Source organism: Homalodisca vitripennis, chromosome 4 (genome assembly GCF_021130785.1).
Source record: "Homalodisca vitripennis isolate AUS2020 chromosome 4, UT_GWSS_2.1, whole genome shotgun sequence".
Taxonomy (NCBI): Eukaryota; Metazoa; Arthropoda; class Insecta; order Hemiptera; family Cicadellidae; genus Homalodisca; species Homalodisca vitripennis.
Genome location: NC_060210.1, coordinates 40,987,696 through 41,131,874, shown reverse-complemented (window position 1 = coordinate 41,131,874; position 144,179 = coordinate 40,987,696). Strand labels below are relative to the sequence as shown.

Sequence of the window (144,179 nt, the reverse complement as noted above, 5' to 3'; positions counted from 1 at the left end):
GCACTACCAGTTGAGAAATGTAACAGCAGAGCCACATCACACAGTCACATGTTACCTACTCTCTGTAGCAATAACAGCTGAGAGTGGAAACCGCTAGAGCCACATCACACAGTCACAATGTTACCTACTCTCTGTAGCACAACCAGTTGAGAAAGGTAACAGCAGAGCCACATCACACAGTCACATGTTACCTACTCTCTGTAGCAACAACAGTTGAGAGAGGTAACAGCTAGAGCCACATCACACACCCACATGTTACCTACTCTCTGTAGCAATAACAGCTGAGAGTGGAAACCACTAGAGCCACATCACACAGTCACATGTTACCTACTCTCTGTAGCACTACCAGTTGAGAAATGTAACAGCAGAGCCACATCACACAGTCACATGTTACCTACTCTCTGTAGCAATAACAGCTGAGAGTGGAAACCGCTAGAGCCACATCACACAGTCACAATGTTACCTACTCTCTGTAGCACAACCAGTTGAGAAAGGTAACAGCAGAGCCACATCACACAGTCACATGTTACCTACTCTCTGTAGCAACAACAGTTGAGAGAGGTAACAGCTAGAGCCACATCACACACCCACATGTTACCTACTCTCTGTAGTAATAACAGTAAAGTTGAGAGATGTAACAGCAGAGCCACATCACACAGTCACATGTTACCTACTCTCTGTAGCCATAACAGCTGAGAGAGGTAACAGCTAGAGCCACATCACACACCCACATGTTACCTACTCTCTGTAGTAATAACAGTAAAGTTGAGAGATGTAACAGCAGAGCCACATCACACAGTCACATGTTACCTACTCTCTGTAGCAACAACAGTTGAGAGAGGTAACAGCTAGAGCCACATCACACACCCACATTTTACCTACTCTCTGTAGTAATAACAGTAAAGTTGAGAGAGGTAACCGCTAGAGCCACATCACACAGTCACATGATACCTACTCTCTGTAGCAACAACAGTTGAGAGAGGTAACAGCTAGAGCCACATCACACAGTCACATGATACCTACTCTCTGTAGTAATAACAGTAAAGTTGAGAAAGGTAACAGCAGAGAGCCACATCACACAGTCACATGTTACCTACTCTCTGTAGCAACAACAGTTGAGAGAGGTAACAGCTAGAGCCACATCACACACCCACATGTTACCTACTCTCTGTAGTAATAACAGTAAAGTTGAGAGATGTAACAGCAGAGCCACATCACACAGTCAATGTTACCTACTCTCTGTAGCAACAACAGTTGAGAGAGGTAACAGCTAGAGCCACATCACACACCCACATGTTACCTACTCTCTGTAGTAATAACAGTAAAGTTGAGAGAGGTAACCGCTAGAGCCACATCACACAGTCACATGTTACCTACTCTCTGTAGCCATAACAGCTGAGAGTGGTAACCCTATGAAATCTTATGCGGAAAACATTAAAACATTGTTTTTGATGGCATATAATTTTAAAAGGGCTTTGAGTGCTGAATAATTTAGTAAAATATCTTGAAAATATCTTTTGTCCAAAGTGCAGGAATTTCTTTACTTTTTGTGTTTTTTTTTAGTGTTTGACTTTTGTAATGCGAGTGTCAATTTTTATTTGGAAAAGCAAAAATTAAGCTTTAGAAAGGTATGTATTTTGGCTGTACTTGAAATTTTTCTTACAGCACAAACATTTTCAAATTCAAAAAACTTTGCAGCCCCGTGCCCAAAACATTTTAAATGAGAGCATAGGTCATATGGCACATCAAATTAAAGGTTATTGAAAACAAATTTTTAAAAATGTAAACTTAATTTCTTACAGTTATTTGAAAACCCAGTATTTTATTACGATACTAGCATTTTTCTTAGTAATTACAAATAACCATTTATCAAATTTTGTAAAATATGTATATGTAATAACCTCGTAATGTACTATAAATGTGCAGTTGATAAAAATATTATGAGCTCAGAAGTCTTACAACCGGCATAGAGAGGTTAGTATTTACAAGTGATTCATTAGAGCGTTTTTAAATGTCTCTGTACAAACTTTAAAACAGCTGATCAACAGTGATACTTATATTACGATAACATATGATTAATGTATGCAATCATTTTACTCAGTCATTGCCAAATGACTTTTACTAAATCCTACGATGAGATTTAGTAGGATTACAGTTTATGTACGAGTACATCGCGCTAGGTCGTACGATTCAACCACAGGAGATTGCGGCTGGGTGGTCTAAAACATCCTGTCTATAAAACTATTGTATTATATTGGTATATATTAGCCGTGTACTCCACCATAATAACCATATTTTATTGATAAACTTTTCCTCCATTAAATTTACAATACTATAATATAATAAACTTTGATTAAGACTTAGCCAAGATATGCAGTTAGTAAATTTTTCTAACCATTCATTAATTTTTTACTCATTATTAGTAGTATTGTGATCTTTAAAATAAATCGGGACATTCCATAAACATTTAATCGTGTAAATAATGTACATATATTATACTAGTTTTGAAATAGGCTTCTTTAAAAGATCGAAATAACTTGCTAACATTGAAAGAAGAAAATATACACCAATAATTTGGCAGTTTACTTTGCAAAAATTAGACAAAGGTTATAAACTGTCAAGTAACATCAGTGTTTTCCAACGAGTTAAAAAATTAACTTCAGTGTTTTCCGTAACATTCATAGACAATACGCTGCTTGAGACTTGGGTAGCAAAATGTTATTTATACATTTTTACGAGACGTACTACACCGGAAATATAAATATTCAGCCACAAGGGGCATGTTGTAGTTATTTAGACTGGAGTCAGGCTGGAGCGGATGTGGTCAGGGTATGACGACTGCTGGTAGGACCCATGCATGGGTAGTTCCAGAAAATAATCCTAGTATGTTCCATTTTTGGACACAGCAGCTGTTATGATCAGGTCTACCAACTATATAACAATAACGCTACTACGAATACTACGAATCGTTCATTTGCGAACTATTACAGTCATATTTGTAATCAATTTGTAGTAAATACCATAATCAAGTATCTATCAGCTATTATGAAATATATGTAGATTTGGTTAATTTTATTACTCGTAAATTAAAATAAAAGCAAACCAATTGTCTAAGAGAGTTAAAATACATTCAATTTGAAAAAAATTAACATCTAAATAAAATGACGATGATAGATCATAGCATTTTAATGCATAGCCGAAAAAACTAAACTTAAAATCGATCTGTTATATTTTTATCTACAAATTGGTTTTATTTCTTGAGCAAACTCTATATATACAGAGTGTCCTATCATAGCTGGTGACAAGTACTTCATAAAATAGGTTCAGCAAACAAAAGTCAGAGAAAATCTCATGACCTATTCGTTAATTTACTACAAACGTATTTTCAGCGATTCGGTTAATTCACTGCCACCCGATGTGACTAACTGATATGCAGAGTAACTTTCCAATGTAGTGTTATTTAATGTAATCTATTCAATAACTGTAAATCAGTGTGCTTGCTTATCTCAGTCAAATCGATAAGCTTGCTGCTTGCGGTGGTCAGTTTGATAACAACCTAGTGATGATTCAAAACGCACTGTTTTAGTCGTGGTAACAATGAACCTTTTTCACAGGATTAGTAGTGAACGGATATGATGTAAGTGATGTGTTTCTTTCAGACACGAAGCATTTTTCATAATCCACGAGTGCGCAACATTTTATTATGTTTGTCATCATATCAATGTAATATGTTTCTTTATACTTAAATGTACTAGTTTTATTTTATTTTCCCAAATAAAAATACGGAACAATATAACTAAACCAACTTTGGTAGAAAATAAACGGAATTGGGAATAAAATTTCTGGGGTGGTGAATTAACGGAAAGGTCCGAAAAAGGAACGTATTACTATGTCATAAAATACCTTTTTTCCGTATTAGCATATTTTAACAAATTTGGTCTCCATGAGATTTTGTGTTGACTGTTAAAAATTTCGCAATTTTGAAACTGCAAATGGCATTATACTGTTATTATTTGCACTATTATAGGAACAGCTGTAGCTGATGTATTTAGGGCGAAAAGCTTATAATATGTTTTTTCCAAAAACGATAGAACAGAAACAAAACATTTCCGGACATACTTCTACTGCTTTATTCTTATTTAGATTTTCTGAATGAATCTATAGAATAATGGACATGCGTTATGGGACTTGTATATTTCGACTCAACAATATATAGGAATATTTTGTTGTCAAAGTGTTATTTATGCATAGTAAAATTAAACCATAATTAGAGGACACGTCACATTAACAGAGTCTACTAGCTGAATTCATAAATTTACTTAGATATTATAAAGCAAATCAATGTATAGTAATAAATTATTTAGCTTAATTATAAATTAATTAATTAATGGGGCTATTCACTACCTAGAAAATAACTGTAGGTACAATAATTTAAAGCACATATACGATAAAAATAAATTGTAGGGCTAGGTTAGAAAACTAGTATATCTACTATAAATAGTATAAAGTAGGAGGTTTCCATGCTTTCAAGTTATACTTTAATTTATAGTTACAAAAGTCTACTATCACACAATTGTTATTAACTAGAAATACGTGCCCAATAGAAATACGTGTGCAGTTACAAAATACTCGATATTACGATCGATGTAGTTGTCAACTTAATGCATTGTACAATAATATAACCGTTGTTTTGTTGAGTACAACAGTATTTTAAAATAAAAAACTTAATATTATTTCAAATAAATAAATATTGGATGCCTTGGTGGAGAAACTTTGGTTTATTACTGATAATTATTCGAACAACTGATCCGTACTCCTTGGATACAGATAATTTTGGAATTAAGTTTTTAAAGTATATCTTGGCAAGAATCTATATGTTTCAAAAGTCTAACGCACCAGATCCATAAGTAACAAAAATAACTATTGCGTTTGTCGTCACAATAAAAATCAAACCTGAAAGGTTATGTATTGTTTCGTTATTCTAGCGAATGTTTAACATTTGTTACATTCTTTTCTATTATTATATAATTAGCGAGTTTGTTAAGAGGTGAAATCCTACTTGACAAAAGAAAGTTTTAAGGATTTCTTATAAAAATTTACAAGAATGTTTTTAGGACTTTATTACAAAAGTGACTATGGAATTTTTAAATTGTTTTGGATGTTTCGTTTGGCCGATTTGTTTCTAATTCTCCAAAAAGATAAAATGTTAAACTAATAGATTAAAATGATTAAAAAGATTAAAATGGAAAAATAATAAAACTACAACCATAATTTTAGTTTAAATTGATTTTGAAAACACTATAATGACTTAAACTGCTAAACATCCCGTGAACTTTTTCTTGTTGACTACTCTCTCTTAAATTTAATTGTAGTAAGCACTTCTGTTCCGCAGACCAACGAATTTGAAAACCAGCTGAATTGACGAATTTAGTTTGAGAAAATGTAGAATTTACGATTAATTTAACTGGGAAAATATATTAAAAGCAGATAAAAATCCACGTTTTGAAAACGAGATTAGTAGAGTATTAAAGGAAAGAAGTATCTATGTAAAACGGAAAGTTAACAAGGAAAGTGTTATGGTGAGATCACTCTGCTCACATATGCGAGACGAGACACGAGGCCGGGAGTCTGTTCAAGTCAGAGGAAGAAGTAGACGAGTCCAAACAAGGTGAGAACAGACACAACCAGAAGAAATATCAACACAGGTTTGGGCAGCATCTGAATACATAGTAATTAGTAATACTATCATTAATTGGGCTACTTTAGTACATCAAAATATCTAAAAAGCCAAATATAAACAAATATTTTATTTTATTTGGCATACTCTATTTATTTCTTCACGGTTAATAAAACATTGTGATTTGATCATTAGCCATAATTTGATTCAGAGCAGAATCGATTATGGAATCACTTTTTATGGCACTACATACGATACTTATTTTAATGCAATATATATTCAACAAAACATACAGCTAGGTTAATATTAAATAAAGGAAAGGCAGTCCGCTTTTCCTGGAGTTGAAAATTTTTCCATTGAAATACATGTTTGTGTATAAAGTTCTAAAGACTTTCTTTTGCAAGTGTTGTAACATACCACAACAAAATTCTAGAATATAAGCAAAAATTAAGATCCGGAATTCAATTTACTGATCCAAAACCAAATTAAATTTTTTACAAGAACATTAAAATTTATAGCACCAGGAATTTTTAACAAATTACCAAAGAATATTAAAGAATTACCGAATATTAACACATTTTTTAAAGAGAGAGGCTGCTAACTTTGGAGTACCTTGACTTCCTCATTAAAATTAAGCATTAACATTTACGATTGTAAACCATAAATATTTTTCATCATTACTTTGCTTAGATGCTCATAGACATACAACATTTTTTTTTAAATTTTGTTCTCTTTAACATCTTTTCTATAAATTATTTTCATTTCAATAATTTCTCATGCGAAAAATCAAAGAAGCACTGATAGTATGAGTAAGAAAAAACATTGTGCGAAAAAGATTAAATAAATAATTCATTCTTTCACTATCTGGACGCGGCAAAATAAGTTTATTGGAACCTCCTACCAGCCCAAGTGCCTTGGAGACCCTACATTTTCTCTTCTGCTATTTACAGTATATTCACAAGTTTTTGTAATGATTACATATGTAAGGAGATTGAAATAGTTATATTAAGTTACTTTTTAAGTTATATTATGTTATTGTTTTAATCTAAATACATGTTTAAGTTTTCGTTTAGCGCATTTAGTTACTCTTGACAAGTATAATTATATTGTTTATTATTCTTAATTATGTAAGTTTTCCATTTATGTAATGTATTTATTTTGTGTGAAACAGTGTTCGTTATTGTATGTTTAATAATTTTATCTCTCAGAATATAATACTTTGACGGAGATTTGGCTCAACAATAATATCATATATGCGTACTAAACGGACTTACCCCTCGTTCTGTACCCAGCACAGTAACCTTGTCTTTTAAAACTACTACCAATATTACTTACTTTTCATAATGCTAAACAATATGTTACACAGATTTTTGCCATCATAGAGTTAAATAGTGTATGAACAAATTTAAAGTTTATTTTAACTTATGTTTGTGCGATAATAAAGAAAAGTTTGTAATATATTATGATTTGAGTTTTAAAGTTAAACAATATATTTATTCTATAGAGACGATGTGTTTGTAAGGTTCCAGATATGCATTTAAAGTTCAGTGACACCGAGGATTTATGGTTTAACTAAATCATAGGTACAATAGAGAACTGTAGAGCTAGACAGGGAACTGTGGAACGGGAACAACGTCTCTTTGTTTATATGCCACATTCGTTTTGGTTTTGTCCAAGTGAGAATGTCTGTTTCAGATCTGTATTTGTATCAACTTATATTGTGGCAGTTTTGTTCTGAAAGGAAATCGTCGGCTACTAATGTGCTCTTATTATCTTCCGTATAAAATATATTGAGCGTGGTTCAAAACTGTATGACCAATTAATATATTACTTTTACTCAACTGATATTCTACTGAATAACTTAACGATTTTTATGCAGAGATAAAGCAGAATTAAAATCTATTTCAAGATGACGATTTTAGACAGAGTCCTAATGTGTAACCAACTTGTTGAACCAACAATACATGTTATTTGAACATCGCTTGTACATTCTACAGGACAAATAAATAGCGTTAACTGAATAGAATTTAGGAGCCAATTTTCGAGTTCCCGCTCCCAAACCGTTCCCCATACAATTCCCTTTTGCACATCCGGAATGTGCCCTAACCATATTCACAGGTCAGTACACCAGTCCTACATCCGCCTTCAATACCACTGCCCTAGACGTCTGAGGAATGTACGCCTGTTTACTAAAATTAATAGTTTTTCCAGAAAGTTATCACGGAATTTTGGATCAAAGCTGATAAATATTTTTTCTCAAAACTACCTATCACATATTATGGTTCCACGGATGTTAACCAAATCTGTCAATAAAGTTCTGCAAAGTAAATCTTGACTTGTTATTGAGTTAATGAAGGGTAACTTGAGGGCCAAAAGTGTGCTCGGCGTAGTAACTCTAGCTACTACATAAATTCATTCATAAACGGTTAGTGTAGAACTTCTAATTACTAACACAAGATGTATTCTGAGATGGGTTAACATCCGTTTGACTCCTAGCGTGCAGTTTATATATCAATGCTTAATAAACATTATACCGCACTATTCATAATATGAACAGTTCCTAACAATGTACTATGTTGTTTTATAAAATAACACCTAAAATTTAGTTGTAAAAATAAAATATGAATACTTGAAATTGAGCTAGTGACCAAAACTTTTTAAGACATAGATAAAAGTCAAACACTTTTTACCGCGTTGCACTACAAAAATTCGTGATATCGCCAAACTATGTTGTTTTATAAAAGAACACCTAAAATTTAGTTGTAAAAATAAAATATGAATACTTGAAATTGAGCTAGTGACCAAAACTTTTTAAGACATAGATAAAAGTCAAACACTTTTTACCGCGTTGCACTACAAAAATTCGTGATATCGCCAAACTATGTTGTTTTATAAAAGAACACCTAAAATTTAGTTGTAAAAATAAAATATGAATACTTGAAATTGAGCTAGTGACCAAAACTTTTTAAGACATAGATAAAAGTCAAACACTTTTTACCGCGTTGCACTACAAAAATTCGTGATATCGCCAAACTATGTTGTTTTATAAAAGAACACCTAAAATTTAGTTGTAAAAATAAAATATGAATACTTGAAATTGAGCTAGTGACCAAAACTTTTTAAGACATAGATAAAAGTCAAACACTTTTTACCGCGTTGCACTACAAAAATTCGTGATATCGCCAAACTATGTTGTTTTATAAAAGAACACCTAAAATTTAGTTGTAAAAATAAAATATGAATACTTGAAATTGAGCTAGTGACCAAAAACTTTTTAAGACATAGATAAAAGTCAAACACTTTTTACCGCGTTGCACTACAAAAATTCGTGATATCGCCAAACTATGTTGTTTTATAAAAGAACACCTAAAATTTAGTTGTAAAAATAAAATATGAATACTTGAAATTGAGCTAGTGACCAAAACTTTTTAAGACATAGATAAAAGTCAAACACTTTTTACCGCGTTGCACTACAAAAATTCGTGATATCGCCAAACTATGTTGTTTTATAAAAGAACACCTAAAATTTAGTTGTAAAAATAAAATATGAATACTTGAAATTGAGCTAGTGACCAAAACTTTTTAAGACATAGATAAAAGTCAAACACTTTTTACCGCGTTGCACTACAAAAATTCGTGATATCGCCAAACTATGTTGTTTTATAAAAGAACACCTAAAAATTTAGTTGTAAAAATAAAATATGAATACTTGAAATTGAGCTAGTGACCAAAACTTTTTAAGACATAGATAAAAGTCAAACACTTTTTACCGCGTTGCACTACAAAAATTCGTGATATCGCCAAAAAATTAACAGTTTTTAGTAGTACATTCAAGACTTTTAAACGAAATCGTATCCCAGATATCGATTCTTCACATACACAAAGTTCACAAATCCTTGTCTTTGACACAAAGTACTGCTAGACTTACAACGCGATATCTGCCTCTGGATAAACACGAGGGTCAAGGTCGACCAAGTGACAAGTAGTGATGCAACGCCATGCTAAGATAGTGCGAGGTGTTGTCTGACCACAGTGTAAAGTTCAGTTTGAGGTGTGACCCGCCTATTAGTACACTGTAACTGTTACTCGACCCATAAACACTAATCTTTAAACTACTGTCACTCTCGAAAACACAGACACGTCATTATTACAATACTCTTAATAAAACTCGTCTAAAAATGTATAGGTTATATGATACCACGGCAACTTTGAACATAATAATAAATATACAGTGTATTAAGAGAGTATAGAAACTTTGTTATAGTTAGCTATAAAACTTAGACTGGTACTACTTCTCACCCTTTGCCCATCCTTTTGATTTAAGTCGTCAATTGTTAGATTTTCATGGTCTTTCACGAGTTACATTCTTTACGAATTCATATCTTTAAATGCCTATTGGTCAAGTTAGAGGAAATTCTTTGAAGAAAAGTTTGCGGCATTTTCTTTGGTTTAAATAGAACTTTATTTTGGTACCAAACTCAACATACGTTTACATTACAACTTTTTGACTGACTCCCGGAACCGTCGTCCGAGAGTTCAAATTCGTGAAAAGGCAATACAAATCGTACAACTAACGACTTAATGGAAAGTGGGAAGTAGTCAGGACTAATTTTCATACTTTAGTAGCTATATAAAAATTTCCAAAATTTTTACACGTTGAATATTGTAAGATTAGTTGAAATAGATTAAATTATATTCTGTAAAAATACATGTTAGTTAGCTTTACCCCAAAATACGTCAAAATAAAGTATGTTAAACAAGTTACGTTATGGGTTAGTTTCCATTGTTTAATCTAATATGTCAACTAAAATAACAAATTCAAAAGGTTTATACTGAAGCTAAGTGTAGAACTATTTGACTAAATTAAGAGAAAAAATGTTTACTTTTTATCTATTAGAATCTGAATGTCGAATTTAAACTAAGTTAAAAAGGTGAAGTTAAATTAATTTTTAGAGAAACATGTTATATAAAAAGAGAAACATTTAAAAAATTTAATCATCAATTTTGACAACTCTAAATGTTTCACGTCATATTTGAACGAGCAATAATTAATTCGAGTTGAACGGTTGGCTGACTGTGGGGGTGGCTCACCTGTTAGCGAACTGTGACGTAAGCGGTGGTGACAGTAACAGCACAGCTGGGACGCTATTGTTGAACAGCTGACTGAGTGATGGTGAGAAGCCGCGCCGCGGCACAGCGCTACTGTAGTCTCGTATCAATTAACCACACTTGTCGTCATACCAATTAATATTAATTAACTAACGACATTGCTGTGCCGGTTCCTCGAACTTAGAGAAAACAGGCATGCACTCCACTAAATTTAATTCTGAGCCATGTTACGAAATAAACCACAAAATTACTCCGACAACATTAAAAAATTTACAATTTATCATAACCTCAAAATTATAACAAAGTACAGATTTATATTTTGTATGTTCAATTGATCAGTATTTTAATGCAGTTAAAATAGTGGCCCACTGTTTTACACTTATCTTTAATTTATAAAGTTAACTTGATTAAAATTATGCTTCATTAGAGCTTATTTTCAGCTATCCAGCAATGTTTGGTTATTGAATCCTTTTATTTTTACCTACCAAACAATGTTTTAGGTCTACTCAACTAGAAAACTCGTTATCCTATATAAATCAAACACTTAAAATCAAAATATCACCTACTTAATTTCCTTTTGTGTTTTAATTAATAGTAATTTTGTATTTTTTTTACTGACTCAGTATTATATCAGTGTTTTGGAGATGAATTTATAGAAGGATTTCTTAAACATTGAATAACTTTATTATAAAGGGGAGGTTGTGAAATAATACGTCTTAGATTATTTTTAGTTTACTATGAAAGACAAACTTCAGTAGGACGCTGCCAGGAAGTAAGTACACAGCATTAATCTTCATCCCTTAATCTTTTCACACTTGTATTATTCCTTAAACTAACTTTAAGCGAACGCTACAGACCTTCTATAATTTCTCTTAATGCAGTACATTTGTGTGTATGTACAAATATGTACAAAAAAGGCTGAATTGGTTGAATGTTTTTGACCCGGTTTTCTATTATTTTTTTCAATGTCATAAAATATATGCTCATAAACTGTACGTTTTATGCTTTTTTAGTTTTAAAAACTTTTAGATTTAATTAAAGACTTTCTTAGTTTGTCCCTGAAAAACATAGAAATCAATTATTTGTTTTAAAATATGCTATGATTAAGATTATTCATGACATTAACAAAATGTCAGTTTTCGTATATTTTTTAGTTTTTGGTAATTTCTAAGTCGAAGAAGAAATTTAAGACAATATATTCTAAAAATGTCGACTTCAAATCTATAAGAGAAATGTTTTTTAGTGTATCACACAAGTTTTGTGTACAAGTGACACACTTGCGTGGTACTCTGCCTATGATTATTCATTTTAATGACTAATTATATTATTAAACGTTAAATTTAAATTTAATTCAATTATGTATCCATCCTCAAATTGTAAAATAAATATATTTGTCCTAGTATTTACTCCTTACGGTGTTTCTATGGCGGCCTTGACTTAATAACAGGACATTTAACAATTATAATTCAGTGATTATGGTTAGCCATATTAAAACCGAGTGCGTCCTTCAATATCATGCTTCCTCAGGCATTCTGTTAGTGTTAATCTTAAGAGACGTGATTTATAACTTTATTTCATATAAGATACGTTGTTTTGTATTACTTTTTCACAATTATCGTAATTAAAATTTGATAGGTGTACTCTATTTCACAAATTATATTTTTGTGGATTTGTAAATGGATGCTGTTTAGGCAACAAAATAAAAGCAAATGTACAAAACCGTTAACGACGAGTTGTTTTATAGAACTGAACGCCACAAATTACTTTATTGGTTAGAAGTGTGCCGTAATATCAATCCAGTTTACATACAAAAGTTTTGATATTAGATCAAAATTTCCACTTTGTACTCAATTAAAATTTTGCAACAAATAAGGTTATTCAATGCCTTTATATTTTAAGACAGATAATGAATGTTTAATCAAGTCAAAATCAACCTTTTTTCACTGCGCCTACTACAACAAATATTTAACTTTTACAATGCTAGTCAATAGAAGACTATTATTAGATTGACCCTCTTTTCACTAATTGTGACTATTTAACCCGTAATTTTAAGCATTTGTAAATTTTTTTCCAACAAATTTTGTCATCAAAATAATGAGGGTCAGTTTTTTGTACAGAACAAAACTAAAAAAGTATCTTATTTTTATATACATTTAAAACAATGGAACAGTAAACCTTTTAGTATATTGTAATTAAAAGTTTAAAAAAATATTAGTGCTCGTATTTTATGTATTCTTCACAAATACTGTTCATTGAATACATATGATGACAAAAACTATCTAAAGAAGTATATTCTTGAAGAACACAAACGAATACGTTTGCGGCGGCGATATATAAACGCCTTCAATTGCTAATGATGAAACATAAGGACATGTCTACGAGTATAAAGGCATTTCCTGAAACGCAGGCGCCTGACTTTAGTACCATCAGTTGAATCTCATTATTTAAATAGGTAAAAGTTACATTGACAAGTATAATCTAACGAAAGGAAATTATACAAAAAATACTCTATGACATAAAAAAACTTCTTAAAATTAGTTTTGTGGAAAGTCAAATTAAAAGTCTACAATTACCATTAAAACGTAAATAGCTCATTCATAATAAATTATTATTTTATTACATACATTCGGAAAATGTATAGATTGAATATAAACCTATGTTGTTATAGTATGACAAGTCAAAATTCAATCTTTCTTCAAAAAGTCTACTACAGTAACCAAGTTGTGATTGCAGTAATACCGTAAATAATGATTTCTTTTTTTATTTAAAGACAAGTTATTATGTAATCCCACATATATAAAAAATTAAGTTTATATAGGTCAAATTATTATTGAAGTAATATTACTGTACATAATATTTAAGCTACTCTGAACTCCCTCACTTTACAGAGTACTTACTATTCCAGTTTCAGCATTTTCAGTATCCAATTATATAAAAGGGAAAAAATAACAACCATACGGAATACACCTTATCTACCATCAGTAATTAATATCGTATAAAACTTAATATCAACATAAGATCTGGCAAAAATTAAGTGGCCCATGAGGGGATCGAACCCGCGACCTTCGCGTTATTAGCACGACGCTCTAACCAACTGAGCTAATGGGCCTCTTGAGAGACATGCCTTAAAACTGTATAGTCACACTGAATGGTTTTCGTATGCTTGCTTTATATATTTTTGTGTTTATATAGGTGTCGGATTTTATTACATTACCTCGATAGAAGATCACCTATTAGGAGGTATTTTTAACTCTTAATATTCTCGTACTAATTTTCTTTAGATATTATACAAAACAAAGTTAAAATTACAACAATCTTCGTAAAAAGGAACCCCAAATCCGGTTCCTATTTATTAGTATTAATATTTTGAAAATCTGAATCAAAACCAAGTGTAATTTTGTGTTTATAAAGTAACGCTAATCTACAGCTGCTAAGATTGATAGACTTAGTTTTGTACAAACATTCTTATTTTTTATTATCATTCTTTGAAACATACTAGCAAGTTACCTGCGGTTTCGCACGCAACTTCTTAGGCTTTGTACGTGTATGAGTACTTCTGGTTGGAGTGAATGGCATATCCGACGCCAATGTTGAGTTTGTCTTGTTGTCACGATCGTGTCATAGTTGATTTTGCCTTGTCTCCCAGACCAAGCAAATAATATACATAGTCAGATCTGAGAAGCCAACCGTCTTTCAAAGGACAACTAAGATGGGTTTTATAGCGGTCTTTAAATGTTCAGTAAATGTTATTAGTATCTTTGTCTTTACTATCTATATTGCGGTACTGACTAAGCACTACATACTTACTATCTGCTAAATGTACAATTATAAGTATACTTTTACTAAAACTAAAACTTGGTACGCAATTTCGTTTCAGTATGGCAGCTAATCGAACTTAAAAAAGAAAACTAAAAACTCCTTTTTGTATTAACATTCAGCAAAAGCAAAAAGTGTTCTGGAATGCTTAGAACATTAAATAAACTTTTGTAATTAATTTTTGTTGTATCTCCAACGGTGTAGGAGACATTGATTGCATGTCAATCTCATAGGAATTTTTGTATTACCAAGTACTGGCGGCAGGAATGCTGAAACAAGTTCAAACTAGATATTAAAATGTATCTTACAAATATCTCGACTAAGTTCATTGGCCAGCTCCGTATGTCATTTCGTTTCAATGTGTAAGCCAAGCCATCCAAACATTCACAACTCAGCTATTTCGAAACTTAAGGAAATATTAAAAATTTTTCTGGAATAGTAATAATATTTTCTAAACATTTTATTTTGTAATAAACAGTTTTCGAGTTAAAGTAATCTGTTTTTGATTGGGATATTTTAAATTTAATTTATACAGCTTTCCATGATGTCTTTGATCACTCTATGAGATATTAAACCATGTACGTTATAAACTTCAGGAAACTTTGTAACTAGACTCAAGGTCCTGTACAAAAATACTGACCTTTTATGCATATGTTATATTGCCCTAATATAAAGATAACTCAAATAACAAAGATAATTTCCATCCTCTTTAGTACTTGTAAGTATTTCAAGTGAAATGAAACTTTTCATGTAATGATTAAAATATTTCTTTGGGTAGGGTACGATAAGCAGACCCGGTTTTTTATATCGAAATTGGCAAACGATATTACTTAATCATAACCATCGATATAACCAATCGTTACTGATTAATTATTTTGAACAATTAACTTAAATAATCTATATCAACTGTAAACACTTCAAATAATACTCGTAATGTAATATTTCAATTTTATATAAGTACCATTTGATTATTAAAAATGGTAGTTAATTTTAGAAAACTACACGACATTGCTTTATAAGATGATAAGACATATGTTTTGTGATTTCAACATATTTGACTCGTACCGAAAAACCCGTTATGTTAAATTTGTGGGAAAGAAACAACTGTAACTGTGACAGGAGCAAATATGGTCGTCTTCGGTTTTCCTAATTTTGGTTATAATAATTTGTTTGATCACTGTAAATATTAAATTCATATTTAATTTAAACGTGATTGTTATTGAGGACTATAGATACTTTTATATCCATTGATAGTCTAGGATTTGAGATGCGAATATTAGGTCTCGACGGTTACATTCTTCGATATAAAAAATCGGGTCCACTTATCGCACCCTACCCATTTCTTTTTTTAGAGAAAATCTTACTTTCAAATTCGTTTTCAAATGTTATTACCGAAAACACAATGCAAAAATTTAAAACTTAAAAATATAGGTTGGATCTGGTGCTAACTATTATTCATAATTAAGTTTTTGATGGATTAATAATAATGAAATTACAGCATAATTCTCATAGTGTTCACCTTTCGACCTATTTTAAAGCTAAAAGCTATGATTGAAAGATAATTCTGTGTGAACGTTCACGTTATCAGTTCATTGAGATTGTTTAATCTCGAGGGTGACATTAGTATTTGAATGGCATACTTGTAGATACAGAAGAGAGTAAGTAAGAGATGATTATATATGAGATAGCTTGTTAGTTTTTGCAAACACCATTCTGCTATTCAGCTGGGTTATAGATAGCTAAAAACCGGCTAAAACCGGTGTGCTGTGGAATCATTGACCTGGATTTCATAAATCTGGCTAGTAAGAAGCAGCCATGATGTACTGTGGCTGAACTTTGGAATGAGGAATCTAATATACTATACAGCCGCATGTGAAACTGACTGACTGACTGACTCACTGATATATAGATACAAATTCTAACATAGTTCTAGAAGTGCTGGAAACTTGAAATTTGGCACGCAGGTACCTTTCACAATATGACCCGGAGGAAAAGTCTGAAAACCGGACTTTTTTACTTTTACACCCCTCAAAAAAATTCCTCAAAAATCGCGCATTCTTTACCCCTGCAGGCATTTCTTGTAAGCCTGATAGCGGGTGAACCGTTGGAGCTAGCTTCAATCTGACGAAAAATCGTTAGTCAGGAATGAAGTGAACTACAAAAAAGGTCCAGTGACTTTCTGTCCTATCTCGTGTGTTTTAGCGACAAAACGCGGGAATGTTTGACATTCCAGAGATTTTTTTGCTTAAAATAAAGTTTCGAGCCTGATAGTGGCCGAACGGTAGGTCGTAGCTCAAATCTGATTGACCCATCAAATTAGCAAATCGCGCGATCTACAAAAAAGGTCCAGTAACTTTTTGCTCTATCTCCAGTGGTTCGGCCGAAAAAACGTGATTATGTGCAATTGTTTTGTAATTTTTTACGTGAAACTTTTGTTTTCGGGCTCGATAGCGGCGAAACCATTGGACGGAGGTCGAAATAAGACAGACGTTGGAGTTAGGAAATGAGGTAATCTACAAAAATGTGTCAGTAACTCTTTACTCTATCTCCACTGGTTTGGCCGCAAAACGTGATTAAGTGAAAATATTTGGAAATTTTCGCCTAAAAATTTACCTTTCGGGCTCGATAGCGGCTAAACGGTTGGTCGTATCTCAAAACAAATTTTTAACAGGATTTAAGAAATTGCGTGATCTACAAAAAATGTTCAGTAACATTTTGCCCTATCCTCAACGGTTTGGCTGCATAACGCGTTTTAAAGTATTGATTTTTTAAGTTTTACGTGATATTTTTAAACTGCCCAGTGCAGCCTTTTGTCCTAAGCTCTGTACTGCCTAAATTATAGGTCGTAGCTTAAATCTGATGGCATAATCGAAAGAGAAAATTAAATTTTCGACAAGAAAGGTCCAGTCACTTTTTCTCGTATCTCTAACGGTTAAGCCGCAAAACGCCTTCAAAGTCAAAAGTTTGGGTAATTCCGGAAAATTAAACTATGGTATACATACGTCCTCTGACTTTGGTTAAAACCAAATTCTTCTTGTCTCCAAATTTCACGAACACATAACTTAACTCTTCTACCACATCAATTGATTAATATTATACACCACACATCTTTTGGCTGAGCGTTAGCGAAGCATTGCGACCCGTAAGATTCTCGAGAACGGATACATAAAATTTGGAAACTTCACGTCTGAATTTAACCAATCACCGAACTACGCTTATCCCCGAATTTAGCCAACACCCAAATGGGGGCCTGGGGGCGTAGCCCCCAGCGAGCCGAAGGCGAGTGAGTTCTATAAGGCTTCCTACATAGCCGTAGTACACCACATTACGCTGATGTAATTCGGTGCCTACTGTACAATGACAATGCAGATGAGTCATAGATATTACGCCTGCCAGTATATAACACGTCTACTTTTTCCACGATTATTTGCGGATTCGTAATAGAAATGTTACCAACATTAGAAATAGTTTCACATCGTTCGGATTTGGGAAAACTTGGTATTAAATATTTTAATTGATGACTGCTAATTTTTACACGTTACAAAGAGTAACCATTGTAACCAGTAAGTCAACAGTACCGGGATGTTAAAATATAACACTCTTTACAGTAATTACTGCTTAATTATCCATAATTTGTATCTTTACTAGATATTTTCAACACTGTGAAACTTGAGAAAATAAGCCTTTTTAGGGTATTCGTTTGTCCTTTAAAGTTTTAAAAATCAGCAAAAGTTTAATAGATCAACACACTCATATAATGAAAAATTTTATAATATTTAAATAGGCATAAGTACTGTGGGGTAGGAACCACCACTTGACTTTATGGAAAAACAGCCAAACATTCACACATTGAGCAAAAAGAACAGATCAAATTAAGATAGGAACCAAATATTCTGATTATTAAAACCATTATTAAAGATATATTGTAATATGGAATAAAACTCTTTGTAAAATCGTCTATTTTAGGGAATAATTTAAAATGGTATAAATGTTCTTTCAATTACGTGTTAAAAACAATGAGAAACACCATCTTATAGTGGGTTATATGACTTAATTAGCCTGAGGAGGAATGTTCCTGGGTTTATAAAACAATAAGACTTGACATTACCTACGCGTATTTCTTTCAATTATTTCTAAATTAATCTAAAATGATAAAATCGGTCCAGATATACCTGAAAATATTGTCAACTTTACTGGATTAGCCAATAAAACACACATAACACTTTTTTCAATAAGAACTTTTTACGAATATATATTTTTTTTAGTGTAACCTATATAAAAGAAAATTATTTCATAAATTATTTCTCTCGATCGCTTCTATATCACTGAGTTGATTATTAAGTAAACAGGTTACTTTTATTGTAGAAAAATAAACACTGGAAGACAACACGTTTAAAGGATGCAGGTTAACCCGTTCTCGGCGATCACGCAAATTAAAGTTTCGTTGGGTGTCTTGAGGCGCCAACATCTTACTGGTTGTATACTTACACTTCATGCAGGAACAATTTACTTAAGATTAAAAAAAATCATTTTGTATACAAATTATTGAAAAACATAGACGTATTTCGAATAATGTAGTTTGGATATAAATCTGGAAATTTAATTCCTTTTGTATTGTAACACCAAAAAATATAAATTATGCACTCTGGAAACATCTCGGATGTGAAGTTAATGCCTTTCACAAAGAGTGATGAGAACGAGAAAATGAGACAAGTTCGTAAACGGCAAGGCCAGTCCATTGTGTTGAGGAGTCGATGATGCCCCTGATTATGGATTCGAAGGAGAGGGATATAACAGAGCCAAGCCGGTAAATTTTACAAGACCCCACTAATTACTCCTCGCCCTCAATTCAATTCTTAAACATTTCTTTGCATACATTTCAATTTCATTAAAACTTGTGATCAAAAGTTTCAAACCATGGCTAGGCTAACAAATCAGGATCATGTAAATCAATATATTAATTAAGGTTCCTTTCAGGACCTTGAGAATCTCAATATAAATGGCATCCTTTACGTATGGCCGCGCCGCATAATATTGCTGACATGTCCATAATTGATTTTATTAGGCTGTGTAAGATTTGATAAGTTGTAAAAGTTTAAAAGTTTTACGTAAAATGACAGACCTAATTAACAGAACAGGAAACTTTGATATATCTAATGAGTTAATTCAATGATCCTGGGGAAAATGTTTAAACTGTAAATTCGTTTTCCGAATCAAATTATTAGTCCGATGAATTTTGTCACACTTACAGTAATGCTCCTGTATTACAAAGCATGAATAATAGGCTTTATTTTTAATCATTCAGACCGTATTAATATCCGTATAATTACATAAAATTTGAAAACCTTTCCTCCTTCAATCACAAGACGTACATAACTTTCGAATCACAATACTCTTAGTTAAAAACGTTGAATGGAAAAACTCAAAAGTCGGTGTCATCCTTTGGTGTAGCCAGTAATCTCAAACCTGTGTTTAACCTGTAGTTTTAGCTGGCCTATATAGATAATTGGACAAGGCAAACAAAAATCTATGATTGTGAGATAAGTAAAGTATAAATTGCCAAGTTAACAAGATTTTTCCGGACATTTTCCATCGTTCAGTGAAACAAAAATTCAGTAACACTACGTTTCGAGATCTGCAATCTGATCTCTTCTTCAGGTAAATAACTAACCTAATACATAATTACAAACTAGGTTAAAAATAAACAAATCATACACACGTATCATACGCGTGTGACACGTTTATTTTTAACCTAGTTTGTAATTGTGTATTAGGCTAGTTATTTACCTGAAGAAGAGATCAGATTGCAAATCTCGAAAAGAAGTTTTACTGATGTTTTGTTTCACTGAACGATGACAAATGTCCGGAAATATCCTGTTTCCTTCACAATCCTTCCATCGTCAAAAATAAACTTCAAACAAAGGACAAGTTAACAACTTTATTATAGCAATTAAATGCGTGTATTCATTTTTACAACACATTTTTATGTATTGTACTTTGGGGACCCCACGCGTATGGTGACTCCAACGTAAGGTAAATTGTAACCCCCATAATCCTCCCTCCCTTGGCTACGTCGCTGGCGCCTCCCTGACTATTGTCCTAGAAGGCTCCTAGACTGCAGAGACGACAATAACACGATTAGGCGCGGGTTGACGTAGTCGGTGCCGCAGTCAGCCTGCCCGGCCCGGCGTGGTGCGGCGCGGCGTGGCGGCGATCTTCACTCTCAATTTGAGTAATAAATCCCTGTTTGAAACTTTCTAAGTCCGACCATAATCCTTCCCCTCTCACCATTTCCTTGAACATTGGATGCCTTTAATGGAATTCCAGTTTTGGATGTAGGTGTTATCGAGATCGCGGGAAGTCACCAGGGGGGACACCAACCAATTTCCCCACAATTCTTCAATCGTCTTTAAATTTCGTGTAAAAATTAAATAAAAAAAGATAATTTTTTAATAAATATGTGTACACACAGGAATAGTAAAATTGTAAGTTTCAAATAATGTAAAAAGTTAAATTACTGAACAGAACAGTTGTTAAATTCTTGTAAATATATAATTGTAGGCCTACTTAAAACTTTTGTATCCTGCTGAATATTTCAAGACTAAGATGAGTTTTTACATATGATCATAATTGTTTCATCTTTTCTGTTCCGATCGAAGCTATAATAATTTATATTTCGGCCAGATTCCGTTATATGCCTCAAACGCTTAAACTTTTTTCAATGAACTTAGAACGTTATAAAACTATGTAGTTGAGTAACAGAACTAACATTATGCCCCCAACGTTACTTTTTCATTTACGGATGATTATAATGAATTTACAATTGGTTACTAGCTAAGAAAAAAGGGTATTATATCGACCACACCCTACATTTCTCCAAACATAAAAATTCAACAAAAACAAACATTACCAAACAAAAACTAAACTCTTTATTGAAAAAAACACACAAAACTTGTTTTTATTCTTGATCACACTCCGCCACCCAAAATGCGAGTGCCTCCGGCCATGTCATCAAAATAAAAACATCCCTCGAGATAGTACCTTTCAGTAAAATATAAAATTCTAGAGGGGCTGATCAGAAATATAAATTGAATTGTAATGGAAAGGCAATTATGTACCGTACAAAAATCCTTTAATAATCATTTGATACCGCGCGGCCTGCCGTAATCGGGATTCTCGAGAAAGATAAGATAACAGCGACAACAATACCGATCGCATTAACTGGATATGCTTGTTGATTGATGGAATGTTAGTTCTGTTACTTAACTACATCGTTTTATAACGTTATAAGTTCATTGAAAAAAGTTTAAGCGTTGGGGACATATAACGGAATCTGACCCATATTTCCTTTCTACTGCTCGGATGAGAAATTAATGTTGAGAGGTGGTTTGGATAGCACAGAAACCACTGTATGAAGTGTTTAATACATGAAACATGGAAAATAGCTTGTCAGCTATTAATAAAAAAACAATGTCAGCGTCAGAAATCGAAAGCAGTACGATTGTTTCTTATGTTATATAAAATTTGGTCTTAATCGGTACACAAATTTCAGTGTTATGAGTATCAAATTTTCACTGTGTATGCCGCTCCTGGATATCATCTATGTCTGTCTCTCTAGAGGTTAGAAAAATGTAACTTTTGTGTATCTGTCACTCTCTGCACAATATCTCGAGTACGAACTAACCTATAGACTTGACATTTTGCTAGAAGCTCAGTTCTGTATAAGCAACGCGGAGTTCGTGATCTTGGATGTGTGATTCAACTAAAATCGTTGTACTATCGTCCATAAAACTGATATTTATTTTTAATTATTTTTATATAAAAACGTTTCCTTTTGTTTTCTGAAACAGTGACTTTTTAAGCGAAAAGTCTAACCCTATCAAACCTTTATGCTAGTAGCCTTCTCATAGTACATGTCAGCAATATTTTCCTCTCCATTGCTTTTTTATTTATTTAATTATTTCTATTATATATAAAATAGCCACAATTCCAATCAATGCCCTTATATATATTTTGACATTTTATAAAACTAAATAAAATACAATACATTTCACTACAAAAGAAAAAAACTTTAAACGAAAATTTAAAAAAAGGCTTAGCAAAAATTAATAAATTTAAATAATGCTCTGTACAAGTTCAGACACTTGCTTGGTATACGTAACTAAAGAAAAGAATAATTTTTATAACAGTACAACATTGAATGGTTTGCTTTATAATAAATCAACAAACTTTGTTAATTTGGGATTTGAACTCACCAACTATGTTATTGAACACATAAACCTCCTGCTTAAATAAATTTAAAAGTCTTAAGGCTTTAAAAAATGAAAAATTATAGTGGTGAACTGTGTTACATCTGGGGGACAAAAAACTATTGATGGACGCAAGTTGCTTGCAACGTTGTTACAACGTTTCAACTAAATCAATGGTAGAAAAAACTTTGAAATTTTCATAATATAACCTAACATTTTATATGCTCTTTTAATGTCAAAATTTATATGGGTATCAAATTTTAAAGAAGAATTAATATTAAAGTCTTTCATTTGCGATACGGTTTGCAGCACCGATTAATTAATTTTCTAATAATGCGGACAATTTGCTCTTTTCTAGAGTATGCCATAATAAACCATGTCTTTAAAGTTCAACTGTATGTGATTTTCTATGCACCATAGGTAAAGAGTAAAGGTGTTGAGTGAAGACTGTAGTAAATCCAAATCGTCATCACAACAAATTTATCTGAACAACTTTAAATCGTCTGCGTAAAATAGACATTTAGCATCGGTAAGCAAATCAGGAAGATCATTACTAAAAATGAAAAATAAATAGGGTCCTAAGTTAGAACCCTAGGGAACACCTGAAGTACTTGAATTTGACTTTGTGCTGGATAGAAAAACGAATTGAGTACGATTTTTAAGATTTTGTAAGGAAGGAAACAAAAGCTTTTGAGAAGTCATACGATAACAATTTATTAAGTAGAATGTTTTGAATATTTGTATCAAACGCCTTTGAAAACTCAGTGTAAATTACATATATTTGTCCACCGACATCCAAAACAGATGATAGATCAAAAGAAAATTCCATTAAGTTAGAAACAGTAGATTTGTGGGGAAGAAACCCATGCTGCCTGGGAGATATTCTAGATTTGACTGTAGCAAAGATATATCTATAAATTAAAGTCTCCAAAATCTTAGCAAAAGAATTGACCAGAGATACAGGCCGATAGTTTTCAATATAATCAGAATTACCAGATTTAAAAATTGTCACTACTTTGGGTATCTTTCCATATCTTTGGAAATACGCAGCAAGCAAGAGATAAATTGAACAAATAACAGAGCGGTTCAGCCAGAACTTCAGCTAAACCATTGACTTCATACCCAGGAATATTGTCAGGACCAGAGGATTTTTTTACTTTAGCTTTTTATTGTAGAAAGTGCTTCGGCAATTAAGAACACACGATGCTGATTTTTAGGCCCAGTCAAGAAATCATTCTGAGGTAGAGAAATATTTGGAGATTGATTAGTTAGTTACACAGACTGAAAAAACTCGGCAAAAGTATCAGCAACGTTATTATATTTCATATCTGATGTAACAACATCCTAGTGCCAGATTGAGTTTTTAGATTTAACATAATTCCAAAAATACTTCAATTGATCTACACATGATCAATACAGTTTTCAACATTTATTAAATATTCTTTGTATGCAGTCGCTATTTTTATTTTAATACTAATTTTAATAACAAATTGTGATATTTGAATACTTTCTCTTTTTGCACAACTGTTTTTTTAATTTTATCGACTTAATTATATCTTTTGTGAACCATCTCGGATATTTATTTTTTTAAAATAAAATTTTTTTTGGGACCACACTGATCAAAAATGGAATATACCAAACTGTAAAATTTATTCACTGCTTTATCAATGTCCCAAATTTCATATAACAAATTCCAGTTACAATCCCTAAAAAAGCTATAAATATTTAGTAAATCAACTTCCTTAAAACAGTAGTATGAGTTCTGGATAATAGGCTGTACATTATTTTTATTTTTAGAAAAACTGTTATAGTCTAAGTGTACAAGTAAAGAAGAATGGTAGTGTTGTCAAATGGTAACAAAGGGCTATCACATAGATTGACTGACAAATATTACTAACAATCAGATCAAGCTAACTTTGTTACAATTAAGAATATTACTATGAGGCTTATGATTAAACAATGTAATGAAGTTAAATACATTTCTAGCCGAAACGCTGCCTAACAGCATATTATAGTTCAATCCATTAATTTCGGGTAAATTAAAATCACCTGGGATCAATAAGTTTTTAAACATTAAATCATTAGCGAAATTGTTAAACAATGCAAAGTAATCATCGTAAAGAGTTCGCGGACTGTTGCAAGGGAAATACACAAAGTTTAAACTAACTGATAAGTCCGAGTCAGGCGCGCGTACTTGCAGCAAGACAAAATCGAGTTGAGCGAGCAGCTGCTGTTTATCAACCGCTTTTGTCAGCTGACTGACTTGTAACCGTTTGTGCAGAGCGAGCAATACCCCCCTCCCAGCACCATCACTACATAACGATCTTCAAACAACTCACTATCACTGATACCATTTTTCAACCAGGTCTCAGTGAAGGCTACTATGTCCAAATTGTCGCTTAAAACAGAGTCACAAAGTGCATTGGTTTTAATACGTAGGCCCCTTACATTCTGGTAGTAAATTTTTAACTGATAATTTTTAATGCTAGGTTATTAATATAGAGTTAAAATTAAATAAAACAATAGAAATTTCTTTGAAATTAATCTACTACACATATTTTTCAGACCCATGGTTCTAATACAGCCTACTTTACAATGATGTTACATATCTAATTCCTATCCGCATCTTCACCAGGCCTAGTTTCAGCGCTTGACTTAGACTTTTCTTATCAGTGAAGACAGATCGCTCTTATCATTCAGCAGTATGATACTTCCGTTCTCACCGTGATCCTGCCTACCCTGTCAGCCCATACAACCCTGTAGTTATAATCAGTCCTTAATTTACGTGCCTTGGCGAGAAGCACTCGTCTAGCCGGGGTTAGAGATGGGTTCACGTAGATCTGCACGTCAGTAGTATGACCTGGAAGATGGCGCGTAGAAGTCTCTTTTTATCTTCCACTTGGCAAGTACTTTGTCTGGATCCTCACGCCTCAAGAATTTGACTATGATGCCGGAAGTTGGACGGTTGTTGCTACCGTTGAATCAATGGCAGGCTTCAATTCCGTCTTCCTTGATGGTAACTCCTAGAGCTGCTCCAATATCAATCACAGTCCTCTTCAAGGAAGCGTCCGTTTCGGTGGGTGAATCCGGTTCGACAAAGATTTCTAGGGTATTTCGCCCGGAGTACTGTTCCAGATCACCTTGCCGCTTGGACAAACTCTTGACTTGAACTTTAAGTCCTTTGTTCTCTACTTCCAGGACATTAATCACTTCCTGCCGCTGTTTAATAAGATCATTATTTTCCATGATACGCACAGAACAGTCTTCCAAAGGTTTTACAAGCTGCTACTCAATGTTACTCTGACTATCAATTATTTCCTCCTTTAGCTGATCTAATAACGTTTTTATAGCCTCCAAAGTAACTGCTGCCATACTGGTAGATGGAGATAGTTCGCTTGGTGAAGACATTTGGCATGAGTCTGACAAACTGCAACTAGCACGTTTCTTCTTATTATTAGAGTCGATTTGGTTGGTACACAGTCCTAGTTAGCTGAGCGTCAGCGAAGCCAATCACACGAAGGGCTGGAAAAATGTCATTCCTATTATACCCTCACGATATTTAGAAAACGAGCTATAGACTTAAAATGTTACGTTAAGCTTTATTTCCAAATTTGCAATACTGAGTTCAAAGAAGTAGTACTGACAATCCATGGAATCAGACTGAGCGTTAACGGACATTTTAAATTGGTTTTAACTGGTAACCATAATGGCAACGATAAAATTGCTGAATAAATAAATTTTTAATCAAGTTGAGTACAGTCATATGACATTTTAACATGTGACATGGTAACAAGTGATAACACCTTGTGGAATGGGCTGAAATTTAGCGTCTAACCTCAGCGAAGCCTGTTACGCAACATTAGGTGTGGCATACTCCTACTTTGTTCTTATTGGTTCACGTGCAGTATTAATAGTATAATCTTACATCTAGCTCTATGCTATTACCAGTATATCTAATTACTCGACTATTTACACACAAGTTACGACGGCGCCTTGCATTTGAAATATCAATGTTGACTCTAACATATCACAGAGCAACAGTGTCCCATCAGTATTTGCGGAGGTTGTTAGAGTCCAGGACATGTTTGCTATCTTTGCTCTAAGCGTGTCTGCGGGCTGTGGGTTGAGGACTGTGCACATCTATAATTCCTTTGCACTTCCATCTCGTATGGTGTATCACTTTGTGTGTTTCTTTCATCGTTACTTCTGGAAAATCACATCTCTAAAATTCAAATTATTGAGGTCATGATTACAAACATCTTTGTTTTTTACGTCATTTTAAATTTTCCTTATCTTAGAGTTCTTTTCAAGGATGTTTCTTATTTTAAGTTTTTATAAATAAAACAATTAACAGTAGCCTAATTTATCTGGATGAAAATATGAAACAGTTTTTCACCAAAATAAACCTTAAAAACAAAGGTTAAAACTGTGAAAAAGTTTTAAGCGATCATAAAATACAAACAGATACAGCAAAAGTGTCTCTACACGGGCATTCAGGTACATTATAAAACAACAAAAGGTGCATGGAAATCTAAAACTTGCTCCTCACAGATCAGTTTTAAAACTATGAAAGTGTATTGGTATTGGAAATAATCATCAGATATTGTAAAGGAAACACATTGCAAGTAATGGAATTCACGACGTTCCTAGAACTGAATTCTTGCATTCAGTACTTTGGTGAAATGAACTTGAAAAGAAACCAGTCCAAATCAAATGATGTACATTTCTGCCTTGGGTAGAATGAGCTTTCAGAACGGTCAGCTGTACTTGTGGATGACGTCCTTTTCGAGGAAACGTACTCTACAAAATTTATAGGATGATCTTTCACAGAGGATTAATCTGGGACGACCACGTCGACAGTATGTATGCTAGAATTTCAGCAAGTATATACGCCACCTTGCGCCACCTAGCAAAGTTATGCTCTTCTAAAGTTTTAAAAAATGGTCTGCTTGGCCAATTATGTGGAATTTATCCACATTTCGCGTATGGAGTGAGGCTTTGTGAAAAGGCTTTCAGAATAAGTGGAAAGTTAAATTACAGAGTCGTGCAGGGAATCTTTTAGGGAGCTTGGATTTCTGAATTTGCCCTGCCTCTATATAATCGACGTGTAATGTACTGCAGATCAAAGTGCGCGTTCGTCGATATGAGACAAGAGGCAGGGACAACTATCGAGCCCATCCCAGACTGACGCTGTCGCAGCATCTGCCACAAGTGTGATTGTTCAATGGGCTCCCAGAAAGTATAAAGAACTCCAACAATCCAAATCAATCCATAACTCAATTAAAATGCCTATTGGTGTCTAGTCATACGATATCTACTTTGTCAATCAGTTCATGATGAGCCGCTAGGATTTATGATAAGCATATGATCTGAGATCTGTGAGAGTGTGCTTGAGTTAATACGTGTGTTTGAATGAATAAATAGATTTACAAATAGTGATTTACTGACGTTTGCAATGTAAAATTGTGAAAATGCAAAAAAACGTGGTTTGATTTGATTTGAGACATTGTATTGAGATCGACAAAAATGTGTTGGCTTAGAAATAGAATATAACTAATTCTGACACTTCACAAGCATATTATTTTAAATCTTTTCATAAACTACGAAGATGCAATTGAGGGATCCAATCTCACCATCAGTAGTATATAAGCTGTGCAATTAAATAAAAGTATTCCATTAGCCGTCCATTAACATAAATATACAACGTACCACAAAAAAGGTAGAATAACTTTTATTTCTACGCGATGAATGAAACTTTTACAACATGATCAATGAGGCAAGCCTGGAAATTATGTAGCTAAATTATCAAACCTTTCTATTTCAGACCAATATAAAATTCGTGCATTTAAAAATTAATTCATATAGTACAGTTTCAAATTAGCAATTTCTCAAATGTGTTTTATGTGATGGAATTGTATAACAACGTGTTCTATGAGTAACTTGTCTCTTTTGCCCTCCCTCTCTATAAAATGGAAAACTATCAACAAATGAATATTTTTACTTTTACAGCACCTTGACCACACTGCCATGGCCGTGGCTAAGAATTGTTCTAAATTCGTTTCGACTGACGAGGACTGTGATATCGCCTTTATATGCGCAATCAGTGAATGACGCATTTACAGTTTAACTCCATATAAATTTAAATATTTTACAAAGAAAGCGATAAAACAAGCTTAGTAGTTAAGTTTTTATAATTGTAAATTGATAATGTTAATATAATACCATTCAGACTGTATTAATGTCTAATACCATTTATGTAATCAAACTTTCCTCTGACTTTGTGTTTATAGACCATTCTCCTGCATTATTTTGGAAATCTGTAAATCTACATGTGACAATTATTTTTAAAATAAATTTTAATATATAAAAATAACTCTTTAAAAATTATTTTCCTAACATTTAAGGCACAGATTCTTTGATAGTAAGGTTATAGTAGTAGATAACAATATGCCGTTTCTAGACCACTTTCGGAGCCACTAAAAATCCATGTAAAATATCTGTATGAACGGAAAACACGTAACATAAATGTAAATTTACGTATCATATACAGTTGTCAAGACAGCAGTATTTATATGTCAATTTACGTTTATACAAAGATTTTACATTATTTTTCAAGTGGCTCCGACAGTGGTCTAGGGACGGCACATTGTCTTATTTTAGTTGCAAACATCCTACTCAGTAGTACAGAATGAACGTTTTACATTGTTGCCGGATCGTACGTACAAGTGTAAAGTAGCACACCTAGAGTATAGTAGCCTACAAGTAAGTATTTTGCTACTCGTAGAAACATTATGCCGCTCAGCTGGACGGCGTGGCGGGTGGCGCACAGTGGTCAAACTTGATGAAAACGCGGTCAAAATCTGGTTTTTTTTACAGAGAAGTTCTGTTTGAACTGAATAACCTTTTTTAATGTACGTATTTGTCCTGAACCGATTAAGATTATATAAAATATCATAAGACTTGTTCCTGCAGAGTTAACAGTATTTTTACTACTGCAGTACTTAACAAAAGACATTGAACCTCAATCCTCTTGGTACAAAGCAGTTTCAATTAATTTTGGTGGTATGAGATAAAATTTCAATCAAGGGAATCCATAAGTGAGGAAGAAACATTACTAACATAAATTACATTTTAACTTTCATAACAAATTATTATAAAGTGTATAACACATAAATTGGATATAATGGGTGAAAGTAATAATTGTTACAATACAAAAATATAAATAAGTGATATTTAAGTCACGTTTTCTAAAAAAAGTGCGGTATATTTTTATTGTATTAAAAAAACTGGTTGAATATATATTATATATATATATATAATTTCAATAAACATTGAATCACAAAAAGTACTTGCTCCGCCGGGAGTCGAACCCGGATCTCTCACTTGCCGGGTGAACGTGCTACCATATATATATATATATATATATATATATATATATATATATATATATATATATATATAATATATAAAAATAATATATATATATATTATTGCTAGTACATTAATAAAAAGTGCACGATGGTTAAAACGTATAAACCGTGTGAATTGAAAAATGATTAATGATATTATATTCTAAAAAATCTAATAACTAATAAGTATTAATAAAAAACCCAATAAAAGTTACTCTACTTCTATCATATCATTTTCATCCTCTTTTTTACGGTTTTCGAGAACACAAAGGAAGACAGGAGGTCTTTAGCTGCTACTACGAAACAGTTTGATGAGTTGTTCAATGAGGCCGCATGCCAATGGATCAGGCAATATTACTAAATTGTGGATTAAATCCTCGTTGGTAGATAAGCGAGAACATTTCCTAGCATTGTGTACCCGAAAATGTTAGACATCTTTCTTCCTTGATTCTTGCGCCTCTTCTGATACATATCCGATTGGCGGAGTTGTACCGTTATTTAGTTTTACTTCATATAGTACATATTTTCGCAACCCAGTTACTTGTTACTGGTTAGTATAGAACATTGGGATATTTAAGCCCATCCCATGGTATCATATTTTAGTCCATTCATACTCTATTTGTCATTAACGTGGCAATAATTTATTTTATTTTACCAACTAGAAGTGGTGCTTTTCCGAGTATGTTTATTTGCCAACATTAAACATATACGTAAACTTCGAATTTCGAGTATTCATCACTACGACCTCAGCGGTATCCATGTGTATTTTCCATTCGGTACAAAGTAGCGGAATCAATTAATATTTTCCAATGAATTAGAATCATATGAAGGGAAGAGGGTATGAAGAACCATTCATACGAGTCTACTGATATTTTTGCCGTTTCTTTAGAGCAGGGCTATAACTCCAGTATCGAAGAGTTTACTGCTAGTCTACAAGTTATTGCTGGAAGTATCACGTAAAGCCTTTAAACAGGATCCTCTCTAATTTCAGTAATTTTGGAAACCGTTTTCCAATTGCGGAAAACCCGCCGAGCAGTGTTTCCATCATTTGTTGTTCCTGTCCCTTGTTTTGACACATCGTAAATTAAGCCGATTTCTTGCTTGAGTTGTCGTTGAATCCTTTCTTTTGTGCTACCCAACAGCTGTTTATCTTCAGTCTCCTTAGCACACCACCTTTTGAAGCCGAGGCTATAGGAGATAGGTGAAGAATACACTCTATAAAGCGAGTCCACGCGTGAAGTGTTGACATACCGTACTCAACTCCAGATTCATTTATTTATCTGTGATGGCTTGGCACAACAAATATCGCACGATGAAGGTGTGTTTTAATTGTCTCACGAACTTCGCCATCGTCCATTGTAAGATGGAGTTTGTGGTTTATAACATTTTGGAGATTGTCAATGGTAATGGAACTGGGTTGCAAGTGTTCAATTACTGTCTGAATGCCTGTTATTTAAAATTTTCAGGTGTTTCCTTTGAAAACTCAAACTTTATAGGTCTGCACAGTTTTGTAGAAGAAGGTTGAGGGTTGTTCCATAACGAACGGTTCTCAGGAGACAAAGATGAAGCAGAAGTGGAGCATTCGGCAAGCTGCAACGATACAATGGAAACCATAAATACAATCTCGTCTGATATGTCAAACCCAAGAAACTTATTTTGTGTGTGCTGTGACCAGATGAACCACCACAGTCCCATTTCCAACAAGAATCAAATCTGTTTCACACGGGAAATTTTTCACTGTGCTTAAAAATGTCAATAGCCTAGCTGTGGTAAAATCAAATAGGTTTTGAAGGTTTATATTGGCCCCTGCGTCTGAAATCGCTAGTGTTGCGTACCACTCGTTTATACCTTTAAGTAGTTTAGTATAAGCTGGTAAAATATGACAGTTTTGCTCATATCCGGGTGTACTGAACTTTACTTAACTTAACATCTGGGTATAAAGACAAGGCCTCCTCTTCGGCAAAGCTTCAGGGTGAGATTGTGTTCCCCCAGGTGCTGTTTCACCAGAGTCATAAAATGTAGTTAACAATTAATGGATCTCATAGGTGATATTTTTTCTTACCTGCCGTACGTTGTGCTCTAAAGCGTACTGCAACTCTGAAGTAGAATATTGTTCAAGAATCAAATGATTATTAAGCCCTTCGCCTTTCAGAAAGGAACTCAAAATCTTTCTTTCATATTTCTTTTCTAGTAATATATTTATATTGAAATAAATATTCTCAATAAGTAAGTTATGTGATTGCAGAGAGAATTGCGTTGAAAATTAAACATAATAGTGTTGTAAAGCCTCGTCCACACTGGACAAACTTTAGTCGAACAAGTTTGGCCGAACAGTTCGTGGATGTTCGTCCGAACATTTAAGGTGTTCGGGGGAGAATGTTTGGCGAACTGCAGTGTGGACGCGTCCTCGAACAAAAGTCGGCGCCATCTTCGTTCGGAGACAATGTTCGCTCTTGAAGCGAACAACTGGCGAACGTTTGTGTTAGTCAGGTAGTCTGAGACAGTAACGCGTGTTAGGCGGACGTATTCCATAGTGCTGGTTGTGAGTTTGTGTGGATTACTGTTTTGTTTTTGTGCATTCAAGATGAGTAAAGATTTCTGGAATCAGGACAATATTGTTATGTTGATTCAACTTTACGAATCAAACAAGTTGTTGTGGGATATCTCAGACAAAGAGTATAAAAATAAATTCAAGAGGAAAGACGCGTATGCCGCCATAGCTACTGAGTTAGGTGTCAACGCAGAAGAAGTTAAGAAGAAAATAGACAGCATCTTAGCTCAGTATAGAAGAGAGAAGAAAACGAATATACTGAAATCAGGAATGGGCACAAGTGAGAAGAAAAAGCCTTGGTGGGGTTTTCCATACTTACAGTTTTTATCAGGAAACAACAGTACCCCTCGAGAAACATTCTCAAACTTGACTGAGCCTAATGACCCCGCAGTCGACATGGATTCCAGTGAAATCGATGACAACGACATTGACAACGTTTGCCGAGAAACAGCCAGCAGTATTTCTTCTTCTAGTGTAAAGACTCCATCAAGATATAGTACACCCGGGACATAACGAAGTGGACTTGAAAGTTTAAGTGCAAGTGGCAGAGCAAAAAGTTTAAAGAAAAATCAAGTTAACGAAGCTTATGACATTATGAAAAGCTGCTTGAGTGATTTGCAAAGTCCACAACCAACATTGAGGGATGATTACGCTGTTTATGGTGAGAATGTTGCCAACCGTCTGAGGAAGATAAAAAACCACTGAGTTTGTGCAAATTACAAAATGCCATAGACAATTTGATATTCCAGGCGGAAATGAAGGAGTTGGAAGAAATGCAGAAGGAAAACGAGGTCACCGCATACACAACCCAAGAGAGACCTGCACCTTCTCATCCATCGGAGCACGGAAGTACTGATGTGTCACTGCTGATGGGCACTTCATTGTTGGATTTACCAGACAATTTCTCTCATTTATAAACGTTGTGTGGTTCTTATTCCTAAGATTTTTAGTTTTCAAGTGTGTTTTGAAACATATCTTAGTACATGATCATTCAGTAAAAAGGTAAGAAGTTATTATTTATCTGACCCCATAAAAGTTATGTTTTTGCATTAAAACCAGAAAGCCTTAAAAGAATAGTTTTGCTTAGTCTAATGAGAAAAGATAGGCTTGCCTATAGCCAGTATTCTGCATCTTTTTAGCGAATTTCCATAGGAAAAATGAGCTATTCAAGCCGTCATCACTACAGCACTTTGACCTGGGACCAACAAATGAGTATCGATCCTGACCCCTACAACTCATTTTAGGGTTTTTTAAACATTCATATATATATATATATATATATATATATATATTATAATAATAGTAAATTAATCAACTGAGTACCCTTCATTTAATAAATAAATAAGTGAAGGGTACTCAGTTGATTAATTTACTATTATTATTATTACTAGTTGCCCTAAAAAGTGAACAAATAATTGTATATATATATATATATATATATATATATATATATATATACGTTAAATTGTATAAATGGCAATAGCCTTATTTAATTTCAATAAACATTGAATCACAAAAAGTACTTGCTCCGCCGGGAGTCGAACCCGGATCTCTCACTTGCCGGGTGAATGTGCTACCATTACACCACAGAGCGCTTACTTTTTCCGATTCAATTATTTTGTATTTGGCCGTATCTGTCACATATGTGTTTTAAATAAGCAAACTAACATATGATCGGAAGACCAAACACCTGTCAAACGACTTTTATTTACGTTAAATTGTATAAATGGCAATAGCCTTATTTAATTTCAATAAACATTGAATCACAAAAAGTACTTGCTCCGCCGGGAGTCGAACCCGGATCTCTCACTTGCCGGGTGAATGTGCTACCATTACACCACAGAGCGCTTACTTTTTCCGATTCAATTATTTTGTATTTTTGTGATTCAATGTTTATTGAAATTAAATAAGGCTATTGCCATTTATACAATTTAACGTAAATAAAAGTCGTTTGACAGGTGTTTGGTCTTCCGATCATATGTTAGTTTGCTTATTTAAACACATATGTGACAGATACGGCCAAATACAAAATAATTGAATCGGAAAAAGTAAGCGCTCTGTGGTGTAATGGTAGCACATTCACCCGGCAAGTGAGAGATCCGGGTTCGACTCCCGGCGGAGCAAGTACTTTTTGTGTTTCAATGTTTATTGAAATTATATATATATATATATATATATATATATGTGTGTGTGTGTGTGTGTGTGTGTGTGTGTGTGTGTGTGTGTGTGTGTGTGTGTGTGTGTGTGTGTGTGTGTGTGTGTGTGTGTGTGTGTGTGTGTGTGTGTGTGTGTGTGTGTGTGTGTGTGTGTGCACCATACAGGTAGCATTTTTTTCCAATTTTCTTCAAATTTGGTAGGAACACGTAAAAAAACATATCTTGTATGAGTTCGTTGGCCAAAAAAATTGACTCACTCTAACTCCCCTTTTGGGGATTTTTCGTTTTTGAAAAATCGTTTTTTTTTAAAAAAAAGGACCAAAATTGCTTGACATCACAAATTCGGTTCTAATAGGTAGAAAGAAAAAAAATTTGAAAAAAATTACGCAAATTTTGGTACCCTTTTGAGCTTTTTAGCTCAAACGGTTCTTTTCAAATTTAGAAAAAACTGTTTGCCGTTAAACACAGAACAATATTGTCTCATGGACATTGAACATGGGGATTTATACTTTTCCTTCTGATGCACCCTCGAAACATGATAGCAACTTCATATTTGGTAAGTTTGTTTACATAATTTTATAGTTACTTTAGAGATACAGTTTTATAAGCGCTGAATCATTGCATATAGGGATGAGCATTTTCCAAAATGCACTATTACGACTTTTTCCAAATGTATTTCAATGATTAACTAACTTGCTAACCTTACCCAGACATGAGAAGAGTGTCATAAGTACATAATATTTGCGTATTAGGATGAGAATTTTTAAAGTACGGTACTTCTCTATTTTTCAACTTAGGACCTAAGCTTTAATCAACCCTCAATTAATGACATTTGAAGTCATAAAGCATTTGGAAATTCGCTACCTCATGTCAGCGTTTTAGCTGCGTGTCGATCTTGTTTTAGTTTAGTGCTCTGCGCGTGCCCGAAAATGGTGTAATCTCCAAAACGACCATCGGGTGTCTAACAACCTTGACTGTGCTTTGACGGTAAGGTGTTAAAAAATAATTGCCTTTAAATATTTGCTTAAGCCTATTCCTAAACAGATACTACATAATAATAACTTATTCATTGGTTTGTTTATTATTATTTATTTATTAAAGCACAATAACTGAATCAGTTTTTAAAGAAAAACAAAATGAAAACATTAAATGAGTTTTTAAGTTATAAAAATACGAAAAAAAATTAAAAATTAGATTACAACAGTATTTTACAACAGTTTGATTAATCTGACTCAAACGTTTTTAATAATAGTCTGTGCAAACTGTAGGCCTTGTCACAAATTTAAGTGTAGTCGTTTTGCCACGCAACACTGCCACCATCTGAGACAAAATACTCAGCATACTCTTCTCTCACGGCCTTTGCAAAGTCACTTGATTTTCTTCCGATTCGAGGAAGTGGGTAGTATGACTGTAGTCCATCTGTATCATTCCTCCATAGTCCTGGAATAATACTTCCATCAGGCGCAACACTGTCTAAAGAACCAGGAGGAGTGTAAATGTTAACTGAACACTTGCTCTGCCGTAAAAAGTTGTGCAAATAGATGCAAGCACAAGTAACAAGGGTACTTTTTTCTGGATTCAAGAGTAGAGGTTTTCTTAAGACCCTGAAGACAGAACTTACAATACCAAACGCATTTTCAGAGCACCTTCGAGCTCGAGACAATCGATAGTTAAATACTCTTCTTTTACTTTTTTTCTCTTGGTGTCCGGGGAACGGTTTTAAAATATGATGATGTAAAGCAAAAGCATCATCTGCAACTATTACATAGGGGACAGCAAATACTCTTCCGGGTAATGGTTTATCTTTGGGCAAACCAGTTCCGTTTTCCACAATTTTCCAAAGTTCACAGTTCTTAAATACGCCCCCATCTGATATCCTGCCTTGACACCCTACATTAACGTATACAAACGAATAGTTGGAGTCTACTAGGGCCATCAGTACAATACTGTGTTGACTTTTATAATTAAAAAACGTAGATCCACTATTTTCTGGTGCTTGTAAATTAATGTGCTTTCCGTCTAGAGCTCCAAGACACTGATTAAACTGCCAAGTTTCCTTATATCCGCTTGCTATCTTCTCCCAGTCTTCAGTTTTGGAAGGTGTCTGCACGTACTGTTTGAGGCAGTCAACTAGAGCAGCACATACTTCAGGGACAATCAGGGATATTGCTTGTTTTGATAATTTAAACAAATACATAAGAGAGTGGTACGAATCTACTGTCGCTAAAAAACGAAGAGTAACAGCTAAGCGGTCGTTAACACTTATTGCATGGCGGAAGTTAGTATTTGCTCTTGCAACCTTAGGCCCAATCATGAGAACCAATGCTTCAAAATCAGCATCCAGAAGTCAAATCTGAGCGTAAATCTTGGCCACTATACTCATACCTTCTCTGTAATAGTTGTCTTTGCCACCACCTGCGAGGAAGGGGTTGATGCTGGTTGATCACAACGAAAGCCGCGGCAACACATGCTAGTCACTTACGACGATACACCAGATCCCGGTCAACCATCACTGCACACTACTCCTGCTAGACTGAGCCTTTTCAGAGCGAACTCTAGTTTGTTCGTCCAAACACAAAAATTTTTGTTCGTCGAACAAAATGTCTACGAACTTTTAAAATGTTCGTTGTCAGATCACGACTGCAACCATGTTCAACGAACATGTTCACCGAACGTTCGCTAGGTGTGGACGAGGCATAATGACCGACCACGTGGATTTTTCTGAAGATGGACAATTCTCTGGTTCAGCAGGTGGCCATTCAAAACAGCAGTCATTAAATCAACTTTTATTTCTCTTAGGAAACAATGATTTATTACGATTGCACTACGTCCACTTTTGTTTACATCTAGGTAGTATAGTTTTAATTACAATTTTACCTAACGATGACTCAAAAATTACCAGAATGTTAAATTTTGTCAATAAATATTTGACCAAAACACCAACACTGCGTTTTTTTGATGTGAGTAACAAACACATTAACAAGTTCAATGTTTTTTATTACAACTGAGACCATAAAGTTAGACAAAAAACCATTCAATAAAGTAAAGTGACAGCAAATGTTTAACTGTCAATGAACTATGCAATACACTTATAAAACCGTGTACAAGGCATTAGTCGCATTAACCGCTTAGAGGAATACAAGAAGGCCAGGTTTGATAAGAGTCAGGTTTGATAAGCTGGGTTCAAAGGTGCAGTTTATGGCAGCTACCGATAGGGGCAAAATTCACTTGAGATTCCAATCGATATAATAATAACTATTTTGCAGAGAAGGAAAGAGTATAATATATTGGAGGACTCATTATGTATAAAATATTTTTTTTTTATAAAAAGCAGCTTTCAAAAAATGGTTATTCAACGAACTTATGTCATGAGTAATTAATGTTCAGTAACATTTCGTCTTCAAAAACCCATACAATACAGATAAATGTTGATAGTGAATAGAGCCTTTCTGCATATTGCTTGAATACCTCAAGATTATATCGAGTATTACTAATACAACAAAATATTGTTTCAATCATTGGACATTAAATTTATATTTATTAGGTATCCTGTTTCTTAAAACGGCATTTAATTTTACCCTGCGAATAGTTATAAAAATTGTATTTCGGATGTCTTTTCCTTGTTTTCTACCACAGTGCGGCGCGGCGCCGTGGGGCGAGTGTCGGCGACCGGTACAGCCAATGAGAGTGAGGCTCGCGCCGCGCCGACACATTGTTGTCTGGACCAATGGCAGCGCGGGCGGGCGGCTGCAGCAGCCTGTTAGTATCAGCGCGGCAGCCGCCAGTGCGGGATGTGTAGGACTATGACACAGTGGTAGCAACGTTGTACCGTAAACCATGCAGTGCACGAGGCGCGTGTTGATGCTTGTGTTGGCCCTGTCGGCGGGGGCGGCCTCCTTTGACCCGACAAAAGTCACGAGAAAACACGAACAGAAGCCGAAGTACACCGCGGGAGAGTTGCTGTCGAAGAAATTTCCACACAAATTGTCAGGAGATGTCAACATGGACCCTTGTAAATCGGGTGAGTGCCAGTTAATATTTTATCACCAATACAACTTAGTTTATACTTAAATATTTTATAATTATTTATGTTTGCAAAGGCAAAAAACAGTTACTTTATTAAGTAATCTACTAATTACCTGTCAAGTAATATTGTCTATACCAAAAATAAATGTTTGATACCATCGGCTTTAAAAAGGATTAAAAGGTGTTAAGAACTGTCCTAGTTTATTAATATGTTTCTATTCTGATATTCTCAATAAGTAAGTTATGTGATTGCAGAGAGAAATGCGTTTAAAAGTAAAATAGTGTTATTTTAGCTAACACAATACATTCGGATGCATTTATTATAAATGGAATATACATGATTTAGGGAGATAAGGTGTTTTGAAAGTCTACTTTCGTCTACTGAACCCTGATAATAAATCTTGAAATATGATTAAATGGAAAAAACGAATCTTTTAATAAAGCTTAATCTAGTGAAAGGCCGAAACCTGTGGTATCTATCAAGTGTCAAGGCCATGTTTATAAATTTGTCCGCTCAAGATGAAACTATCAACTCTTTTCTAAACTTATCTGGCTTAGACAGTTCAAATTAAACTGTTTTTTGTAAGTTCGTAATACAGTAAATATTTCAAAAATAGATGAAAATATCCTTTCTCTTAGATATGATTTCAGTATAAGGCAATTTACTTTACCTAGGAATCCGTACCAGGATTTACGTCACTTGAAACGTTACTTTCCTATCTAAGTAGGATACATAGAGAGAAAAGTAATGAAAATACGATTATTACATTTTCCTTGAAAAATGAAATTCACAAATCTCTTAATAGAGCGAATATGTACAAAATGTAAATCGATGTAAATTGATAGGTTCTAGAGACGAGTGATATTGGTTACATAAAACCGTCTGGATATATTAGATCTTTGTTATAAAGAACAATTTACATGTTCTTGGTATAAGCAATTGGAGGCTCATCAGGCATGGTACTTGATTTTTCTTGTAGATTTAAAACAATCAAGAGATTTTGGATGCTCGTTGAAGATGTAAAAAAATCAGGTAATACTGATGCACGTTTTGTCACCATATATAATTTAGAGATCCTTATCATAATGGCGGAAACCAGAAGATAGGAGAATCTCGTAACTTCGTGGTCTATAAAGATATTAAAAAACCCGTGTCACTTATTAAAGAAGAAGAAAAATAAAAATTAATTTCTCTCATAATTGTAGTAAAAATTATTATTAAAAAAGTATTTTGTTACTTCGAAATAGAATTTATTTTCTTCTGATGAAACAAGCCCGTTTTAGCTCCAGGTTGCTATAATGATCTTTTTATAACTTGTAAATTATAATCATTATATAAGTTAACTCTTTTTCACTGAGGGCATCGTTTCGTGCAGTAATTTTAATCAATATTTGTTGCGTTTCTTATTTTGTTTATTTAAAGAAAGCTTCCAATATTTGAGATAGTAGAAGTTAACATACAATTAATTGAGGCTTTTGCAGACTTGACAGTGACAAAATTATATCACTGCCGTGTACTTAATGCCGTGTAATTTAATCTTTAAAGTGCCCTTATCTTCTGTCATCCGGCTGAAGAGCGTCAATCCTTTCCATCGATAATATTGACACTCGCATAATACCACATACACATGCATACACGTTGAACATCTATGCAATAAACGTAGTACGTCAAGAAGCAAATGGATGTATCACTAATTTTCGTTGTTGTGACATTAGACTACAGCACTTCGATTTTAATCATTTCCATGCTATACAAATAAGATTCAATGAAAACAATTCCGGACTTGCCTCTGAAACTGTGAACAAAATCACTCGTCTCTTTCAAATATACAAAGTATATTCTCAACCGTAACATACATTATAGAACAAATTATAGAATATGCATAATTCTAGTGTTCTATCACAAGAACTGTTTATATAACTGTAGTGGAGCAGATCATTATGTAGATAATTGATTACAAAATATTCATATCGTACTTTTACTACCTACGTTATTTTTGTATTAAAATATATAATTTTTAAGAGCTTCACTTAATCACTTGTATTTATATTTATTTAGTATGTAGATTTGTTTTACTTAGGTATATGGCTCAGTTACAATACTTTCTTTTCAAATTAATTATATATTAAACTCGGTTTTAGACGGGAATGTAAGGGGCTAGCTACACCCGAGTCTTATTTTGGCTGAACAGTTTTACTCGATTAAATTTGCAATTAATATGATTTATAGGAACTACCACTTCAACCCTCATTTACAAATGTTGTACTTTGTAGCATTTGTCTAAGTCCAAGCAACTTTCCCATGATGGCACTAAACAAGGGCAAGGCTAACATTTCGAAATAGACGTTTGATCATCATTATCAAAGAGCCGAGGTGCAAGTCGTGTCAGACGGTACTTTGTCCTGTGTCAGACTCGGTGCCCGAGTTCCTGGAATGGTTGAACCTCCCCGGCCGAGTGCCGCCGGTCCAGGAATGGCATGCGGCGTCAAAGGGCTGTTAGCCTGAGGGCGGCTTATTGTTACCTGGGCTATTTATTAGTCACAAATATTGTCGAACCTTTGGAGTGCACATACGAGTTTCTGTTTGTCTTCAGAGCGAAGTCTAATTGGTGTCATCCGTGGAAGTTTTGGATTAGGATCGCAGTTGGGACCATTGTCTTTCTTCGCTGCTCAGTTTAGCGTCTAAACTTTTCACTAAAGAGATCCGAGTTTGAATTCTTATATTCAGATTTTCTTTTTAGCGATTATTTCGACGCCAATCACATTCTTAATAGAGTGCACGGAATGTTTTAAGGGTACCTACTTCGTTCAAACCGATTTGTATTGACTTACTCGTGAATAGAACACTTGGCCTCTCGGACCTTACTCCTAGACTCGATGGAAATTAACTCATCAATAGATTATTATCATATTCAATTCTATTGTAAAGTATTCCAAATGTGATTACAATGGATATTATTATTGTGAATTGTTTTATGTTTTTATATCATATCATTCACGACAAATCAATTTGTAAAATTAGTGAATACGAATTCCTTAAAATATCCTTTCATAATACTATATTCTTGTGATAAAAGTTCTGCATTAAGATAATTTCAGACCCGAGCTATAAGTTACATGTTAGTCCCAAGATACAATGCATAATTTCATATTTTATTCAATTGCAGGCTTCAAATAACTATCAGATTCAAAGTAAAGCACTTGTACTGATTTCTCGCCGTCGCATGGGGCCGTCCGATATATCAGGGAACGTGGGAAATTAAGTTAGATCATATTGCTTCTACCATCGCAAAACCATTCTACTTATTTACAAATATGATGTTCATTTAGAAATATGACTGGTGCAACACGTACCACCAATAAATGTATCTTTCTTTTCTTTCATTAACATTGCATACACCCTCTATTAATACAGGCATGTGTGCATATCAAACATAGTTAAATCTAAAAAAAAATGTAATCAAAGAATAATTCCTGAACTAGTTTTGACAGATAAAATAAATTTGTATAAATCTCAATGTGTCCACACATTACACAATTTCGAATGTTTTCCCATTTGATGTGATAATTCATAAGTGTTTTGATGCATCCAATTACTGATAACTTTCAGAAGAAAATCGACGAAAATCCTGAACTCCTTGTCGAGATGATTACGAAACATTGGTAAAATTGTTTACTGTAACGAACGTAACTGTATCAGAGGTAGCGTGGAGGGGTACATGTAGCAAAGATAATCAGGGGGGGGACGTCTTCCGTTGGTTGTTATAATATTTAATATTAACCTAACAGTAGTCTACAGATGGGATGATGCGGCATATAACTGTTATCGTTCACACAATAGAAACTACGTTAATAGAATATCACTACTTATATGTTGATGCTTAAATAATAATTAATTTTTCTTCTACTTGTGATGGAAAACAAATTTGGCGAAATAACACTTTCGGGTCAGTGTGATTCGAAAGAAGTTTAATGTAATTACATTATGTGACTCGTATACAAATTGTAGTAGAAACTAGATGAACAAATTACTGAAATTTTCCGTCACACATCCTTTTTAATTATACTATCAGTGGAGGAATGGGCGAATAGAATTACAACGTAAGACAGTCATCTGGGTGTAGTATTATTTTGTTGAGTATGAACCATCAATCACAACGAATTGGAAGTTATAATTGATGACAAGCAGCACACTAATTATGAAAAAAAACTCATGAAATATAAATTTAATCAAGATCAATAGAGTGTTTGCTCGCAATTAAGGGTTTGTATAAAAATGCGAAAGTTTTGATGTTTTAATATTTGTATTTTTGCATTGTGTGTTTAGATGTTTGATACTGAATCACAAAATCTAGTTGTTTATTAACCTGTTGTCATTTATACAAAAAAATGGCATTTTAATCGTGGCTCGCATATCCTATCCTAGTCTGTAATGTAAAAAGCCGAGTTCAGCTCTCGGGAGAGGTCAGGGGAATCACGGGTATCAGACACACAATGTAGTACCTGATGCACGAGGACATTTCCTGTCCGGTCAGGTTGTAGGCACATTAGACCACATGTCCATCATCATGTCACGACAACAGGGGTACTTTTACTATTCGAAATTATTAATTTGAGCCTAATTTTTAAGGATCTAACAGGTTCGTTGTCTGTGTCCGACCGTCTGTGGGATGACCTTTGATCGTCAATAGTCAAGCTGTTGATAGTAAAGGCTTGGTTAACATGTGTAGCAGGCATTATTTAGTAAATGTGTTTCATTTGCACAACATCAATATCAACAGTAAAAAAATTAGCACACGTACGTCCTTCATTCATTCGAGAATTTTCCATCTCGAGCGCCGGAGTCAACCTCACGATTGGCCGCTCTCCCAATTGAATGCCAATCGTAAAATGCTTTTGAAGCTAAAAAGTATATTGGGCGAACACCGCGGGCATTTTGACATTTTTAATGTAGCTTGGTAACTTTATGAAATAAACACCTGCCTGCGAGGGCAAATGTTAATAAAACAACATTCTTTGTCTCCTAGATCGGCAATTTACTCTGCTATTACAAATACGTATTTTTCATAGAAAGGTCCTAGAGGCTTGAAAATTGGTTCAAATTTTCCTCTTGCTCTAATAAATTTGGGGGTGAACAGGTCAAAGGACAGGGCAGTTACAGTAAGATGTGAGGTCAGTAAGGTCGTGCAAGCCAGACAGGATCATGTCTGTTTGTGTCCTTTTCACGGTCCCGACATGAAACCATCTTTAGCTGATATGCAGAAAGGAAAATCTTGAGCTAGCGGTCATCGGTTTTTACTAATCAGAAAAAAACCATTATAGTCAGTCCGGTAAAGACTTCCGTTAAGTCTTCGATACTCCATTATGTCCAGTATGGGTACGGTATATTTGTTTTGTTGCTACTACAACACATAAAGAAGCTGTGTTTTCTTTCTTAATTGCAACAGTAGTAAAATGACACAAATTTAAGACTGCATCATACTTGAGGACATTCTTTAAGGGAAATATGAAAGTATGCTGAGTGCAAGTATCTACATCTAGCGACGGTGTTCTTAAATGGAAATGGAAATTTTATTGGAAGGTGATGCAGTCTTAAAGAAAATTAAAACGTTATCTTAAAATCAAAATCCCTCCTTCATCCTTCACCGTTCTTATAACAAAATTTTAAAATTGTTACTTTATTTAAAGTTTATATAAGACATTACATGAATTATGGTAAGAACTAACACCGAATGCAGAACTCTTTTTCTAAGGTCCAAGGTCTGTAGTTTTAAGTTTTTCAAAATTTCTTGTATGTCTCATTGGCTGAGCGTTAACGAAACCCATTGCTCATGGGGTAAATAATTTTTGATTTCTGCCTGGCCGCACGATATCTCGAAAAGAAACTAACCTACAGTCTTGAAATTTTGCATTACAACTTATTTCTATGATGTCATTTGGCTGAGCTTAACAAATATTTTTCTATAAGTCTCATGGGTAACCACATTGTGAAAGGGAAAATATCACAATAGATACATTTTTAAACAAGATAAACATTCATATGATATTTTAATCTGTGAAACATTAATACATGCAGCTTTTTTATACTTTAAAAAGAAAAATTAATACAGTGGAAAGTCAAGGTTTAATGTCAGTGATAACGTTTTATTTTAACGCACTCGTGCGTTACAGTATTATCCCTAATTTAGCGGAACATTTATTATTTAAACACTACTATGACACCTAATTCAAGAAAAATGTGAATGTATAACGAGCAAAGATATCTCGAGAAAGATAATGTCAAACCATGGAGTTTGGCTCAACATCATTGAAGCCTATTATTAAGTAAGCTGACTTAATTTCTCTTTTGTCTGCCGGGTGATATAAACATTTCTTTTCTGCATGACATCTGCCATTTACCTGTCTGCAGGACATTTCCGGAATGAAGTTAACTATATATAGACTTGAAATTCTGCATGCAAAGTCACCGCCTGTTGCTTGTCTCTTAGTGTGGAGTACTTCTATCTTGTTTGCAATAATACCTGGTCGTTGTTTTTAATTGATATGCTATAGATTATGAATTCTCATCTTAAATACATTTTCTACACAATACACAATTATAAAAGTAATTCATGAAACTAATGATTGTTGATAATTGGATAAATAATATTTAAATTTATGTCATGCAATAATTATTTTTGAACAAGATTGGTTACTATAAGACACTAAATTCAATCGTGTTTTTTTTCGCTAATATAATGAATAATACTGTTCTCAACAATATTATACTATAGTTACTCTCTTTTCTACAAAAGTGCAGTGAAACGCCCTGGATCCTAAAGTACAACAGCTTTAATTCATCGCTTATGTTCTTAACGGATAAACTTATAAGATAAACTTATGTCCCTCGGTTATAATAGTTTATGCAAATATAAATTTTCTCCGACCTGTATTTTTGCAACGCGGCATTCTTTAAAATACAAGGATAAATTGTGTTCTTAGATTTTAAAATACAAGGATAAATTGTGTTCTTAGATTTTAAAATACAAGGTTAAATTGTGTTCTTAGATTTTAAAATACAAGGATAAATTGTGTTCTTAGATTTTAAAATACAAGGATAAATTGTGTTCTTAGATTTTAAAATACAACGAATCCTCTGAGCCGGCGCGGCGCTCTTTGAATATGAAAAGTCACCCGTATAAAATAAACAGTTTTGACTAGATGATAAGGGAGGATCCGATGTGCTGGCAGTCATCTTGAATTTAACTCTAATTTCAAACACTTTTATGGCCCTAATTTTAGTCGTAATTTTTATGGAAAATGTCTCATTTTAAAGAAAAATACAAACACGTTGTCTGGTTATTTTATTGGTTATGAAGAAAATTCATGCTATTTTATTTCATCGCTTTTATTTCAACACTTTATAATAACATTTAAATAGCATTTGTATGCTTATTAATGAAAATATCCATAAAAATAAACATCGTCCATAATTCTACGATAAAAATTAGGGATTAAACGTGTTAGCAGTTTGACATTGTTCTTATGGAGTTAAACTTAAAGTAGTTTCGTAACAGCCTACTCTGAAGCAATTAATTTGTTCACTTAACTTGAACATTTACATATGTTACGTAAATTTACATATTACGTCCTACGTAATGTTTATATTTTAGTATCCTAATATTGAACGGGCTGAATATGTTAGGCAATTAGACAAAACCCATGAGGTTTTACTGATATTAGCTGATATATGATTTTATATATTTTAAAAAATTCCTAATTTACCACTTGAAAAAGTCTGAAACTGTATAATACAAAATTGAACTGTATGGTAACTTAAAAATTTCGTCAAAATGTTATCATTCATTTAGTTTGTATGTTTATTATTTAGTTTTTTTAACACACAATCTGATAGCTTTTGAAATATAATAAGTATGGATGTTGCGTTTAGCTATTTGATTTTTGCCTTTTAATGGGCACTATAAATCCTAAAAAAGATTAAAAAATCATTAGACTTTTTTAAGAAATTTATATTTTTTTATGAAAAATATACAATTTGTTTAAAGTATAATATAAATATTTTTAAAACCTTGTATAAAACAAACCTAAACGAATTTTACATAAATTTGAGCTCATGTACAATATATCACAGTGAATAACCCAACAATTATGAAATACATAACATTTTAATCATGTAGTAATTTTTTCTTAATTTTTTACATGACTATATAAATTATAAATAATTGTGTTAAAACGTAGCGTGTGTGAGAGTAGCAATGATGTGGTTTATGTTTGTATGACGATTAGAAACTTGAGTTATAGTTAAGGGGAATGGTCAGTTATAACCCTTAAGTTATAATTAGAATACAATTTAGGGAATTCATGAAATTGATAAGACGCAGTAGTATTGTAACAACATGTTACGTCTATTAGTACTTTGTGCCTGGAATGTATAAATATTCACGGGTTCTACATAGTACAGTTAGTTGCCGAACGAACATGCCGCACCTGGCCCATCAATATATGTTTGGGTACATTCACCGGCATGTAGTACAAGCCTCGGGGCAGGTCCACTGATTTATGTTTACATGTGCAATTACATGGCATGTTTATATGCTATACTAGTTATAAATATATGCCTACGCGTAGTTTTCTTGTCGTCTATTACAAGTGTTTCATATTATTGCTGGTCACAACTTAAAAATAATTGCCATTTAAGATGATCATTATGCGTTCATTGTTCAGTCTTCACCACAGACTGAGCTGTAAAAACCGAAATATTACTACTAGAAACCAATGATATACTATAAAGATTCTATGTATATTAGTTTGCCTAATTTATGAAGATCTAATTCTCTACATTGGTTAACCAACCAGGAGACAAAAAATATATACACGTTTTTTATGTGGCCGACGAAATATTTATAATATATTATAATTTCTATACATGGGTGGTAAAAAATATTAAACATATATACAGTAAAATATTTATGTTTAAACTCTCACTGAAATACACAAATTAAAAATATATAGGAATATATGACAAAAAGTGTAATAATTTAAAAACTTTTGCTCTTAGGAAATGTTTTTGGTAAAAAAATGTTTTTAAATTGTTTAATTTCTCGGATTTCCTATTCTAGAATTCAGCATTCCTGGTTGTGTTTAGCTCGAAATTTTGTTTATCTATATTCGTAGAAATTACGTAACTGTATTGCTGAATTACTGTTTATTTACGTTAACGTCTTCCTCGATAACTTGTATACAGAATGTTTTATAACGATATACGAGAAACACACATCATGATATACGAGTTACTTTTTCAGACATTTTTAAGGGCATATGGACCAGAAAACATTGAATGAAACATATGGCCGATATCGCTGTTTTTTTTATGAAACATTTTTCTTCGTAAACTTTTTGAGATAGAGGTTAACATTTGCTAGTAATTTCTTAAGGTTAGTTGTCTTTAATTATTATTCAAAACTGAACAAATTTGTTTGTTTTACTAAAACTTTTTTAGTGGTTGAGACGTCAAATTTCACGTAAACTGTCAATTTTTATTAATGCATTTACGATAAAAAAAGTCCGTGTATATTTACCTCAAATATAAGCTTTACTTATTAGTTTTACAATATTGCATTTATCATATGATGCAAAATGTGGAACTTTTACAATATAATGTCTTGTGCTGTGTAATATAAGTATTAACTCACGTAAGCAAATGCCAAACTCACTCTATGTACTTAAATGACGTCAATCTAAACAGGGTGGAAACCGTGGAAGTAGAAAAATATACTAAGGCGAGTGCGTTTATAGATTTTAACTCTTTTACAACTGAAATCATTGTTTAGTTAACAACTTGCTTCGTCAGGGGTCAAACAGTGGATATGTAATTTAATTTTAGAACCCAATGTACAAACGTTTGTTTCATTAAAGTTAAATTTTTTTATTGGGCATTTCATTCCACACAAGCTACTACTTGCAGGACTGTAATTTAAATATTAGCCTCTAAATTCAATCTAGTATTTGGCAACAAATAGACTACAAATTGACGGTGTCTTGTTTTCTCACGCGGTTTCCCGCTAGATCTCTGGCCACCAGACGAATACAATAGACCTGAGAAGAGTGTGATTGTTCTTCCCAAGGTCAGAATGGCCAAACACTCTTGATTTCCATTCTTTTATCTTCACTTTTCCCGTTCCGCCGTGTTCCGGCGTTTCCCCTTGTAGTGTGATGGACGTCAGATAACAGGCTCGGGTTCCCTGTGTCAATCAAAGCGTGAAACACCAATACATGTCATTAGACTTCTTTGACAAGCTTCTAATTATTCGTGCAATTAAACTCGTAATTAGTCTAAGTGCATTGTTCAGCCCGGTAAAGTCTGGGAAGTTTCGCAGTGTTATCTTCTATGTTTAAAACAAGCTTTATTATTGCAAAATCATCACTTATTACACAGGGTGTCCCGTAACTCTCTGGACAAAGGTATAGCCTACCATGTTATTGCTCAGCTCAAGACAAACATATTTCACCATATGAACATAGGTATCCGATGCTTAGTTTCTCATCTTAGTTTCTACGATCTGTCTGTCTGTATGTGTTTTTATAAAAAAAATAATATCTTCAAAAATAATAAATCACGTTATACCAAATTTGGCTCAAATATTTACAATACAAGATCAGTTACTGAAAAATATCTTGAAATTATCTTTAGGATTTTCTAAATGACGGATTTTAAAACTTTAAATACTTAAAAACGAGCAATTTCTCCCAAGAATTACAATAGTAGTTTTTATAGGATTTAACACTAATAAAATGACACCTAAATTATTTAAATCGATTAATAAATAACTGATCTCATTTTACTGTGACAAGACATGGCTCACATTGATAGCTGCCGTCTATTCCGTTTTGTATTATTGGCTGTTCACTGACAATCTCAATGTGGGCAATGTCTGTCACAGTAAGACTAAATCAGTGATTTATAATACTATTGAAATAATTTTGGTGTCATTAGATTTGTGATACTATCGTCTAAAATCTGTTATTCTTGCAATTGTTGACAAAGATTGCTGGTTTATAAGATATTCCAAGGTTAAAAGTTTTAATGGCCGCCATTTTTTAAATACTAAAGATAACTTTATGATATTTTTTCAATAACTGGTTGATGTCATTACGTAGATAAAGTGAAATGCCACAACTATGTGTCGTTATGATGAGATAGTCAACTAATTATACTCGTACGAAATTTTGTTATAGAACGATAGATAGTGTTAAGTGCGTTAGATTTCGGAAAATAATAAATAAAATATTTTGGTAACTATTTCAGTACCAGAGTCTCGTGTATACTGTGAGAAACATCTAGATAGTGTCATATAGCGTGAGATGTTGGCACATAAGGTGTTATACAGTGATAGTCAACTAACTACTACGTGTTGTGAACTATTTCAGTACCAGAGTCTCGTGTATACTGTGAGAAACATCTAGATAGTGTCATATAGCGTGAGATGTGGGCACTACAGGTTCAAACAATATACTCTACTCTAGCCTGTGCATTTGAAATAATGGCGACAAATGAAAATATCTCAGGTCTCCAATTTTAAAGGTATAAATATGTACAATAATATTTTTACTATCGAATTCGAATTAAGGTACCTAGATCAAATAATGCATGCTTCTAATTATATTGTAAAATAGCCTAAATAATGTTAAAGGAAACAATAAAAATAACAGAAAAATATTATTCATTACAAAAACATTTCATGTGTTGCCTATGATTAACCTATTATAACCCTAGTTACAGGAGGGACATTTTTTGACTAAATTTTATAACGGCTCTATTCTAACTATTCCCTCATCCGTGTGAAATCAAATTAAAACTTTTCTCTGCATTACGGTTATATTGAATGCAAGCAAGTCTGCGACAAAGCTTAGTCAAGTTTTTGTAAGTTGGGTTCCACAGCTGCAGATAAGTGGACTAGCCCAGCTGCCTGATAACCCCGGCTATAAATAGTTGGTCTATTGGTGCCACAGGAACACGCCACGTAGGCTGGCAGGCTACAAAGAATCATTGTTAGATAGGTTCAACTGTGATTAGTCAGGATCCTATGTGATAATGATTGAGATTCCTGGCAACTCTGGAGAATTCATTCAAGCAAAAAAGTTGACAGTGAAAGGTCAAAAGTTGTGCACATCTGTACAATGTGAAAAATATTGATTCAAATACCGTACACTTATAAGATTATAACTTCAAGCGTCCGTAGATGTTTGAAATCTACACTGTGATTATTAATTAGGACTACAAAATTTCGTATATTGCTGTTTACTCTCATCAGGTGGAAAATTACAATACATAAGACTTAATTATACATGGTGATGAATTCGCTAATTAAAGAACTATTTTATCTTTGATGATTTCATCTCCATAATATATTAATTGAGTTGAGCTTGCATAACCCTAGTACTTTTCGTCTATCTGAAGGAGAAGGTAGATTCTAATCCTCGAAAGGTAGTATTCTATCCTTGTAACGCATACCTATGGTAAATGTCTGAAATCCTGTTTTACTTCGAAACAACAAACGTCAATAGTAAATTTTAAACAAAGAATTAGGATTAGTCAACAGAATTTACTACTCATGTTGCCCTAGACTAGCCACTTGTACTAGGGCCTTGTATTACTGGGCCTGGCAGTCGAATCGTGCTAAAGCACTTCTTTCTGTGATACTTGTAATATATATATTTCCTCATAATGGAAATATTTTAAAACCATTCCAGCAGAGAAAGCATAAAATAAAGGTTTCACTGAAACAAATATACATAGCGCGATCCTACGGCCCCAGTACTTCCATTGATGGGAAACATTATTAACGAATTATGTTTATTGGTTATAGTTAATTCTTTTAGCTTCGTTTTATAGTTTATTCCATGTGGAAGTTACAGGTAGTGCAACAGTAAATACTGAATCTAGTCTAGTGAGTGCTTTGTTCAGAGTTCTCATTTTCCAATAATATTGTCTGGCCACCAATTTACTGTAAAAACTTAAATAAGAAATGGTTTACGTGAAATCTACTGAACTTGAAATTTATTATTTAATTTATCATGAAATGAGAATAAGTAGAAGAAAGGAAAGTGACACTGGGTTTCTTCAAGTGAGATGTGAAAATCGCTATATAATTGTGGGCATTATCCTTTTATTTTCTAAATAGTATGTAGTCTATATACAGTAGAACCCCTCATATCCGGCCACCACGGGACCGAGCCCTTGGCCGGATAACGATTCAGCCGGATAAACCAACCTACAGTTCACAGCACTTGACGAAACAAAACAATTGTACTGTACTGTACTAACCACACTGGAAATAATCAACAAACTGTTTACAGGTTAAACCTATTAGCTCAACTGAGGACAACCCAGGAAAATGTAAACAAATAGATACACCAAAATAACGCAAGAGTCGTGGGAGACTAGTGCGTGCAACTGCGCGTCTGCAAGCCGTGGTAAATAAATTTCGATATTGGCTTCCGGGAAGTGGCCGGATAAACCGAGGTGCGGTAAAACCGAGGCCGGATATGAGGGGTTCTACTGTATTGTGTAAGGGAGTAGTCTAAGTGTATTAACTGTATTCTATTTTTTGTTGAAAATTAGCACGTCTGGATGTTAGTGAAAAAAGAACGTTACTTATTTTGGTCCTAAATTATGGATTGTTGCAAAATAATTAATCACCCAATTATAAATAGCTTTATCTGCTGATTGCATAAAACTAAATAAATCTCTTTATTATTATTGATCGATTGAAAAGAAAACATGAAAGTTGTTAGGGAAGAATTATGTACACTCTGTAAAATATTAATCGCATCAAAAATAACAAATAAATTATGTTCTTTCACAAAATATTGCTGGAAATTTTTGTGACTTTATTTTGTAATTTAATTTTAATGTAATAAATTTAAGTTTACGTTTAAATGTGATATTAAGTATAAAGTGCTTGGTAAATAGTGTAATGCAGAAACCAAATACAAATTTAATGTCTAACTTTTTCTCCAGATTTCGCCACTTAAGAATTAAAAATAGCTAATACATTGTTATAATATTATTTAAACACTGTTATAAAACTAACGTTAATGAATAAAGCTTTGAATTTTTTCACGTAAGGTATTCCAAACTGGTATGGTTCCTTGACATTGTGATATGGAATTTTAACAGTGGCTTAAAGGAAAACAATTAAATGAATAATAATATACCTTAAAGATCCATTCTTCCCAGACTACAGTCCGGAAAACAACAAGACCTCTATAACTCAAAACCTTATAACCGATTATTTTTCAATATTACATGATCATTAAGCTCATGTATAAAGGGTTTCCCTTATACTGAAAATAAGTAGGAGTCAGATAGAATTTCCCTTTAGACCGTAATAGACCTACGTGTGTATGTATATTTTCTTCACAACAATTAGAAAGCATACTCAACTATGGAAATATATCTTTGACCGAAAGTATAAGGCAAGGGCTAGAAGTAAACCCTTTTTGACCGAAGTAGGTTTCCGAGACCTGTGTGTTTGTGTTTTCTTAATAGGAGCAGCAAGACAGACTCAACTATGGCGACGGAAATATAATTAATTAAATTGAGTGAACTGTATTTCCAACGCGTTGTTTTCACGATCAAGAAAATACGTCAACAAGTTTATAATTGTGGCCATTGTAATTTACTTCGTTTTTGGTATGTCTGTTCCATCGTTTATTTTGTTTGTTCTCCGATCAAGAAAATATATAACACAGCTAAGAGAAGCCTACTTCTGTCAAACGAAAACTAAGACGGTTTTTATTTATATCAGTCTTTAAATTTATAGTAAACTTTTTAAATATTTTAAAACTCGAATTGGTAGCCTACATTAGTTCAAACAGTCCAGTGAACTTTCATCTAGCGTAGTTCTTGCCGACTGCTTCGAAGGGAGTTCGCAGTTAAATTCTGACTTAACTTTTTGTGCCTTTTAAGGCATATTCTAAGGTAGATTAGTACTTACCGAATCGCCGAAGTCTAAAACGGCGTTAAAATTATGATTACTTATTAAAAACTTAAACGTAAACAAATCACTATAAACGTAAACAAATTGAAAATGTTTCCACATAACAGCAGATTACATTTGACAGGCTCATTGAATTAATAGTGTAGAAATTACCAAGATGGAATATTTCGTTACTTTAAAGACCAGTGGGGCGTAGTCCGATAGGATTTACGAAATAAGAATAGACCTTTGTTCATCCTAAGGACCTTAGGAATGTCCATGTAAAATTTCAGTACAATAGTTGAACAGTTTTAGCGTGAAAGCGTAACAAACAAACTTACTTTCGCATTTATAATATTAAATTAGGATTAGGATTAGAATTATAAGTACGTTTACTTAGTAGTACAAGAACTTCGATTTTGAAAATTACTTGCGAAGCCGCAGATAACCACTAGTAATAAATATAATAATCATGGGGAGATGGAGAACAATACGGGGTAGACCCACTAATGGTGGGGGTAACGTCAACCTGTCGACCAGTCTCCCCACCCACCTGGTCTAACATTGTCTATTAGGCTCTAATTGCTCAACCATAAGGACCTTGTCAAAAGTGGATCCTTTTGTTGGATTCTATTCTCTCAATTTTTTGATGTTTTCTCAGGTACGTGCTTAGTTTACGCTGAAAAACTTGAGATAATGTCTTCCCAATTTGCTCATTAGTCTTGGGCTCGGACTTTTCTTCTCGTCAATGCGTGATGCAAGTATTTGATGCCCTTTCTGGTTTTACCAATCTCAGCTTGACGCTTGATAAGTTACCATTTTTAGTCGTTGATGCACCGTTTCTCATTTTCAAAACATCTTTAGATACTTGGTTTCTTGAATCCAGCACTAAACTAAACTAATAACACAAGTTCTTATTACATTTCAACCACGATTTCGGTTTGGGATATAATCACCCATCTTGTATTTTTAAATCAATCTATTTATTATTTTATGTACTATACGATTTCTAAAAGTCTGTTTAGGAAGAAAATATAAACCGATACTTACATTTAATTAAACAACCAATTTCATCTACCGGTCTTTGTGTAACCTTTTAATATTAACTAAGAAATTAATTTAAAATTCAAAATCCTCAATGCGAATGGTACCTCTTGTATCGGGTTCAAGATGCAATTAACATTCCTAAACGTTACATGATAGATATATTAACCAGGCAGACGATGGATAACCTTAGATTTAAATTGGACTGATTTCAGTACTATAATAATCGTATTTGTATGCTTAAATGTAATAATACATTAATACTGAATCGTTAATGTACGTGTATACGTATTACAAATATTCTGGTGCTACTTCCTAATAATAATAGAACCCCCCGATAGTGACCAATTATTTCAGGGATTTGTCTTCACATTTGTTTCTCTTTGAGTTTTTCCAACTAAAATGCATGCAATAAACTATTTTATTTAATACTATTATTTCAATTCTAATCTTATCAGAAGATTGTTTTATGTTTTACAAATTGTTAGAGGTGGGCTCGAATCCTCCCCAGAATACGCAGCTGTCTTAGTGGACATAAATATGCATTGAATTTATATGGAGTAAACATAGTTCAACATATATGTTTCTATTCTTTTAATTGTATTCTTACACTTGTTGTCATTTAAAATTTAAAATTTTCAAATTAGGTTTAAAATAAACAATTTTAAATACCACGCCATTTATTTGTAACTACTATTTAGAAAATTCTTTGTTTGAAGTTTGTTTTTGACGATTGAAGGATTGTGAAGGAAATTTGCCATCGTTCAGTAATACAAAATCAGTAACACTACGTTTCTAGATCTGCAATCTGATCTCTTCTTCAGGTCAATAACTAACCTAACACATAACTACAATGTAGGTTAAAATAAACAAATTACACCGGAGCGTTGTGACACGCAAAATTCAGAAATCACAACCACCATATTGTGTGTCAACTTCACTAACTCTAAAACACAACACTATTTATTAAAAGTGAACTACAGAATACAGGTCACAATAGGTCTGCATTCGCCGACCAACCACCTACCACTGACCTATTTAGAAAACATCTGGTTTATTTATATTTTATGTGTTAAAATTAAATAAAGTACAACATTTAAATACAACTCAGCAATCTTAAATATGAAAATTCACAATTGTTGTGTAATGTGTATTTCCATGTGTCGACTAAAGAGATGAATGAAACAACAATGTTCAAAATCGGTTGTATTGTTACTAAAATACTTCATCTGTCCGCGTGTTGCACGTAACAGCGAGAGGGTGAACTGTGTAACAAAAAGAAATATTTAACTTGTAACTGAATTTTTATAATCAACAAAGTTTAAAATGTTATTCTTTTCTGGTGATTTAAGCGTATTTATGTTGAAGAATTTAAAAAGAATTTCAGATATGTGACAAAAGTTTGAGATTTATTAGACAGACTTCTATTGTTTGTGTTGGAAGAAGTTTTACAAAATTAACTTCATTGGATTCTACATTTTGTTGGATTAGAATTGGATTCAGTCGAATGGTGATGAGAAAAATCATTTGTATATTGATCAGAGACGAAGACTCTTGTCATACCTTGAAGGCGCTTAATTTTCATTCCTTACCTCTCCATCTCCGTTTTTACTATACTTTTTGTGATGTAAAAATTGACATCATACGGCTTATGCTTGGTAGTCCTATAGGTAGGCTGCTGCTGCAGACTGCTGTGGTAGTCCTATAGGTAGGCTGCTGCTGCAGACTGCTGTGGTAGTCCTATAGGTAGGCTGCTGCTGCAGACTGCTGTGGTAGTCCTATAGGTAGGCTGCTGCTGCAGACTGCTGTGGTAGTCCTATAGGTAGGCTGCTGCTGCAGACTGCTGTGGTAGTGCCATAGATAGGCTGCTGCTCCAGACTGCTGTGGTAGTCCCATAGCTAGGCTGCTGCTCCAGACTGCTGTGGTAGTCTAATTACCATCGTTCGTCACATTATAGTGGTCGAAAAACATTTAATTTGTCAACTTTCGTATACATTACAGAATAAATATTAAATAGCGCATTCAGGTTAGAATATTTTAAGTTTCACATTGTGGTAAAACGCTAATGTCCCTCAACCATGTTAGTAGACACTGTTTTCCTTGCAATTTGAGTAGACATTGTGTTTTATTTGAACGAAATCAAATTAGAAAAATGTACGACAATGAACGATGACATTAAATACCCAGTTTCGCCTCGGTTTCAATGTATCGGAGACTGCTGCGAACGTTACCCCAGATACACGCTTGCGGTAAGCGCCATTACACTGTAGGTAAGAATATATTGGGCTCGGCTTAATAATCGGGATATGGCATATAATCAGCTGTTGAGAAGCAACACAAAAGAGGGACGCAGATATTCCGTGATACTGATCTGCAAAAAAGGAAATATCTGATGTCATTTGTGTAAATGCCCTAATCAGTGGAATTCTGGCGCTCAGTGGGTCGAACGCTTCAAAATAACCAACTATTTTTATCGTGTACGATGTCAGTGCAATTGTCAAGGAATGCTGTGTTTTCGCAAGCTTAATATTAAGATCTTTGATGTTTGGAGGAGGAGCATCTCAATTCTCAGGAACTGCGGAGTGAACCAGTTGAGTTGGTAGCAGGGACTAAATAATGCCAGAGCTACCGGAGCTGCATGAAGCCGGGTCGTTCCTTTACTTATCACACTTTTCGGGTGAATTAAAATGATTAGTTTATGGGCACAGTCATTTCAATATCTTATTTGATCTTCTCCTCTCCTATTCGTTTGGTTCAGGCTAAGGATGAAAAATCATTGATCCAGCTCCTGGTGCATTTATTTTTAATTTGTTTAGCTGATTATTAGATGACATTGTAACTGCTAGGAAGTATAGAAATTAAATGAAAGTATACCCGATTAGATTACCAATTACCAATGATTGAATTTTTCAATTGTTGTTCTTGCTATACTTACTTGTTCTAAAAACGCTTGTATGTTTTGTCTTAAGTGTTACTTTGTTATTTTCTCGTAAAACAGGTACACCTATAACAGATTGATTAGAATTACACTATGATATTGTGATTTCTTTTTAAATAAATGCCATTAGTTAGAAATGTGGAATTTCCAAATTCTTTTTGGAACCTTTACAGAATTTTAATTCCAAATCTCGTCCAAAACGCATGAAATATTCAAAGCTTGATCAAATATTTATTTTAATAAATGGAAGGTTGATGGAAATATAACTTGTTAAAAAACAGTCTTGGGGCTATTAGTTCTTTAGCTTTCTTTGGCCCTGCCAATGTTTCCGTTTTATCATTAAAAATATTACTATATGCCGGTTTTCTCGGTTCAAGCTGCGTCGAAAAAGTGCAAAAAAGTCCAATTTTGAACAGTATTTCGCCCATGATCTGGAGAGCCAACTTAAGCCAACAAAAACGGTAAACTAGTTTTGGTCCAACGAAAATGGTTCTTTACAGCAAGACAGAAATATTTAAAAATTTTAATACGAATAGTTTGAACCGGAAAAAATTCATGACTACGGCATTTTAGTCTATGAATTACAAATATTAACCTGAAAGTATTGTGAACGTTTCCACACGTATGCTAACAAATCCGATGGCTCCGCTTGTGCTTTCTGTGTGGAGGGTGTTCTTCTTCTTCCGAATTGTAGGGCCAAGCCGAGTTGGGTACTGATATAAAGACCACTAGGTTGCTTGCATGTCTGGTCTAGAGTTCACGTGTTGACAGAGACTGTGTGAATCATTCCCAATATTTGTGTGGCAGCCCAACACAAACTGACCACTGGCAGCACACATGGATAGTGAGACGTTGTGTTGCTATCGTGGTAATAAATCCGCTGTGTTGTCACTGTTTCGAAATCTATTATAAGGTTGTTGCACATTCGATGGATATATTTGCGTCAGTTTCTTTCGTCATAACCACTGGAGAGTTCGGAGCTCCTTTGGGGAGTTATAAGATAACCCTCAGACTAGGAAATTTACTACCGGTAACTTTACGATTGTTACAGTTTAAAGATAAACGAAACCACGAAGCTGATGGAGCTGATATTATCAGTTTCCATGACATGACCTTGTTTAAATGGAGAATATATTTGGAATGTTGTCTTTTCTCTTCATAGAGAGTAAATCATGCATTGTACTTTTTGTTGAGATCAGGAACGTAATCTTTAAATCAAATTCAATTCGATAAACTGTGCAAATAATTGTTTAAATGTATACCGTTAAAAATAATAAAATTTATCACTTTAATGCCCTAATAATGAAATAATAGAAAAAAAACTGTAATATTGTGCTTGAATATTATACGATGACTATTTTAACGAATATTAATTGAATAATTGAGCGCGTTTTCAATATGTGAAGTGTCCACATAACAATGGTGGTAAGCGCAATGGCTATCTCCACTACACTATTTTCACTGCAAACATGAAGTAAAATAATTAAAGTAAACTTCATTCAGACAGCATTGTTATTTGATTTTGTTTGGTATCGGAACTTCTCAAATATTCAATTCTCTTTTTCAATATGTTGCGTCAGTTCAGTCTTTATGATGAAAAGTCGCTTAATGCCAATTAATAGGTTTCTGTACATTTTTCCGTGTAAAAAAAATTTTTCTTACAAAGAGTATCCTGTAGGGTCCGGTGACCGCTGAACAAAGTACATGAAAGGGTGAGAGACCCCGAGATCGGTCTGCAGTGTAAACGACACCTGCACAGGAATGTGGCTCCGACCACAGGTCATGTCTACCTGCACCTGACCCTTGGGCTGAGGCCGAACAGGTGTTCTCAAACAGGGTGTACTTCACTTTTTGCTTTGATTAGTCATCTACCATATCAGCTGAGGAAGATCTAAATTAAATTAGAGCACATTTCCACAAGTAATATTTAGCCCTCTCCAATACTTCTATCCAAGATCTGTAACTGTCTATATTTTTTCTCAAAACGTGTACAGTTCTTTACATTTAAAACAATAATTTTTAACCTGATTTTACTTTTTTTTTTAAATATGTGTATTGCTTCACATTGTGCTCTAGAAAAAACATGTAAAAACTTAAGATTATTAATTTATATTCTGTGTTGTTGCAGTTATACCAAGTCAATTATTAATTTATTAAAGTAACTTTGAATGTAGTCTGCAGACTCTACAATGAGGATGAGGAGTCATCAGACCATCTCTGACTGAACTGTCTATTCACTGTACAGCCATCTTAAAACGTCAACTCATGTGGATAGGGAAGGCTTTTCCTAAGCCCTGTGATGTGAGAGAGGAGGGCCCCAGAAAGCTGCGGAGCTAATGGTGAGGGGTGCAAAAGACCGCAGATCGCAGTGTATTTGGGATTTTTATTTTTTGTTTAGGTACCAAAAAACCTTAGAATGAAAAAGCAACGTATACGTAAAGGCATTATGAACGAGACTATTATTATGAAGTTTATAAAATATTTATTTAGGTATCAGTTAAGTTTTTCAATTCCATATTTTAGTTTTAATTTTCAAAAGCAAAAAAGAAACTACTGTAGTTTTAATTACATTTATTGCAGGATAAAAATGTGTGGTTTTTATGGTTTTGGCTGTGAAATGATTCGTAATATGCTGGTCAATCTTGTGTAAGTAGTGCTATATGTTGTTATAAAATGCCATTTTTAACTTTTAGTATTGAAACTATTATTCAAAGTAAAAGTGTCCTATTACAATGTCTCAAAGGTTACACCTAGGTTGTATTAGATTGTATCTCAAAATCTATCGGCATTGGACAAGTGTTCACTCAATACAGTATATTGGAATACATTTAAGTTGTATGCTTAGCTGTACGCGTATTGTTGAAAAACCACAATCAGAGTAATATGCAACTAATTTTAGTGATGTTACATTTGAATAGATTCAAAAATCCATCGTTAGATTTAATGAATACAAAATTATATTTTAAAGTAATTAAATCTTGTCTTAGAAAATAAAGAAATAACCGTAAAAATTACATACGTAATGGTAATATTGTACGCTAATATATTGATTGTTTTAAGAAGTACAATTTATTGCCTTTTCTCTTTTTCAGACAACTTTCTAATGATTTTAAACCTGTCCACGGCTTGAAGTCTTATTATTTAAAACAAACTTTTGTTCTTGAATGGCGACTGTACACAGCTCTACTTACCTATGACTGATCAGCATATTACGAAACATTCCAGGGTCAAAATTATACAAACCACATATATTTATCCTGTAATTGACTTTAAAATACAAATTCTGATTTTGTAAATAGTATTAATATAGAATTATTGTTCTTTGTAACTTGTGTTTTAAGTCTATTAAAACAGTACAAATTTAAACAAAAACCACGCATGGAAGTGGGCAAAAGTTCGGTCTCGTAGGAACTGGTTGATGCAATGTTTACACTGGAGATGATGTTAAGAATGTTGTACTGTATTGCTCAACCCTGCAATCCAGGTTATCTCGCCTACGCGGTCGCTCCAGATTTCTCAATTCGAGAATTCAAGATTTTAAAAATGTTATCTGTTTAAATGTTTGCAACATTTTTAGTTTGAGAAGCAGATTTACCGACTACCCCCAATCCCGATTTCCTATTCAATCGACGGTTTGTCCACGGTCACGATGATATAACCAGTTTCTGGCGGGGAGCAGCAGTATAATGGCCTGGAGGTGTTGACATAATGGCGTGCTTGACCTCACTGATAACGGGGTCAGAGGTCAGGTCACATCCCCTCCCACACCCACTGACAAGTGATATTAGAACTTTAGTACAGTACTTCGTGTAAATAAGCTACGGCAGAGAACCAAAACACGATAATTGGCCTGACTTGATCTCATCGTCATTGATGTACAGTTCTTTTTGTTTTAAACGAGTCACAACATTCAACCAAACAGTGATATAAATCATAGAACAACCCAACATAACGGGGAAGAAGTCTTTGTTGAAGCTTTGAAAGCTAATCTAACCCTCAATTAAGTAATCATATTTGCCTCTGTACACCGAGCAGGCAATGGTAATAAAGGGCAGTTACTCAATTGTTTTGTTTTGACCTCGATATGAGTTCAAATAAAACGCTGCTGGAACTCCAGGCAAAAGCTAACAGAAAACTTACACCGTCTTTGTTCTACATAACTCAACAATGTATAGTCCCATGTAAGTGTTTTCATGTAACTAATTTCGTATGTAAATCAACGGAAAATCAATATTTATGGAAACGAGATTAACACTGTGCCTCGATTGTCCGTGTAAGTTATTTGAACAGATTATTCTGTTTTAGAAACTTACTGAGTGTCCTAAATCTCAGCCTTGAAAGCTTTTGCCTCGTAACTTATCAAGAAATTTGGCATATATATATATATATATATATTATATATATATATATATATATATATATATATATATACATAACGGCCTTTTTGGAATAATCGTTTTTCCTAAGTGTATTACACTACATGAGCATGTTTCACCTTCAAGGTCAATATAGTTTATGAGAAATATTTAAAATAATCAACACGAGTAATCGTTTTTCCTAAGTGTATTACACTACATGAGCATGTTTCACCTTCAAGGTCAATATAGTTTAAGAGAAATATTTAAAATAATCAACACGAGTAATCGTTTTTCCTAAGTGTATTACACTACATGAGTATGTTTCACCTTCAAGGTCAAATAGTTTAAGAGAAATATTTAAAATAATCAACACGAGTAATCGTTTTAACAAAAGATTTTAAAAATGATTCATCATATTTAGTACCTTAACTACACTGAACGGTTGTTATGTTCAAACCTAATCGTTGTATTCTAATGCATTTCACTTTGGATTTATATATATATATATATATATATATATATATATATATATATATATATTATTACCAAGTCCATAGAAAGTAGTAACAAATCTAAACATTTCCAAACAATCTCTGCAAGTTAGAACAAGTAGACTAAGACATGAGGCAGTATGTGACTTCAGAGACAAGTAGAAATCGATAAATGATACCTCTGATATGGCTTCACACATGTGATGATATGTCGCCAATATCACTTACACACAGTCTTACATCTATCAAAGCAAGTATGTCTTGTCTCGAAGTAAATTAATACATAGTTTATCAGTGTATCAAGTGACATTTTCAAAAAGTTAACACTTTGAAATTTAATTTAATTTTAATTATTTCCCGATAAGCAGCACAAATTTGAAATCGTATTCATTAAGCATAGATTGGAATTGCACTATTATGGTCAATGCTACATTTTGGTTTTGGACTGAATATCATATGGTGAATCCAGTCATTAAAAAACAGTACAATTTAATTTTTGGTAATTCTTCTTTCCCTAGAGATAAACACCATATGTTGAATCCCGTCCAAGAAGCTTCAATACCTAACCCTTATGTTCACGTTATACAAAAATTGAAAACGTAGAACAATATTGTCTTTATAATAGTGGACTGGATAAATGTATGAGTCAACTGACATTAACTACTTAGTGCCAAGTGATAGTTATGAGTCAATGAGTGAACCAGTAGGAGTTAAGCGGAACAGTTGTGAAGTAACAAACCACTTCAGGAATACGCTCTTTCATTTCAGCAGCCATTTGACACACTTGTTCCAATTCTTGTTCTTTCCCAACAACGATATGTAAAAATTTATGATGGTTTCGTAACTGACGAAATAGCATTACATTTCTAGTTTTCATAAATACGATTTATCTGTTTATTTTATAATTATCACAACTACTGGATGTGATAACACTATATTTTTCTCGTGCACGAACACTTGGCGTTAATGAGTACTCTATGTCTTAGCCTATATCTCGGCTTCAAAGAGGAATTAATGACATCGAGTTCTTCGAGGTACTACTTTATAGGAATTTCTTCTTGGTACTATATGACGACAAGATCTGTTCGAGCTGTTCGTTCGTGTTGTAATAGTGCTTTCAATTGTGGAACTTACCGCGCGAGTTCTTGAAGTGCATCCATTTGTAGAACTGACCGCGCGGGTTCTTGAAGTGCGTCCACTTGTGGAACTTACCGCGCGGGTTCTATGAAGTGCGTCCTCTTGTAGAACTGGCTGTGCGAGTTCTTGAAGTGCATCCATTTGTAGAACTGACCGCGGGGGTTCTTGAAGTGCGTCCACTTGTGGAACTTACCGCGCGAGTTCTTGAAGTGCATCCATTTGTAGAACTGACCGCGGGGGTTCTTGGAAGTGCGTCCACTTGTGGAACTTACCGCGCGGGTTCTTGGAAGTGCATCCATTTGTAGAACTGACCGCGGGGGTTCTTGAAGTGCGTCCACTTGTGGAACTGACCGCGGGGGTTCTTGGAAGTGCGTCCACTTGTGGAACTGACCGCGGGGGTTCTTGGAAGTGCGTCCTCTTGTAGAACTGACCGCGCGGGTTCTTGGAAGTGCGTCCACTTGTGGAACTGACCGCGGGGGTTCTTGGAAGTGCGTCCACTTGTGGAACTGACCGCGCGGGTTCTTGGAAGTGCGTCCACTTGTGGAACTGACCGCGGGGGTTCTTGGAAGTGCGTCCTCTTGTAGTGCGACCGTGCGAGTTCTTGAAGTGCATCCACTTGTAGAACTGACCGCGGGGGTTCTTGGAAGTGCGTCCACTTGTGGAACTGACCGCGCGGGTTCTTGGAAGTGCGTCCACTTGTGGAACTGACCGCGGGGGTTCTTGGAAGTTCGTCCACTTGTGGAACTGACCGCACGGGTTCTTGAAGTGCGTCCACTTGTGGAACTGACCGCGGGGGTTCTTGGAAGTGCGTCCTCTTGTAGAACTGACCGTGCGAGTTCTTGAAGTGCATCCACTTGTAGAACTGACCGCGGGGGTTCTTGGAAGTGCGTCCACTTGTGGAACTGACCGCGCGGGTTCTTGGAAGTGCGTCCACTTGTGGAACTGACCGCGGGGGTTCTTGGAAGTGCGTCCACTTGTGGAACTGACCGCACGGGTTCTTGAAGTGCGTCCACTTGTGGAACTGACCGCGCGGGTTCTTGAAGAGCGTCCACTTCTAGAACTGACCGCGCGGGTTCTTTAAATGCATCTAGTGGATACGTTAGTGTGTTCACTTTTGGGGTTTATGGGAATTAAAAATAATCGTTATGTAGGATGCAAAAATCCTTATCGTAATGCATTAATATTTCATTTCTATTCATGTTAGTGGCAAAAATTAAAATAAATCTGTATATTGTGTTTTTAACTGGAATTAAAAAATTAGTTTGAAAATTCCTTAAACAATCTTTATTTTTAAATCAATAGTTGTCTGTAATCCGACCATTATCAATAGATGCTTCAATTTTCAGTTTTTCAAGATATCAGCCAGAATACTGTCTCTAATTTGGGTGTAATTGTAATGTGAGGAGGTATTACTAAAAGTAATAAATGTACGAGTAATCTTCATAAATATTATATAGAGCGGATTGATGAATCCTCTTGTATGTACTTGAGTTTTAAATGTTCCTTAATGAGTTGCTCGTCATATCTTCAAAATTGGATGAAAACGTTAGGATATTAACATTTATATGATCTTGTCGTCAGTTGAAAGTGTAATAAATCATTGTGGGTTTCCTCGCGCGTTAAGACTCCCAGTGAGGCAATTATCATTTATAAAAGTGTAATTTCAAGTAACAACTAAGATGGATGTATTTTGATAAACCCATCCATTAATTACCTTCCAATTTTAGTATTTCAAACCTAAAATATATATGTCTCGATTAGGTTTGCTGAAATATTTGGCTTTGGAGATGTTCTATACGTTTTAAAACTGTGCTATCACATACATTTTTACGAGAAAGAACTAGGTAAAATTAATGATATTATTGAATTTAATATACCTTTGAGCTCTGCAAAATTTGTGAAAGATATCTTACTTAAATCTTATTTTATGACACAATTAACTCGCAAACAATAATGTAAGAGGGGAATCAAAACTTGATTCCGTCATCGAAAAGTAAGAAGCATGAATTCATAATCACGTTGCTCTTCTATATTTAACTGTAAAATTATATGTAATTTATTGCCATCAATTTTATTCATTGGCTTTTAATTATTTGGCAAATTTATCAATAAAAGGATAATAAACAATTACTTATTGAAATTAATTAGAGTTTAGCTTAAACTGTACTTCGCTATAGCCTACTTTGTATACAATTAATTGTATACTTGTTTGCTGAGTATTTCTGCCCATATTTTTCTTTTTTTTTAAGAAGTTTTATTTGCTTATAAAGAAATATTTTTATGCTCTATTTACAAACGTCGCACTTAAAAATAGATCAGAATCTCCTCATTCTTTTCTGTCTACATCGTTCGCTTATTGTTCTTTGCTTCTTGACCTTTTTATTTAGTTCTGTTTCTCGTTTTGTAACGTTGTTTATTTTTCAGGTGGATTTCTGGGGGACATTGCGTTACCTAACGTTAGGTACGAGTTGGAGTGGGACCTCCAGAAGATGAACAAGACGTACCTGGAGGAGATAGAGAAATATCAGAAGGAAGTGCTTCACGAGGGGCTGCAGGTCGAGGAGGAGGGTCTGGTGGGCATTCACAAGAAAAAGTTTGCAGGAATGACGAGCAGTCGGCAGAACGGAACGTTAGGGATCCTGAGAGAGGGGCAGGAGAGGGCAAGGAATAGGATCACACAAAGACTGAGGAACAACACAGATTCCACAACAAAAACAGTTGCCAACACTGAATCGACACCAGCAATGCTGAGGGCAACTGAGAGTCCGGAAACTGTCTCGAACTCGACAAGGCACTCAAATAAAAAAGTTAATATAACTACATCGACAGTAATACCGATTGCAGATATTTCTAACAGTACAGTAACGGTTGTTAAGCACAAGAAAAACGAGAAAAGTGAGAGAAAAAACAGAAGACCTCATAGACAAAGAAAGGCAAACAAAGAAAATCGGAGGAGAAGAAACAGACGAAGGAAAAAACCAAAACAAGAGTGAGTACGATCTTTACATTAAGATAGTTATTTTTGTCTAGAGATAGACAAGTGTTATCTTTAAAATATTTTTATATTGTATTTAAATCGTTAGCATTCTTTCACACAGTACACTAGAGGTCCTAGATATAATGCATGGAGAACATTTATAAATAATACTAATAAAAACAAAGAAAAAAGTAGACAATGAGTTTCAGAAACGCAGATTTGTAATCGTAAAGGACGATATATTTTATATATATATATATATATATATATATATATACATATATATATGTATATATATACATATATATATGTATATATATATACATATATATATGTATATATATAATGATGTTTGAACTATCTTTTGCATCTCAACATAATAATACTCGTTGTTTTCAACGGGAACCATTAGTGGTATCTATCTATTATTGATAGTATAATTCTAAATATTGTTTTCAATTAATTTACACATCTATCTTGATAACATTCCATTACGAGCAGTTAGAAATTTCCTAAATTCGACGTGTCTTAAAAGAATAGAAAACCACGTTCTTTTTGTAAAATCCGAACTTATGTTTTAAAGTTTTGATGCGCGTTTTTTAAAACATCTTTATATTTGTTCGCCAAAATATGGAACAATCGCTAACCACGTACCTTGTGATGTAGGTTTACATTTTGGGATTCGAACGCGGGACCACAGTTTTGACTCACTCTAAATATGAAACCGAATATGAATGGTTTCCTAGAATGTGATTTTTGGGTGGCTATATTCTGTTTTCATTCATAAATTTTCATCTAGTATAAGCACTTGAAATTCAATTCTATAGATAGAATAGTTATTAGACGACGAGGGTAATAAATAATTAAAAAAGAATTACGTATACCAGAATAGTGTAAATACTTAAGTCAGTGAATACATCTCAGAACCCTTTTGGACTTTGATTTGTACTCATAGGAATTAATCCATATTATTTAAATCAAACTTTATGAAAGTAAATAATATCTCCATAATATATAAATAGTACATAATAATCCCTAAACTATAATTCCCAAACATTAGTCAATATTTTCGATTTTCTCATCGACCGACGTATTTATTACTCGATACGTACATAAACTTCACAATAATGCTTTCTTCTTTTTGTACTTTCATTGTTTGTATAGTGATTTATTTTTGTATAGCGAATCTTTGTATTTAATCTATTATATTATTCTTCTGTATGGTGCACATAGATAAAATATTGTAACTATGTTATCTAGTATGAGAGAAACTATATCATCGGCAAAACCTTCAAAACTATATTAACCTAGTAATCCCTTTCAAAAATGCCGGCGCAAACTTTGAATTACTGAAATTATTAAAATTGTTGTAAGACATGAACTTTTTACCCTTTACCTTTTTACCTTTAGTACGGACATCACGACAATAAGTTAACATGTGATGTGTAAAATGTTTTCCTATGTAATCTGGTACAGTTGAGCTATCCAATATTTATATCTTTATATTATATATATATATATATATATATATATATATATATATATATATATATATATATATATATATATATATATATAAGAAATCTAGAATATTAATAGATAATTTATTAAAAAGCGCTATAATTCAGCCTCCTAACATGATCCCACAGTTAACACAAGAAATGTCATGACTGGTCGGTGTTTGGAGCTATATATACACAGACACATAATTTGAATAATTTAAGTAGAAAAAAATCACATATATGAATATACTCAATTTTGATGTCAAAAGTGATTGGGAATATTTGCATCGTACACGACCCAGCTGTATTATAGGAAACAATACCATCGTCACCATGTAATTCCATAACACTAAAGGATATAATAACAGAGGAAAAGATAGAATAGGTGGTTCATGAAAATTGCTCTTGGATCAAAAAGTTTACATACGTGAATTTGAAAGTTAACCACAAACTAACCAGTAAACCTACAACAATTAGAATTACATTAAAATACTCCTTGTTCATTTCTACATAAGACATAATATAAAGGGAAAATATTAAAAAAAAACTTCCAGTTTTGTAGTCGATAACAGCGAAAAAGGTACAGTTTTTTTCTCTTTTTTTAACCAAACTGCACCTATGAAAATTCATAATTTTCAAACTAATTAAGACCAAAATGTTATACAAAATAGCTGTATAATAATACCAAATTTTACAAAAGTAATGTTTTGGAGTATGTAGTTTTTTTTTAATTTTTGAATTCTATGAAAGATTTTGCTATTATATTACAGTTTTAACTTTATTCATGACAGGGCGTTTCAAGATATTCAGCATTGGTTTCATTATGGAGCTTTTTAAGTCATTATCTTGGGTGTTAATGTTGCAAAATACTATTAAATATACAAATAATATAATAGTGTTCATTGAATATCGGAACACTAATTTAATTAAACAGTTTTGTTAACTTACCGTGGCGACGCCGTCTGTTCATTTAAACGCGCGAATCGTCCCACTGCCCAGGACGTTGTTGTTTCAAATTTTTTTCATAATCAGATCACAATTTTACGAGTTAAGTTACGAGTTTTAAAAATTTGAAGTTGGGTTAAAAGCGCCTATCGGTAGCACTTTTGGTTGTTTTCAATATAAAACTGGGAATGCAACTGAATGTCAATCAAGATTCACATTCTAACCCGACTGTGATTCTCTCTTGGCCAACCATCGTAACAACCGACCTCCCGTAGACTTCTTACATCAACACATCGAAGTGGCTGTTTGCCATCATCAACACGCATGATGTACGACTCCTTACATCACGATGAACATCGTGATGCCTTCTCATCCCCAGCAAAAAAAAATAAATAAAATAATAAAAAAAATTAAAAAAAAAACACGAAGAAATTAATGCAGATTAGCGTCAGGCTCATCAATGTAATCCAAATCCAGAGCATTGATATTACACAGAACACTACGTGTAATAAATGTGGGCTAAGGCATGCTAAGTTGGCAGCACTTTATACGTTTGCCGTGCTGTGAAGAGCCGCACGTGCACAATAATTGCATTGTAGTTTTTATACGAGTTATTTATCCATAGATAAATATAAATGGCTTTCCTGCATGACTTCAATATTGTGAGTTTCCGTCAACAAACGTTAATGATTCCACGGTGTAATATAGTCATCTTTTTCATATAAACACTACAACATCTTTTTTTATCCAGATTTGGACAGTTTTAGTCGAAGTCTAACTTTAAGTCATTATTTTTTTCCAATCGAATGGTGGGTGCGTTATAACATTCAAGAGAAGATCCAATATGATAAATTATTAGAGATAAATATTTTTCGCACCGTTCAGTTTCTTTGCAGAAAAGTTCAAATCGCGTTATCGAAATTGGATCTCGACTCTTACAATAATGAGCCGTTCACTCTGAAGTGGTTCCAATATACTGGAGAGCCCTAGTGTGATATCGCGATATTACAGGATATGTCGGGGTCGGTGAATATCACACTGAAGGAGGTAAACATTATTGGATCTCAAGCGGCTGACTCCGATATTGGCTTTGCCGAAATTGATGGAAAATACGTTCTCTGCTGGTCACGGTGAGCATATGTAGACACATCCATACTTCCATGTGTCACCCACTCGATTTACAAACACAACTATAGAAATACATTATGATGGCATGGCGTGGCGTTTATCAACAGTAGCATATACTGTAATAACGAAACAAGGACAGTAAGAAATGTTATTTTCTTGTTAGAATTAAATTTAAAAAAAAAAAAACAAAACAAAATGAGACCGTGATCGAATAGAACCTCCATGAAATCCAAAATTAGTCTTCAATAGTAACATTTTTCTCCATACTATCTACAACTGGACTAGAACTTTTCGGAGAAATAATATACTAAATATTCAATGATATAGGAAAGGAAAGGTTAAATAGAAACAATTCAGGATTGATTCACGATATCGGTTATTCAATACACCCGACCTAGACATGACAATTAAGATTACTAAACCCCATTCAATACTTATAGCTATTGTCGGTATATTGCTATTAATTTGAAAGAATATAAGTTGTTTATAATTACCCAGTATATTTTAAAAAAAGGTGTCGTTTTGGGTCTATATTGGGAATTGAGTTAAAGATTTGCCAGAATGCGAATGCCTGCTAATCTACTAACTAATCTAAGCTATGTGCAAGTATTGCCTTTGTATTAAGTTTATGAACAAAACGGGATTTTTCTGGACATTTGCCATTGTTCAGTGATACAAAAAAATCAGTAACACTACGTTTCGAGATCTGCAATCTGATTCAAATAAACAAATCATGCCAGAGCGTTGTGACACGCATAAGTCAGGAATCACAACACACCATGTTGTGTGTCAACTACACTAACTCTAAAACATGCACTTAATAAATAACTAAACACAACACTAATTATTAAAAACTAAACTACAGAATACAGGTCAAAATAGGTCTGCATTCGACGACCAACCACCCACGACTCACTAGAGGCCTGAGCAGTTTTAATTTCAACCAATCACACTTGAATGTTTTAAAATCATTAGTATTTCGCAGCCCTGAAATTTTAAACAAACACAGGACAGCTGAACAAATGTACTGTTGTCTTTGCCAGGGAAATGTTCAATGGATATACAAATATCTTTTATTCATATGCTAACCTTTTTAAGTTTTTTCGCAATAATGGATTTTTTCCCATTGAGGAATATAATCTAATTCCACCCGATTGAAATAAAGTTCAAGAAGAAGAAAGGTGGCATTAATTTTCCTTAAATGGAGCGAATTCTAAAGCTTTGATTTCTCGCAATGTTCATTCTCATATTATCTACTCTGTATTTACGCAGCAAAACTCTTGTAAAATCATCAAAATATAAAGTACATGTTTACAGCACATATGTTAGACACACAATATGTACTCGTATGCTCTCTTGTACTTCTCCGTTTACGGCACCGGCACTTATCGCAGCGTACTTCATTACTAGTCTTCAATAACCAATTGTGGGCCATGACCTGGACAGCGAGACGGATTTAAAGTACAGTAAGTACTCCCCTAAGGTCATACCTTCTCAATAATTACTATAGCAGTAATTGTTGCACATTTCACAGTAGATTTTATCGACGCTTTTTAATTATCCTGCTTCTATAGTAGTGCTGCTCAAGAATTACTAGAAACAATATACTGTTTCATACTTAGTACGGATTACACACTAAACTTTAAAATAGTCTAAGTTGTAAGAAACGAAGTACAGAGACTGAAAGTCATCATTTTTACCAATAGTCAGCTTGGATGATTCCGTTTTCACTTGTACCTTCTTCCTATTCTTGTTTGAAATGATAGGAACAAGCCATAAAAAACGAGAAATAGAGACTGAAAGTAATTATTTGTTCGTATGTTTATTGGCATTTATTAGCTTGGACGAATAAGTTTTTATTTGTACCTCGTTCCTATTCTTGTTTAAAGTAAGCCATAAGAAACGAGATGCAAGACTAAAAATAATTATTTTTACCTATAGTCCGTATTTATCAAGTTGGATGACTCCGATTTCACGTGTACCTAGTGTATATTCTTGTTTAAAACAATAAGAACACTGTGTAAGAAACGAGATACATACACTGAAATTCATCCTTTTTTTACATTTTATTCATGCCTCTTTTTTAACTGTTATTTAATTGTCTGTCAATAGATATTAAAGTTGCCATACTAAAAAGTGATCACTGAAAAATTTACGATTTGATATTTTAAACTCTTTCGATGCACTCTCGCGTTGACAATGGGCACATCGAAACTTTGGTTTGGATTCCCACAGGTTTTGGGTCGTGGGTTCCCCTTTTCATACCTCCAACATGTGTTTTTTTATTAACATTTCCGCAAGCTCATCAACATTTCGTTTGAGCCCCTAAGGTATTTGGATGCAAGGTGCCGGAAACCTCCTAACATTTTGAGGATAAACCAGGAGGAAATGTTTATATAAAGATTGAATTAGAAAGTGCGTTTCAGTTAAGAGGGATACAACTCCTTTAAATTATCCCTCTGGTGGAAAGCAAAATGTGTTTTACAGTAATTAAATTTTACTAATAGATATTTTGTGGTATTTGTTTAGCAATAGTTAAATAAAATAAAATAATGTATATTTTCTTACGTTGCATTATAGGTAACATTTAATTGTAATTTTACAAATTTGTTAACTATGAAGTTGTTATACAATGTTGTATTAGTTAATAACAGACTATGGAGTGTTGTAAGTTTTATTGCTATGAATAGATGAAGTAAAAGTGTATCCGGGATTGTTTAGATCCTTCATAATATCACATTTCTGAAACAGGTGTCGGGTACTTGTTTACAACAAACGCCAGGCCGCCAAACGCTAAACGCCAAGCCGCTACCAACACATCTATTCAACGTTTTAATTGTTACTGCTTTGAGTTCGCAATGAAAACCCCAACCCGTTTGTTAATTGCTCCATAAAGCTGTGGATGCAAAATGTGTTTCCATTGTTGTTGGAATATATTTTCGTGTTGCCATCACAAACGCGCTCGCCCTCTCCTTTGTGTGTCGTTGAACTCTTTCGTGAACACAATGACTGTTCTATCTTTGTCTGGTAGTTTTTGTTCGCTTTCGAATAACTTATGGTCGTCTCTAAAATACACAAACCTCATTCCGAGGTGCAATTAATCAACAACTTATTATTTCTGATAGGTAAACCTCACTGTATATTAATTATTTGGGTTATATTAAGTAATTAGTTTTAATGAACAAATCAAAGAAAATACCCAGTAATCATTCTATTAAACAGCTTAATTCTAGTATTGATTCACTTGATATATATATATATATATATATATATATATATATATATATATATATATATATATATATATATATATTGTTAGCAAATCCTCATATTCGGGTTTGTAACAAAACCCACTTATCGGGCGTTTAATTACTATATATCTTATAACAAACACGCAGACTGGTTTAATGGCCGTAGAGTCCCTCAGCACGTCACGCTACCGTTTAATTAAGTGACCATGTTTGGTGAGATGAACACAATGCATCCCAATGTGATTTCTAGTCGGGCGTGTAACTACTCCTTATAATAAACACACAAGTTGATTTAATAGCCGTAGAGTCCCTTAGCACGCCACGCTACCGTTTAATTAAGTGACCATGTTTGGTGAGATGAACACAATGCATCCCACTGTGATTTCTAGTCGGGCATGTAACTACTCCTCACAATAAAAACAAAAGTTGATTTAATGGCCGAAGAGTCCCTCAGCACGCCACGCTACCGTTTAATTAAGTGACCATGTTTGGTGAGATGAACACAATGCATCCCACTGTGATTTCTAGTCGGGCGTGTAACTACTCCTTATAATAAACACAAAAGTTGATTTAATGGCCGTAGAGTCCCTTAGCACGCCACGCTACCGTTTAATTAAGTGACCATGTTTGGTGAGATGAACACAATGCATCCCACTGTGATTTCTAGTCGGGCGTGTAACTACTCCTCATAATAAAAACAAAAGTTGATTTAATGGCCGAAGAGTCCCTTAGCACGTCACGCTACCGTTTAATTAAGTGACCATGTTTGGTGAGATGAACACAATGCATCCCACTGTGATTTCTAGTCGGGCATGTAACTACTCCTCATAATAAAAACAAAAGTTGATTTAATGGCCGAAGAGTCCCTCAGCACGTCACGCTACCGTTTAATTAAGTGACCATGTTTGGTGAGATGAACACAATGCATCCCACCGTGATTTCTAGTCGGGCGTGTAACTACTCCTCATAATAAAAACAAAAGTTGATTTAATGGCCGAAGAGTCCCTCAGCACGCCACGCTACCGTTTAATTAAGTGACCATGTTTGGTGAGATGAACACAATGCATCCCACTGTGATTTCTAGTCGGGCATGTAACTACTCCTCATAATAAAAACAAAAGTTGATTTAATGGCCGAAGAGTCCCTCAGCACGCCACGCTACCATTTAATTAAGTGACCATGTTTGGTGAGATAAACGCAATGCATCCCACTGTGATTTCTAGTCGGGCATGTAACTACTCCTCATAATAAAAACAAAAGTTGATTTAATGGCCGAAGAGTCCCTCAGCACGCCACGCTACCGTTTAATTAAGTGACCATGTTTGGTGAGATAAACGCAATGCATCCCACTGTGATTTCTAGTCGGGCATGTAACTACTCCTCATAATAAAAACAAAAGTTGATTTAATGGCCGAAGAGTCCCTCAGCACGCCACGCTACCGTTTAATTAAGTGACCATGTTTGGTGAGATAAACGCAATGCATCCCACTGTGATTTCTAGTCGGGCATGTAACTACTCCTCATAATAAAAACAAAAGTTGATTTAATGGCCGAAGAGTCCCTCAGCACGCCACGCTACCGTTTAATTAAGTAACCATGTTTGGTGAGATAAACGCAATGCATCCCACTGTGATTTCTAGTCGGGCATGTAACTACTCCTCATAATAAAAACAAAAGTTGATTTAATGGCCGAAGAGTCCCTCAGCACGCCACGCTTCCGTTTAATTAAGTGACCATGTTTGGTGAGATAAACGCAATGCATCCCACTGTGATTTCTAGTCGGGCATGTAACTACTCCTCATAATAAAAACAAAAGTTGATTTAATGGCCGAAGAGTCCCTCAGCACGCCACGCTACCGTTTAATTAAGTAACCATGTTTGGTGAGATAAACGCAATGCATCCCACTGTGATTTCTAGTCGGGCATGTAACTACTCCTCATAATAAAAACAAAAGTTGATTTAATGGCCGAAGAGTCCCTCAGCACGCCATGCTACCGTTTAATTAAGTGACCATGTTTGGTGAGATGAACACAATGCATCCCACCGTGATTTCTAGTCGGGCGTGTAACTACTCCTCATAATAAACACACAAGTTGATTTAATGGCCGAAGAGTCCCTTAGCACGTCACGCTACCGTTTAATTAAGTGACCATGTTTGGTGAGATGACAGTATCCATCCCACTATGGTCCCATATTGGTTGTCTAATTGATAACTTATTAGACAATAGCTGTGTGCTTTAGTACTTCAAGTGATTTTAGTCCTTCCTTCAAAACGGGCAGAGGTAGCGGGAACTTTTAAAAATTAGAAGTCCAAATCGTATTGAAAGTAACAATTAAATATAACTGGGAACCACGTCCGCTGTTTAGTAATATATTTCATACGAGTAGACATACCTGCTTGTTAGTTTATATGGAAATGGAAATGCAGATTTATATAGCGTTAAAAGTAATGGTTAACTATGATGAAAAGGGACCTGTCTCCGACCATCATCTTGTACATTTACCGAGGAAAGTCTCTCAAATATCCCGGTATTGTATGCCTCTCCCTCAACACTACACACAATTCTCGATCTATCGCTGCGAAACCAAACCTTCATAATACAGTTACAGCTCCAGAACTTTCCATTTTCTCTCAATGTCAATAACCATAGGGAGGTATGAGCCAAGTCCTTTAGTTTCAAAACTAAAATAAATGTAGTAAAGCTGATAAATTATATTTATGAATGAAAATTTCAATTAAGGAAGTTCTTATGCAAGTCGATTATGCAGTATGTAGTGATTGCTTCAAAGCTGTAGTGTCTGTACCAGGAGCTCGTCTCCACACATCAGACTATATTGTGTTATTAAGTATGTAGATTGTCAAGCAACTTCCGTCCGCGTCGGTTAAATCATCAATCGGGAGTTTCCGCTTCGGTGAGTTCTAATTTGGGACACGCCACGGCCTTGCCATTGACCTAGCCGACAACCACTTCATTGATCTTATCAAACAGGGCGTTCATAAATTATTACTGTATCAAACTTCACCATTTGGTTCTAAGGGAAAATAATTAAAACATGTTATATGAAGTATATAGTCCAATTTGCTTAATTTACAACCTGTCTATCTGTTTGTAATATTTAGGGGAAAATGATATCCTCAGAGGGTCAAGCTGACGCCAACAAGTACAATTGCTGTTAATGCACCTGAAATCCTGATGAGAGAAGTTTTGATGGTTTCGATTATATTAACCCATTTTTTCCTGTTATGTAATCAAATAAGTAATGTTTTGCTAACCAACTAGTTCAAAATAGGTTCTGGCTGATATTAACAGTTTGAAAGTTAACAAGTCTCTTGGTATTGATGGTATTTCAGCACATGTAATGAAAAAAAAACTGGTAATATCTCCTCTGTTAACCTTAGTATATAAACTGGTATCTTTAAAAACAGCATTAATTCCACTTCACAAGAGAGGTTCCAATAAAGATCTCAACAACTATCGACCAATTTCTCTTCTCTCAGTTTTCTTTAAAATAGTGGAAAATATTATAAAGGTCATGTTGGCTCAATTTTTATATTCTAGCAAGTTTTTGTGTAAACCAGTTTGGATTCATGGCCAAGGAATGTACTGAAGATCCTCTCTTAAAGTCTGCCCAGGCGTTTAAGAAGGGATTAAAGATAGTAAATTTTCAAGCTGAATATTTATAGAGATAACTCAGGTATATGGTTCCGTTGATCACAAAATCCTACTGACTATCTTTGGATGGCCTGAGTTAGAAGTATTCCTTGCGAATGATTTAAAGGCTAACTACAAATCGATCTCAATGCGTAGGGTTGCTGTACTCCGTCAGTTCATCTCTTCAAGTCAATTTTGGAGTGCCACAAGGCACAATTCTGGACCCAATAGTATTCTTAGTCTATATTAATAGTTTATGAAATGGACATTTATTGGGCTCCTTAACTTGTTTCGCGGATGACAATGTCCTTTGTTATTCAACTATAAGCAATGAAACATTGTATAACGTAATGCAAGAAGATCTTAAAAAATTGAAAATGTGGTTACGAAAAACTAGGATGGTATTGAGGGTAAAAACAAGTTTGTGAATTTTCTCTAAGAAGTAGAAAAAAATAGGAACAAGAACTTTTTAAATGGAAACAATGCTTAATTATAAAGATAAATCCTTGTAAAGATTGCGTTGAAATTGAAAGGGTGGTACAAATAAAGTATTTAGGATTCATTTTTGATGGAAGGTGTTGTCGGAAGAACACATTTGTGAAGATGAAAAATTATTGAAACGGTTTCTGAAAAAAAAAAAATTTTCTGAATTATTTATGCCCAGTCCTTGACACGAAACTGGTTTACTATTCTATAATCAACTCAAAATTGCAGTATGGTATTTCATGTTGGTGATGGGCTTATATTATTCGTAGTATTATTATAACTAAAACAAGATCATTATAGTTATTGTCAGATCTAATAGGCGTGACTCTTCCTTTCCTCTTTATGTCCAGCTTGGGATACTTCCGTTCAGATACTTGTGCATTTAAAGGGAACTCAGGATATTTTCTCAAGAGATGGACACACACTGGGAAATTTGAACGTTCACTCAATTAGGTTACAGTTGTTAAACCGAGTAACTATGCCTTTTCCTAAGTTAGAAGTGCACAAACGTGTTTATATATTCACAACTGCTAAGCTCTATATCACATTACCTTCCGCTGTGTCCTCCTCGCCATTGGGTACCGTACGTTTGTACGCAAGCCGAAATGCTGGCTGGCTCTTTACATTGTTGATGTAGAGCGGCTCGTGAATTATTAAATTTGTTAAAGATTTTTTTTCTTGCATGAATATACTGGTTACATATTTATCTTTTGTGTCTAAGTATCTTTGTGATGTATGTGTATGTATATGTGTGTGTGCGCGAGCGTGTGTTTGCATGTATATATGTATGCACTTTAAATTATCATTTATTTATTATTTGTTTAATTCATTATTCATATTATTGTGAAGTACAATTTAATTCTGTATGCTTTGTTTTAAATATTTAAATGGTTTATGATTTAGTCTGGTTGTGTACGTTTTTCTTTAAAAAGGAACCATTCATGAAAACTTCTTTTTAAGTAAATCTTTTCTACTCAGTTATTACGATATTTGTTGTAGCGAAATAAACTTGGTGTCAGTACGTTTATATAAAATTAACCCACCTTTCACTGCTCGGGTAAACTATTCATGAAATCTTATTTTTTTTAGTTATTACAGATAGAACATTTTGTATCGCTGTAATTTTGAAACCTGATATGCTATTCATCTAAAACCTTAAAAAACAGGTTTTAATAAGACTAAACATTTTAGAAAGCTAGAACTTTCTAATAGCCAGCTAGACAGACAGTAAATTCGACCAGACGGAACTATACGTTGTGAGACATTTCTTATACTTGTACTTATTTTGACCCGATAAATTAAATAACGAAGTTTGATAGTCTAATTTATGACACCTTGAATATAAATGTCTTTTGGGCTTGTCCAATAACCATGTAATAAAATACTATATGATCAGTCTTGTTCTATAATAATACAAAATGCTAATTAATAGTAGCACATTTACCAAGTTCTTTAGATAAATACTCTTCTAGAAGAAATACTTTTCTACCATTATACCTATAAGCAGTTAAAGCAGAATTCATAAATTCATTTTATTTTTTTCTAATTTATGAATTATTTTAAGTCTGTTTTTAATAATTCAAGATAAACTGAATTGAACTTCTATTCTTAGCAGTAATCAGATCTAGACTAGGCTAATGGAGGTAGGGGTTGTGAAGTGATTCTTTAATGCTGTATTGCAACAATGCTTTACTAAATGTCTTTAAAAAACGTTTTAATCCTGAAATGTCTCGTATTCTCTAATGTTTTAAGAACTACCCTTGTTAGGTTACTAATGTTCCCATCAAAGGTCTTATCTCTACATTAGCCAGCCCCCATATACAACAGTGCATTTAATACGGGTGGTCTGTTACAACTTACTGAGAACAATGATAAGTGAATTTGTCAGATAGTCCATATCTTAAAAGTAATAAAATAATAGTCTTTCTGGCTTAGTCTGAAGAAATCGGTATTTTGTGTGACAGCTGAAATATTATTAATGATTTATTCTCATACATTGGATTTACATTAACTCAAAGTCTCGAAAATTTTTTAGTAAAGAAATGGTTTGGGAGTGTTCGAAAACTAATTTAGCCGAAATATTTATAAGATAAATTTGTGTACCAGGTTCAACTAGTTGGGCTGTTTTAACTTATATACATAATTTTGAACGGGGGTGGTTTTGGGCTCTGACGGTCATGTTCGGTGAAGTTATGAATACTTTTGCAGTAACTACTGCTGTACAACAATTGTAAAAGGCTGATTGTGACTACAACAATTATCTTAAAATCAACTAATTATAAGTAAAACATGGTTGCAGCATAAGTTTGTGTCTTCGTCGAAAATAATACTCGCGAAATTAAATCTCATGTGATTATGGTAAAAACAGGTTTTTAGTATATTATTTTAGTTATTTACCTTAATAGAAAGAGTTGAAGTTTTAAAATATAAACGGTCTTTGAAAATCATAGATAAGAGATTTATTTTGCATTCCAATTTTTTTACGAGAGCTTTTTGACGCTGTAGTGTACATAACAAACTGACACAGATCCTTCCAACTGTACAATCTTCAGTTTTCGATAAATCCGGCTGTGAGATATAAACCTCATAATAAAATACTTTCATGGAAAGCGATTCAATAAGATGAAACCGTGATGAGACACTACGGTGATGCGTAAATCACTGCTTGACGTTTATCATTGGTGCGGAGATTGTGAAAGTGATCATATTGATATCTCTGACATACGCCACACATAGGTACGCATGCAGTGTATATATAAAGAGATCTTTGTACTCTTATTAATAGGAATATTATTTGTGTTGTTTTTTTTTAAATACAGCCTACAAGAACGACTACGCGGAAGCCAAATTGTACTGTGGAGTTTCAAAACTGTACTTCTTGAAGTTTGAAAAACATGTTCTACGATTTGTGTAACCCCCTGACAACTAACTTAAGAAAGGAGTTAACAAAGAAAAGACCAATTAACAAATTTGCTATGTCGAAAGTTAGAGAAAGACTTTAAATTAAATAAATGAACTATACACTAATTCGTTGTAAATTATGATTTGTTATATATTGTTAAACAGTTTGGCGTGAATCACTGAAATAAAATATTTAATTTAGATAGTTTTAAACTGTGACTATCAGATGTTAATAATTTTTGGATTTTTATCGTGAAACACTTGAAAAGGATCATAATAATGGTGAATAAATGACACAAGTCCCTATTAAAACATTTTAGGGACAGAGAATTAGTGAGACCATGAAATGCAGTTGTTGCAGTCCACAAAAGGTACAAAAGGTACTTTTGAAAACTGTATTCTTCCTCGTTCCTCGAGTTGAGTGTTAATCCACTAATGAGGGACGCCTTTGAGCCATAGCTTCTCAAGCTTGCACAACAATTAGACACGATTCGCTTATGTCGAGGGCTTTCTTCGTGTCAAACTGCCCAACCTATGTGACTTTGACAAGATTCAAAATTGTACATTTTTGTTTGATTAAACTGAACTACATTTTTGACTTTAACTTAAAGCATAAGTATTTAAAATTTAATTTTAAAAGTATAGACATAAACAATTAGTATCCTAAATTGCTATACTTCTTGTTATATACTCCTCAAATAATCTAATTATGGGATATTTGAGAGGATTTGGAAACCTATTGCTATTGGAGAATTTTACTATATAATAAGGTACCGATTTAGAATAGTCTTAAAGACGAAATTAAATAGATGCTAACAAATATCTGGGTTTAAAATACAAGGTTCCTTCTTAGCTTTAAAATAAAATATGTTGATTAGGTGTAAAGAAGCTGCGTTTAAGAGAGAGCCAAATTGTAAATATATAAACATATTATTACTGCAATATTAGTATAGTTTATTTGCATTATAATCATGTCCTTATTGAATCAGTGTTGTTAAATAATTATGAATTGTTTTGTTAAGTTTTACGTAAGGTGTAGAACACATAAAATTTATAAGTTTATTTATAAAGTACATTTACGAAGAATTAATCTAAAACCTTAACTGACTTAATGATTCAATTAAATAACTTTTAATCATTAAAATAAATTTTTAGTAACACAAAGCATCGGTTAGCAGTAGTTCTTTAATAACAGCAGATCGCTCTTTAAATCTGGTAGAGTGTACTGGGGCGGCCGAGCGTTTTATAGACTCACCTTCAACATTACATCCTCTCTTGTACAGAATCAGATAGAATGTTTGGTCAGCGACATAAAGAGATTGAATTCTACCGTTTTCAGCCAAATAATCGGGGCTTTACCATTTGGCTGATGCTGATTTAACTTATTTACACGTGTAACAGTACTTTTTTCACAGTGTCAAGCTTAAAAAAATACCGTGACCAGTGTGCCAAGTGGAAAATGTATCATTTGATAAATGTCAACGCTTTTGATAGCCTCCTATTCCGGTCCACACAAAACTAGCACATCTGACAATAGTTGTCAGACTTGCAGTACACATTGGACTACAACATGGCCGTATGTATAAGATGTATAAGAGCAGATTAATGAGTATATGAATTATTTCCTTATCCAGGCTGAGTTAATACCACACGGTCCTTTCTTATACTTAACCTGAAATGAATGGCTAAGAAATAGTGGCTTGGAGTATGCGATAGTTTGAATTTTGAGGTGCGACCTTATATAAAGTTTAGAGAATCGTAGAACTTTATATTATATACTTCAGCGGTTTGAATTCCCAATTGTGTTTATTTCAACCAATTGTAACAAACAAATGTCAGTCGTTTATAGCCACTTGGTCATTCAAAATCCCAATACTTTGGATTATAAATCTTCCAAAGGCGTTTTGGTACCTTGGAAATAAAGCTTTTTCAATTTTTGTTTGATTTTATTTTTTAGTTCTGTGGCTTTTACGGTTAAAATTGTGTATAATACAACTGTTTCAGATATGAACTGCCTTTTCGGCATTTCATTCATCCAAGTTGCATTATTGGTTGTAGAAAAATACAACTTAGGTTGAGAATTTATGTTTTGTGGATGGTAGAAATTTGGTAACAGTGAACTTTAACCATATGTTTGATTTGCTGTGTAAGGCTTGTGTTTCCATGTCTGTTGGCTTATGAAGCGGTAGCCTTGTTTGAAAGGAGTGTTGTTTGTACAATTTTAGTTGTTCTTTTACGTTCTGAAGTGTTTTTACGTACTTTTATGTCTTATCGTTCCTAGATCATGCCAGATTCGTAATGTTTTCAAAGTAGGAAAAGTCTGGGTGATAGGCCTAACCACATAACCGAGCCTTGCTCAACCTATCTACTCAAACCTGGAACTTCAATAGTCCTATTTTATGATCTAAAACACGGTTGAAAGAGGAGTCTCAAACATTAAAAAACTCTTTAAGAAATCCAACCAGAGAGAAAGGTTGTTAAAAGCTTGAGAATGAGATGGAAGCCATAGACAGTGGACCCTCCTAAGGAGCTGGCCTTTACTAAAACTCTGTTTCTTCCGAAAGTTGTATTTTTTATTACCAAAATTGTTTATTATCACAGTAAAAACATGCTTTTAAAGCTTGTAATTTTTTTTATTTTTTATAATTTCACAATTGGACACAATTTTAAGAAAAAACTCAGTGGCTCCATAACATTATTGTAAATAATATCATAACAGTAGCTTAGTAAAGAAGTAATATTATATGTGGTAAATATTTGGTGGCTCGTAATTTAAATAGTTTTTGAGAAATGTTCCTTTAAAATTGTACAAGTAAACATTGACAATATAGTCATTAAGTACAAAACCTCCTTAAAGTCTTTTGGAATAACTTTATTACATCTTGTTTTGCTACTGTTGCCTGTATCTGTACCTGTTACAGCACACGTCCTGTAGAAGGGGTGCCCAGTCTGCCGCTGACCCCTGACCTCCCACACCGCCGCGTTACCCGAGCCGCTACCGCCCGCAAAGAGAGGGTCTGGGACTACGGGGTCATCCCCTACGAGATAGATGGTAACTTCAGTGGCGCCCACAAGGCCTTGTTCAAGCAGGCCATGAGGCACTGGGAGAACTTCACGTGTGTCAAGTTCGTCGAGAGGATCGGCCCCGAACACCCCAACTACATCGTCTTCACCGAGCGGCCTTGCGGGTAAGTGAATACAATCCTCTATACATGTGTTTCACTCTGACTTGTATGACACCAAAATATATTGACGATTCGCATTCATTGTTCATCGACAACAGGTGCTGTTCCTTCGTCGGCAAGAGGGGAAATGGACCCCAAGCCATCTCGATCGGCAAGAACTGTGACAAGTTCGGTATCGTGGTCCACGAGCTGGGTCACGTGGTCGGGTTCTGGCACGAGCACACCAGGCCGGACCGCGACAACCACGTGGAGATTGTGCGGAGTAACATCATGACCGGTGAGTGGTGCACACTAATGTTGCATAATACGGTGTACTGCGGTACCAAGAAACACATGCGGTACATTATATTACGTTGTGTTTTGAGCTTGCACTTTTATCGCAAATGACATTGAACTTACTCTCGAAATAAACATGTTCCTTTTAATGTCAGATTTTATGTAACAGTTGTCCTCTTAACCTTTATCAAAGACGCCACAAAAAATAATTTTTCTTATCTGTTTTGTTCTTATCTGTTTTAAACGATAAAGTGATTTTAGGTACTTAAAGTATAATTACACTTCTATGGGATAATAATTGGGGTTTTATGGTGCCCCAAAATTTCTCAAGCCACTTGAAATTGAACGCGAAAATCCAATATAGAATATGTTTCCTTCATAGACAAAATGTTTGTTGCTCCCGGCTTGTGCAAGCGTACCTTTAAAGTGTTCGTGTTCGCTTATGCACTAACGGATTTCGCTGAAACAAGTACCGTTAAAATCATAATTAAATTGATGGTCTAGTACATTTTAATAACTATACGATTTTTTGTTATTTGAAATATTTTCAACAGACGCCACTTTGTTAATATTGAAGAAAATAACACATTTTTTCCTTTTATCTACTGAAACCTATGTGCCAAATTCTGTTTCCTTAGCTTAAATATTTCTAGATAAAAATTATGGTTGCCTGTAAAGTCGGTTTTACGGGCGAAGATTTTACGTGACAACGTCTTTTTCTCGGTAGAATATTTATTGATATGAATATTATTAAATTGCACAATAGGAACAAGGAATTGAATGAAAATAAGAATTGCACAAATTTTAACTATAGAAATGTATTTTGTTTACTAAAACATTGTACATAATTTGAAATTAATTAAAATTTGTTATTGTAAATGGTAAAGTTGAATAAAACATTTACTAAAATTGGAATTTGAAATTCTTGCTAAACACAGTTAAATTCTAACTCCGCGCGTGGTGATTGGTCGGTTTAGTTCGTTTGTTTGGTCGCACTGTTATGACAGGTTAGAGGTTATAATTTGTTATTTTAAATGTTTGACTAGCAATACGCGCTGTTTCTTCTCAATCGACTGAATTACGATTGATTGCAGAGTTTACAAATTTAAACTAATAATTTACTTAACACTATCAACATTTGTCAATAGTATGACATAACCTCTAAACTCAGTTTCTCAACTTTTGTGTCAATCTAACAATTAATCAATCAATCATAGTTTACGATAATGAAATATCAGTGTACAATTATTTACCTTTATTGTTGTAGTTGTTGTAAATGACGAATCTAAGCACTCCACATTTTCACGAATAAACATAGTTATCTGCTTTATCCCGTGCGGATCCCGTGCGGCGGACAAAATGGACGGGCATCGTAACGTTACCGGGCGTTACACTTTTTCATGAGTGACTCCGAGCCGCAACCTAATTTAAGACGTTGTCACGTCAAAATTATCATTTTTATAAAAAATGCAAATTGGCGACTGTCGGGTAAACAACACATTTTTCGACCTAGATTTATAGGAAATCTTTGCTTGAAATGTGCTTTGTCTGTTTGAATTAATTGTCTACCAACAAATCCTAGCCACTAGCAAAACCTCTACATGTTAAAACTAACATTTACAATGCATTGCATTTTTTCTAGGAATGAGCAATGTTGTTTATTTGTATAATTTCCAGTTAAATGAATCATAAAACGTTTTTCGCCGCCATACACTATCAAGACAGTTACAAAAACTAACTTCTTGGACTCTTGTCAGAGTGTCTTAAATATACGTTTTTGAGGCAGTATGATGAAAATAATTGTGTTATGAGTTATTTAATTATCAGTGCAGTATTTTACACGAGAATCTCAATATCACATTTTGAATTTAAAGGTGATATGATTAATGGCATAATAATTTTTTATTTTAAAACTATTTCAGACGAAAAACCAATGATTACTCTCTTGAAGATGTTTCTTACTATCATTAATAGCGCTATAAAATACCCTTGATAATGCTGGGGTGGTTGTCACAGGTCAAGAGTACAACTTCAACAAGTTGACTGAGGACGAGGTGAACTCCCTGGGACTGCCCTACGATTACGACTCCATCATGCATTACGCTCGCAACACCTTCTCTAAAGTAAGTTTTTCACCATTACAACAATAAATTAGGAAGTAACTTTTTAGAAAACAGTCCATTGCATTATTTTAGTCAACTGAATATTTAAGTAGTATATTAAAGTACTATAATAGTAGCAGTATAGTATTTAATATAGTGTTGATAAAAAGTAATTGATCGTGATAATAGTTTACAATTATTCTTAGAGCAGAAAGCGTTAATTGGGTCAGGATAAATATAACGAGTGAATACTATGGTTTGATCAACACCACAATATTTTATATAATATTTATTCTCACCCCTAATGATCTTTGGAAGAACATTATAAATTATCGGGCAGTATACCGACTTATACACTTCAAAGTTTGTAATCGAATTCCATTTTAAGACTCAATAAGAAAGCGCCTTCGAGCGAGGGAAGGGGAACTTTGTGCAGAGTTTAAAACCTCAAGAATGAAAAAGTGATTCCAATTATTAATTTGAAAACCATTCTGTTGCTCGGGTATAATCCCCTCCCTCGATTCGACCGCCTTTTAATAACAAACTTATTTCTTTTATTGACTATTCCAATGTTTGATTTATATTAAAGTCCATCTAATGTATGTGTGCTTTAAATTCAACTTCTGAGAAACTTTAACAGTACAATAATACACTATTGTAACATATAACAAGTTTGAAATTCAAAGTATTTATTTTGTATAATACATATTTTATGACAACAGTTCATAAACCAGAATAATGGTCCTACTATAAACTGTCTATTGTAGAAGAGTTAAAATATTTTATTGAATGCTTATTTCTTATGCTATTCTCTACTAAACCGATTTTACGAATTTTATGTAATTTAAAGAGTTTTGTTTGCAGAATGCCAAATATTTGTCCAGTAATTTGACGTCATATTCATCTTAGAAATTTATTTTTAATGTATTTTACACTTCATGGTGTAAAAAGTATCTCCTCACTAATCATACTATTGGCCTTATGATAACAATACTAGCAACGAATGTCTTATAACCAAAATCGTAAAAATTAAAACTTTGTGTATATAGAAAATTGTATAGGCATTTTTAATAAATTAGGCCCCTAATCCTGAATATTTATTTCCACTTTCAAGACTATTTTTAAAGTTTACCTAGCCAATATCATTAACCGTGTCAATAAAGTATTTTTGTTTTATTCTTTTTTATTTAGAATTTAACATTTATTAGCAGAAAAATCAAAAGTTTTACTTATTTATTACTAACATTTTATTTGGCCCATTATTTATGGTAGATTAATGGTTTATCTAGTGGCCATGTATTTTAAAGCTTTGTTATTTTTATTTTTTAACGAAATACATCAATAACAAAAATGTCTACGCATAGTCTTATAAAGAATGTATTTTAAGATCTCCAGGCAATATACTATGAATTACAATTGATATTGTCTTATTACAGTTTCAATGTGTTACAAATATTCAATTGATCAATTTGGTCAACATTTACTATTTAAGATAGATGTAATTTAGCAGTAGTAAAATATACTGGGACCAAAGCACTTAAATTATTACGTAAAAATCAAAATTTTTTACATCGACTAGTCTAATAATGATTAATGAGGAATCTTAGTAGGAGTTTAGTGAATCTTCTAGAACACTAATTATTTATTATAGTTAATGTCCGCAGAGGCGATAAAACACAAAAGATAGCCAGCCGTTGAACTAATTAGGTGAACTAATAGTGGTTAATTCCGTGTATAATTATAGAAACATCTTAGTAAATGAAATGATGTAAATGATTAAAATCTTTTATATAAATATAATGGGGTAGGAATAACTATGGTTAAACTACAGTATATTTTTATATGACTTTAAATAGTAATACTCGATAATATTAAGTCGTTGATTAAGTAAACTTTAAATGGATTTATGTACTCACATTTTAAATAACTTCCTTGTCGTAAAGAAGTAAAGTTTGCAGTAAATTTTTATATCTCAATCCACGCATCCACTGTGGTTTACACAATCGTCAGTGTATGATCCTCCTTTGGCAATACACGAGACTGGTGAAAATTTCGAAGTTAAAACTACCACATCGTTTACCATTACAGGGTAGCAGTACGCCATGCCCACGCGTCGCCAAGGATAGGTTGAGGGGCGTTTCATGGAAGGATCCTTCTTATGTAGAAAAGAAGCTTTAAGATAAAATTCAAGTATAATGGTTTAATTTGTTCTTGGAAACAGATAGACAAACAGAAGAGACCCTTTAGCCCTTTAACTGATAAGCTTCGCTTACGCTCAGCCAATAACATAGTAGTGCTGAATTGATGTTTTAACTGAAACTATCTGAATAAATTAAATAAATATTTTGAAGAAATTTACAGACATTCTTTTATAATTGAACACCTGTTAGTTCATAACTGTATCGTGTGTGTTAACTCAACAGTTTTGGAAGTTAATTACATTTTTGCATCAAAACATTGGTGATAAATTATTTTAAATGTTTATAAATTAACAATTAAAATGCTTCTAATGATTTGCAATGAACTATTTAAAACGAAAGACTAGTAACGGTAATCGTGTTTTTATTAAAGCCGTTATTTCATTGGTCAGCTTTACTACGACCGGAAGTGATGTCATGGATGTCACCAGGACCAAATCTGGGCTACATAATTAATTAATATAATTAACAGACATGTGTACACAGTCCGTGTGGTGAGCCACATTATACATTGTGCACATACATTATACATTGTGCATACATTATTAACGTGATCTCTCATCAGATCAGTTGCTAAACCCTACGGACGATCCGTTAATGTTTGCAAACTCGTATTTTCAGTTTGATGTTTGTTGTCAATTGCTTTGCTATAAACTATTATTATTATTAAAACACAACAAAGTAAAGTCGTTGACAAAATACTTTCTTTTTTTAAATAATGTTCTTTTGCCAAAGACCCCCAGTAGTTAACAAAGGCTGGTATTTACAAATGGAGTGCTTAACAACTGAGTGTGGCAATGTCAGGTATTCTTTTATTATTTTTATTACTTTTACAGTATTTGACCCGTTATAAAAAGAATTTTTTAATGTCTTTTTAATATAGCTTTTTACATAATTATAGATTCATTTTGAAAGCCATATTATAAATAATAATAATAATAATAATATATTGTATGTTTAGTATATTTAATAGGGTAATTTATATAACTAAATTACAGCACGTTCGGCAGAGTAAACTTTTAAAATTGTCAAAAAATGTATTCTTTTAAATTTAAAATAAAAACTGCCGATTACAGTCGCGTCGGGACTAGTTTTTTTCATATATGGTATATATTGAAAAAACTAGCCTATAAATATTAGCGCCATGTCCCACCATATGCGTCCGTAGTCCACTCGAGAAACATACCTGCCGTAAAAGGGTTCATCCGGACATTACGATAACCATACACCGGAATGATCTGGTATAATTGTTTTTGTTATCAATCTTATCTCTAGTTATTCCGACGTATAGTCCAAAGTCTGCCGTGTAGCCTATATTCGATATCCAAGCAGAGGATGTCATATTTTGTTACTGTATTACTCTGAAACATGTCAGATTTTGCTATTCCAAATGCTGTTTTATGTGAGTTTTTTATTTGACCGTGAGTGCTTATTAGAACTACATCAGTTTCGTAGTATAGTAAAGTTCAATTCGCACTCGTACTTTTAGAAATAAAAACTAGATCTCAAGAGACTATCATAGCGAAGAACGCTTTTGAAGAAAGTGTAACTGGGTGTATTACAAATTTAACAAAGAACATCCACATGGGTACGGTACGGTGATTCTACCCATGGTGGTGAGCCTTCAACGTTTTGTGGATTATGGAGTCAAGAGCTGATTGATACAATTTCATAAAAAAGAACGGCGAGATAAAAATAAGGGCCAGTTTTTATGGGGATTCCATTGTCAAAGTCAAGTCTTTTATTGCCGTTGATAATAATACAATCATGTGGCAAAAGTCCTACCGAATAAATCTATAATTTTTACATTCGTTCACAATACCACATTTAGACATACATACTATCGTTACATTCATCCATACCACTTACTCGCCAATTCTCTCCAACCCGCCAACGCCAGAGTGTCAGTCTTCTAGATCTTATTGTAATCCTCGCAACCCTAGCTCTAATGTTTCAATAATACGAGTACGTGTTTTCTATATGAAATACCACAAGCTCAAAAAGGTCAAAATTTTTTCCAAGTTATGTAAAAGGTCTCAAAGCAAGTTCTAGATGTTAAAAACAAAATATTGAATTAAAACACATCTGTTTTCGCTGGATGTTAAGGGGGGGGGATTGGAATTCAATAGTCACCATCGGCTTTGCCAATATACTTTCATTTGTGGCGAAAATCACCTATCAGTTCTGCTATTAAATAAAGCTGCTGATACAAAAGTTAAAGAAATTGTAATGGCTATTTCATATGCAAAAGTTTTGGCCTTTTCGGAGTACGTCGACAAGATGAACCGTTACATCTGAGTGTTAAAAATGTAAATGGCAACGGTTGTTCCTATAACAGTATTTGTTAAGAATAACAAAACAGGTCCCAGCAGAAGTTTTTACAATGATTGGCGAAGAATGTTTCATTAATCCTTACATTACCATTAGAAAATACATGTCCCCAATGTAAAAAAATGTAATAATATATAATGTAATATTAATAGTCATAGCACTAATTTTGTGATGTATTCGTAGTAATAGCGAAAAATAGTGTTCGAAATTCGTTGGGGAAATGTTCCTTTCCAGTGCTCGACTAAAATTCTACTCGCACTAGGAGTAAACGCAACTTCCCCACTAATTGTAAAATATAATATACCTATCTATGATCTGTTACTATATTGTAAATGTACATCCAAATACTCGAGTTAAGATTTATACCTAGCTAGAAACAATGTTGAACACACAGCTGTTAAACCTAGGTTACTGTTTAACAGTAATTAACCAAGATGCGGATTGCAGTAAGTTTCTAAGATTATTTCATTTTATACATATAGTTGTTATTAAAATAATTTAGAACTACTACATTATTTTGATTTTTGTTAATAATGAGATTTGTAAACCTACCTATTGTTCAATAACATAGGCCAAGACTTTTTAGATAGCCTATAAACTATATTTATATTACTATACGAGTATGTATATTATGTCTGGAGAACCATGGCCCCGAGTGATTACACTCTCTGTTATTACAAACACACATCAACACAGCTTATTTATATGGAACCATTTTGTATCCGTTGCTATAAAACTAGGGGACACTTCTGCTCGTATCTCCGATTATCTGTGTTTTCTCTGACATCCGGTTTTTGGAAATCTCATTATCTTCTTTCGCTATTTTAGAGTATTTTATATATAACCCTCGCGTTTTTGTTTAGTCTACTCATCATTCGATTTTTAAGGAAATGTGATGAAGTTTAATGTAATATTTATATAGCCTACCTTTTATCTTTCTTCTCAAAATAAAAACAAATTTTGAATCTAAATAAATCTTCAAATTTATTATTTGATACCAGAAAAGACAATTTTTTTCTATCAATCAGTTATATTTTTATACACAGGTTTACATATTTGTGAGCAGTTTTTTTGTGGCAAAAGTATCCTTTCAAACGGAATGCAAACTTTGCCTGGCTATTGCACTCATGCGTGCAGATAGATAGCTTTTAATTTGGCATAGAAGTAACAAAACTAGTGCATAGCAGTGGACAATCCGAATTAACAAATCCAAAATGGCTTACAGTTATACATAAATGAGTAGAATAGATAAGTTTTTAAGAGAACTAGATAAGCTTTCATCGACTTGAAAATCGTTGTCAATAGCAATGTAGCGATTATTTGTAATTTCATTTGACAACTAATGACCATTGCTCTCAATTTAAATTATAAATGAAATCGTACGCCTAATATTTTAGTCACGTTTAAAAATTCATTAGTCTACTGTAATTACCAACCATTACTGCTTGTTACGTCACGCTTTTGTGAAATGTAATAATGTATTTGAAGGTCACTGTTACTGAGGCAACAAACCCTTCACTTGCTGTAAGGAGACGTTCGATTAATGCTGTAGCTAAAAGATTGACGAATGTCGATAACGATTCAACTTAAAAAAAGGTCAGGAACCTGAAACTAGAAATAAATCACGAAATCGATGGCTGTTACACAATTTACGACGGTAATCTCTCATGCAGACAGTTTATATGACACAGAAAACCCGGTAAAATGGTTAAACGTTGGGGTATGAAGTCGTATATTTGGTGCACAGGTTATTGCGTACAACTTTCCTACACGGTCAGGTTTATTCCATGGAATCAACCAAATTATCTCAAACACAATGAGCCAATCTTGAGTTATTGTTGTGTTCTGTTATTGAAAGTTAAAAATACGGTGTCGTTTTTTTAGTTACTCTACTTGGTTAGTAGTAGCTACAGAACTTACAACTGTTAGGTTCTGTGAAGCTTGAGCAAAATTCGTTTTATCATAAAATTAGAACATAACAGCAAAATAAAAACCATTCAAATCTTATCTCCATACTCAATAATATTTCTGTACTCCTAACTAAAGCCATGTCTACAAGTTCTTGTGAAATTAAAAATCCTTACATTCTTCGAAAATAAAAAATGTTGAGTAGTAAAACTGTTAAAAACAAAAACATTGTTGGAAAAGACATTAAATTTGTATAGGCATTTTTTAATAAATTAGGCCCCTAATCCTGAATATTTATTTCCACTTTCAAGACTATTTTTTAAAGTTTACCTAGCCAATATCATTAAACCGTGTCAATAAAGTATTTTTGTTTTATTCTTTTTTATTTAGAATTTAACATTTATTAGCAGAAAAATCAAAAGTTTTACTTATTTTATTACTAACATTTTATTTGGCCCATTATTTATGGTAGATTAATGGTTTATCTAGTGGCCATGTATTTTAAAGCTTTGTTATTTTTATTTTTTAACGAAATACATCAATAACAAAAATGTCTACGCATAGTCTTATAAAGAATGTATTTTAAGATCTCCAGGCAATATACTATGAATTACAATTGATATTGTCTTATTACAGTTTTCAATGTGTTACAAATATTCAATTGATCAATTTGGTCAACATTTACTATTTAAGATAGATGTAATTTAGCAGTAGTAAAATATACTGGGACCAAAGCACTTAAATTATTACGTAAAAATCAAAATTTTTTACATCGACTAGTCTAATAATGATTAATGAGGAATCTTAGTAGGAGTTTAGTGAATCTTCTAGAACACTAATTATTTATTATAGTTAATGTCCGCAGAGGCGATAAAACACAAAAGATAGCCAGCCCGTTGAACTAATTAGGTGAACTAATAGTGGTTAATTCCGTGTATAATTATAGAAACATCTTAGTAAAATGAAATGATGTAAATGATTAAAATCTTTTATATAAATATAATGGGTAGGAATAACTATGGTTAAACTACAGTATATTTTTATATGACTTTAAATAGTAATACTCGATAATATTAAGTCGTTGATTAAGTAAACTTTAAATGGATTTATGTACTCACATTTTAAATAACTTCCTTGTCGTAAAGAAGTAAAGTTTGCAGTAAATTTTTTATATCTCAATCCACGCATCCACTGTGGTTTACACAATCGTCAGTGTATGATCCTCCTTTGGCAATACACGAGACTGGTGAAAATTTCGAAGTTAAAACTACCACATCGTTTACCATTACAGGGTAGCAGTACGCCATGCCACGCGTCGCCAAGGATAGGTTGAGGGGCGTTTCATGGAAGGATCCTTCTTATGTAGAAAAGAAGCTTTAAGATAAAATTCAAGTATAATGGTTAATTTGTTCTTGGAAACAGATAGACAAACAGAAGAGACCCTTTAGCCCTTTAACTGATAAGCTTCGCTTACGCTCAGCCAATAACATAGTAGTGCTGAATTGATGTTTAACTGAAACTATCTGAATAAATTAAATAAATATTTTGAAGAAATTTACAGACATTCTTTTATAATTGAACACCTGTTAGTTCATAACTGTATCGTGTGTGTTAACTCAACAGTTTGGAAGTTAATTACATTTTTGCATCAAAACATTGGTGATAAATTATTTTAAATGTTTATAAATTAACAATTAAAATGCTTCTAATGATTTGCAATGAACTATTTAAAACGAAAGACTAGTAACGGTATCGTGTTTTTATTAAAGCCGTTATTTCATTGGTCAGCTTTACTACGACCGGAAGTGATGTCATGGATGTCACCAGGACCAATCTGGGCTACATAATTAATTAATATAATTAACAGACATGTGTACACAGTCCGTGTGGTGAGCCACATTATACATTGTGCACATACATTATACATTGTGCATACATTAACGTGATCTCTCATCAGATCAGTTGCTAAACCCTACGGACGATCCGTTATGTTGCAAACTCGTATTTTCAGTTTGATGTTTGTTGTCAATTGCTTTGCTATAAACTATTATTATTATTAAAACACAACAAAGTAAACTCGTTGACAAAATACTTTCTTTTTTTAAATAATGTTCTTTTGCCAAAGACCCCCAGTAGTTAACAAAGGCTGGTATTTACAAATGGAGTGCTTAACAACTGAGTGTGGCAATGTCAGGTATTCTTTTATTATTTTTATTACTTTTACAGTATTTGACCCGTTATAAAAGAATTTTTAATGTCTTTTTAATATAGCTTTTTACATAATTATAGATTCATTTTGAAAGCCATATTATAAATAATAATAATAATAATAATAATATATTGTATGTTTAGTATATTTAATAGGGTAATTTATATAACTAAATTACAGCACGTTCGGCAGAGTAAACTTTTAAAATTGTCAAAAAGTGTATTCTTTTAAATTTAAAATAAAAACTGCCGATTACAGTCGCGTCGGGACTAGTTTTTTTCATATATGGTATATATTGAAAAAACTAGCCTATAAATATTAGCGCCATGTCCCACCATATGCGTCCGTAGTCCACTCGAGAAACATACCTGCCGTAAAAGGGTTCATCCGGACATTACGATAACCATACACCGGAATGATCTGGTATAATTGTTTTGTTATCAATCTTATCTCTAGTTATTCCGACGTATAGTCCAAAGTCTGCCGTGTAGCCTATATTCGATATCCAAGCAGAGGATGTCATATTTTGTTACTGTATTACTCTGAAACATGTCAGATTTTGCTATTCCAAATGCTGTTTTATGTGAGTTTTTATTTGACCGTGAGTGCTTATTAGAACTACATCAGTTTCGTAGTATAGTAAAGTTCAATTCGCACTCGTACTTTTAGAAATAAAAACTAGATCTCAAGAGACTATCATAGCGAAGAACGCTTTTGAAGAAAGTGTAACTGGGTGTATTACAAATTTAACAAAGAACATCCACATGGGTACGGTACGGTGATTCTACCCATGGTGGTGAGCCTTCAACGTTTTGTGGATTATGGAGTCAAGATCTGATTGATACAATTTCATAAAAAAGAACGGCGAGATAAAAATAAGGGCCAGTTTTTATGGGGATTCCATTGTCAAAGTCAAGTCTTTTATTGCCGTTGATAATAATACAATCATGTGGCAAAAGTCCTACCGAATAAATCTATAATTTTTACATTCGTTCACAATACCACATTTAGACATACTATCGTTACATTCATCCATACCACTTACTCGCCAATTCTCTCCACCGCCAACGCCAGAGTGTCAGTCTTCTAGATCTTATTGTAATCCTCGCAACCCTAGCTCTAATGTTCAATAATACGAGTACGTGTTTTCTATATAGAAATACCACAAGCTCAAAAAGGTCAACATTTTTTCCAAGTTATGTAAAAGGTCTCAAAGCAAGTTCTAGATGTTAAAAACAAAATATTGAATTAAAACACATCTGTTTTCGCTGGATGTTAAGGGGGGGGATTGGAATTCAATAGTCACCATCGGCTTTGCCAATATACTTTCATTTGTGGCGAAAATCACCTATCAGTTCTGCTATTAAATAAAGCTGCTGATACAAAAGTTAAAGAATTGTAATGGCTATTTCATATGCAAAAGTTTTGGCCTTTTCGGAGTACGTCGACAAGATGAACCGTTACATCTGAGTGTTAAAAATGTAAATGGCAACGGTTGTTCCTATAACAGTATTTGTTAAGAATAACAAAACAGGTCCCAGCAGAAGTTTTACAATGATTGGCGAAGAATGTTCATTAATCCTTACATTACCATTAGAAAATACATGTCCCAATGTAAAAAAATGTAATAATATATAATGTAATATTAATAGTCATAGCACTAATTTTGTGATGTATTCGTAGTATAGCGAAAAATAGTGTTCGAAATTCGTTGGGGGTTCCTTTCCAGTGCTCGACTAAAATTCTACTCGCACTAGGAGTAAACCCAACTTCCCCACTAATTGTAAAATATAATATACCTATCTATGATCTGTTACTATATTGTAATGTACATCCAAATACTTGAGTTAAGATTTATACCTAGCTAGAAACAATGTTGAACACACAGCTGTTAAACCTAGGTTACTGTTTAACAGTAATTAACCAAGATGCGGATTGCAGTAAGTTTCTAAGATTATTTCATTTTATACATATAGTTGTTATTAAAATAATTTAGAACTACTACATTATTTTGATTTTTGTTAATAATGAGATTTGTAAACCCTACCTATTGTTCAATAACATAGGCCAAGACTTTTTAGATAGCCTATAAACTATATTTATATTACTATACGAGTATGTATATTATGTCTGGAGAACCATGGCCCCGAGTGATTACACTCTCTGTTATTACAAACACATCAACACAGCTTATTTATATGGAACCATTTGTATCCGTTGCTATAAAACTAGGGGACACTTCTGCTCGTATCTCCGATTATCTGTGTTTTCTCTGACATCCGGTTTTGGAAATCTCATTATCTTCTTTCGCTATTTTAGAGTATTTTATATATAACCCTCGCGTTTTGTTTAGTCTACTCATCATTCGATTTTTAAGGAAATGTGATGAAGTTTAATGTAATATTTATATAGCCTACCTTTTATCTTTCTCAAAAATAAAAACAAATTTTGAATCTAAATAAATCTTCAAATTTATTATTTGATACCAGAAAGACAATTTTTTCTATCAATCAGTTATATTTTTATACACAGGTTTACATATTTGTGAGCAGTTTTTGTGGCAAAAGTATCCTTCAAACGGATGCAAACTTTGCCTGGCTATTGCACTCATGCGTGCAGATAGATAGCTTTAATTTGGCATAGAAGTAACAAAACTAGTGCATAGCAGTGGACAATCCGAATTAACAAATCCAAAATGGCTTACAGTTATACATAAATGAGTAGAATAGATAAGTTTTTTAAGAGAACTAGATAAGCTTTCATCGACTTGAAAATCGTTGTCAATAGCAATGTAGCGATTATTGTAATTTCATTTGACAACTAATGACCATTGCTCTCAATTTAAATTATAAATGAAATCGTACGCCTAATATTTTAGTCACGTTTAAAAATTCATTAGTCTACTGTAATTACCAACCATTACTGCTTGTTACGTCACGCTTTTGTGAAATGTAATAATGTATTTGAAGGTCACTGTTACTGAGGCAACAAACCCTTCACTTGCTGTAAGGAGACGTTCGATTAATGCTGTAGCTAAAAGATTGACGAATGTCGATAACGATTCAACTTAAAAAAGGTCAGGAACCTGAAACTAGAAATAAATCACGAAATTGATGGCTGTTACACAATTTACGACGGTAATCTCATGCAGACAGTTTATATGACACAGAAACCCGGTAAAATGGTTAAACGTTGGGGTATGAAGTCGTATATTTGGTGCACAGGTTATTGCGTACAACTTTCCTACACGGTCAGGTTTATTCCATGGAATCAACCAAATTATCTCAAACACAATGAGCAATCTTGAGTTATTGTTGTGTTCTGTTATTGAAAGTTAAAAATACGGTGTCGTTTTTTTAGTACTCTACTTGGTTAGGTAGCTACAGAACTTACAACTGTTAGGTCTGTGAAGCTTGAGCAAAATTCGTTTTATCATAAAATTAGAACATAACAGCAAAATAAAAACCATTCAAATCTTATCTCCATACTCAATAATATTTCTGTACTCCTAACTAAAGCCATGTCTACAAGTTCTTGTGAAATTAAAAATCCTTACATTCTTCGAAAATAAAAAATGTTGAGTAGTAAAACTGTTTAAAAACAAACATTGTTGGAAAAGACATTAAATTAGGGACATCATAATTTTATGTAATACAGTAAGATAGTTTCTTTAGATAAGATTATTAACAATTGAAAGGAATTTAAAAATACCGTTATTACAATATAGTAATAATATCATTCAAGAAAAAATATTAGTGTTGTGCCTCCTAGAGTGGAGGAAATAGGGACCATTTCCGAACTACATAGTATCTACATTCGAGTTGATTTATTATAGTGCCTCCTAGAGTGGAATAGGGACCATTTCCGGACCACATAGTATCTACGATTCGAACTGCGTTAGTGTAATATCTCCTAGAGTGGAATAGGGACCATTTCCGGACCACATAGTATCTACGATTCGAAGTGTGTTAGTGTAGTGCCTCCTAGAGTGGAATAGGGACCATTTCCGGACCTCATAGTATCTACGATTCGAATTGTGTTAGTGTAGTGCCTCCTAGAGTGGAATAGGGACCATTTCCGGACCACATAGTATCTACGATTCGAACTGTGTTAGTGTAGTGCCTCCTAGAGTGGAATAGGGACCATTTCCGGACCACATAGTATCTACGATTCGAACTGTGTTAGTGTAGTGCCTCCTAGAGTGGAATAGGGACCATTTCCGGACCACATAGTATCTACGATTCGAACTGTGTTAGTGTAGTGCCTCCTAGAGTGGAATATGGACCATTTCCGGACCACATAGTATCTACGATTCGAACTGTGTTAGTGTAGTGCCTCCTAGAGTGGAATAGGGACCATTTCCGGACCACATAGTATCTACGATTCGAACTGTGTTAGTGTAGTGCCTCCTAGAGTGGAATATGGACCATTTCCGGATCACATAGTATCTACGATTCGAATTGTGTTAGTGTAGTGCCTCCTAGAGTGGAATAGGGACCATTTCCGGACCACATAGTATCTACGATTCGAACTGTGTTAGTGTAGTGCCTCCTAGAGTGTAATATGGACCATTTCCGGACCACATAGTATCTACGATTCGAAGTGTGTTAGTGTAGTGTCTTCTAGAGTGGAATAGGGACCATTTCCGGACCACATAGTATCTACGATTCGAAGTGTGTTAGTGTAGTGCCTCCTAGAGTGGAATAGGGACCATTTCCGGACCACATAGTATCTACGATTCGAACTGTGTTAGTGTAGTGCCTCCTAGAGTGGAATAGGGACCATTTCCGGACCCCATAGTATCTACGATTCGAACTGTGTTAGTGTAGTGCCTCCTAGAGTGGAATAGGGACCATTTCCGGACCACATAGTATCTACGATTCGAACTGTGTTAGTGTAGTGCCTCCTAGAGTGGAATAGGGACCATTTCCGGACCACATAGTATCTACGATTCGAACTGTGTTAGTGTAGTGCCTCCTAGAGTGGAATAGGGACCATTTCCGGACCACATAGTATCTACGATTCGAACTGTGTTAGTGTAGTGCCTCCTAGAGTGGAATAGGGACCATTTCCGGACCACATAGTATCTACGATTGGAACTGTGTTAGTGTAGTGCCTCCTAGAGTGGAATAGGGACCATTTCCGGACCACATAGTATCTACGATTCGAAGTGTGTTAGTGTAGTGTCTTCTAGAGTGGAATAGGGACCATTTCCGGACCACATAGTATCTACGATTCGAAGTGTGTTAGTGTAGTGTCTCCTAGAGTGGAATAGGGAACATTTCCGGACCACATAGTATCTACGATTCGAACTGTGTTAGTGTAGTGCCTCCTAGAGTGGAATAGGGACCATTTCCGGACCCCATAGTATCTACGATTCGAACTGTGTTAGTGTAGTGCCTCCTAGAGTGGAATAGGGACCATTTCCGGACCACATAGTATCTACGATTCGAACTGTGTTAGTGTAGTGCCTCCTAGAGTGGAATAGGGACCATTTCCGGACCACATAGTATCTACGATTCGAACTGTGTTAGTGTAGTGCCTCCTAGAGTGGAATAGGGACCATTTCCGGACCACATAGTATCTACGATTCGAACTGTGTTAGTGTAGTGCCTCCTAGAGTGGAATAGGGACCATTTCCGTACCACATAGTATCTACGATTCGAGTTGTGTTAGAACTTTCTTATTAAATCATTTTTTAAAGATATTAGCGGAAAATTTCACAACTATAAATTTTACCGTTTTATACTGTTATGAGTAGTCCAACTGAATAGGAATGTTACCATTAGGGAACATCATCAATACAAACCTCACAAGAACTTTCATTTACAGTAAATTCTTAAATAAAAATACAGAATATACATGAATAAAAATTGTAATCCTTGGAATGGTGGTGTAAAGAGGAAGCTGAAGCATGGTTTGTACACAAATACATTAACATTATATAAAATAAAGTTAGAGATCAGTAAATAAGTAAGTCAAATTCCCTTTTTAATTCACAAATTAGGTATAGCATTAAGATATTCGAATAATACTAATGAAGAATTGCATTTAAAAACATAATTTGTCGTTAGGAAAGCCACACTTGTAGAATACATATGGGAGAAATTCGGGTTGTTAACAAAAGTAGCGTATCTATATTGTGCGTCATATGTTGTCAGTGTACAAGGTTAATCTAGTTGTTCGTTTTCGAAGTGTACGTCTAGAGAGGTTACAGATCATCTAGATCAGTAGGTCAGCGTTCAGCCAGGGCTAGATGAGGGATAGGCGACTCTGGCGTAACGACGACTGTACGCGAATACTGAACAAGCGCAGGATTTGGTCCCCTCAGCATAAGCCGGATATAGCTGTCCCCCTCTCACACGTGTAACTACGCACGCACGCACACTCACACACCACGCACGAGGAGTGAACACGAGTTCACATGTTTACAACAAAACGTGGGTCCGATTGTATTCATAATCGGCAAGATGTGTTGTTGTTTTCATTATCTTATTTATACAGCAACTCGTTTAGAAAATACTTAAACATCTAATGAGACGCCACAAGTGGAAGATTAAATGGATCTAAACTGAACATTCACATTAATTAAAATAAGTGTGAAAGAACACTTTTAAGAATTCTGATATTTATGTCCGTGGTTATAGCGTTAACATATCATTTAAAACTGCATTCAATAATGACAAAGACGCAACGAACCATGTGAATGGGAATAGGATGTTGTAAAAGGAGTTTATTTTTAGCAATTAAATTATCTAGCATTATGCTACTATATCTTATTGAGTTCATCGAGTTTCTGCTTCAGAGAAAACATAGAAATGAAATTAAACAATAATACTTAAAATTAGAATTTACTTGTAGTATTTTTGTCGAATCTGTCTTAGCACGCATCTAACTTTCGTCTGAATGATAAGGTTGGCATAAGTAACTCAAATCACAAGGTACTACAAGGAGTTAAAAGTGTACCAGCCATTTTAGAGGGAAAAGTAAACTTGTTATATACAAAATTAAGACATAACATGCGCTAACAACGAAGTTATACATCTAAAAGGTTTCACACTTCATTTTACACCTCCTGTAATGGTGACAATTATTACAGTATTTCTCTTAAGTTTCTGCGGTTTATTTAAACCACTGTGATTTCTTAAATATGTGGGAGGGGGGACTAGGGAAGTACAACACCACACCGAATCGATCATTTCTTGATTTATTTGCTCGCTCTTTCTATTCTACGATTGTTATGTGTTAGACATCCAAACTTAACAGAGGTTTCATGTGTGTTATAGGGCACCTACTTGGACACGATCCAGCCCATAGACTACATGCGAGGAGGATACAAACGCCGCCCCGAGATCGGCCAGAGGATCAGGCTGAGTGAGGGCGACATCGCGCAAACCAACCTGCTCTACAAGTGCTATCGTAGGTCTTCTCATCACACTTTACACTTTTTGTTCTCTAAGTTTCAGGTTTCTTTGTATTAATTAATTACACGCGTTGCAGCGACTTTTCTGATGAGATGCTCTACTTTATGTAATAGTGAGATAAAATAGCCTGAAGTATATATGATATTTGATATATAGTTTTACAATTAAAAATATATTTTTATTTGGTTAACTAAGTCATAATTTAGAACTATTCTGTATCTAATTTTGAGTCATTGTGACGTATTTTCACTAATCTTTAGTAATGCAGAGATATAGTTACGTTTTACATATCATATGGTCATTGTACCCATGGTAGCACTTACTTGTATATAACTTCACTGAACTTGACCCGCAGAACCCGTAAACACCCCCAGTTCCAAAACCTATGGTTTATAGTGCGGCTTGTGGAAACGATAACGTACCCAAAAAAACCCAAACTACTCGTAGTTGAAACTTAGTACAAGCATTTATGTATTAAATATTTAGGGTAAGTTTAAGTTCGTCGGCTACCACGCGCGCAATTTCGTGCAAATATGGAAGCTGTTAAAAGTATAAAGATTCACATGTCCGTTATTTATACACCTAGAGAAAAAAATAAGTGTGTTCTGGGATTCTTGTAACATTTTATAAACGTGTTTATGAAACAAATGTTTTGCTACTCAAACTGTTTTCTAGATATAAATTACAAGTAAATCTCATAAGAATTTTCCAATCACTACAAACATGTTGAAACTGTAAAACTTGATCTTATGAATATCTTGGCTACAATCACAGGCCAGCTTTGTATGCCACTTTGTTTTAATTTTTTTTTAATGTGACAATTCCGTTATTTATGTACCTAATAATATTGAGAAAAAGTATTGTGGCATGGATGTAACATTTCTGATACATATTGTAACAAACAATGGTTTTGTAATTCGAACGGTGTCAGAGATATCGATTACATATACCTAAATCCAGTTAGAAGTGAGTTATCTAAATTTTAGTAGTCATAAAATAAATCTATCTACTTCTTCCGATTGATCCGGAAGATTCTTTTCTTCCGTTTTTGTGCCTTGACGATTCTGAGAAATAGTCGCATTTCATAGAATGCTATCAGAGATTCCGATAATACAACAAAGGTTAGATTATTGTATGTATCTTGTTTGTATGATTCTATAACCCTGGCATACTAAGATATAAGCACGCCCAGTCTTGCAAAACATGTTTTGGGCATTAGTTTTATTATTTATCTTTTAAAATATCCAGGTCAAAATATATGAAAAGGTCAACAAATATGTTGATTGGCAGCTTATCTTAAAAAGTGTATACAATGTATTATGAATAATGACAATGAAAAATTGTTTTACCATCGTGTAGCTTTCAAAAATTCTTTTAACGAATTTTTGTTTGAAACAATATGTTATAATCATTTCACTGAAATACTGTTAGTTTAAGAAAAATAATAATATCTTAGTATTAAATTTATATAGCATAAACACTTCATTTTTATGTTATACAGTACACCAGTATAACAGGATATGTTTATGTTGTAGTGAACAGCAGAATGTGTTTTATTAATATTTATAACAATACATACTTAGATTGCAACAAATCAATAAAATAGTAGTGTGCGTGGCGCCCGAAGTGCCGCTGGACAACGACAAAAGGCCGAGTATAGTAGACTACTACTACCCTTGATTATGAAACGTTCTCAGAAGATAAACTGTCCAATTTTATAAGCTCTTTCCGTTAGAACACCTTCGATGTATGTGCCATCCAGCGGGCGGCTGAACGACAGAAACACGCGCCATCGGCGACAGGCGAGCAGCGCTCAGCGGAGTGTCGTGGAACTAGTGCAGCAGCCTATTTAGAACTGTTGTCATAACGTCCATGTTGGAATATCGTTAAAAAATTATACCACGAGTTATTACTCATCTGAATTTGTACTCAACACAGTAAACAGTTAACAAAAACATAGTGGCTGTGCCAGTGACATGTTAGTCCGGCCAGGTTGGAGTTTAACGAAAAAAATTATACCACGAGTTAGTACTCATCAGAATTTGTACTCAACACAGTAAACAGTTAACAAAAACATAGTGGCTGTGCCAGTGACATGTTAGTCCGGCCAGGTTGGAGTTTAACGAAAAAAATTATACCACGAGTTAGTACTCATCAGAATTTGTACTCAACACAGTAAACAGTTAACAAAAACATAGTGGCTGTGCCAGTGACATGTTAGTCCGGCCAGGTTGGAGTTTAACGAAAAAAATTATACCACGAGTTAGTACTCATCAGAATTTGTACTCAACACAGTAAACAGTTAACAAAAACATAGTGGCTGTGCCAGTGACATGTTAGTCCGGCCAGGTTGGAGTTTAACGAAAAAAATTATACCACGAGTTAGTACTCATCAGAATTTGTACTCAACACAGTAAACAGTTAACAAAAACATAGTGGCTGTGCCAGTGACATGTTAGTCCGGCCAGGTTGGAGTTTCACGAAAAAAATTATACCACGAGTTAGTACTCATCAGAATTTGTACTCAACACAGTAAACAGTTAACAAAAACATAGTGGCTGTGCCAGTGACATGTTAGTCCGGCCAGGTTGGAGTTTCACGAAAAAAATTATACCACGAGTTAGTACTCATCAGAATTTGTACTCAATACAGTAAACAGTTAACAAAAACATAGTGGCTGTGCCAGTGACATGTTAGTCCGGCCAGGTTGGAGTTTAACGAAAAAAATTATACCACGAGTTAGTACTCATCAGAATTTGTACTCAACACAGTAAACAGTTAACAAAAACAGTGGCTGTGCCAGTGACATGTTAGTCCGGCCAGGTTGGAGTTTCACGAAAAAAATTATACCACGAGTTAGTACTCATCAGAATTTGTACTCAACACAGTAAACAGTTAACAAAAACAGTGGCTGTGCCAGTGACATGTTAGTCCGGCCAGGTTGGAGTTTAACGAAAAAAATTATACCACGACTTAGTACTCATCAGAATTTGTACTCAACACAGTAAACAGTTAACAAAAACAGTGGCTGTGCCAGTGACATGTTAGTCCGGCCAGGTTGGAGTTTCACGAAAAAAATTATACCACGAGTTAGTACTAATTTTTTACTAATTTGTACAACAGACAACAGTATCATATGGTGAAACGTTAACACCCCCAGCACACTTGACATAGCTCACAGAAGCAACCCTCCTCCTTACTTCAATAGACAAAGGTTTGTTTTTCGGGCTGCTACCTACTTGTCTTGAAATTGATGTCGCCTATCCAAAATTGCTTACCCACACTTTTCACAGTACCTATATAGTTAGTTCTTTAGATTTTTACTCGTTATTTATAAAAAATTGGTTTTTACAAGAATGATAATCAATTAATGATTATTTACAATAATTGTAGTATTAAGTAAATAATAGGCCTAATTCAACACATTACCCTATTTCACATCATAAAAAGTATCACACCCAAATACAGCAAAATGATAATCAGGAATATCGCTTATTTAAATAGATAATATCATACTTAAAATAGCTATTCAATAAAGTGGCCCTTTGTAAGAAAGAATTCATTATTTTAATTCAGATCAAAAACAGCTTATGATCCCACAGTTAATAAAGATTTTGAATAAACAAAACAGTTTATAATAATACAGTGATATTTGAAGTATTCACCGATTCACAATAAAGGCTACTACGCCCTATTAGGTCATTAACACTTCACAGTTCGACATACAGTTTTGAACTTATACCAGTATCCAAGTTAGACAGTTTATACTGTGTTTAGGTAGTTTCACATCCACTCACACTATAACTACGAGAACTATAATAATAATTATGTGTATACAATTATTTTTGTTGTATTAGTGTTTGTTTCTCAGAAGCTTTTAATATGCATATTTTTATAAGATGATATACTAGTTAACTTACAGTTTTTTCACCTAAATATCTTAATTATCTAATTTCCCTATCCAATATTGAACGATCACCTATAGTATTAGCAAATAGTGACTGCTGTTAGGCCCATGTAACTTTACATCAACACACACACGCGTGCGCACACACACACACACACACACACACACACACACACGCGCGCGCGCGCACGTGCACTAATGAGGGAATAGGATCAGACATATTTTCACCCTATTGTCACCTACCAGTAAAATTTTTAATTAAACCCAGATTTTTTGTATTTGTAATTATACCTTAAAAAGAATAGTGCTAATATATTCTTATTTATACTGACATTGTGAAAGTCAATACTAGAAAAAATTTACCAAACAGTGTATAAAATACTTAAAATAAAAAGAAAACACAACATTCCTGGAGTTGGATGTGTGTGTGCTGGGTGGTGTGGACCTGGTCCTTCAACCACAATCATTGACTGGTAATGGTATAGACAGAATCCAATGTCTTCGAACTCCATGGAGACCCGTATTCCTTTGGATTATATTTAGAATCAGGATTATGGTCATTTTGATTACGTTCTAACCATTTTTCTCCCAGGAATAATGCAACTTGAAGACAACATTAGGATTTCATTGTCCAGTGTTCAGCTGTGTCATAGACTGCCACTGGTACAATGCAGAGTAACCAAAAGAAACAGGATGATTTTTCCAAACATTTTCCATTGTTCAGTGATACAAAAAATCAGTAACAGCACATTTCTGATCTACAATATGATCTCTTTCTCGGGTGAATAACTAACCTAACACATAACTACAATTTAGGTTAAAATGTACAAATCATACCAGTATCGTAAAAGTAAGGAAACACAACAAACATGTGTGCACACTTACTCCAAACATGCACTTAATAGAAACAAAACAGAAAATTAATTATTTAAACTGAACTTTACAAAACAGATCACAATCGGTCTGCACTCACCAACCAACCACCTGGAAATGACCACAGGCCAATAGTAAAACGTTACAATAGAAACATAGTGTTACTGATTTCTTGTATCACTGAATGGTTTCAAATATCTGGAAAAATCATCCTGTGTCCTCCACAATCCTTCCATCGTCAAGAACAAACTTAAAACCAGAGCTGCCAATGAACAAACGAATGCATGGAGGTTGCATCAAATGTTGAAATTAATAAAAGGATTTTGTTTACATCCATTTAAAGAAACTAATATAAAAACATGCCAAAATGCAATATTTTTCAACATTTTTCAATTATATTGAAATCTATCTTTATAGTATGATAGTAGTTCCCTATACATTGTACTGGAAACATTAATTTTTAGTCAATTAATCTACACTACTAGTAAAATTTAGAGTTCAACTCCTTTTTCCAAATCCACTCAATGTAAATATTTAACATAATTTATAGATTATCTTTTCTTTTTAACAATATAACAATTTTGAATGTTAATTATTATTTTTGTTCAAGGTGTAGCTACAATTCAAATATTTCTAAGATATTCGTGTTAAAATTTAGTCTTGTAGTTTAATATTGAATTCAGAATATTCAATTCAATCAGAAAAGATTGAAACTATTTTATTACATTAAAATAAACTTTAATTTGATTCATATTTAAAATAGTTTTTTTTTATAAAGCAAAAGTATCCTATGTTGTATTGGGTTTATTGCAAACAAGGTAACAAAACGGCTCTGATAAGGAATTTTGTTTTGTAAATTTGATCAAATTTGAGGATTCATTGGTTAGCATATAAAAATGTAATGAAGATTTGTTGCTTTCAAAAGTAACGTTTATATTTTCATTTCATGTTCTATTGTATCTTTTTTAAATGAGTTTAAAGCTTTCTTCAATAATTTTTGCCAGAGCTTGAAATTTGTTCTTCAGTTTAAAATATTTTTATTGAGTTATTTTTTGACATTATTACTGGTTTTTTATTTCGATTTTATAATAAGTTTTCTTTTACTATCAAAATAAATTATGGTTCATCCTTTTATTAAATTGTAGAGTTTAGGACGGTAAAACTAGTTTGTAATTATACACATTTGGACATTGAATCGCAATTGATACTGATAGGTTATGTATGGCAAAAACTTGAGGAAAGATAAAATGGGGATCATTGTCATTTGATAATACAAAGCATTCTGTTGATGACCCAAGGACCTTTGGCTGGTCTGAATTGAGACCACTGAAATATGATGCACTTGCTTTAGTCAAGGTGGTCTAATCCTGATGGACTCATTTTGAAAATGGCCATTACTATTGTCAAATTATTAAGAGTTAACCAATTAGGACCCTTGATACTCTCACAGTTCCTTAATTTTATTATATCTCCTATCGGTTTACTAGAAATGGGTAAAAGAAAGAAATAATATAAAATAGAGACAAATATTGAAATTTTCTCTACAAATAGAGCAAGAGAAACATAATTTATATGTCAAGAGTAATATTTATGTATAGAGTGAAATACTTTGGTTAAAGCTGGTGCAGAAAAGCTACTGCAATGAGTTGTACAATATGAGAAAATATTTTTGAAAGCTACATATTTAATTTCCTTAATAAACTCTTTCTTTATTAATGAAGAAGTCAATCTTCTTGTACAATTTTTAATTATAGTTTATTAAATATATAATTATTGTTGTCCTGATGCCTTAAATTGTTATTTAGTATAGTATATAGTAACTTCTATCTGATTTTTCCTCTACAAAAAACGTCCTTTTTAAAATGAAAATATTTGAATTTGAATTTGATATGACTTAAGCAACTCTTTCAGAGATGTATATGTGTGTCTTGCCATGAACTTAATGGTGTGTCTTCTAACTCTCATTAGTGCAAGAAGCAACAGAAGGGACAAATTAACAAATTCATGCAACCCAACGAAAAACAAAAGGCCATCTTACCAAACAACAGTAGATAATATTGCCTTGTTTATTTATTTCTTAAAATCACAAAATCCAAGTACAGTAGAACCCCTCATATCCGGCCTCGGTTTTACCGCACCTCGGTTTATCCGGCCACTTCCCGGAAGCCAATATCGAAATTTATTTACCACGGCTTGCAGACGCGCAGTTGCACGCACTAGTCTCCCACGACTCCTGCGTTATTTTTGTGTATCTATTTGTTTACATTTTCCTGTGTTGTCCTCAGTTGAGCTAATAGGTTTAACCTGTAAACAGTTCGTTGATTATTTCCAGTGCGGTTAGTACAGTACAGTACAATTGTTTTGTTTCGTCAAGTGCTGTGTACTGTAGGTTGGTTTATCCGGCCGAATCGTTATCCGGCCAGGGGCTCGGTCCCGTGGTGGCCGGATATGAGGGGTTCTACTGTACAGTAGTCTTTTGTACTCAGCACACACGTATCTATCTATAGTTGTTAGTGATCAAATTTAAAGCATTAGTATGTAAAAATTCATGAATTTTTTTTATATTACTTAGAACACAGATTTTAAAGCAATTGATAAATGCACCATGAGCTTAAAGCATCCAAAGTGAGGGCCATTTAAAGAAGTCTACAATTAATTTATTATTTACACCACTAAAACAACCTTTAAGAACTTGGTGGTTCTTGTTTGTCTTATTGGTTTAGTCTTTAGGGGCTGAAAAATATAATTTATTTCTGACTGTCTATAATATGACTGTTTGTCCCTAGAAGGAACAGACCTATAGACTGTCTTATCGGTAACCATGATTGAAATGAGAACATTTCCAGATTAAATAAGTTTGTAAACAAACTGAGTTCATTCATGTATTATTTTGTATATACGAGTATGTGACATAGTAACACATGTAGTCTAACTATAAGTAATACGTCTCAAGAAAAGTTTCATGTATAGAGTTTTAATTTTGCATGAAATTTTAATTGTACATAGACAAGAATGAGTTTATGAGGGTGCATGCCAATCTACCATTGATTGAGCATCATTGAAACCCACCACTAAAAAGACTGGCACAATTTCTCATTTGTCTGCCACAGAAATGTAAAGATTTCTTTCCTATACGATTGTCTGTCTGTCTGGCCACAGGAGATTTGAATAAAATGGGCTACAAGAAGGTAGTCAGGAAAAGATTTTGGGGGTTCAGACAACTGATATTTTCTCGTACTGGACAGAGAGTAAGGCTCCATTTTGTTCCTTAAATTTTCTTGACCCGTTTCTTTGTTGAGAATGATCTTTCAGCAGTACATGTCAGCAATACTGAATTATTTAAATAATAATAATCGTTTACAAAAAAAGTATTTGAAAAAAAGAAAATTTGGTGGGATCCGGAGGACCCCCTCGCTGGCTACATCATTGATGGGCTATAGACTTGTAAATACGAAATTGAGCCATAACTTATATATATATATATATATATATATATATATGTATATATATATATATATATAAGTTGGGCTATAGATATGAAATTATAGCCTGTTACGTGACCTGTGATATCATGTACCATGCTGTATATGCCAAATCGATGTCTGAGCAATTCCAAGGATTCATGTTTTAACTTTATTCAGTTCAGGAAAGTTAGCTTATATAACAACCATAGCTATATAAACAAAGTTGGCTCATTTAAGTTTTAAGTTTTACTATAAATCTACAAATATAAAATAAACATATTAGATTTATATATCATATATGTTATCAGGATTATAAGAGTTTCATATGTTTTTATTTTGTTCTAATTATTCTTTAGTATTATCTGGAAATTGTATCAATAACTGTGGTTACTCTCGTAAAGGTCAGTTTTTAGATATGACTGAATTTATGTTTTATCAAATATTAAATTTCTTATAGTTTTGTGAAGATTAAATTTTAACCTATTACAATTCAGAACATAGAACGTGTCGTAGATTTTCTAAATTATATGATTCAATATTTTTCTAAAAATACTACATGAGCGTGTTATTAGTGTTTAAATAGTAATATCCATTATATATTTTTTATTGTTTTGTGGTTTTAAAATGAATCACTCCTTTTAACACTCTCAACGCCAAATGCAGATTCAAGGTTAGGATATTTAAACTTGTTGTGGAGTAACATAGAAACCTGGTGGAAAGTGTTAAATTTTCACAATATATGTAACTGGCAGTATCAAATCACAATCCATGTACACAACCCGTTGTAATGAATCTCTAATTCTCAAAAATGTCATCGTAGCTATCGGTGACATTAGAAGGCTAGATTTAGTAATGGAGAAAACCACAAACAAAACTAAGTGGGTCGAATATCTGTTAATTGGAAATAATAAGGTCAGTAGACTAACCGAGAGTGACAGAACTAGTACACATCACTGCCTCACTTTAAATGGCATATGTCCCATTGATGTTTCTTTGTGAAGAATGGTAAAACATGTTCACTAAGAAGCGTATAACTCAAATAGATCTCGTATGTGGAATGATGAAAGTGATGAAACTCTTTACACTAGAGAGTCCAACTCAAATTTTTATTCACATTAGCTGCTATTGCTGACAGGTCCTAAAGCTTTTGCTTCCAGTAGTAGTGGAACAGGGGCAAGCTAATGAGTGCAGTCCATTAGGCAAACTAGGCAGCTGCCTAGGGCAGCAGCTTCAGGGGGTGGCAAAAAGATGAAAATTACAAAAAATTGTGTAAATTACTGAACTTCTACCAGATACAATTTTTTTCATAAAACAGGTTTAATGTGTGTTACTTTTTACTAATCACAATCTTTATAATGTATCATATTTGAAGTATAGTACAATCAAGCCTATGTTGAAAGATTGTATCAGGCAGGAAAAGTTTTAGCAAATGAAAATGCTAAAGGTTATTAAGAGAAATAAACCAAGGACATAGCCAGCGAGGGGGTCCAAGGGGTCTGAACGTCCCCAAATTTTCAATTTTTTCAATAACTTTTTTAGTAAAGGATTATGCTGAAAAATCTTTCTCAACATTGAAATGAATCAAGAACTTTTTAAGGAACAAAATTGGGCCTTACTCTCTGTCCACTATGGGAAAATATCACAGTTGTCTGGACCCCCCAACATTTTTTTCTTGGATATGTTATTGAAATAAACTCTGTCATGAGATTCAAGAGTGAAATCCACATATTCTGGACTTGTTTTTTGATGTGGTATAATCTTGTTTCTTCAGCAATAATCTTTCCGGTTGTGCTCCACTTATTTCATCCCCCTTTAGGAACATTGTTGATTTTACCTGAGCTTGTTCTTAGGGGTGGGTGCAGTTAATTAAAACTTACATCTGCCTCAGACAATGCCTCAGGAAAAACTCACAGTTACTCAAGAACTGTCCACACTATCAATAGAACAACACTTATCCCAAATTACTAGATTTAAGTGAACTCATGTCATCATTCACAAAAATGAAACTGTGAAAAATGAAATTATAGATAAATCCTATGTGAAACTCTTGCAAATAAAGAACAGAAGAGTCTTTATATTTTTATTCTTTAAGTTCCTATTTGGTATAAAATACCCAAAATATATGATGTATTAGTAATTAAGTGTACCATTAAAATATTTTATTGCAGATATGCATTAGTTGATTTATGATATAATTTGGGAAATCACTTTGTAGGATTTTGTTAAGTGATAGTAAATATTTTTACATTGGTCTTATGGGTAAAACGAGACCAATGCTTATGGGTTCTAACGAGAAAATAGCAGATTAAATAAATTTATATATGTACATTCATATGAGATTTTTACAGTGACATATTAACACTGTAGATTATTCATACAGTTAAAAAAAAGATTTAGAGTGAAAGTCAAAGTTAAAAGTTGGTGACAATATGTGATTTCTGCGCTATTATTATTATTATTATTTTATTATTTATTATATATAACTATTATTATTTAAACACTGTTATGAAACCTAGCTCAATGAACAGAAATGTGACAAGATATTTGGCTGAGCGTCATTGAAAATTTCCTTTTTTTCTGAGGGGGTATGTAAAAATTTCTTTTCTGTATGATTTATGTCTGTATTTTACCACAGGAGATCTCGAGAATGAAACAAGTTATTGTGTTCAAATTTTTCATACAACTTAGCGAAGTCTGTTACATACCAGGTGGTGTGGCATACTCTTATCTTGTTAAATCACTCATCAATGATCTAGTTAGAGCTTTTTATTATTTCTATGAATGTATCACTAACTATCTGTATTCTATAGACAATAGATTGAAGTTATGCAATGATGTAATTTAATTTTTTAATCCTGAACAAGATAACATCCAAGGTATCTAATCTCCTAATTAGTTTTTTTCTTTTTCAGATACAAGTGCGTATCGTGCATTTTTATACAACTTGAATATTCTAAATAAAGTCTTTTATAATAATATTATGAATTATTGGATAAATAAATAATAAGAATAAAACTTAAAGAAATTAAATAAGGATCATTAGACTTAGTGATCAAGTTCTCAGAGATACTCCTGATATGACAGAAGACATACACAACCAGGGTAGCAGAACCTTCCAGGATAACTCTGCAGTGATCACCTCACCTGACTATGAACTGCAGCACTCTGGACTATCGGAGGAGAGACATGGACATTGATAGTTCTGATATGATAGGTGATGGCAATGTTATGATGGTTCCAGGGTGTGGCAGAACCTTCCAGGAGAACTCTGCAATGATCACTTCACCTGACTATGAACTGCAGCACTCTGGGCTATTGGAGGAGAGACATGGACATTGATAGTTCTGATATGATAGGTGATGGCAATGTTATGATGGTTCCAGGGTGTGGCAGAACCTTCCAGGAGAACTCTGCAATGATCACTTCACCTGACTATGAACTGCAGCACTCTGAGCTATCGGAGGAGAGACATGGACATTGATAATTCTGATATGATAGGTGATGGCAATGTTATAATGGTTCCAGGGTGTGGCAGAACCTTCCAGGAGAACTCTGCAATGATCACTTCACCTGACTATGAACTGCAGCACTCCGGGTTATCGGAGGAGAGACATGGACATCGTTGCGAGTGGCGAATAACAGCTACACATGGAGAGACAATCGTACTCAACATCACAGACCTGGATATCCTGAAATCCGAGAACTGCAGAACTGACTATATCGAGATTAGAGATGGCTACTGGCACAAGTCTCCGCTTTTAGGTATCAGTGAACTGCTTGTGTACACTGTGATTTATTTTACTGGTATAAATATGCCCAAGTGATCTAATAGGTAGAAGAATGCATAGTGAGAAATGTATACAAGTTTATGGATAAGAATTGCAATAGAACAGAATTTGCATCATTTTCTTAGTTTCAGTAAAATCTGGTGGTTTTCTTGAATCAATATCACATTATTATGGGCAATAGTTCATGCTAAGAACTACTAACGTAGATTTAGCAGTAACTCTGATTTGATGCTGTTGTAATCCATTAGACAATGTCTGTCATGCCATATAGCTTTACATATTTTCTCATACGAAGAATACATTCTCTAGGTTATATGTTCTTTATGGTGTTGTAATATAAAGTAATGAAATAATTTACATAATCAAAACAAAAAGTCTATTCTCTGTGAATCTATAAACACATTAACCACAGAACTGAAAAACTGAAATAAATATTCTTAAAGCCATTATATTATTGTTGTTTATTTTGATCTGTGACCATATTGTAACTTTTTTTATTTCACTTAGTGAAAGAAGCTGAGGAAATCCGTCATAGCACTTAGTACCGAAAAAAACCTTTGCGCTGACTTCTACTTCTAGTTGAACTAGTAATTTCTTACAAATATTAATTTACTTATAGTCTTATGTATATAGTTTTCTTAATGTTCTGAATAAAAGCCAAGATAAAATAACATATGTTAACATGCTTGCCTAGCAATTGAGAGACCCGGGTTCGAGTCCCTGCGGAGCAAGTACTGTTTGTGATTCAATGTTGATTGAAAATTTTAATTAAGCTTTTGCCACTCATACAAATTTAATAAAATGTTAAAAGTCATTTGACAAGTATTTGGCCTTCCGATCATATATTACTTTGTCTATTTAAACACGTATGTGACAGAAACGGTCAAATCAAAATAATTGAATCGTAAAAAGTGAAGGCTCTGTGGTGTAGTAGAAACATGTTCGCCCAACAAGTGAGGGACCCTGGTTCGAGTCCCGGCGGAGCAAATACTTTTTACAATTCATTTTTTAATGAAAGTGTATATATACATTATATATATAAACAAACATATTATAGCTCTCATGACATGTCAAATTGTAAAGTACTTTCAATGTGTCCAAATACTCATCCTTTAATTATATCAAACATCTACAATCATTTTTCGTGATATGATCAAGTGGGCAATATAACTTTAATACTGATTATAGGTAATATATACTTCTATCTTTCAAGTTTCTTCAAGAAAGAACCTCTATTACATAAATCTATTAGTTTAAATATTATATTTAATTTAATAAGAAATGAGACTCAATGATTTTAAGATTATTACTTGTGTATTGCAGGGCGGTATTGTGGCAGTGGCAGAATCTACGAGTCCATCATCTCTGCTGGCAGTCGTATGCTAATCACGTACATTACTTCTGGGGGTTCTGAACACAGGGGTTTCAAAGCAGTCTATGAAGGTAACAAATATATTTCCAACAATTTACTACCTAACTCATTTTGAGATTGATCGGAGTTTTCCCTACTATGCAAGTTCTAATTACCAAAGAGAACCAATTTCTACTTGTATTTTATCTGACTGCTTTTCAAATTATTGTAAATTGCAACAATATAATGCTCTACTTAATGAAAAATCTGTTTGAAAGAACTTAGACTTCAATTTTAAACTCCCTTTTTTCTGATTTTATTTCTATTTGAATGTTATATGTTTAATAATTTTGTCAACCAGCTTTAGTTTAAACTATTTTGTTACAATTCAGACTACTATATTGTGCTTTAAGATGGCTGGAAATTTAAAGATGAACAAACTGTAATTTTTCAAATATGTAGTAAAGGGTATAAGTATGAAAAGAAGTAATGCAGATTACATATACATAATGGATATTGGGAAAATGATTTGTTATCATTGCGTCTTGGGATTCAAATTATATCAAAGGTCAGTCAGTTTTTGTGCCCTCATGCTGACGTGGAAACAATAAGTCCAAAATATTTCATCAAAATAAATGGCAGTTAAAAGGGAGTTTAATTTATTTGTTAGTCTCATAGTTTTACTTCCTCTCATATACAGTTTTCAGAGACTGTATTTGGAAAGTAAAAATTAAATAAAAAAATAAAATAAAAAAATAGAAATACCATTTTAAATTCCTTAATTCCATGTGTAAGAATTACAAATGAACAAACAATAGGACTGATTTCAATAAAATTGGGTTTGTGCTGCCAATTACTAAATGAAACAATGCTATTCATTGTTCCAGCATTATATTTTTTATTTCTACCTAAACAATCGTTATTTTGGTAAAAATATAAACGCTTTATAGAAATAAATTGCCAACGTAACTGATGAAGTCAATGACTATGAATCATGCAATGACCAAGCAATGACTATGAATCATTCAATGACCAAGTAATGACTATGAATCATGATTATTAATTACACATTGACACAAATTACATCTCTAAAAACACTTATTCAAAACATATCAAATTTAGATTTGAAGTTTTTTCTAAATGTAATTTAAACAATAGTAGAAACCATATTAATCTGGTTATGTATGAATTGAACATAGAAGTGTATCTGTAATTGATTATCTGATCTTCAGAAAATCTTATCCATTTATTTTTTGTTTACTTTCAAAATTTGCAGGATTGTTAAAAAAAGAATTGTTGAAGTTAGTTTTAAAGTTATTATAACATTGATAATAAAATAAATAACTTTTCTTTAGAAACAAATTATAGGGTTTTACATATGAAAGCAAAAGCTTAATTTTGTTTTCATACAAAAATACAATTTAAGCCATGGAACCAACGACTGACTTGGAACTTTTTGACAGTCTTGAAACCGTTAAGAAAAGAGAATGTTTATTGCATATTTTAGCATGGTTTGTTTTATCTGAGGAACCAAAATATTTTAAATCTCTCTAATAATTAAAAATAATACAATTTTACGAGATAAAAAAACCTATTTGATTCTAGAATATAACTAAATCATCATGATTGGTCAAAATCTTAATCTTCATATCAAGATATCTTCGTATCAGAAATAGGTCTCTTGTCTAGCCAGTGAGTTCCCCCTTTCTAATGTGCCTGATACCATTTTGAAGTGGAGCTAGAAAATATCGTATAATAGGGATATCTAATCCTTACCTCCTTTCCAAATTAAACAACTTTTCGGAAATACTTGGTTTATTCCGAAGTTCAAGTTTACCAAAATAATTAACAAAGTTTACAAACTTTTGATTCGATTTTCTTCAAAACTTCACACAATCGAACAAATCTAATTAAGAGTCTGATTAAAAATGAATTAAAATTAAAATGAAACTAAAAATTTATACTTCTCAAAAAATGGTTTAAATTAACAAAATAAAATAAAAGTTCTCTTCTCAAAATACTCAAAATCAATATAACACAAAACTTGATATTAACTTTATGACCAAAATTTAATTCACAATACTTCAAAAAATGTAATTAATTCTCAGACTCTGAAAGATGGGAAACTTTAGAAATTTTAATTACAACAGTATAAAAAATCAAAGATATTAACTAAACGCTGGTACGGGACTTACTACTTTGAAGATTACGGAGGCTGATAGGGATTTAATACGCACTGAAGAAAAATTAAAAAACTTGAATTAAATTTACACGCGATAAAAAATGGAATTACTCTAAATCCCACACTATAGGGTTAGAGGAAGAGTTGCGATTCTCAACAGGACCTTGTCGTCTTGGCTTCAAGACTCGAACTGAATCCTCCAGCGAGCCGGGAGAGGAACGCATCACCCGATACGTCACTGACCGATCAGCTGATTGCCGGTCCAACTGAACAAACAAAGTCCCCGCACCGCGTCTAGTTAATAAGAGCCTACTTCCTACCGCGATTCAGCATAAATGAATTTGAACTATGGTACACATTCAAGAAGTAATAATGTATGCTGATGGCAAACATCTTTCAAGAAACAATGCTGTTCACCACTACAATACCAGAAATGCTGAACTCTACAACCTTCCAGCACATTGTCTGAGGCTTTACGAGCGGAAACCTTCGTACATGGATGTGAAGCTCTACAACCGCCTACCACCTCACCTGTTGTCCAAAAGAGGAAAGGAATTAAAGACCGCTCTACATGAATGAGTTATAGAACGCCCATTCTACATGATAGAAGAGTTTCTGCAAATATCCTTCCCCTAATGATAATGTATTTATGACCTTGTTTATAATCTCAAAGATTGTATTTAAAGATATTCTCATTCTCATTCATTCGTTCAAATGTATGTTTGTATGAACTTTTTCTTTATTTTCACATAAATAATGAACTCATGACATTTCTTAATCTTTCTTGAACATAACTGAGATGAAGGAGTACTGTATATGTTTCAGCTGTGTGTGGGGGCAGAGAGATACAAATTGATGGGGAGCATTCACTGGAGTCCCCCAATTACCCCGAGGATTATGAACCCAACAAGGAGTGTGTCTGGACTCTAGTAGCTCCGCCAGACTACCAAGTAGCTCTCAAATTCCAATCTTTTGAGGTATAATTACTAATTACAAGTTTACTGAACTCATTAGTATACAAGTATTTTAGACTTAATAAAATACTTAATTCTTACAACAACAAAATTATTATTTACCTTCATAATATTTTATTAAAAAATTTATATTATTGAAAAACTGTGCCATGAAGCTAACTTTGTGAAAAAATCTATGCTTGTTGGTGTATTTTGTTCTGTTTTGATATTTTTGACTATTGTGTTCTAAAAGATAGCATGGAGTAGTTTGATTTGTTATCTTTTTACTATGGCTTTTGTTTTTTTATAAACTGGGTCACCAGATAAATGTAGTAAAAGTACAAAAACTTGGCTAAATGTAGTATTTTCTCACTAATCCCAGTTTTAAAGTTATGAAATCAAGTATAAATAAAATTTTATGTAAGATAGCACAATTAGGTGGAAAGCGCAAAATTTGCTCCTATAACTTTATTGTACAACTAAGGTTCCTTTCATTGAAATCGGAACCCAATAAAAAGATTATTGGATCTGGAATTTATATTTCTTTATCACTATCCTCAACTAACTGTACAATTAGTCAATACTGTCTTTCAGAACATTGTCTTTCTTCAGTATTCTTCTTTAAATTTTGTTAAATGTTTAATGTAGCCAGCCCAATATTCTTTGTAACTGTTTTAAAGGTAAAGATGGTAAGTTCCTTCAACCGAGTTAAACTTAGGGCACCAGTATCATTTTCTTCCCTTATTTTACTTTTTATCTTACTTCACGCAAGTTCTATGTGGTTAATGTCACACATATATGGTGGTAACCTGATAACATAATGACTATGATGTTTTAGCAGGGTGTCAACCTTAAACTCCTTTCAACCGGTTTGTGCTTATTAATTGAATCCGACAAGTTAGCCTTTTTCATATCCATGTCACATTGAACTCCCTGCTTCTGAAGCTACTGTATAGACAATAGACAATATTCTTTATTAACAATATTATTAAGATATGTTACAGTGTCGTTAACAAAATTCTTTAGTCAGTCAGGTTCATCACTCCATCAGAAGAACTCGTCCAGCGTGTAGAAAGCCTTGTCTTGTAGCCACCTCTGAAGGGTCTTCTTCATGGCTCTTGGATTGTGGTCCTTCAGATATTCTTTCATATGTAGTGGTAGTTTGTTGAACTGTTTCAATCCAGCATATGATGAGCAGTTGAGTATCATCTAATACTTAACTGAACTTTTTGTTGGAGGTTTATCAACTTCAACTTGTATGTTATGGTAAGGAGCGTTGTCCATTACAATACCTAACTCAGGAGGAAACAGCAGGCATTTTTCTCTCACAAATTTATCAACATATTTTCATTCATTTGTCTATGGTAGTCTCCTGTAGATATGCCCACCCGAAATGCAAGTTCTGCTCTGCCAAGAAATTCATGTTAGAGCGTTATAGTTACATCTTCACTTTGCTAACATTTATGGAAAGTTAGATTGGTTAGTTAAAGTCTACCCATCTTTCGTCCATATGAAATATTATCCTGATCTCATTTCTAAGCTTTTTAATATCTTGCAGATACTTAACTCTCCAATTAACAATGTCTGGATGTTCAATGAGTATTCTTCCTCTATGAACAGATTTCTTCCACTTGAAACCAATTTTGTGTAGAATTTTACGCAGATTCTCTTTTTTCCAAGGAAAATCGATTTTGTCCTTCACAATAGGGAGCAGAACTCTTAAGGATGGACTTTTTTTATGTTGTGAATATAGTAGTCGTTTACGATATTTCTAATTATAAATTTGTGAAAACAGTCGATTGTTACATTCTAGTGAGCTGCACATTTCTTTTTTCTTTCCTGGGATTGACAAGGACGAATTACCGGATTTTTTACACTCCTACTTTATAAATACTATTTGGAGGGGTTTAGATGTGTAAAAAGCAGCCCTTTCAGTAATTTTCTTTAAAGGAAACACTAATTATTGTTTTCTGGTTCCTCATCACATTTAGCTATAACACTTGCAATAACATTATGTGCCTCACTTTGTATTGTTTTCCCCTTCTTGCAACTACCCGTAGTATCTGTAGGTAAAAAACTCATATCGCGTAAACACATTTATTTAAACGAACAAACCTCTTATGTAATGAACACTTCACTTCAAAACTCACGACTAAGGAATGTTTTAGCAAGATTGCTGAAGGAAGGTGGGAAGGAGAAGGGAAGGGAAGGAGGAAGTTGGCTGGACGATTCTTTGAAATACCTCCCCGCACACCTCATACGTTGCTATCTTTCTCCTGGCAATCAGACTGTAGTTTATCTTGTGGTGCAGTCCATCCACCATCTGATAGAGCTACTGTTTTACATACATCAAGCATCAAGATGTTTAAGCTCACTAGCCTTTGATGTATGACAACTGGATTAGTATACATCATTTAAATTTTGCCTTCTTCCTCCTGTGTTTATTTATCTGGAGAACAAATATATTCTAATTCATTTTAGTTGATTCAGATATGAAAATACCTATCTGAGATTTAAAAGAAAGCAGAGTTGGTACATACTGATTACTTAATTAAATTTTTACAAGTTCAAAATAGTCATTGAGAGTTGCTAAACGTAGAAGTAAACTTGCTAGATCCATCTACCGTACTTCCTCCACCAAACTATTATGCACAAAATTCTTACCTAGTTTACAAATAAACCGTCCAAAGCCACCAAAACTTGTATAAGTACCTTATAACGACTTGGATTGTAGATATTAATATTCCAGAGTATTAATATTTAAATTATCAATGAGACATCCAAGACGATATAAAATATTTTTTGATTAGTAAGCTCCTAGTGAATATTCAGTACAATTTATTACTAAATTGGTTAACTATTAAATATTATCTGGTTTGTCTAAAATAAAAATCATAGTTCTAAATAAAAACAATGGATGTATTTTAAACTGGCAAATTAATAAGTTCAACGTTTCAGAATTTTCATCACTCTATTTTCCACAAAGAATTGACAAACCGTTTAGTAAATTTAAAAGTTCCTTTGGCAAGAAATAAAAATATTAATCAAATATATCAAACTAAAAATCAGAGCTCTCTTCTAAAATAAAATAATAAAGTTTTAAAATAAAAATCTAATACCACTTGGAAATAACTAAAATAAAAATGTTCACTTCTAAGTACACTCACAATTCAAAAAATAAAAATTTAAACTTCTCTTTACACTAGTTGAACCTTAACTTTCAAGTCTCTGCAATTCAGATTACAACTCTCTCAAACAATTATTAATATTCAATTAATTTCCAATTAATAATTCACAATAAAACAGTTCCCGTTAAATATTAATAAATTACTAAATTTCCAACTTTCAATTAAAGTTATTAACAAAGTTCAATTTTAATTCATCTTTCTTGCAAGGTTGAACCAACTGTAACTCGTATGATTCTATTATGCTCTATTGTTCATCAAGAATTAATTATGCAGATTGCTCTGTAGTTTCTATGAATTTAATTTTTTCCTCAAAATCCCTCACGGAAAAAAATAAAGAAACACGGAGCACTGTAATTAACTTAACTCACAAAAATAACCAAAAGAAGGGCAAAAATTATGAGCGGGCGCTTAAATACTTCCCTTTCCAATCAACTTTGCAGGACATCCGCGGTGTTCTCTCATTGGTCCAGCTGTATCAAACAAGGAGAACAATAGTCGCAACAAGACAAGTTCTAATCAATTTAAGGCAGTCAACCTGCCTTCCTAACAATTTAAAACTACCAGTACTAACTTGCCAAAGGATTACATGTTCGTTTTTACCCTGGCTTAATCTAAAATTAAGTCCCAATATTTCGATGCCAAAATTTTCTTTTAATTTAAGTTTTAATTAAAAAAATAAATCAATGTAGCTTTAAAAACGCTACATACCTGTAACTAACATCCTAATGCTCAGCAAGAATAATATTACAACTTTGTTTTTAAAAGCCTTTTGGCGGTTTAGATTAAATGGAAATGTTAAAATAGAGAAAATAATCGGAGAGGGATTTAAATCCTTTTAAAGGATATATTTTCAAGATGTTGTTTCCCTTATCTCTTCTACAGTCAAATTCTAAAAGAGAGGTTTGGAGAACTGTTCAATCGTTAACCCAGCAACAATGACTATACCAACAACCACTGGCTAGAATAGAGAAAGCATATCTGTAGGTACAGATCCATCCAGGATACAGAAACCAAAAATGTTCTTCTCTCATCTCACAACAATTTTAAACATTTAAAATTAGGAATTAAACTCTGTTAGATATCACTTCAGCAAACATATTTAAAACTATCACAGTTTTATCTTTTCGATAAATTGAGTTTTAAGGACTGTTGTGATTGCTGAACAATGGTCATACGATTTGTTAATGAAGTTGTGGGGTTCGATACATTTACTCTTGCTTTACTGATTCTTATCCTCCACTGACTGTAACTGGAAAAATAACAATGTTCGCATTTAAAAATTGTCTCACAATAGTAACAGTAGGAGATGTTCAAAAATCACCACTCAGTAGTATGTGAGAGCTTTTGATTGATGCCGGCAGGTGGAGAACCACGACAATTGTGTGTACGACTATGTGGAGGTGCGAGATGGTCCCTCACTGGACAGTCCGCTGTTGGGCAAGTACTGCGGCTACAAGTTACCTCCAGACCTCCACTCCACAGGCAACAAATTGTTTGTCAAGTTTGTTTCTGACAGCTCTGTGCAAAAAGCTGGCTTTTCTGCTGTCTTCATGAAAGGTAAATGTGAAAGTTTTCTACACGTTGATAGTATACTAAAAAAATATTATAACAAGTTTTATTCAAAAATGTTTTCCTGTAGTCGAATAATCAACTTTCAAAATTCTAGATACTGTAATCCTAAGAAAAATAATACACAATAATTTTACGAATACTTCTTAATATGGTGTGTTTTTATAGAGTTTGATGAGTGCTCTTTGTTGGACCATGGATGTGAACATCACTGTATCAATACACTGGGAGGTTACGAATGTGCCTGCAAAATTGGATTTGAGCTTCATTCTGATGGAAGACATTGTGAAGGTAACTTAGATCATATGTAAATGTAATATTTGATATTTATCGTGTATTTTGTTTTTAAATAAATTATGAATATGGAAGAAATAATAAAAGAGTGTTTTGATACTGATCTCAATATATATTTTAATCTTTTTGGTCACACACCTGGAAAAATGGTAGTTCTCAGGAGTAACTATGTAGTGTTATCTTAAAATCACAATAAAACTAATTTACTGATTGCACTATTTTATGATGATAGTTTACATATATGGCTATGTCATGCAGTTGAGGTTCAGTGAGGAGGTAAATGTCACTGTTCTCTCTGCCCAACACACAAAGTATAAACAGTTTTATAAGAATTTTATCCACATGTAACTAAAATTTAACATGTGACAAACATTAAATGTCTGTCATTTTGTTGATAGTGTGATTTAATTATTAAATTAATAGTGGCTGGTCTTTCTCCACTGTTCCATACATAACTAATTGAAGTTGGATGTTTAACGGGATAGACGTATTAAATGTTAAAGAGATCTTTTAATTTTCATAAATTAATAAATTTGATTAGTGGATAATTAATTATATCTCATAATATTCATGTTGTGTCTTCAATCTTGCATTTCTTTGTTTGCAGATGCTTGTGGTGGTGTCATCGATGCCTCCAATGGAACCATCATCAGCCCGTCGTTCCCCGAACTATACCCCATAAACAAGATCTGCGTCTGGGAGATCATTGCACCTCCACAGTATCGTATTACTCTCAACTTTACTCACTTTGACCTTGAGGGCAACAATGTAAGCATTTTACTCATTCCTGGCAAACAATTGCTACAATTTTTTTAGTATAAAGTATGATGGTGCTAAAAGAGAGGTATAATATTTACTGTGTAAAATAAAATGACATATCTCAACTACAACAATTTCTGTTTTGTTATGAAACTGTATGCTTTTTATGGACATGAGTTGTGTTTAATATTCAGAGTATGAAGACAGGTTTGGTTTTGAAGAAAATCAGTCAAGTTCATATTTTAACCAGTGAAAGATTTTAAACCATCAATACTATTTAATGCCTTCAGAATAGCATTTTAGGTGTTGCTTTTACTTGACAAGACTCACTGAGGTCAAAACTAGTCGTAAATTGTTATAGATCATTGTAACCGTTTTACTGAGAGTAAAAGTTTAATATTCCCATTGCACATTGTAGTTTGTGGTTAACGGTGGCGTAACTAGGACTTGGCTTCTGTATATATTTTATTTAAGAACCCCACTCCAGGGGGTATGGAATAAACTCTAAATTTCAATAAACTAGTTATGCCAAATTCAAAACAAAACATCTAATTGCAGTATTTTTGACAACTTAATTATGTGTTTATACAATACTTGTAGCTAGTTTAAGTTGTATGTAGAAAATTCGAAAGTTTAGTCTGAATTGGTTAGCAAGATAGCTAGTATTTGTGCAGTTATATTATGTCTTACTCTTGAACAGTACATATACAAGATATTCAATTATATTGATATATTGATTGAATATCTTGTATATGTACTGCTCAAGAGTAAGACATAATATAACTGCACAAATACTAGCTATCTTTATGTCTTACTCTTGAGTAGTACATATACATACTATACTATACATTTCTGATACATCTACAGATTGAATATCTTGTATATGTACTGCTCAAGAGTAAGACATAATATAACTGCACAAATACTAGCTATCTTTATGTCTTACTCTTGAGCAGTACATATACATACTGTACTATACATTTCTGACCACAATGTTAACAATGGCTAGTAAATTTGTTAAATTATTCCATAAAACTTACTTGTTTAACATTATGCACTCTTCATGTGACCACATTGTTTCATTTTGCTACATTTCAACTATTTATGCTCTACCATGCCATGCTGATTATAGTAGGTCCCATGAATAAATAGACTTTACAATTTCTTTCAAGTCATCATTGTTCTCTATATTTAAGACCCAGTAGTAGTTAAAACGATCTTGAACTTTAGCCCCTTCTTGACTTCAGAAAAACAGTGATAAACTTTAAAATGTTCTTGTTTTTGGTCATAGAGTTATGGGAGTTGTCTTATTTTAAAGATATAGATTAATAGGCATCCAAACGCTCTTTAGGTTTTCTTGTATTGTGTATACTTTGTAAAAATTAAAAAGTATTTAGGTGTGTATTAATTATAACCTTAAAATGAGACATCTTCCTTTATGCTACGATTAAAATAAGGTCATAAAAGTGTTTGAAGTTTAACATTGCCATTTTGTGGCTAATAACAAGATGGCTGTAATCACTGTGGTTACTCATTAATTTTTACTTCTGATCTGAACCAAAATCTTAACATTTTTTATCCCTAACAATAATTTGTCCACAGAGTAATTGATTTGTTGCTAGTATTTTTGTGTGAAATTTATTTTCAAGTTTCTGTTGTTTAGTTATTTAATTGTGGTTAATAACCATACATTCTATACTTTGAATATTCATTCATTATGCATATTTGTTTCAGCTGTTCCAGGTAAGAACTATTGACTGGAGTGTGCACCAGAAGAACTGGTTTGTATGGAAGAACATCAGGACATTTTTCATTAAGTTTATTTAAAAAACCAGTTCCAAAATGGATTATCTTAAAACAATTAAAACACATTGTATTTAGATTATTATTCTTCGTCGATTCAGGTAGAATTTCCCTACAATATTGTATACTTTACATGACTAAAAATTGTTTTTTTTTTAAATTTTGAATCAAACAAAAGTAAAGGCCAATGTTGATTGACAGAAATAATTAATTAAAAACTTTTAGTACGGTCAAGTAGAGAACACAATATTACAAATGTTATGATGTACAGTAAAAGAAATAATATTACCAATATACTGAAATCTAAACATTTTAATTTACTTAATGAATTTTTTAAAAGTAGAAATCAATCCTTTTTTAAGCCTTATTCTGCTTGTCATCATGGGCCACTGGCTTGTAGGAGGATTTTATCACGCAGAATAAGGGGGAGAGTTGGTAGAATGCAAGGTCAACAGTACTGATCAAAATGCTTCAGCTACAGAAAGGATTTGAAGCTGCGTACCTCTCAGATAAATCCAAAGTCTGACACCTTAGACCATGTGACCATCAAACTCTCCCTCTCTAAATCCCTTTGGTTGATATTTCCCTGATTAAAAATATTATCATAACTCTGCAACACACACTTATCTTAGTTTAACATTGAAGTGTCTTAAGTCTGTAATAGGTTTCCAAATTGGCACTACTATTGACCATCATGTATCATCTAGGCTGGTTTTAATTACGCTCAGGGGTAATATGTTTTTCAATCTGCAAAAGCTGAGCATAATTTCTGTTATTTGGAAAGTTAACTACATTTGGTTCTAAAAGTAACACTGTTAAATTTTGAGGAATTTTTTATAGATGCAATTTAAACCTAAAGATTCTCAGATTTTTAAAAACTTGTTCATTTTCTATGTAAAAGCAATTTATTAGTAATAACATTTTTTAATGCCTTCATTGTAGGATTGTGCAACCTTTGGCCTTCAGTTCACTAGAACTTATTCAGTAAAAAGCAGTCCATGGCAGCTAACAAAAGAATATATATATATATATATATATATATATATATATATATATATATATATATATGGATTTTTCTATTGAAAATAATAGAATTAAGAAATAATTTAATAACATGTTCTGAATATCTAACTATATAAAAACTCAAAGGGTGTTCTTAAATGACAAAAATTATAAAGAGTAAGAAAATTAAGAGAAATGTTCATTGATTGGCCCTAATAACCTTCTTAGTCTTAAATAGTGTATGTTGTACATTTTTGCATAGGTTACATTGATATAAAAATTAGAAACAATTTAATACGATAAAAACCTAGCAAACTAACCAAAAAAAGTTTGAAAAGCATATTTTTTAGCCATACAATTTTCAGCTAATGAAAAAATAGTTATAACTTAATTTAAAATAATTACATAATTTTATTTATTAATATGCTGAATGTTCTCGTGCATAGCAAGAGTGTGAGTACGACAGTGTGGAGGTTCACAGCAAGATGTCGGCCGATGTGTTGAGGCGGCACGGAGTGTTTTGCGGCTCTCGTCTCCCCCCACTCCTTACCTCCGAGGGCAATTCCCTACGCATCGAGTTTAGTTCAGACAATTCGGTGCAGAAGTCTGGGTTTGCTGCTCTATTCTTTACAGGTTTGTCAGCTTAAAAAGTTATTCACTTTAAATAAATAAGAATCTCACAAGTGCTAACTCTATGAAGACAAATGATGCCTTTGTAGATTAAAAATAATTAGTTATGGTTTTATTTTATGAAGACACTTGTAACTTAAAGTTTCAAACAAAAGATCTAAACTTAGATGTCCCACAAAGGTAACTACTAAAAGTGAACAGAATTTACTAATTGTTTTCTTACATTTTCTGTGCTATAGTCTAGATTTTGAAGAATTGTCAATTGTTTTAAATGTTAACCCGAGAACTGGCATGTAATCCAGTTGACTGGAACAGCAACATCGGGTAACCTAAGTGAGCACATTCAAGACATCAAGTCAGAATGGCTGTGTGGTCTAAGGTGCTACTCAAGGACACAGGAGTTAACCTTGGAATCTGGGTTTGATTCCCACACCTGACATTAGGGATTTTGCGGTTTGGTGTACACTTATGAGAGTCACTGGGCTGTGGTAAAGCCATTGGGAGAACCCTACTTAAATTATTGGTGGTTGGCTTAAGTTCTATCCCTGTGTTGCGTTAAGCCCTCCATACACATAACAATTTACTGTGCGACTAAAGTCAGCAGACCGATCGTCTCAGTTGATCTATGAAAGAATGCTCCTCACATGTTCCAATTGGATGTCAGATTACATAGGTTAAAACAAAGAAAATGATGTCATGCTTCGATATCACGGTCATATCCAAACCTCAACTGAGCTATCTTTATTTACACTGGTAAGAAGTTACGATTTCACAGTATTACGACGATATGACTGTTCACGTGTAATATGTGTCACGATGTGATACGACTGATAATAACGAGTGATATGTAGAAGCTGAATCTCAAATCCAATAAGTCTAATCAGGAGCGACAGCTGATTGGCAGTACGGAAATTTACCATTGCTAACACAACTTTGTACTTTCTCTATGAAAAAATGTAGATACGTAACCAAATTAACAAATTACTATAGTAGAATAAAAATAGTATGGTTATAATTCGTATTTTCTATATTTATTTTGGTGCATCATCACGATGTTGAGGTGTCTATTCGCGGACAACTATTGATCATTAATACGCAAATTACCAATTGTTAAAATGTGTTTTTGTAGTTGTATAAAACCTATTTATAAACATAGAGTGTCAAAATAGTGTAATTTACTCATACTATTTTACATAAAGTTCATATTTTCTATGTCTATTCTTGTCATCACCAGCGTATGTCTACTGGTTCTATGCGTTGGGATCAGCTGCTCGGTGGTAAACAGACTATCGTTAATTTTGATTTCATATTGACATTGTGCTTGGTGTTGTTGTACATAAATAGATTCTCTATAAGGTTTATAGATTAGGGTTATATATATAAAGTTTATCCTACATTTTTCTAATCGTGAATAAAGAAGATTAAAATAGGCAACAATGCTGGTGACAGAAAACCATCACCTTTGCACTCAACTACAGCTGTATATTTGGTTTGAAAATAGACTGGAGAATTGGAAATTTTTTATCGGAAAAACCAGAAACTAAAAAAAAGTTTTAGCAACATAAACATTGGTAAAATAATAAATTATGCTATAACTGCCCGGGCAGACAGTAAATTTGCCGTGAATCTGACCTGAGGGAACAGAAAAGTAATATACTTAATCTAGAACAGTTTGTAAAGTTTCAGATAACTGCTGTTAGATTCCACCATGTAACAGAGTTAGAAACAGAGCTGGATATTGATATTGCTGACTGAACAGGGGGCAAGCTTTTTAAACAATTAAAACTAATTTTTAACATATTTTTGTATGAAAAATATATCTATAATATTAACCATTCAAACTTTTTATACAAAAATGATGGCAAACATATATAAACAATTAGTGTCAACTAGAAGTTAATACTGGACTTAACCATTTTTTAGATAGCCAACTTTTTTCTATGAATATTTATCATACATTTACAAGGGTAACAGTATCAGGGTAACATTTAGTAATCTGTATAAAATTTTAAGTCTTTTCTTTGTGCCTTCAGTAATTTTAAATTAAAACGATAGATATATTTTAAAAGAGAAAATGTTGTTATGTGCCAGTCTAGGGTATCAGAGATAAAGGTCTAGCATATACATCAGTATCCATAATTTGTGTATAAATATTTGGTTCTTAATATCTGCATCCAGTAAAGTACATTCTGCTCTTTTGATTTGCTCATGAATATTTCTCTCTTTAATATTTGAGTGTAGTGCTACTATTACAGAATAGTGTTTCATTATTTTTGCATGTTAACCCATTCAGCATTACAGTTAGTGTATATTGTAGCCTTTTAGTTTTCCTCTGTTCACTATCACTGATCCACAGAGGATTAAACTATAGTTATTTGTTTGCTTCACCTATTCATTAAGTTATGCTAACTTTTGTTGTAAAATGTCACTATTAAGAAATTATTGTATGTAGACTATTTACAATAACACAAATTTTCTCACAATGTAGCAAGGTTAATGAAATAAGAGTTTCTTAATAAAACGGTTACAGTGATATGGGACTGTAGGGGATGTATTATTCAAATATCTTGAATCTTTTGGAGAACCCTAGTAACCAGATGATAGATGACAATAAACCGGTGATGTTCTAGACATGGATGAGTGTGCAACAGACAACGGTGGGTGTCAGCACGAGTGTCGGAATACCATTGGCTCATATTCATGCTGGTGTCACAACGGTTTTACGTTGCATGAGAATGGCCATGACTGCAAGGAGGGGGGCTGCAAGTATGAGCTGACTGCCCCTGTTGGCACTGTCTCAAGCCCTAACTACCCTGACTACTACCCGAGCCGTAAGGACTGCGTGTGGCACTTCACCACCACTCCCGGTCATCGCATCAAACTGGTATGACTACACAGCATAAAACTTACCTGTGTCATCCGAGTTATTCAGAACATTTAACTTTTAACTACTCTCAATCTTATTCTGCACCGTAAGGCATCTGCCACAGTCAACGTATTAAACTATGTCCAACACCATCAAGATAGAAAAAACACATAACCATAGAATTAAAAATTTAAGCGATATTAACTCAAATAACATTAAAAAGTTAAGAAATTGAAAAGCAAACATTTATTTAAAAATTTTCAATATTTGAAATAACAGATACTTTTTTTATAAGAAACATGCGTTAGTTTATAGTAAAACAAAATAATTAATGTTTGTTTACCTATCATATTATCTTTCATAATTCAGAATCATTATTAATGAACTTGATAAATGTTGAATTACACATTAACTCTAAATTTCCATGACCAAGTAAACTATTTTAATTTTTATATTTATAGCTATGAAGAATCCAGATTATAATGTTATTTGAATTGATACTCTAAGAAATTTCTATACATTGTTATCTAGGAAACAAATGTTAATATTAGGTACCATGATTACTGAAGACCAGTGAGGTATTGGCAGATAATACAAGTCACTAGACAGTCTCTTCACTATGTCATCTAGAGATCAGAGGTTGTGTTATAATTGCTAGTCAAAGACCAGTCAGGTACTGGAATGTAGTATCTTGAGGCTCAGTTGACAGTATTATTGAACACGGTGAACCACTAGATCACACATCATATTGTGCTGTGTTTTTTATGTTTGGTTTTATTTATTTATATTTTATAAACATACCATCTATCTCTTTGCATGGTCTGATCTTGGATCCTCCCACATCGTCAGGATCTTGACCCTCTCCTTAAAAGTTCTATTATTCAGAAACCATGAATCTTTAACCACTTCCAAATTTTCCTGGTAGTAACTTTACATTGTTTTTAAAGAATCTGTAGCTTGGAATCTTGTAATTTAAACACATTTTAACTTTCAGAGGAATTTTAAGTTTCATATTTTTTTCTTTTGCCGATTATTGTTTTATAAGAACAACTTTCAGATGAGACTTTTGACAGATAAATAGTCAATTCTACAGCTAACTTATTTTCAACTGATAACAAAGAAAGTTGATTTAGTTTATATTACCCCTAAAATAGACCTTGAACAGTTCTTCATCAAACAAATTCCTTGTTCCCCAGATGCAACACTCACAGGAATAGAAGGCAGCATTAAAACAATGCAAATTGCTGTGAAAACACTTAGAATTTATAAATGATAAATTTTATTCTACAGTTTCAAAGGCAAGTTACTTTTTACATTGTGCGTAGACTCGAGTTGTAAATTTTAGGTTTAGGATTTTATCTAGAGGAGTGAGTGCATTAATATTATAACAACATTTTAATTGAAAGAAGTAATCTGAAGCAGTATAAATTATGGATATGATTTAAGATTTATGATTTAAGTTTTGTTTAAACTGTTTGTAAAGCTGAAATAATTTGGGGCAAGTTTTGTGCAATGGGAGCTATTGTGACGCGCAATCTAAACCCTATAACAGTTTTTTACTTTTGAATTATGAGACAAATTGTGTGAATTATACTAAATGCTGAGAGGTATTCCCTATTAATTCATAACATGCTTTTTGAAACCAAGGGTTGGACTATTTTTCCATATTGTGGGAAGGGCAATATGGCAACTGAATAAGTTTTTGAGGTAAACACTGATTCATCCTCCCTACAGTGCTGATTTAGTGCACTCAGACATCCACTAAGTTTTTCAACACTTATGGAAATTGATTGAAAAATTAGTTATTAAATGTAAGAAGAAATTATTACTTAAGGGTTAAATGTGCAAAAATAACAGTTTTTGATTATGATATTTAAAACTTGTGCCATGATTAATGTTTTTAGATAAAACGTAATAAATACAAAAGTTTTTGTATATTTTATTTTATGTTAATTATTTTTTCTACGTTTCTGCTGCCTCATTAATGCTGTGATGGGCAATTATAAATTAAGCTGACAGTATACTAACATACTTAAGGTAATGGTGTACTAGCATACCGTACATAATGATGATTATGTGGAAAACAAATAATATTTATTTTCATTCTTCATCAAAGTTATAAATCAGCTTTTCTTTTTCTATTGCAAATATTTTTTTACATGATGAACAACACCTATGCACTTTCACATTACTTGTTCAACACATTCTTCAGTCACTCTTGGTATTTTGTTGTCGTTCACTTAGAGCAAGCGATGAGGAAACCCCCATTGCACTTAGTCCAAAAAGGATCTTTTTGCTGCTTCCAGAAAGTTATGATATTTAGGATGGGTAAGGTTAACATTAAGTGCTACCTATTATAAAAATCCCAAGAACCCTCCTGGAGATTCAGTCATCGATTCTTCGCTTTATAAAAATAGCTGGTGTTATCAAACTGATGATACTATCTGGGTATCATTATCACTTGCAGGATTGTAATTCAACTTTATGAGGAACACCTGTTGAACTGGTTCAATGTTTGCAATGTATAAAACACAAACAAGATTTCTGTTCACTAGCTCCGATCTGTACAACAAGCACTTTCTAGTAGAGGATAGATCTGATTGATCTACATCAAAATGAAATAGTGTATTTCCATGTACACATGTGTAACCGATAAAACTGTTTAACTCAATCAGTTATGTCAAATCGCATAAATACTACAAAATCATAAATCCTTAATAATTCATTTTTGAGCATCCAGAATAAAACATATAGAAATGATGTAGGTACTGTTTATAACTTTCCTTGATAGTATATGTTTTTTGACATAAATAAATTTTTAGTAATGTATGTTTTCATACACCAACTAGGAAACACAACGATTTAATTTCACAATTTTTTATATAAATTTATAATTACAAAAATATTATCTGTTATGTATCAGATCTACTAATGAATTTAGTTTAAACGTTTAGAGTAATAAAGGAAACTGGCCTGAAAAATCCTAAATTTTCATGTTTAGATTTTTTTTATCATTGAAACTAATATGAAACTTATATGACTGAGTTATCCCAACTCATTTCTGTCCAGCTGTTCACAGAGTTTGAGATGGAGCCGCACCAGGAGTGTGCCTACGACCACATTGTGCTGTACGATGGAGACTCCACAGATTCCCACATCCTTGGACGCTTCTGTGGCTCCAAGGTGCCCCACCCCATTCTGGCCACTAGCAACCAGATGTTCATGGTGTTCAAGTCTGATGCTTCTGTGCAGAGGAAAGGCTTCGTAGCCACACACACAACTGGTACGTATTGATAACGAATCAATATATATATATATATATGGGTATACAATTTTAAAAAGAAATCATTTCATTAAACATTTTTGTATTTTGAAACTGACTGTACAAATCTAAATTAAAATATTGTATGAAATATACTGAAAAATCATTGATTCATCTCCAGTAAATAAAAACAGAATAACAACTTTTTTCTAACCATAAATTTATTTTGAAGTGTGTAGTAAAGATTTTAAATATTTATAAAAGTGAAAAAGAAAATTTTTACATTTATAGCATGAAGACACATTTTAGGTCTCTGACTGAATTGAAAATAGGACACACTCGTCTAACCATTTGGAGAATAACACCATTTAACCAGTGGTGCACCCAGAAATTGTTTCTCAGGGGTGTCCAGAACAGTGTGGAGTCGGGGGTATGGAAAACCCACAGATTGGTAGGAGGCTTGTGGGGTCTCCCCCAGGGATTTTTTGTAATATTAGGTCCTACAATTTTTATCTTATAATACTTTTGAACTAATAAAAAGAGCAAGTGGTGCAAAGTGGAGAGTCAGCGGGTGTAAAGTTTGCAGTAAAAACACTCTACCACTAATCACCATCAAGCTTATACTGGGACAATTAAAATGTTAAAAAATACAGTTTATATGAAGTTTCTTTAACTAAAACAAAATTTAATCATAACAGTAAAAAAATATTGAACTAGATAGTTATGTTTAAATCACACAACAAGACCAAAGCCATTTCTACTCTTGGAACTAAAAGTAGGTATAGGTATCCGAGTTTCAAAGTTGTTGCTTTAGTAGTCCACAAACTAAGTAATATAGCAATAACAGGAGTTATATTAAAATTTAGCTTGATTATTTTTGTATTTCTATATATAAAACTGTTTACTAACGACAACTTCCAGTTTTTATATCAGTAACAATGTGAAAAATACTAGTTTTTGGTGCTTATCAACCAAATTGCAAATTTGAAAATTGAGAACTTACATATATATGTGCAAGTTGACTGTATATAATTCTAGAATAATTTGAAAATAAAGTTATTATTGAAAACTGATCTACAAAATTCGGCTTAAGTCACGTTATGGAGCTCATAGTTATTATCTTAGTCGTGTATGTTTCAAACCGCTATTAAACATGTTTAATTTGTAATACAGATTTAATTGAGAAGGTTTTGTTCATTTACCGTAACCAGCAACTGGTTTTTATAACATGCAAATCGCCAGACTGCCCAGGGCGGTGTTGCCTCATAGTGAGAAAGAATGACAACAACAACACATAGTTCAAAACTGCTCAGAACTTGAAAATATCTCACTACCATGACACCTGATCAGTCAGGACTACTCCAAAAGATACTTTGTACTGCTACTCATTGGTCCTGAGAGTACAAGTTACAACCGAAAATACCTGGTACAGGTTACTTTTACGGTACAAATACTTTATACATGGTTCATGGTACAAAGTACTCGAACTTGTTTAGCAGTAACAGTAACTGGAACATTTTAGAAGTACTCTGTAATATATGATTTTAAATCAGTACGAGTAAATTTTGTACTCAGATATTGGAGTACCGGGTACAGGTAGAAGCAGCAAGAAATAGTAAGATCACTTTTGTAGTTTTGTATTACGGTGAAATAGTTAGCGTTTTCTATGTGTAATGCTGTGTATTTCTCAATTAAAATAGTCATACAGTTTGAGTTTATACATTTGATTATAATTGAATGAAAAGTTCCAATATAAGTATTATTTTTAGTCGAAAATAGACTATTATGTAATTGATTATTTTGAAATAAAATGCTCTTTAGATACAGATCCTGTTTGGTCCTCCCGTTGGTGAACCCCTTCATTTGAAACCTAAAGCTCTAATTCCTGAAGTACCTCATATACTCTGATAGGTTAAGTAATGTGGTATGCCTGAAACCGCACATCCCCGTTCGCACACCCAAAGTAGACAATTAGGAAGCGAGCACCCATGGTGGCGAACGGGATCATGGATCAGAACTAAACCTAGAAGGAAAAAAGAACACTGTGGATAGGGTGCTCAGATTCATTTTCTAAATACAAAATTCACCAACACAGAGTAGAAAAAAGACATCTTTAACCAAGATAAGAACCTCTCTGCCGAAAGAAAATAATTGGCCTGCCAAATCAAAAAAAGACATGACTGCACCTGGATAAATAAAAAATTAGGAACAACCATAATTTAAAACAATAACTGCCAATTCCACCTGGTATCCTTTGGCTAAGGGTGGGCTCCTAATGAAATCCAAGAAATAAAACTAAATAGCATTTAAACTCAACTTAAAAACTAAATGACAAAATATAAACTACAATAACTAAATAATTAAAACAAATAGCAGGGTATCACAGATGTTGACTAGTGGTATTCATCTCACATGGAGGCCAGTTTTCCAGCAGAGCAGGAAAAACCTGGAAACTGATGTCTTCGACCACCCATGATGAAAAGCAGCAGGAGTTTAGAGTTCTCCTCCTGGACCTTGTCAGTGAGAAACGTAGAACTTACGCCAACATGTTAGTGGGAAAATTATAAAGGAAATAACAAAATAAATTGAAAAGGCAAAATTCTATTACAAGTACTTCCACTAACATGCAGAAATATCAGAAGTTCCTTGCCACTCTCAAAGGATGTGCAGAGCGCTCCGAAACAGTACAGTCAGTGCCTTCTGCAGCCACAATGAACAACACTTACATATACTATATAAAGACACATACATGAGCCGGGGAGATAACGGGGCTGAAGACTTTGAACCTGCTCATGCCACAAGAAAGTAAATGTAACTAGCAGCCTCTGCTTGCTGTATATCAGAAGCTAGTGTATATAGTGGTTACTGTTTACAGTATATCACAATATGTAAATCAATGTAATTAGCAGCTACTGTTTGTTGTATGTCACAAGTAAGTCAGTGTAACAAGGAGCCATTGTTTCAGCATGCGGAGGTCACCTTCAAGCCAGTACACGAGTGAAACATCTCTACTCTCACTCCAAGTACGGAGACCACAACTACGAGAACCGAGCGGACTGTGACTGGTCAATAGAAGCCCCACCAGGCAAGAATGTCCATCTTACCTTCCTCACTTTTGAGGTGGAGGATGAACAAGATTGTGGCTATGACTTCGTAGAGGTCTACAGTGGCTTAGACGCCAGTGGCCCCTCCTATGGCAGATTTTGTGGCAACTCGGTGAGTAACAGATTAGGACGAGAGCTGAGTTATTATGTAAATGCTACATTATCACATTATCAGCATTATAGGAATCTCATGGACAATATTTGGGCATTAATGAGTATCCGGTTACTCATGTACAAGTGTAATGTCTGTGACATGAATAATTGGTAACAACTTTATGACAAACTTTTTGTATAGCAGATTTCAGCAATCAGTATAGGTGGGGAAATGTTACATCCTTGATGCTAGAATGGTAAGGCAAGAGGATAATCTGTCACCAAAAAAGAAGTAACGACTGCTTCTACACAAAGTTGTATTTATACTAATAGTATATTGTTATTATATGCAAATTCAAAAGCATTATTTTTATTGATTGACTTGAAATATAGAAGTACTTTACGCAATGTAAAAAATATATATTTTTTTGAAGAAAACTTGAACTTAATGAGTAACTTGTTTTGCACAAAAAAAGTTACTAACTCAGTAAGGGAATTATTGATTCAGTTGAATAAGGTATCAAATTAATTTTTTCCAACAATATAACAAATTTTAGATTAAAAAAAAACTGGAAATTTGTGGGTGTAGATGCAGAAAAAATGTATAATGAATGATTTTGAAAAGAAGAAATGAATTGCCTATAACTTGCCTGTTTCAGAACCCGACAGACATTGTGTCTGTAAATGAAGCACTACTAGTCCGGTTCCATTCTGATGATACAATCGTCAGTAAAGGTTTCTCCGCATCATACGTGGCAGTGGAACCTTTAACCAGTGAAGAGTCCCCTTACAATTTTCAAGATGAGAACGATGACTTTTAAATTGGCGAATGATGTCCTTAGTTTTGTGATGCTCATCCAGAAAAATAGCACACGAAGCAGTAAGTGTGGGAGCACTTATTGTTTTATAGCTGAATCACTTAATTGTGTTTTATAATAGGAAGACAACGTTCCTTCTTAGGTAAATTATTAAAGTGTCTATGTATGTCATGTAATTTTAAATGAACTGTAATTATTTAACAGCATTTGTAAACTTTATCAAATTTGCTGCAGTTATGGTGTCATGAATATAACATACATATCTTTTATAGAAAAAATATTTATAATAACTATGGACTTTGTCATGAGTTATCAGATGGTACAAGATAAGACTCTTCAATGCTAGCTAAGATTTGGTTAAGTCGTTTTGTGCTTGTCCTTCAAAAATTGTATTTTGATATTGAGTAGGTAGGTATCCATAAATTCAAAACATCTAATTACTGAAACCAACAAGACATATGTGTTTTTATCTTTGATGTATCTCCAACAAAAATTGAGATATAGCTACAAACAAAGTGAGAAATTACGAGACACATTTTCTTCAAATTTCACAGCCAAAGACAAAAAAGAAGAGGGATGTGAAGGGTTTTGAAAGGAACTAGGCTTAAATAAATCTTGGATTCAATTCCTATGTTACCAGTTAGAACTCAGTAATTTACTGAATCATAGCTTTATTCTATTAATTCTTGAAGTAAATAATGTTAGTCTACAACAAAGAATGATTTACAGGAATTTTAATCATTAAGTTCTCTTGATAGTTTGGTAGTCTATGGGAGGATAAAAAGAAGAATACCTTCTGTTTTAATAAGTCAATAACTAACAAGACTTTAATAATAAATTGTCTCAAAATACAAAAAAAAAAAAATCATTTGGTTTAGCTTTACTAACCACAAACTTAAGTCAGTGCAGATGTAATCAACGGCCTTCTAATTTTTAAATAACAAGAAAAATCATATACAAAGCAAAAATAGATCAGCAGGTGCAATTCTTAAGATAGAATTCTGTTAAACATATCAATTTAGTATGGGTAACTTATCTGTATCATTGAAATTCAGCACTTTTCAAACTGCGCAGAAATAAAAAACACATCAAATTAAATTTTCATAAAAGAAAATAAATTTTCAAAAAAAATACCCACAGTTGGTTTGAGAAAGAGTGACAACACTGAAATTCATTGTGAATAGAATATTATAAGTATTATTAAATAAATACTATATTATAATTACACGATTAATTTATGTGTCAACAAGTGGAACAAATTGTGCAGGATAGCTTTATATTTGTTCGATCATTTTACACAAGGCCATACAGTCAATTATTCTAATCACAACTTTACAAATTTCCATAACTCTTTATGCTGATGTATAGGTACAGAAATTAATATATCAGTAACATGCAAATTGAATTTGAATTTTAGTACCTTACCTCAAAGTCTACCATACTGTAAATCTATTTATTTACATTCAAGCTTAATTTATTCCTTGATTAAGTTATTCTTTAAGGATTCTATTCTAAAATTACAATAAAAGTAGGTTTGTCGCTGATGTATAGGTACAGAAATCAATACATCATTAACATGCAAATTGAATTTGAATTCAGTACCTTACCTCAAAGTCTAACTTACTGTACATCTATTTACTTACATTTAAGTTTATTCTATTCCTACTTGTAATTGATTTTTAAATGTAAATTTTTACATCTTGTGTTCTGAATTGTTACAAATTTGATAGCATTAGCAAATAATTAAATACATATTCAACTCATAATATACATTTTAATTTGTACTTCTAAGTAGCTGATAACATTACCATACAATAATAAGAGTTTTATCATTTAACATAGGTTTATACCAACACTTGTAATTATTTTCTAATAGAAACTTATTCTGTACTTCTAGAAAATTGTAACAGGTAAATGAAACAGGTCTGTTCTTAAGAGTACATTAGTACATATCATATTCTTTAGGCTAGTCAGTTGGTGTAAGTCAGCCCCCTCACATTGTAATGTGTGGCCATCATAAACTTTCACCCTTCATCGTTTTTGTCTTGACTGTTATTTTGTTAATCATTCGTTGTATATAATTATATATACTAAGCAATATTTCCATTTTGTAAAATATGTCTTGGGATAGATGTAGATCAGTGTAAATAAATGTGATTTTTAAAATGTGATTTACTTTATAACCTAGTTGTATACAAAGACGTTAATGAAATGTGTAATTATGTTACATTCCTGTGTGTTTTTTATCAAATAAACATACACTGTTATGTTATGTTTTATTTTTTTGCCATTGAATGCTCCCTTAATTTTATTCTCTTTATTTAAAAGCTATCCTTTAAACTGCATGACAACTGATTATAAAATTCTTGAATCAAATATGTTATTAATTTATATGTAATCAGTTTTAAGTATGAATTTCATCAGAAATTAACAAGTTTTAAAACTTAAGAATAATTTTTGCTATACAAGTTTTGATAAATATTTGCCAAGATCCTAAAGGGTTTTTGGATTGGGTAAATTGTTTTAACTTACACAGACCTTTAAGGTACTTTTTGTAAAAAAAAACATATTTGTATTTTTTATTATTGTAAAAAAGATTTTAGACATTCAAAAAGTAGCCACTTCAGCCATCTTTAAATACAGCAGACAAAAAGACTGCTGATGTTAAGGTTTCTACGGGATTAATATGAAATGTGACTAAATCGAGTCATATTTTTTATTAATAAAAAATTAATGCAGTTTGTTATAGTACCAGAATAACTTAAATTAATAGCATAGTAATAATAATAATAATTTGAATATAAATGACGTAATAATAATAACATATCAAAAACGTTATAAAAATAAATAATATATATCAACAATATAATAATAAATGACATAATAACAACAGTTAAAACATGAAACAATAACATAACAATATCCAAACAACAACAAAAAATGTTAAATATAATAATATACTATTTTTTACAAAATAAATTAAGAAATAACAGCATGCTCTATTGCTGTTGTTATTATTAACTTTTTAAAGCTTAATTTATAAAACACTGATACACAGATGGTGTGGCACAGCTTAAAACACCATAATAAATACTTGCTACATCCTGCAACATTGAAATAGGTAGGCTATAGTCGTATATTAAATATAATTATTATGAACGAAAAAGGTTTTTTTTTCCGGAAAATTGCCATCGTTCAATAATACTAAATAGCAGTAACACAACGTTTTGAGATCTGTAATGTGATCTTCCTCGGGTGAATAACTAACATAATACATTACTGCAATCTATGTTAATATAAACAAATCATACCAGAGGTTTGTGACACGCATAAATTAGGAATCACAACAACTATGTTGTATGTCAACTCAATCCTCACTAAATTACATGCGTTTAATACAAACATAATACAGCACTAATTGTTCTACTCTATCAAATAACGAGTTTGCCACTCTTTCTGTACCGACATAAAAAGGCCCACTACCGTTTCCTCCCTTTTTGCCGTTACTTGTTTTTGTCCTGATGATTGCCATTTACTATTGACCTCTAATAAGTTTTATGTGGTTGGTCGGCGAATGCAGTCCTATTGTATTCTGCAGTTCAGTTTTAATAATTAGTTCTGTGTTTTGTTTTTAGTTATTATACGTTTTAAAGTTAGCAAATGTCCGGAAAATCCTGTTTCCTTCACAATCTTTTCATTTAAAAAACTGCAAACAAAGGATATAATTATATTTGCAAGCATATAGTATTTGTATTGATTGATTTACTAGAAACATTGAAGTATACCATTGGATATATGATTGTTTATATTTCTGAAGTGACAATTATCTGGAAACCTTACAAGATATACTATTAATAAACGTTCTCTAACATGAACAGAGAATTCTAAAGCCATATTCATGTTGCTCTACTGTGCCTAATAATTGAAATATAACCATTATTTATCACAATTTTGAACAGCAACCATATTGAAACCTAAATAGATGTGTACTTGAAAAAGTATGAAAGTTCTTTTAAAAGTGTCATTCCTGTGTTGTGTATAGTTGAAATACGGTATGTATTTTGAAAATGAGCTTATGACCATCATTTTGAAACTTTTTATTGGTTAACCCTAGCTAATGAAAATATATATCCATTTGTAAGCAATACCTATGTACTGAGTTTTGTTTGTTTAACTAAGATAGAAAATATATATCCATTTGTAAGCAATACCTATGTACTGAGTTTTGTTTGTTTAACTAAGATAGAAAATATATATCCATTTGTAAGCAATACCTATGTACTGAGTTTTGTTTGTTTAACTAAGATAGAAAATATATATCCATTTGTAAGCAATACCTATGTACTGAGTTTTGTTTGTTTAACTAAGATAGAAAATATATATCCATTTGTAAGCAATACCTATGTACTGAGTTTTGTTTGTTTAACTAAGATAGAAAATCGTTGCTCCAAATGTACATACATGTCATGCAGAATACTTACTTGAGTATTTTTGTATATAGATCACAATTTTGGTAATAGATACAACATTTAATGTTCTTATGAAAACATTGGTACATAAGGTTTTACACTTATTTTTCTAGCTGTTATTCCAAAGGATCAATCCGAATCTCTCATTATAATTCTGTGTATATTAACCCTTATATTTCCAAGTCCATAAGCTTATACAGAATGAAAAAACCCTTCTGTAGACTCCACGAAATGGATGCTACATCTCGTACAAGGTCATCAGTAGAACTAAATTTTAGGTAAACAGCTAATGCACTTTTCCATCTTTATTACTATTTATATATAAATTAATGCATCTACTGCAATAAACGTTTTTAAGGGATAGTGTGCAAAAGCAGCCAACAAAATCAAAAAATTGTCAAAGTCTAGATGTTTTAGTAATTGAAATACATACATGTCCTGAAACCATCTTCACAACTTATTTTTATTTTTTATGCCACGAACACAAACAGAAACAATTTTGAAAGTTGTTAATAGAAATTAAATACTACAAATATTGTTAGTAACATTTCAAATGTAATCCTTTTTTTAATTCATCTGATTTATGTAGGCTAGTACGAGTAGTTCTTTATATAGTACAGCTGCTGAACACTGCAACTATGACGATCAACTTATTCAATCTACTTAAGTTAATGCTGCTGCTGCTGCTTCAATGAACTATAACCATGACTTCACTGAGCAACCTAAATAAGAGAGTTAAGGCAGAGATTGAGTGGCAAAGATGACCTATAATTCTTAACTTTACCTCTATAATAAAGACACATTTCATTTCAAAATGTAACCCCCAATACTTCTAAAATCTTACAAAATTGCTAAAAAATATAGACGTTATAATAAACGCCAAGGTTTTATTTATAACGAGATAATGACGATGTTCGTCCTAGTCTTTCTGAAGGCACTACCGGTACCAAGAGATAGAATAAAGCTGACATTATGGCCGATCTTCAGTGACTCTTATTCCTAAAACAACCAAACATTGTGGCAATCAAACAATGTCTCTTGAGTTCATATTAGTGGTGAAAGATAAGATGGCAGATTATGTAATAAATAAATACGCTCTACGTTCTCTAATGTACTTGATATGACATAAAAAAAATCAACAACAGCCCAAGCTTAGTACAAACCTCTTTTTGTTACTAATGTGCCAATGTGTTCCAAGTGGAGGAAATTCATCTGTCAATAAATTGCACACGAAAATCATATGAGATAATAAACTAAATCTCACAACCGACACTTCTGATTGAAGACTGGATGAGAAGAGTGTTAATCCTTGACAAATTTTCGTGTTACCACATGTTTACCGTATCAAGTTTCTTATCAAAAGAGTTTTTGTTGAAATTGAAGTG

General features: G+C 33.3%; 1 protein-coding gene and 1 non-coding gene across 2 annotated transcripts; one reads left to right on the top strand and one right to left on the bottom strand.

Annotated features, from left to right (window-relative positions):
• Positions 1 to 13,821: 13,821 nt before the first annotated feature.
• Positions 13,822 to 13,895, bottom strand: Trnai-aau. The gene has a single exon. It is a non-coding gene; the product is annotated as a tRNA-Ile (tRNA).
• A 24,823-nt stretch (positions 13,896 to 38,718) lies between these two features.
• LOC124359190 (tolloid-like protein 2) lies at positions 38,719 to 140,592 on the top strand. The gene is made up of 18 exons (XM_046811728.1): positions 38,719 to 38,988; positions 66,367 to 66,931; positions 83,708 to 83,974; positions 84,070 to 84,248; positions 86,264 to 86,370; positions 102,282 to 102,414; positions 114,189 to 114,425; positions 115,775 to 115,894; positions 118,810 to 118,961; positions 123,487 to 123,682; positions 123,863 to 123,985; positions 124,596 to 124,756; positions 126,482 to 126,490; positions 127,999 to 128,185; positions 130,813 to 131,066; positions 134,118 to 134,331; positions 137,276 to 137,526; positions 138,167 to 140,592. The coding sequence occupies exons 1-18, from the start codon at positions 38,805 to 38,807 to the stop codon at positions 138,326 to 138,328; spliced, it is 3,501 nt and encodes a 1,166-aa protein (XP_046667684.1). The 5' UTR covers positions 38,719 to 38,804; the 3' UTR covers positions 138,329 to 140,592.
• Positions 140,593 to 144,179: the final 3,587 nt, after the last annotated feature.

Coding starts and splice junctions, on each gene's coding strand:
- LOC124359190 (XM_046811728.1), top strand. CDS start 38,805: ATGCAGTGCACGAGGCGCGTGTTGATGCTTGTGTTGGCCCTGTCGGCG. Junction 66,932..83,707: donor AGGAAAAAACCAAAACAAGA/GTGAGTACGATC, acceptor TACCTGTTACAG/CACACGTCCTGTAGAAGGGG. Junction 137,527..138,166: donor GCAGATTTTGTGGCAACTCG/GTGAGTAACAGA, acceptor TGCCTGTTTCAG/AACCCGACAGACATTGTGTC.